The sequence below is a fragment of the Mercenaria mercenaria genome, chromosome 14, assembly GCF_021730395.1.
Source record: "Mercenaria mercenaria strain notata chromosome 14, MADL_Memer_1, whole genome shotgun sequence".
Lineage (NCBI taxonomy): Eukaryota > Metazoa > Mollusca > Bivalvia > Venerida > Veneridae > Mercenaria > Mercenaria mercenaria.
The window spans coordinates 43689662-43833840 of record NC_069374.1 but is presented as its reverse complement, the minus strand read 5'-3'; the positions used below and the strand labels follow the sequence as shown (position 1 = coordinate 43833840).

General features: G+C 36.2%; 2 protein-coding genes across 3 annotated transcripts; both read right to left on the bottom strand.

Annotated features, from left to right (window-relative positions):
* Nucleotides 1-17890: 17890 nt before the first annotated feature.
* On the bottom strand, nucleotides 17891-23331 carry LOC123528195 (uncharacterized). Its single transcript, XM_045307926.2, has 4 exons — nucleotides 22708-23331; nucleotides 20786-21223; nucleotides 20141-20410; nucleotides 17891-19654 (listed from the first exon to the last, which is right to left on the bottom strand). The coding sequence occupies exons 1-4, from the start codon at nucleotides 22801-22803 to the stop codon at nucleotides 19553-19555; spliced, it is 906 nt and encodes a 301-aa protein (XP_045163861.2). The 5' UTR covers nucleotides 22804-23331; the 3' UTR covers nucleotides 17891-19552.
* Nucleotides 23332-78109: 54778 nt separating this feature from the next.
* On the bottom strand, nucleotides 78110-121998 carry LOC123527352 (uncharacterized). Of its 2 annotated transcripts, none has more exons than XM_045306738.2 (3): nucleotides 121638-121998; nucleotides 91840-92064; nucleotides 78110-78852 (listed from the first exon to the last, which is right to left on the bottom strand). In XM_045306738.2, the coding sequence occupies exons 1-3, from the start codon at nucleotides 121966-121968 to the stop codon at nucleotides 78122-78124; spliced, it is 1287 nt and encodes a 428-aa protein (XP_045162673.2). In that variant the 5' UTR covers nucleotides 121969-121998; the 3' UTR covers nucleotides 78110-78121. The 2 variants fall into 2 exon arrangements, with proteins under 2 accessions (XP_045162673.2, XP_053379326.1); XM_053523351.1 differs by lacking the exon at nucleotides 121638-121998 and adding an exon at nucleotides 119220-119560.
* Between the last annotated feature and the right edge of the window lie 22181 nt (nucleotides 121999-144179).

Here is a 144179-nt window from a genome sequence, read left to right as displayed (position 1 = left end):
CAAACCAAAACAATATTAGAATGTTTGAAATGAATAGTGATTTTCAGTAAGAGTATATATACCTCTACTTTTGCCATAAAATGTAAAGCAACATCTAATGACGTAATTGTTATGGGGCGATTTTAGTGTTTAGTTGGCCAATGTGTTAGCACTTATTTCTTCTCGGCAATATTTTTACGCTCCGCATTTATAGTGGGAGGGGGAATATACCGTTGCTGCTGTCGGTACATTCGTCCGTCCGTCCGTCCGTATGTCCGTTCGAACGTCCCGAAATCTTGTGTGTCCCACTCCTCCCTTACTATTAGGCTGATTTGCTTCAAACTGACACTGATGAACAAGCTTGATGTGCAGATGACCACAAAGGTAGGAACTTTGCTGTGACTATTTTACCGCAGTTATGGCCTTTTGATAGTTTTGTATTGTAAAATATAACAAGAGCACCGCCTTGCGGGTGCTGACGCTCATCTGATTTTTTTTGTATAATAGAAATATTGTCCTACCCATGATTTTCTAAGTCTAAAAAGGGCCATCATTCTTGCAAAAAGCAGGATAGAGTTATGTTTCTTGATGCTCAGTGTCCACTTATGATTGTGAAAAACTGTTGCAAGTTTTAAAGCAATAGCTTTGATAGTTTATGAGAAAAGTTGCCTTAAACATAATACTCAACCAAGAAAATGATTTTCTAAGTCCAAAAGGGGCAATAATTATTGCAAAAAGCAGGATGGAGTTATGTTGCTTGCTGTACAGGGTCAGCTTATGATGGTGAACAAGTGTTGCAAGTTTCAAAGCAATAGCTTTGATAGTTTAAGAGAAAAAGTTGACCTAAACATAAAACTTAACCAAGAAATCTGATATTTTCTAAGTCCAAAAGGGGCCATAAATCTTGCAAAAAGCAGGATGGAGTTATGTTTCTTGCTGTACAGGGTCAGCTTATGATGGTGAACAAGTGTTGCAAGTTTCAAAGCAATAGCTTTGATAGTTTAGGATAAAAGCTGACCTAAACATAAAACTTAACCAAGAAAACTGATTTTCTAAGTCCAAAAGGGGCAATAATTCTTGCAAAAAGCAAGATGGAGTTATGTTTCTTGATGTACAGGGTCTGCTTATGATGGTGAACAAGTATTCCAAGTTTCAAAGCAATAGCTTTGATAGTTTAGGAGAAAAGTTGACCTAAACATAAAACTTAACCAAGAAATCTGATATTTTCTAAGTACAAAAGGGGCCATAAATCTTGCAAAAAGCAAGATGGAGTTATGTTTCTTGCTATACAGGGCCAGCTTATGATGGTGAACAAGTCTTCCAGTTTCAAAGCAATAGCTTGTAGTTTAGGAGGAAAAGTGACCCTACCTATAAACTGATAGGCCAACGCCGATGAATACGCCGAGCGACGCCGAAGCAGACGCGACATTACCGCAAGTTATGGCCATTATTATATTTTTATTGTTTCAAAAAAATCAAGATGAGCAAAAAAGAATTGTGTGTGTCCAACTCCTCAAACACTAATGAAAGGATATGCTTGAAAGTTTTACAGATAAAGGACCTTGCTGTGAAGATGACCATGAATCATGGACCTTTTTCTGAAGTTACGTTTGAAAAAGTATGACCCTTTTTTAATTTCACAAAATAGGCCATCGTGAAGAAATCTGGTTCAAGTCCCCACACATTTTTTGTTGCTCAGATGCACAACCTTATCTGAACACTTTTAGTCGAACACCATGGTCTGTTCTAAAAACTTTGCTATTTACAGGATGGCACAGTATGTGGGGGCATCCGTGTCCAATGGACACAATTCTAGTTATAATTTTCATTTCTTGTAAAAGACTCAGCCAATGTATAGGGCAAGAAACATAGAACAGTTTTGAAAACCATACATTGGTCTACATTTATATATATATATAATCGAGTTAAAAGAAAAAAGGAAATTATTAAATGAAACAGTGAATTTGAAGTCCTTTTAACCTTTTGACCTCTTCACTTTGAATATTACATTAAACGTATAACCTTGAATGAATCCTAAATATAGCATTTATTTTAGTGTACAGTCCTTGGGTCGCGGAGTCCGTGCTTCCCCGCGATTGGACCCTAGCGCGGACAAGTTTATGAGCTATATAATGATAATTTCAAACATTTTTTGTATGAATCCTTTCCGTTACAGGTATTTTTGTAATGTAAAATCTATATACTTACAAATTTGATAACAACTATCTTATATATAAAATAAGGCATTCTTTGTCTTGCCATTTCTAATATGTTTAGTTTGTTTTATATCGTGGTCGTATTATGTAAAAAGTAAATATCTACATGTATAGTGAAAACTCAATATTTCCGTCATTATCATAATAATGTAAAAGGTCATTTCAGTGTCACAGACACTTGGGGTTCGGAGGAGAGTGGGGTGTGTGGAGGTCCGAACTCCAAGTGTCTGTGATATAAAGTGGTAGTATATTCATGGCATGGTGCAATCATAATTATTGGAATATAACACAACAGGGTAAAATTAGATTCTTGAGTTTCACCTGTTCAAGAAATGTCAACACTGATGTTGGTAAATGTAAATGAATAGTGACGATAAACCGTTTCTATCAAAGAACCTTTCTTGAAAGTGTTAGAAACTAATTTATTAATATGTATGCATTGTAAAACGAGCAATCTACACGCTCTGTATAAAAACTTTCATAGTGTAATGGAATGTTTGAGCAGGTATATATACTACGATTAAATTTACAATAATTGGGCAAAAGCAAATCAAAATTATTATAAAATTTATATTTGACAATCAAAGAATTATGTTAAACTAAAATTTAAGACAATACATGAATATTATAACGGACACTTTTGTATATTTTGTTATAAGTGTTTCTGTAATATGTGTTTCACATAATTGTTTTATAAATCAGCTTCTTAAACTTTTTTGTTTGTCATGTTGGACGCTATTTTTTATTTCTTTACAGCAACCAAACTTTATGATTGTGGTGCAAATGAACTCTTCATAACACAAATCTTTACTGAATCAGCTCATGTCTACGGTTTAGAGAAAGAAGAAAGAAGTTATTAAACGAAGCGGAGACTTTTATGGAGACATTTATGTCAATTTTAACTATCTTTTGACGCTGAATTATGAACTTGGACATGGTCTTTACTGAACCTCAAAATATAAAATTTGTTTTCATCCAACATAGCGCAAATATAACATAGAATGTCTTTAGTGTAATATTTGGATCCAGAGTTTATATCGATGTCTGTTCTTGTCATTAAAACTAGTTTGTCAACTAGTCTAAGGCATTCTATATTTTATAACTCAAGATAAAGCAGGCCCTGGATTTTTCAGGATTAGTCCTGATTTGAGGCTTTTGGTTGTCAGAATTTCCCTATATAACTCTATTGAAAATAGGGATTTCGGGCATGAGAATGTAGATTTTCAGGCTTTTGATTTCTGACTGAATCCTAGGCCTGATAAAGACAGGCAGTCACATCTTCGGGTTATACCGGTAAATGGGACGACACTACAAATATGCTTAAGGAGGTAAGATAACCCAAGTATCTGAACAGTCATGTACATAGCTTGACGGGACGACACCAGAAGGATGCAGTTTGGTAGTGAGACAACGCAATTATTAGAACAGCCATGTAATAGTGGTTATCATGAAACAAAAAGCAGTCGAGCAATGTGCTGTTCGTAGTAGAGTGTGAAGGGACGGTCGCCAAGGAGACAGCGATATCTGTGTTAGTTGATATGTTTTAGCTTGTCCGGGCTGTAATATGTGATACTAATTAATGAGATGCGACACAAGAGCAAAGTTTAAAGATAACGATATTGCTTAATTATTCTAACAGCTAAAATCTGTGTTGTCCATGACATAGAATTGGACAAACATCAAAAGAATGTTCCAGGTAGCGAAAGGCATTATTAAAAATAAAGCAGATTGTCCGTTCATGAAGAGATGAGAATGACTCTATATTATTTACCGAGATAACTCAATGTCACAACAGTCGAGAGTTGCGATCTATTTATGATATGTTTAAAATGAACATATAAATAATACCTGTGTTTAACATATCGTCTTTTATTTACACTGTTTAGTAATTTTGGAACATGTGGTTGAGGGTATTAAGTGTGAGGTAGTGTATGCACCGTCAACTCTTCCGTTCAGACAAAGAATGGTAAGACCAGATCATCTATCAAGAGAACAATCTGTCGAGATAACAGCAAATAATGGTATGTGTCGTCTTTCGAGCCGTTGAATTGGGAGTTCGACACCAATGGAATCTTACGGGAAAATGAAGAACCGCATTGAACGCGGGAAGCGTTAATAGAATTTTTAGTCAGAAAAAAAATCTACCAAATGTTCTAAAAGTTACGACACTTGTTTGCTTTTGAGTATCTTACAACTGTATAAAGAACTTGTTTGATAATTAAGGTACACTATGATATAGAGAATATTAGGTTACTGTCTTTCTTAACTTAAGTTTATACACCGAGTTGGAGAAAGGTTTATCCACCCGAGGCTTGCCGAGGGTGATAAACCTTTCGGAGACGAGGTGGATAAACTTAAGTTAAGAAAGACAGTAACCTAATATTCTATTTATCCTGCAGTCAATAAAATCTGTGTATAACATATATTTACTTTCAAAATGTTTTTTTCTATACAAAAATAATCCAGAATTTCACTCACTTGTGAATTCCTACGCCTTCAACCCCCTTGTCTGCTTGATGCAGTTACACACGATTCCTTACAATAAAACATTATTTCATGCCTCATACTTTGCCTTCTGAAGTTCTGTGTATTATAAATCATCGGTGCTAACAGGGCATTCGCGTACAAAACAAGCAGAATGGTTTTGACTCGGATAAAATACAGCCGAAAACCACGCTTGTGACGAATTCAAATGCCCGCAGTCTTAAATTTACTCCATTTCCGTACAAGACAATGTGACATAATGAAATTCCTTCCACCATGAATAGTTTAGATCCAATAATTACAATAAACGACTGCTTAAATCTGGTTATTTGTGTAAATTTCTGATTAAAAATGAGTGAACGCCAAGGAGGCAGTAAACAGTTTTCTGAGCTTCTCGGCCTAGAGTCGCCAAACTAACTTTCAAAACCTCACAAAAAAGTCTGTAACCACACACCTGAAATAAAGATATTGCAACATTAACATCACTGTATCTCTATCGTTACAAACCATCTGCAATACATCTCTAATATCTAGTTTTCTGTTTACAAGACCTGAATTTTGTGCTCTCCCGGTCGCGGAAACTGATGACGAAAAAAGCTAAATTTGCCAATTTTTCAATCGCTGCAGAAAATTCCCTGAAAATGATAGCCACAATTGCTACACTGTTCCATACTCCAGTAACACTGTAAAATCTGAAAATAAGCTGAAATATATGGGCCATCCGTACCGTTTTTTCACTATTCCACTTTTCCTGAGGCACCTGCTAAAATGACAACCCCACTTTCAGCTAGCTCAGAGGAAGCATGTATACGCTCCTGCAAGTCATTACGTCATACCATCAAGATCAAGGCTACTCAACTGATTTTCTTTAAATAAGTGAAACTCAATTCTAGCCGCTGAAACTTCAATTCTAGCAATTATTATTATTTAGAAGTTCAAATATGCACTTCATTCCGTAAATTGCCTCTTATTTGTAAATTTCACCCGGCCAATTCGACACTAACAGCTCAAAACTGTTTACTGCCTCCCAAAATAAACAAAGTCAAGGACGATTCACACAAACTTTAAAAACCGTCACCGTACCATTCCGTATGGTGGTTTACTAGGTTAGAGTGAACCAATTTTTATTTTTTTTTACCGTGGCTGTCCTCATAAAATGATGAAATGTTTGAGCTTCGAACTCTTGGCCCAGTTTACATTGCCTATAGCACATATACTTGAAAAAGTAGTCCGTCAGTTGCATTGACGGTATAAACCTGCATTGACTGAATAAACCTCAAGTTTACACGGCAGGCAGATATCGGCCTGATAAATGCATAGTGGTAGGATAAAAATATATTATTAGTTAATACAAATTTATTCTAAGTCGATTGTGATGGAATCCTTCCTTTCAGCTTATATTAATTAATTTCACAACCTAGCTCGTTCATGATGGAATTCATCGCCACTAGGGTACGAAAAGAGAGAGACCAGTTTCTTCTTTAATACTGACCGCCAAGCAAAGGAGCTATGTACAGGTACCATTTTTCACGTCTTTGGTGTGACCCGGCCGGGGATCAAACCAACGACTCGAAGCGGACACTCTGCCACTAAGCTACGGAGACGGTCTAATATATAAAGATATATCTAAATTTAATTCAAATTAAAATTTACCATCCTATTATTCCATTCATTTTACGACAATTCATTTCCAAAACGTCACAAAAATACACATTAATGTGAAGTGTTCATAAAAGAGTGAAAATGATAACATACTTACGTCGTTGTCGAGCCATATCAAAGAACACCATTGAATTGTTCTGATACTTAAACATGTTCCATTGAAAAGTCAAATGTACGCCTCAATTTATTTTGTAACAATCTTAAAATGGTATATACGACATACTGTTCTAAACGTTTTTAATAATTTCAAAGATATTAACAAAGCATCAAATATTGCGTTTGAAAATTTATGGATGTCTTGAATTAAACAAAATAAAATGTTTTGTCAGAAAGTTTCAAAAATGTTCAGACCACATGCCTGCCAGAAACAGTGCTAAAACAGTGCTAAAATAAGTCTACACCTAATGTTCAGAACACAGGCCTGCCAGAATCAGTGCTAAAACAGTGTTAAATGAGTCTAGACCCTAAGGAGGAGAGGTGTCTAAATGTTAATTACCACCTCTGTTTCAGTTAACAGATAGGGATTGTACTCGTTTATACAGACATTTAAAAACAAGTTCGTCGTCAGTGGCCTATGCAAATTCAGTTGCCTTCAACACTACTGATTAGCAAATTTTGAATGGTGATGACTGTAACTGTATCAACCTAATCGCTTTACGTAACAGAACGATCTGTTTTAAACGGTATCCGTATTTGCTTCAAAGACAAGGAAAATGATATATATGCTCATAAATTACTAGTAATACAATCCTGGGTCAAAAAAATAAAACAATAAAAATTGTATACATTTGTGACACATTTGTGACACAATGCTTAATTTTGATTACGAAGATTTTCCTATAGTTATCACAGATTCACTTTGTCACTTTTTATTCAAACAATAATCCTATAATTGTAATACCCTACCCGTCGGGAAGAACCGGAATTAGGTAGGATTTGGATACTTAAGAAGAATAAAGCTGTATTTTGTTATTAAGTATATAGAGACATTATTGACCTTTGACCTCTGAGTGTTTGAATGTGATCTTGACCTTTGGGCTAGGGGGCTTGGTGTTATGTATGATACGTCGTCTCGTTATGACATACATTTTTGCCAAATAATATTTAAATCCCTTCAAGGGTGGCAGCGTTATTGACCGGATAGGGAAAACACTACGGACCTTTGACCTCCTTGACCTTGACCTTTGAGCTAGTGGGCTTGGTGTTATGCATGACTTATATTCTAATAATGGGGAACGTTTGTGCCAAGCTATATTAAAATCTCTTGATGGGTTGTTGAGTTACATACCGGACAGGGAAAATGCCCTGATGACTTTTTACCTACAAGTGTGACATTGACCTTTAAGCTAGCGGTTCAGGTCTTGCGTAAGACATATTTTCTAAATAATGGAATCGTTTCTGCTAAGTAAAATTAAAGTACGTTGCTAGATGACCAAGTTACAGACCGGACACGAAATCGGGACGATTGAACGATCGATATACGGACGGATGGACACTGTAATTACTATAATGCCGTCCCATAGATATAGGGTGGGTTGGGGTGTGGAGGGCATAATAACTAATGATAGCACTTCCTATATTTGATTCAGTAAGCTTTATTTATTATTCCGTCAGGCAAACAATGTGGATCCTTGATAAAAACTGTAGTGGTTTTGGCAACAAAGTTTCCAGAAGTATGACAAAAAATTTCGAAGTGTGATCCTGCAATAACTTCGAATGTACAACATATCATTTCATGAAACTTGATATATGGATAGATGGCAGTATGTTAAATATGCATATCCTTTTATATTTTGCTATGACAACAAATAATCCAAAGCTCAGACAGATATGTAGATTCTGTAAAAACCTAAATACAAGAGTTTTTTCATGAACTTTGGAAAAAAAAAAGGTAGAAAAATGTAGAAAATATGCACATACTATTTTCTCTTTTGTCCTTCTGTTCGTACATCTGATTGGACTCCCGACTGATTGAATTGGAGGACGTTACGGGGTCTTATTTTTACATAGAGATGCATGAAAAAGTCTCCAAAAGTTCAAAACTTGAAGGTAAGATATTATAACATGATACCCATGATGGGACAGTGTGCCTTGATCCATTTTAAGGTAATACGTAACTGGCAAGTTTAAAGGTTTAAATGTCTGATTTTATAGTTTGTCATATTTCGCGATAAATATTTTTAATGTTACCTTTCAAAATGCATTATTTCATGACATGTATTAAAGGTTCAAAGGTATATACTCCAGAAAATTACATAAGCAATATCCATTTATGGCAAATATTTCGTTATTTGAACTTGTACGCAGACATATTGATATATAGAGCCCACCCGCTTAGCTGAATAGGGAGGATCGCGGGGTGTTGATTTGATAAAAGACACTTTGTCTGAAATCATTTGTGCTCCACCTCTGATTCATGTGTTACTTGCGGAGAACAGGTTTGTACTGATACAAAATGGTTAACTGCCCGCCATTACATAACTGCAATACTGTTGAAAAACGACGTAAAACCTGAAAGAAACAAACAAAAACATTTAAAAACTTCTTTGAATTAAGAAATAATTTATAGCAAAACAGTGTTTTATCACTATCAATACACGAATGGCGGTTATACGTCGGGCGTAATTAAATTTCACTTCGGACGCTCCAAATTCTAGTATGTTTTTATTGAAAAAAATATATCAAATATGATAGAACTGTTTCTTCGCGCAAGCATGGCGCCAATAGTAGGTCTTTGTTTATAAACGCCAAGCCCGGAAATGGTTATACAATGTACGTCTTCAGTTCGGGCGAAAATTATTGCGAATTATTCAGCAAAGTGAATAACTAACTCAGTATGTGTGTATATTAAACAACACATTTGTGCAATGTGACATTTCGTTTAAAACATGTTATTATGTAAAACATTTCATGAAATTTGAAAGCGCTATTTCTTGATGCGTACATGGCGCTAAATTTCACGTTGACGTGACGTCAACATAATATCGTTGTAATGATTAAAACATTGTTAGTCATATTAGAATATGATATAAAATGGTTTCGTTCGTGTTACCTGAAGCGTGACCAATGTAAACTGTACACCACATGGAGCTTATTTATAATTTATATTATATAGCATGCATTTTCAAAAATTAAATGTTGAAGTTTACAAATTCGTGAACATTCATTTCTTCTTTCTTGTCCGGCCTTTCTAAAAGTAAGCGCAGATATCGACATTTGTTCTAGTGATATATAGGCGTTTCTCAAAAATGTTTCGTTGAAGGCCAATACTATATGACGGAAACAACGACGATATACCGGACAGGCTGCGATATCAGAAATGTCGTGACTGAACTAACCCTTGTAATAACGGTGTCAGCAGTTTAATTTGTGACTTGTTATATTTGTACAAAAATACCGTGTCGCGCGATTATATAAACATTTGTTATTTCGCCTTCAGTGTTGCGTGACGTCGTGTATTCGCCTCGAAAGGCGAACACACGACAAATAAGCAGTTTCCGACCTTTCGTGGTTTCGTGTTTTCGACATTTCGACCCGCCGACACGAACAAATAAGTATTTTTTCGACTTTTCGAGTTTTCGTTACTTCGACACGAACACACGAAATGGCGAAATCAGCCCCCATAGTTTAAAAGTAATTGTCATATTAGCATCTATATTATCCCTTGAAGTTCATATATATATATATAAATATTATATTATATATATATATCTTATAATATATATATATATATATTATATATATATATATATATATGGGTCAATGTCAACAATGAAGATATCATCAGACATGAGAGTGTAGATCAGCCCTGATGTTAAAGGTTAAAATTCATTTTCGGGTAAAAATTCCAAGGATAGCCCTGTTGTTTTATTTCTTTGTTTAAAAATATCTTGTCGTTATAACTTGATGTTAATTCATTTTAATATTCTAATATGCCCTTAATCTGAAACAGTAGATAAAATATAGAAGCGCTCTTTCTTGTTCGCAGCAAAAACTATGACGTCACAGCACGTTAACGTGACTTCATTCTAACGTAAGAGTGTTTTAACAGAGACAAGCATATTAGAATAACCTTTACTTATTTACTTACTGCGTTCCATCTTCTTATAGCCGTTTTATATCTTAAGATTAGATGCGGCAATGAACTTCACCGTATTCTGCAGGTCGCTGGCATCTCCCCACAGCTTGGTCTCAAATGGGATGTCTGTGGGCCAAACTTTCTGGCGTGCTTCTTCCAGATAGGAACAGCTCTGTAGGATGTGGAATTATGTTTGTTCCTCTGATCTGCACTGACATTTAGCTTCTCTGCAACATCCAGTTCTTCATATGTTTTCTAAGGCCACAGTGTCCAGTGCGCAGACGGAAGAAAATTGTTTGGCTGTGCCTGTTTAGCTTGTGTAAACTGTCATGATTGGGCAGATAGCCTCTACTTATGTTCTTCCCGTCTGATGCAAAGCTGTTCTTCCACAGAATCTGAGCTTCTCTGTATGAAGTTGGGGGTTTGGGCTGTATTTGTTTGGTTGCTTCCTTTGCAAGTTTGTCCGCAGCTTCATTTCCAGCTATGCCCACCTGTGCAGGAATGCATCGAATGCTTCATTGTTGTTCTCAGACAGGAGATTGATGTTTTTCAACAGCTGTCTAGTTAAGTTGTCTGATGGACCTGCTGAGAGAGCATGAAGAGCTGACTTGGAGTCTGTTAGGAAAACTATATTTTGTCCTTTTTCTCCTCGCTCATACAGTTGGAGCGTGGTCGTTGTGAGGGCTTGCATCTCGGCTCTGTAGCTGGAGCATCTCTTGCCGACTGGATGAGAGAGTGTGAGAGTGGAGCTGTCTGAAAATCTGATATAGGCACCACTCCCAGCATTCTGAACTGCCCTTTCAACTGATCCATCGGTATATGCTTGGATCCAAGAGTGTGCCGGATAGCGGTTATTGATCATTTCTAGCGTAAGAGATTCTTGGTGAGCCTGATGTTGTTTCCCCTTTTCTTCTACCTTTGGCACCTCCAATCTGATCTTGGGAGCACATTGTCTTCATTGTTCAAATGTAAACACGAATTGAATGTACACTATACACTCGTCAGTATATAATACACTAAATGTGTGAGTACATCCAATAGGTGCGAATTAATGTTTATTCGTATATCAGTACTTTTTATCAGAAGGTGTAACAAAATTTAAAACCGGAAAGTGAACTGAAATTGCTTCATATAGGAGTGTAAAACTTCGTCAGTTGATAAATAGTATGACTTAAATTTTAAAGAAAATAAATACTTAGTACGGTCAAATTGATTAATGAGCATTGTCCAAAATCTACCAGTATCCAATCTGTACCGTTATGTTCTTCCCCTAATAACATGTGGTTTACACTACCTGCTCAGTCGTTCTAAGCCATTATTATTGTTTTCGGTTATTATGGAAAACAAAATCTAAAAAATAAGTCTTTCACTAGAGCGTATGAGCTAGCTATATCTTGGAAAGTCAAATCACTGACTGAATGCCCTTTTTAGGCTACACGTTTATCTCATAAGGAACGTTTTCCAACTCCACAGAAGTGTTATTGACTTGCACAACATATACATATATTAAGCACTATGCATATGAACTGATTAACTCCAATTATCAGCAAAACAAAATGTCTACTTGGAGCTTAAGTTGGTAATTTAAAGCAGTCGAGTTTTACTACCACGAATGTATGGTCAGAAGAGCGGACGCGGTGCTCTAGTGGAAAAACAACGATCAACTAAATTTACTAAACGACTTTTTATATGACTATAAAGCGAGACCTTAGGTAAATTGCATGAAACCTTACACATTAATAAATCGGAGCAAGTTCCTGTACCTTGAGAATTTTCAATATCTTGCACTATCCTCCAAAGACCTAAACAATTTCTTATATGTTTCTGGGGTAGTCGCCCGTATGGTCACTTGGTTGCGACTATAGAAACATTTTGTTCGTAGACAGAAATTCAGAAGTGAACATCATAGAGAATAAGAACATAACCATTACAGAGGCTTTGACATAGTTAATATATAAGTGGAGGTTTCTCATATTGTGCTTGCAAATTTCTTCTGATATTTCGGTTACATTTTATGCTCGGGTCACAGTGTCAGCTGATTATTAAGATTATTGTGCCTTGGTCATGTTTAGGATGAAACAAGGCTGTTTTCCAAGTTTGAGACTTAGCTATTTGGTCGGACAGAAACTAGAATGAGACAAAGATATAATTTAGACTTAGCTTGGTTTTGGAAAGGGCAGTCTTTCACACGTGCAGTTCATATTTGCAGGGGTCCCTATTCCACATACTTATCCTGGATCGAGTTGTTTGTGGACATATTTGGTTTGAAGCATACTGTGTTGCTCAGCCAATATTCTAATTATATCCTCAGATGAATTAATTATCATTCCAATCAAGAGTTGTGATGTATGCACGCAGTTCAGTTCAATGAGAGGACGGCCACCAGTAGCATGTTTCATCTTTCGAAATAACTCAGTCGATAAGGACCCTCAAGGTATGTTTTGTATATAGATATAAAAAAAAGTTGACGGGTCACAGGAGGATGCTTCACTTGTCAAAATAATTTAGTCAATAAGGTCAGCAAACACTTTACTGCCCGTACATAGCTCAATGAAACAAATACCAGTGCGGTGATTTACCTTATAGGAACGGCCCAAAGTGGTGGGTAGAACTCCTTTAGGACGTTTTATATAGCGAGAAAATCACCAAATACATGACATAATCAAAGCGGCAGCGCTGACAGCACAATGAGACTAAGACGAGAGATATAAATATCTAAAAAATGTTTGATATTCAAAGATAACTCAGTTATCAGACCAAACAAAAGATGTTATGTATGTATATAGTTTAGTTTAATGAGGACGTTTCATCTTTCGAGGAACCCAGTTAGTTATTACAGTTTAAAGCTGAGCACCCCGTACATGAAGGATTGATACATAGTCATCTTTCAAGATAATTCAGCTGTAAAAAACAACAACAAATACTTGTTCAGTCCGTACAAAGCACGAACTATGAATGAAATCTCATGTATAGGAACGGCCCGAAGTGCTGGGACGAACACCTGTAGGACGTTTTATATGGAGAGAAAATCACCAAAATGCATGATATAATCAAAGCGTCAGCTCTGGCAGCACACCACGACATGCGGTTTGAGCAACTAATACCTTAACGTCTAGTCCACCACTCCCCTTGTTTCTGTATGTTGAACATCTTTTTTAAAAATCAGTTTGCATTAATCGTATTCATAGTGACACGACGTACAGAGCCCAACGACCTGAGAGTAATATTCAAAATATTGTTCTGAAGCTACGACACAGAGTTTGATGAGACATATAATACATGTATTGCCTACAGGTTATAACACACTAAATAGTTTTGTTCTTTATTCTATATAATATTGAACTATTTCCAATGACCGCAGCACACATCAGGACCCATTTTAAATTTCTGCAACTTACATTTCCTTGATAAATATTGTCAGTGCTAACTAAAAATCAAAAGAAAAGTGGGGGTCATGTTTGATGCAAGAAAAATAATTTCAGTCAAACTGCAAAATCAGCTAAAAAATGAGACCCCAAATTATACTGGTGGTGTATGATCTAAGTTTCCATGAAAAATTTTGTCATGTTGTTATTTCATTATGAAAATGTTACCTACATGTCAAGCATAGATCTGTCATGTGATTTTAGCAAAACAAAATGCAAAGAAAATAAGAAAAATAGCTCTACAGAGCAAAAAAAACTGAGAACTATTTGTATCCGCCATTATGCGACTACCATTTTTTTCGCGCCATTTTTCTATTTAGTGTCTGTATACCTAAAACAAACCATCGAGAATGTTAAAGTTCATAGGGGTGATAATTTCTATTGCCTTCCTAACTTGTTCTAGTTCATTTTGTATTCAGTTTGTATATAAAATCATTTAAAAGTGAAAATTAGTTAATAAACAAAAATCTTTGTATTTAGATATACAAATAAATTGTTTTGGAAGTAATATTGGTACCAATCATTTATCTTATTTACCATGTATGGGGTTTATTGACACAAGATGATGGGAAATTGTTCTAACAAATGTCATATCTAAACGATTAGATAGGTGTACGCTAATGGTGTGAGGAGCCACAATGGCCTTATAACTACCGTCTTTGACATCAATCCACTTCCTCTTCAATGTTCCCCTGCTCAGTCACATGTCTGGTCTAATTATCACATCATAGGAAGTCAACCGCTTGAGTTTTCCAATATTTTAAATTGCGCCTGAAAAAATACCTAAAGCAGGAATAACCTTGCCATATAAGACAATGTGACTGTAACCCCAATTAGTAAAACGAAGTAATTTTCTAGAAGTGATTATAGTCATGTGAGCGACTGGCTTTTTGAATATAACATACTGACACACAAAATATGGTTTCTTGATAAAGGTCAGATTAAAGTGAGCTTTAATAAACGGGAGATGTACCTTTGAGGGCGGTGGGCGCCGCAGTACTTGTCTAGGCATCGGCAAGTCATCAAACTAGTTTTAGGTTACTGCTACTAGTGGTTGTAATTAAGTCTTGTAATAAAGCAACATGATAGAAGTGACATCGGCATGTCAAAAAAAATAGTTTTAGGTTACAGTTACCGGCCGGGAGTAATTTATCTATTTATTCTTGTAACGAAGCAACATAATTGAAGTGACATCGGCAAGTCATCAAACTAGTTTTAGGTTACAGTTACTGGCAGGGAGTAATCTATTTATTTAGTCTTGTAATAAAGCAACATGATAAAAGTGACATCAGCATGTCAACAAAGTAATTTTAGGTTACAGTTACTAGCGGGAAGTAATCTATTTATTTAGTCTTGGTAATAAGCAGCAACAAGAATAAAAGTGCATTCAGCATTGTACAACAAAAGTAATTTTAGGTTACAGTTACTAGCGGGAAATAATCTATTTATTTAGTCTTGTAATAAAGCAACATGATAAAAGTGACATCGGCAAATCATCAACCTAGTTTTAGGTTAAAGTTACTGGCGAGGAGTTATTAACTTATTTAGTCTTGTAACGAAGCAATGTTATAGAAGTGACATCGGCAAGTCAACATTTAATTTTAGGTAACAGTTATTGGCTCGAGGAATATATTCTTCGTAAATCAACCATTTAGGTAAATTAATGGGTAGTATACTTATTTATCTTGAGGGAATGTCAAAAGTGACATGAATTTTAGGTTACAGTTACTGGCCCGGGAGTAATTTATTTTTTAGTCTTGTAACGAAGCAATGTAATAGAAGTGACATCGGCAAGTAAAAAAAAACTAGTTTTAGGTTACAGTTACTGGCCGGGGGTAATTATTGTAACAAAGCAACATAATTGCAGTGACATCAGCATGTCAACATAGTAGTTTTAGGTTACAGTTACTGGCGGGGAGAAATCTATTTATTTAGTCTTGTAATAAAGCATCATGATAAAAGTGACATCGGCAAATCATCAACCTAGTTTTAGGTTAAAGTTACTGGCGAGGAGTTATTAACTTATTTAGTCTTGTAACGAGGAAATATGATAGAAGTGACATCGGCAAGTCAACAAAGTAATTTTAGGTTACAGTTAATGGCGGGGAGTAATTTATTTATTTAGTCTTGTAACAAAGCAATATGATAGAAGTGACATCAGCAAACTAATTTTAGGTTACAGTTACTGGCGGGGAGTAATCTATTTATTTAGTCTTGTATTAAAGCAACATGATAGAAATGACATCAGCATGTCAAGATTGTAATTTTAGGTTTGAGTTACTGGCGGGGAGTAATTTATTTATTTAGTCTTGTAATAAAGCAACATGATAGAAGTGACCTCAGCATGTCAACAAAGTAATTTTAGGTTACAGTTGCTGGCGGGGAGTAATCTATTTATTTAGAACTTAGTTTTGTTTTAAAGCAACATGTGGTTTGACGTCAGTTTAAACTCCCCTGTAGTGACGTCAGTTTAAACTCCCCTGTAGTGTTATTATGCGCTTACCGTTCCAAGTCGGTGCCCTGCTGTGTTCCTTTTTATTCATGTATGTTTGTGTCTGTTTTACCTCTATATTATTACTTTTGCTTTCGTTTGTGTTCAAGTGAACATCCACTGTTTACGTATATACATCTACACATAACCCTATTTCCATGTGTAATGATGTATAGGCAGCTGCGTTGTTTTAAATGTGGCTTTACGCGTTGAACGTTTGTCCTTGCATTTGTGTGCAGCATGTATTGGCTGTTTGCTTTCATTCCATGACGTTTTTACGTAAAATGTATCTCAATGATTACTTATTTATTGTTCCTCCTCTTGAGAAGGAACACTTAGCATTGGTAAGTCACACCTGACTGAGCAACTGACCTCGAAAGCTGTTGTCATTACAAGCTGGCCAATCAAACTCCGTGACCTTGGAAGTAACCTCTGACGTTAAAATTATTCTTCACTACTTGAGGCGACTTTTAGGCTGAATGCGCTCCACGGATTACATTTTACAAAACCCGAAGATGGAAAAGTGGCTTTGTTGAAACATGCCAAACATCTTTTTTGTCACAAAGGTTAACATACGTCGATACCTTCGAATGCATGGTCAATATGTGAAAACAAATCCCATTGCAACCCTCTAATTGTGAGCAACAAATTCACGCATCGAATGGTACAATACATGTGGACATGGACTAACCGGGTCAATGTGTATAGCCAGTGTTTCTAAATTGCCGTATTTACTCAATTGAAAGTGGTAACGGTTTTATTTTGTTGTCGGATTTAACAACTTATGTTAGCGTATATACTTTGGAAATAGCGGACTTGATATTTTTAGGCAGTAGAAAACAACATAGTTTTTTTTTCAAAAACTTTAGTGTTTTTTTTATTTTTAAATCACTCCAGGACTGAACTGTTTTGATTCTGTCTTCTGACCCTTAAGGCTGTTTCTCTTCTTGCTCTGTCTTCTGCAAAAGCATTGAGCACATACGTTTTTTGGTTCTTAAGGTTAGTTTTTTATGTATTTATACAGGAGCATTTTTGTGTTTTACATGCCACGCCTTTTTGTTTCCATTACGTGTGTTAGAGATACACCTTGCGGGGATTACTTTTATTTACACTGTCCCGTATCTATGGAACATGGTGGGGGTAAGAGTGAGGTTGGATGCGCACCATAAATTGGTTTAAGCTCCCAAGTGGTGTTTTTGCCACTGACCGTTCCAAGGCGGTGCCCTACTGTATTCCTTTATTTGTTCGCTTTGTCCTCGTGTGTTTGCTTTGTGTGTGTGTGTGTGTGCGTGTGTGTGCTGCGGGTTTCGTTTTGGGGAGGCTGCGTTTTTGGAACAAAAAGGTAGAATGATCTTGTTCTTGTGCCCGATCCTGGGGTTCCACACACTGATGACTAATTTTTAAAACAGACATGGCTACCAATATTTTACAAGATGATCATTATATATTTAAATAGATGTGCCCTGGAAGGAACTTTCGCTATGCTTTTACTTGTAATAAGATTTTCAACAAAAACGGAAACATTTCAAGTATGTGCAACGAGCAATAGTGCTATTTATTTAATGCCATTCATTGCCAATTAAAATATCTGAGATGTAAACACTACATAAATATTGAGCAATTGCATTTTGAATCACTTCACAAATTAACTGAATAACATGGAGCAATGGCATTTGGATCATGACTAACATGGAGCAAAAACATTTGGACCACTTCACAAATTAACTGAATAACATGGAGCAATTGCATTTGGACCACTTCACAAATTAACTGAATAACATGGAGCAATGGCATTTGGACCACTTCACAAATTAACTGAATAACATGGAGCAATGGCATATGGACCACTTCACAAATTAACTGAATAAAATGGAGCAATGGCATTTGGATCACTTCACAAATTAACTGAATAAAATGGAGCAATGGCCTTTGGATCACTTCACAAATTAACTGAATAACATGGAGCTATGGCATTTGGATCACTTCACAAATTAACTGAATAACATGGAGCTATGGCATTTGGATCACTTCACAAATTAACTGAATAACATGGAGCAATGTCATATGGATCACTTCACAAATTAACTGAATAACATGGAGCAATGTCATATGGATCACTTCACAAATTAACTTAATAACATGGAGCAATGTCATATGGATCACTTCACAAATTAACTTAATAACATGGAGCAATGTCATATGGATCACTTCACAAATTAACTTAATAACATGGAGCAATGTCATATGGATCACTTCACAAATTAACTGAATAACATGGAGCAATGTCATATGGATCACTTCACAAATTAACTTAATAACATGGGGCAATGGCATTTGGACCACTTCACAAATTAACTGAATAACATGGAGCAATGTCATATGGATCACTTCACAAATTAACTGAATAGCATGGAGCAATGGCATTTGGATCAAGATTAACATGGAGCAAAGGCATTTGGACCACTTCACAAATTAACTGAATAGCATGGAGCAATTGCATTTGGACCACTTCACAAATTAACTGAATAGCATGGAGCAGTTGCATTTGGATCACTTCACAAATTAACTTAATAACATGGAGCAATGGCATTTGGATCACTTCACAAATTAACTTAATAACATGGAGCAATGGCATTTGGACCACTTCACAAATTAACTGAATAGCATGGAGCAATTGCATTTGGATCACTTCACAAATTAACTGAATAACATGGAGCAATGGCATTTGGATCAAGATTAACATGGAGCAATGGCATTTGGACCACTTCACAAATTAACTGAATAGCATGGAGCAATTGCATTTGGACCACTTCACAAATTAACTGAATAGCATGGAGCAATGGCATTTGGACCACTTCACAAATTAACTGAATAACATGGAGCAATGGCATATGGATCACTTCACAAATTAACTGAATAAAATGGAGCTATGGCATTTAGATCACTTCACAAATTAACTGAATAACATGGAGCAATGTCATATGGATCACTTCACAAACTAACTTAATAACATGGAGCAATGTCATATGGATCACTTCACAAATTAACTGAATAACATGGAGCAATGTCATATGGATCACTTCACAAATTAACTGAATAACATGGAGCAATGGCATATGGATCACTTCACAAATTAACTGAATAACATGGAGCAATGGCATTTAGATCACTTCACAAATTAACTGACTAGCAACTGATAAACAGTATGTAATTTTTTCTATTTCGGTCGGCGTCTCTTTTGTTCAAATGCAAGCTGAACAATACTTCCAGGCCTAAGTACAACATTGTCTCCAGGAAGACAGCGATCTCTATATACAATCTGAAATTGTTAAAAAGAACAACATTTTTTGAAAAAGTTTAGTTTGACAAATAGAAAAATTACACAAATAGCACAATGAACACATGATTTACTCCAATAAATAAGCTGACCTTGAAACTCAAATTTCCTAACTTGCTTGATTTCTTAATTGATATAAATGAAACACATTAAATAAGTAAAAATATTATATTTTATAGTAATGTTCAGGCCTTTCTTGACCTGGCATAGATAGCCTAAATTACAGAAACTGTGCATTCGTGTCTTCAAGGTAAGAAATGAGTACATCAAATTTGATATTTGTTTTTCTCATTAATAACAAAACATACATGTGTCAGAAATAGAATTATGTTGTAAAATTTTAGTAAAATTATGTCTTTAACTTGAAATATCGAGAATTAGGAATGCCTATAACAGAAGCATTTTTAGTTCATGCTATTCCACATTCAAAAGCATACTTATAGAAAGAATCAACGTTTTTGCACGAACCCCATGTGTGAAGTCTTTAACTATGAAGTGCCAAGCTTTTCTGCGTCTGTTTCTGATGCCGCTAGCTTTGATAGTGACGTAGCACTGCAATTTCGTATTCCAATCAAGCATTATGTTGAAAGGTATGTTTTCGACTTCTGTTGTGGTCTTGTCCATGTACATTCTTGTGGCTGATACGAAGGCATCAAGGACGGTCATGTCGGCTGATAGCGGTACGACAGTGTTTCTAATTGGACCCGTTGGTTTACTAACTAGTACCGCAACTTCGAACTACAATACGTAAGAGACACGTTTTATAATATAACGATCTGTATTACAGAAAAGAACACGAAACGAATTATAAGTATACAAAAGGTCTATAAAGTTCCTTTCCATTTGCAAATATAAATGTTTACAACAAAGTTCGAAAGCCTAGCCAAGTCTTTAAAGAAGATGAAATAATATAATGCACCTTAGCATTTTATGAATTCATTTAAGTAAAATATATACTTTAGACTTTGTATGAAGATATGACCCCTTTCACGTTCAGAGGAAGGTTATTGTTAATTGAAGTATACAATATATTGCAAATTTTATATTTATTTGAACACATAAATATATAATGATATTGCTTAAGTGTAATGCATATACGGAAATATCACCTACTGGAAATACACGTTTTGTTTTGTGATCAGAAAGCATCTTTTTGTCATTCACGATTCTTTTTGTAACAGATGGCATATATTCAGTTTGGCCTTTAGGTAGTATTAATCCTAGCATAAATGCAGTTTCATCACCCAGTTTGTAAATTTTCATGTCGAATTCGGACGTTGTTATTCTAGTGCCATTCTGATCACGAGTTGGCAACTTCTTCAATTGATTGGCCGTCAGAAATACAAACGTTCTTGCAGTGTAAGGCGTTGACAAAGATAGGCCTAAACGACTTGTTATTGATCTGATGTCAGGGAAACCTCCGCCGATTTGCGGTTTTGGCACGCCTGCAGGTCTTGGCACATCTACACGTCTTGGCACTATTACACGTCTTGGCACGCCTTCAGGACTTAGCATGCCCACAAGTCTTGACTCGCTTAAAGGACTTGAAGACTATAACACATAAACATAACATATAAAGAACATTTGCTTGATATATTTATTGACAATTTTAAGTTAGTTATATATTTATTATGTATGAAGATATATAAGGCTGTCCTCAGTCTTGTTTAGCAACAGAATCTATAACGGTTGAATAACAAGCGCCAACCAGTGTTTCTTAGTCAGTAAATTCCACAAGACGGTAAATCTGTTAGCTCGCTGGCGGTATCTGCAGCTTGGTCATAAAAAGAACTAACGTCGTCCGCAAAATTGGACACTGACTGACACTTATCTACAGGTTTCAGAATATAGTATTTCATAGAACACTTTGCCTAAAATGGGGCATTAACAAAAATTTCAGTGAATTAAATTTTCATGATTACAAAATTTGACAAATTCGTATGAAATGATTCTTTGTCGTATAATAGAATCTATGTAATGAATTATCAAGATATCCAAATCAATTTTAAATCATAATCTATTACATTTGACAAAAGCAAAAGTGGTAAAAGTTATGGCTATTTATTTTGACTTTAAAGCAAAAAATGGATTTTTATTATGACGAAATAACGATATTCATTATTACAAGAAATTATCATCACTTAGCACTTACTTGATATTCTTAACAACAGACGGACGACAGTGTCAATGGCAAAATAAGACAAGGGGATGTAATGTCACTCCCTTATTATATCGTATGCGAGTTTATTGGCCTACCCGTAAACGCAAGATGCATCATTAAGATAAAATCAAACTATTTGACGTAGATCAATTAAGAAGACTGAACAATTGTGTACGTATGGAATTCGTGTAGGGACATGCCAGTTACTACTTGCCAATCGGGGGTAAAGTTTATATGTACACCCTCTGTTTGCATTTGTCACGACGCGTGGTTATTTTAAATCACTGTTGGGATGATGCGACCGTGTAACAAATGTGGTACTCTTTTTGCGTCCTCGGACAAGTTCTGTTTCTATTGAGGAATCGCAATACAAAGGTCCTGTGAATGCGGGGAAGCTGTTATTTGCCAGTTGCTAGTTGCCACTTGCTACTTGCCAGTTGCTACATGTTAATTGTTAGATGCTACTTGCCGGTTGCTAGTTGCCACTTTCTAACTTGATTGATCAGAATCTGAATTTTGTAGCTTCCGACAGGCATGTGTCAGACATGTTTTGTATCCTTTTGATTATATACAATACTAATTATAATTGCGGGGGAGAGTCAGGTTAAGACAGTAAACGAGCATATATTTTACTATTTCATGACAATTAGCAAGTAGCAACTGGCATAGGCTACAACTAGTAAGTAGCAAGCAGCAACTCGTACGTAGTTTGCTATTTAGCATAAAATGTTGGCAAAAGCGTTGTTACCAAGTTGTCGACAAATTGTCACACTTTATTAAAAACAAATCAAATACGAGGTTAACCTAATTTACAGTAGGCCCCTACCCATGATAAGAAAAATGTATTAATATGAACGAGTCAAAAAATATATACCCGTTTCAGTGTATGTATTCTCTCTGTATTCAACTGTCCATCCGCTTCAGAAAATAGCACCGCAATATTTATTATGTACAGAAGCAAATTTGCCATAATGTAGCTTAGATATAAAAAAAATCCTAATTGTCTAAAACAGCATTTCTAATGTTTTAATAATATTTTTTAAATAATTTCTGATACAATTATTTCCGAAATCTTATAGACAAGTACCCGATTGGAATTAAAAATTCGTGAGTTTCCTTTTATATCTCCATGCGATTTGTGAAAAGTGTCGTTAACCAATAAGAATACATTGTTTATTGATAGAAAAGCCAATCATATTCAATGATTATACGCACCTAAAGGTCGGTGGCGATATTGCTAACTAGTTGTACAAGCTATTAGAAACAACTGTGAATGTGTACCTAAAACCTTGTGCTGTTTCTCAAGGCATATGTTGTTCGCTGTATTAAATCTATACGAAGCTCCTTTACAAGCATAGAAGATAAACCAATTTCAGTTTCATTTAATTTGTTCATATGAGGAAATGATATGTAGGACAATTTAAATGAATGATCGTATAGTTATGTCCTGATCAAATATTAGAGAGAAAAGTTTTTTTATCAAGAGCTTGCAGAATATAATTAGAATAAGTTTTTTTTTTTTTTTTTTTAAAATGTGTATCTAAAAAAAATCTTCATATAATTATAATTATACTTTCCAATTTCATTGGAAACATTTTGTGTATGCTTTTATTATATGTCCGTTGGAAATAAAGCTGCTGTGTTGACTACTCGCCGTGATTTCTCCTATTTGAAATTCTTTACATTTATAGTCACCAAGTTATGGCAAATTACCAACAGCTTTCGAATTAAATGCTTCTATAAAATATTAGCAATTTGCCGAGGATATATATATTTAAAAAAAAAAATGTTATTTTTAATATCACTGAAAAATTCTGGATATTTTAAAAATGCATTTAAATCGAATGTTGTTCGTTATTTGGTGACTGTGTATGTAAAGAATTTCAAACAGGAGAAATAACGGTCAAATCACTGAGGGTAGTCAACACGGCAGCTTTATTTCTAGTCGCAGATTACCTTGTTTGATCGTGCTTCTCAAAATTCTCTGCTCGAATTTAAACGGAACTTCACAGAACTGATATGTATGAAGCCTTGTTCTGCATATCCTCGTTTTTTGTGGAGTAAAGTCCACTTAAAAGTTATTTTTGAATAAAATTTGTCCAAACTAATCTGCTTTATAATTTGGGGGAGATGAATGCAATTTCATAAGAATGATCCGTACCAATCTTAGCTGTGCATATATTATGGGGTTTATGCTGAATGACTGTGCACAGTCCGGAAGAGGTACGTTCCAACGTAAGTCAAGTCTCAACGATGTCGTGTTGCAAACTATCACCGACAATTTTATCACCTGACCTCTCTCCACAGCTGATTTACACAGTATGGTGTACTGAGTTATGCGCCTTGTGAAGATTATGTTTTACGGGAAAGACAGATCTCATAATGCACTTTGCAAGAACTGTTTGACTTGTTAAGACTGCATAGCGAAAAATCTACTCTATATTATCTGCTTAAACTGATACCGAAAATACAATTTTGCCAGATATATTGATCTCACATTGATGAGCAATGAACAATTAGTTAAATGTGGTCCCTTATAATGCTTTGCTGGGTCTACATTTTTATTATATACCTATACAAATTCTGTAAAAAATCGGCTTGTATTTCACATTTAAATAAACAGGCAGACAAAAATTCCGTATTGTACTTTTTAAATTCCGTATTGTACCTTCCGTATTGTATGCTGCCGGACTACTTTCATAAATATGCATGACCCGACACATCTCTATAAATAACGCACATAAAAACTTCATTAAGTTCCATTAAATATCGATAAACATTGAAGATTTCGTTCAAGAACAAAACAAGAAACAAAATGGTAAAGGTATACAATAAAAGGGTCATTATAACAGTAGCTAGATCTGGGACTTTGTATTCGGCTCTCGTGGATTTTGCAAGGTCGGATCACACTGGGCGCTTGCGCGCCTCGTGAGATCCGATCTAGCAAAATCCACTCGAGCCGATTGCTGCGTCCCAGATGAGCTACTGTTGTAATAACCCTATTGTATCTACAAAAGTTTATCATATTCACTCGTTTAGCATATTTAAATGTACACATTTCATTTTGATGCAAACCTCACACGAGCGTTGCAATGACTCATCGAAAACTAAAACAGAATGTTACTGATTCTCACTTACCGTGTTACTAAATATTAACTATGGAGATTTCATTTTCAATAGCAAGATGAAAGCGTACTGTATATATTGAAAACAAGATATGTGTAGAGAGTAAACATTTTCAATCATTTGCGAAACAAGAGATGATAAAAAAGGTATTCCATTGTATAAAGCGCAAATATCTTACAGTATTTACCTGTTCATGGCAGAATAGTTGCCAAATGTTGCAAATGCAAGATGTGTGCGACCTTAGACATCACGCATTGTCATTTTATGAAGGTTTGAAACTGTTAGGTAAATTTTGTAACAAACACTTAAACAACAGATTTACCCAGCAAATATATATTTAAATAGAGCATTCAAAACTACACCTGTAAAATATGTGGACAAAAGTTTTATGGAAAACTTTGTTATATAAGACCTAGATTCAAGACCTTATGCGTGTATTACATGTAGTAAACGTTTCCGCCTAAACAGTTACCCTCGTGCTGGCCTTACTCGCGACCAGTGAAAGATTCTTATAATATATTTTTCCGCATCTGTATTGAAACATTTTCTGCATCTCGAGCGATCAACATCTTATCTTGTGCACACGACATTTATCTCGAGCGATCAACATCTTTTCTCGAGCGCATCTTATCATCTTATCAATATATATTAACGACATTTTATCTCGAGCGATCGACATCTTATCTCGTGCGCACGGCATCTTATCTCTAGTGATTAACATCTTATCTCGAGCGCACAACATCTTATCTCGAGCGATAAACATTTTATCTCGTGCGCACAACATCTTATCTCGAGCGATCAACATCTTATCTTGTGTGCACGACATCTTATCTAGAGCGACCAACATCTTTTCTCGAGCGCATGTCATCTTATCAATATATATTAAGGCCCTTAGTGTGAATTAAGATCATTAGTTAAAACATACGACAGCCTACGTTTTTGTTTTTGTTTCGAATATAATACTAATAACTATTTCACATGTTTGCAGGGTTATACATTTAAATATGCAAACTGATAAAAAGGGCAGCAAATAATCAGTGATGATTCAAAGAAATAAATTTTAAGTCCCTGACAAACAAGAGCTGTCTGATGACAGCACGCTCGACTATTCGAAGAACTGATTGAAGAATGGGGTCAAAATATTTCCACAGATATTCAGACAAAAGAAATAAATAGATTAGACTAACAATGTTCCTGTATTTCTTTAATTTCGATAAGTCTTGCACTAAATGGCAATGTATGAACCAATTTCAAAGTCCAAAAAGGGCCATAATTCAGTCAAAATAGTTATGTACTCTTGCCTACAGATGGAAATCATAATGATAAACAAGTGTTCAAAGTTTAAAAGCCATATGTCAAATAGTTTTGCCAAAACGTGGACTTGTATGAAAACAGAACCAATTTCAAAGTCCAAAAAGGGCCATAATTCAGCCAAAATAGCTGACAGAGTTATGTACTCTTTCCCACAGGTAGAGACTATTGTACTAAACAAGTGATAAAAGTTTCAAAGCCATATGTCAAACACTTTACAAAAATATGAACTGGTACGGAAAAGTTAACCAATATTTCTAAGTCAAAAAGGGCCATAATTCAGTCAAAATCCAAGATGGAGTTATGTACTCTTGCCTATAATTGGATATGGTGATGGTAAACAGGTGTTAAATGTTTCAAAGCTTTATCTCAAAAGACTTTGTCAAAATATAAACTGGTACGAAAAACTTAACCAAGATTTCTAAGTCAAAAAGGGCCATATCTCAGCCAAAATCCTTGATGGTGTTATGAGCTCTTGCCTATAATGACATGGTGATGCAACAAGTGTTGAAAGTTTCAAAGCTTTATCTCAAAAGACTTTGTCAAATACAACTGGTACGAAAACTTAACCAAGATTCTAAGTTCGAAAGCATAATTCAGCCAAATCCTTGATGGAGTTTGTACTCTTGCCTATAATGGCCATTGCGTGGTAAACAAGTGTTGAAAGTTTCAAAGCTTATCTAAAAGACTTTGTCAATTGATGGTACAAAAACTTAACCAAGATTTCTAAGTCGAAAGGGGCCATAATTCAGCCAAAATCCTTGATGGAGTTATGTACTTTTGCCTATAACTGGCCATGGTGATGGTAAATAAGTGTTGAAAGTTTCAAAGCTTTATCTTAAAAGACTTTGTTAAATATTACTGTACAAAATTACCATGATTTCTAAGTCAAAGGGCCATAATTCAGCCAAAATCTTTGATGATATGTGCTATGCTATAAGCCATGGTATTGGTAACAAGTGTTGAAAGTTTCAAAGTCTATCTCAAAGACTTGTCAAAATACAAACTGGTACGAAAAACTTAACCAGATTCTAAGTCGAAAGCTAATTCAGCAAATCCTTGATGGATTATGTACTCTTGCTATAAGGCATTGCGAGTAACAAGTGTTGAAGTTTCAAGTTTATTAAGACTTTGTCAAATATAATGGTACAAAAAACTTAACAAGATTCTAGTCGAAGGGGCATAATTCAGCCAAAATCCTTGATGGAGTTATGTACTTTTGCCTATAACTGGCCATGGTGATGGTAAATAAGTGTTGAAAGTTTCAAAGCTTTATCTTAAAAGACTTTGTTAAAATATTAACTGGTACGAAAAACTTAACCATGATTTCTAAGTCAAAAGGGGCCATAATTCAGCCAAAATCTTTGATGGAGTTATGTGCTATTGCCTATAACTAGCCATGGTATTGGTAAACAAGTGTTGAAAGTTTCAAAGCTCTATCTCAAAAGACTTTGTCAAAATGTGGACTGGTACGAAAAACTTAACCAAGGTGTGACGCCGACGCCGTGGTGAGTAGAAAAGCTCTACTTATTCTTCTAAAAGTCGAGCTAAAAAAGGAATATGTAGGCTTCGCCCATACATTAAAGAATTTCCTTGTTCTCTCTTAATTCATGCATGCAATTTTAATATTTTTTTCGCGAACTATTTATCAGTCGAACTGCAATTTGTTGCTATTCTAACATACAAAAAGCATTATTGGTTATGTTCATTTAATTTTGATATATGGTGACCAATTTTGTGCACTGTTCTTCCAAATGATGTCATAGGCTTCTACATTAACTAGTGGGAAGTCTAATATAACGTCGGACCCTTATTATCAACTTGTCCGTATGTTTTACTGATGACCTAAATACACACTAAGGACCTTAATAGACCAGCGGGAAGTTAGCAGTAGAACAGTAACAGCAGTAACAGCAGTGTTACTTTTATTACTGCTATAACGTTGTAGCAGTAATAGCAGTAATACTGCTGTTACTGCCGGAACGTTATAGCAGTAACAGCAGTATTATTGCTACTACTGCTGGAAGTTTTAGTAGTAGCAGCAGTATTACTGCTGTTACTGCTGGCAGTTTTAGCAACAACAACAATATTACTGATGCTACTATTGGAAGTTATAGCAGTAACAACAGCGGTTGGAAGTTGTGCAAAGTACAATTTGAAATCAATTTTGTCAATTTATGCATTATTGGCCATCGAAAAAATTTAAAAGCTGTTCTTATTATAATGTTTTGTCTTTTTATGTCTCAGGAAACGGGCTTCAAGCCATCTTGCTGCTGTTATTCACAACTTTTATGCAGGCTTTATGATGCATTTCACGATATCGATATATTGTTGGTATGTTTGTTAAAAAGTACTACATATTACATTGCCGGCGGATGTTCAGGATACCAATGGCATCATATTTTTTAATGTCCGAAATGGGCTCAAATGTTTATTACTGCTGTAATTCACAGCGTCCAGTGGGATTTTGGGATGAAATCAAACATGTTGATATACGGCTGGTATGTATGTAAAAGTAATAGTACATTTAACACAGCCGACGGATATTCCAAAGAAGGCCTCATCGCGAAATTAGAACATGTTTTCATACTCAGTTAATGCTTTATTCTGCACCAAAACGATGCCCTTAAGCCAATGTTTGGTCATCTTATGTCATTGTTGGGGTCTTTATAAGATACGAAATGAAATCAGATTCAGCACTTTGTGCATATTGTTTCGACAAAGAATGGTGCAATGTCCGGAAAATCTTGATTTAAAGCATTTTATAGGTGTTCGGAAATGGGCTCGATTCCTTGTTACTGCTGTTATTCTCAGCGTCCAAGAGGACTTGAGGATGAATCAATCAAGGTGGATATATTGCTGGTATGTATGTCCAGATAAAAGTGTATATTTCATTGCCGATGGATATTAATTATACCGACGACATAGGTCCAAAGAATACCACATCACGAAATTGGAACATGCTTTGGTTCTTTTGTGGTCAATTACTGCTGTTTTCTGCTCCGAAACAATGCCCTTAAGACAACATTTGGTCATCTTAAGTCATCATTAGGGCCTTTATGAGATATAAGATGGTTTTCGTTTCAGCAATTTATACATAATGTGCCGACGTCGAACAGTGTAACGTGTTGAAAATCGTAATTTCAAGCATTTTTCAGGTGTCCAAAAATGGGCTCGAATCCTTATTACTGCTGTAAATCACAGCACAAGGTGGACTAGAGAATAAATAAATACATGTGGATATATTACTGCTATGTATGTTCAAACGATAGTATATATTTCATTGCCGACGGTGTATCAGGAAGGCGACGGCATGACGGCAATGTAAACCATTATTTAATTATCTAATGGCATTGTTGAGGCTTTTATGAGATATAATATGATTTTAGTTTTAGCAGTTTATGAATATGTGCCGACGAAGACAATGAAATGCGTTGAAATCGTTAATTTAGCATTTTTAAGTGTCGGAAATGGGATCGAACTTATTACTGCTGTAAATCACAGCACAGGGAACTAGGGTAAATAATACATGATCATGGTATATAACTGTATGTATGTCAAAACGTAGTATATATTTTGCGAGTGTTTCAGATGCCGACGCATACGTCCAAAGAAGACCTCATCACGAAATCGAAACATGTTTTGATGCTTTCAAAATATATGAAGTGAATTTAGTTGCAGGAATATATGAAAATGTGTCGATGAATAACAATGAAATTTGTCAAAAATCTTGATTTTAAGCCATTTTTTGGTGCCCGAAAATGGGCTCGAATCCTTGTTACTGCTGTAATTCACAGCGTCCATGAGGATCTAAGGATAGATCAAACTATGTGAATATACTGTTGGCATGCATGTCCAAATAAAAGTACATCTTGCATTGCCGACGAATTTTCAGGATGCCCACGGCATACGTCGAAAAAAAGGCCCCATCACAAAATAGAAACATATTTTGGTGCTTAGATGCTGCTGTATTCTGCTCCGAAACAATATGCATGAGATACAATTTGGTCTCCAAAGGTCATTGATGAAGTCTATGTTATATACAAAATAAAATTAGTTTAAGCAGTTTATGCTTTATATTACTGCGAAGAACGGTAAAATCTGTTGAAAATCGTAGTTTTAAGCAATTTTTAAACCGTCCAAAAATGGGCTCCAATCCTTGTTACTGCTGTAATTCACAGCGTCCTGAAGGACTTGAGGATAAATAAAACCATGTGGATATATTGCTTGCGCATATGTTCAAATGATAGTATATACAACATTGCCGGCAGATTTGAAGAATGACTACGGCATACGTCTAAAGAAGACCTCATCTGTAATCTGGAACATGTTTTGGTGGTCAGTTACTGCTGTATTTGGCGCCAAAACGATCCCCTCAAACCATTATTTAATCATCTAATGTCAATGTTCAGGCCTTTATGAGATATAATATGAATTTAGTTTAAGCAGTTTATGGAATATGTGCCGACGAAGAACAATGAAATGTGTTGTAAATCGTAATGTTAAGCATTTTTCAAGTGTCCGGAAATGGGCTCGAATCCTTTACTGCTGTAAAGCACAGCACCAAGGTGAACTAGAGGATAAATAAATACATGTGGATATATAACTGCTATGTATGTCCAAACGATAGTATATATTTCATTGCCGACGGTGTTTCAGGAAGCCGACGGCATACGTCCAAAGAAGACCTCATCACGAAATCGAAACACGTTTTGATGCTCAGTTACAACAGTATTCTGTGCCGAAACGATGCCCTTAAGCCAATATTTGAGCAACTTTGAGCAAAGATCATAGTTGAGACTTTCATAAAATATGAAGTGAACTTAGTTACAGCAATTTATGCAAAATGTGCTGACGAAGAACAGTAAAATGTATTAAAAAAATCTTGATTTTAAGCAATTTTTAGGTGTCCGAATATCGGCTCGAATCCTTGTTACTGCTGTAATTCACAGCGTCCATGAGGACATGAGGATAAATCAAACTATGTGAATATATTGCTGGTATGCATGTCCAAATAAAAGTACATATTGCATTGCCGACCGATTCTCAGTATGCCGACGGCATACTTCGAAAGAACGCCTCATCACAAAATTGAAACATATTTTGGTGCTTAGATGCTGCTGTATTCTGTGCCGAAACGATGCACATAGGGCACGATGTGGTCTCTTAAGGTCATGGATGAAGTCTCTGTTATATACCAAATAAAATTAGTTTATGCTTTATATTACAGTGAAGAACCATTATTTAGTCATCTAATGTCATCGTCGAGACTTTCATAATATATGAAGTGTATTTATTTACAGCAATTTATGCCAAATGTGCCGACGACGAACAATGAAATGTATTGATAATCTTGATTTTAAGCAATTTTTAGGTGTCCTAAAATGTGCTCGAATTTTTGTTACTAATATAAATTCACAGCGTCCATTGGGACTTGAGGAATCAAACTATGTAAATATATTGCTGGTATGTATGTTCAAATAAAAGTACATATCTTTTTTTATTGCATTGCCGGCCGATTTTCAGGATGCCGATGGCAGACGTCGAAACTACGCCTCATCACAAAATTGAAACACATTTTGGTGCTTAGATGCTGCCGTATTCTGCACCGAAAGGATACATGTGAGACACGATTTGGTCTTTTAAACGTCAATGACGAAGTCTCTATTATCTACAAAATAAAATTACTTTCATCAGTTTATGCTTTATATTACTGCGAACAACGGCAAAATCTTTTGAAAATCGTAATTTTAAGCATATTTTTTCATACGTCAAAAAATGGGCTCAAATCCTTGTTACTGCTGTAATTCACAGCGTCCTGAAGGACTTGAGGATAAATAAAAACTGGAGCATGCCACTACAGCCGCATGCAGGATGCAAAAAGCCATCAACAAGCTTTCAGCTTTGGCTGAAGATTGGTGTGTATCGATCAATACAGAGAAATCGTCCACCACACTATTCTCCCTGTCGTCAAAGCAGAGGGTGGGAAAAATCAAGATGGGAAATACTTTGCTGATTGAAGCAGACGATGCAAAATACCTCGGAGTGACCTTTAACAAACGGCTAACCTGGAAGTCCCCCATTAGTCAAGCAGAAGGGAAGGCCCGTAGGAAGCTTGCCATGATGCGCAAACTTGCTGGAACAACGTGGGGAGCAAGTAAGCAAATACTCAAGACAGTATATCAGGGATGCAAAGGTTCTGCTTCAAACAGAGAAGTTAAGGTCTTTTCAAGACCATCCCATGAAAGTCAAGCTAGATGGCTACACAAAGAATCGGCTGAAACGAGGCAGCTTCGTACATGAGGCAAAGAAACTCAACCGAGAGTTCAAAAATGAGCTGAACATACCAACGCTTCCCCTAGGTAGTGAAGACATTATAAACCCACTAGCGAATGATCTGTCCTCAGTGACTGTGAGACTTGCTGTTCCTCGTCTTGACCGCGGGAAGCAAGAGGATGAAGGCATTCGAAAGAGCCTCACACTTACTATGATCAATGAAGACTATCCCCCGGATTCATGGACTCATGTCTATACAGATGGATCAGCCACATGCGCCGTCAAAGATGGAGGAGCAGGAGTTTTCATTCAATACCCATCCGGCAAGAGAGAAACACTACATGCAGTCGCAGGAAAACACTGCAGCAATTACAAGGCAGAGACTGAAGCACTCATGAATATTTATTTATTTTATTTTGTTGGGTTTAACGTCGCACCGACACAATTTTAGGTCATATGGCGACTTTCCAGCTTTAATGGTGGAGGAAGACCCCAGGTGCCCCTCCGTGCACAATTTCATCACGAGCGGGCACCTGGGTAGAACCATCGACCTTCCGTAAGCCAGCTGGATGGCTTCCTCACGTGAAGAATTCTACGCCCCAAATGAGGTTTCGAACCTACATCGATGAGGGGCAAATGGTTTAAAGTCAACGACTCTAACCACTCGGCCACGGAGGCCCCTAAGCACTCATGAAGGCCGTCTTAATGGTTGAAGACTCGGCAGAAGAAAGCTCCTCAGTCGTCTTTCTCACAGATGCACTGTCTGTCATGGGAGCTCTGATCAACAATAAAGCTCCGCAGCTAGCCAGGAGAATGCAAAGCCTGAGCTGAACCTGCAAAGTAGCACTTCAGTGGATTCCATCCCATTGTGGACTTGCAGGCAATGAAAAGGCAGACAAACTGGCTAAGCTAGAAGCTCAGTCAGAACAGCCAACAGAACCTGTGAGTTACAAGGAGAAAGTCACCATCATCAAGGCACTAACGAGACCAAGGATGGAGGAAGATGCTTTTCATCTCCTTGATCGGTCTGAACAAGTGATGATGGCCAGGCTCCGCTCAGGGCACAACAAGCTCAATGCTCACATGTACAAGAAATACAGACTGGCATCATCGCCAACTTGTCCATGTGGTGAAGAAGATCAGACTGCGGAGCATATACTTCAGAGATGTAAAAGGCATGACCATGAGCGAGCTGCGACTTGGCCGACAGATACCTCAATCCACCAGAAATTGTATGGAGACATTGAGGAACGCGAACGACAAGAAGAAGAAGAAGATCCTACAGATCTGCTCTGTTTAGATTATTATTATACAAGTAATGTACTGTGTACACATATGTTGTGACCAATATTACATTTATTCTTCTAAAATGGTCCTATTTAACCAACACCGCGTGGACAAATTAACATAGATTTATATCATATAATGAATAATCACTAGATTTGAAATCCTTTCTTTAGGGGCTGGATTCCACATAATATCATATATGATCTTTTCAACAGTATTTCAGTCATTTAACGGATAGACATTTCAAAATAGTTAATAACTTAAAATTAAGTTGAGAACATTCATTTTAGATATAAATGACAAATAAAAATTCTTTATCAAACTCAGCTGAGACTGAAAATGTTTTTGAACACGGGGCTTGGAGTCTCTACAAGTAGAAGCCTTTTCCCGGCAAGTAACTGCAAACTTCTCCATATGATTCAGAAGTGGAGGACGAAATTACTCTTGACAATGTCTATTATTAAATCGACATTCACCTCTCCCGGTGAACTCACGACCCCACAATCCTTAGATCTGCACTCTACTGATTGAGCTAAAAATACTTGTTTGTATACCTGACAGTAAAGTGATTTTACTATTTACGTGAGAATTTTATACATTTATATGTAATTCATTTTCCGCTGTAGTCTTCTTCAAAACCTATCATATTTTCTCTATCGCACCCATTTCTTAAAGGTGTACAATATGTAAATATTCTCTATATGGTCAGTTCAAAGCTTTAATTCAAATTCCATTGCTGCCTGAAATGCATTTTATAATCATTTGCTCAACAAGTTTTCTAATTCCACACCTGCCTTTTTTTATATCTCTGCCAAATTTTGACTGATTTGAATTAAAATTGGACAAACTGCTTAATGACCTGTTCAATTAAATAAAAGCGATATCACTTGTACGTACATTTGTTGTGCCATGACAGTTCAAATAAGGTATCACCCCTTCTAGAAAAATGTCACAGAATGAATGCAACTTGGTGCTGGTCTGTATGCGGCAAGTACTGCCATCTGCGGGATTAAACAATTTTGTCATTAATGTGGTGTCATTAATGACGTCACAAACCTGATAAAAATATTAACATATTCATATTGAAAATATTGACGGATGTTCCATTACAATTAGAGTTGAACTTTCAGAATATAATAATTTGAATTTCATCAAAGTTGGAATTTACTAATTATGTGACTTTTAATTTTAGAGTTACCTTATTGTTACCCTTACAGTTAAACGAATTTACATCTGTTTATGTTAATATATTATGACATTACATTACATTATGAGCTTAAAATCATTTAACATTGTGTAAAACATTCATTCAAATCTGTCAAAATTTGGCGACAACGGAAAACACAGGTGTGGAGTTAGAAAAGTTGTTGAGTATATGATTAATATACGCAGCATTTTGCTACCTTTAATAACTTAGAAGTCATTTTTAAAAGTTCAGCTCTGACTTGACATATCTGTGACCTTGAAATTACATTGATATAATCCTTGGACACGACAGTTCTTAAAATGTTTCTCTAGTTCATCCACATGATAGATAAGCAAACATGTCAAGTAAAACACACTTTGCTATCCAAGATATATATTATTCTATATAATATTATATATATTATAAATATATATCATATATATGTTATCATTAGTTTTATTTTACAAAATATCAAAGGGCGTTGAGACACAATATTTAAACCAATTTTGATGGTATATGAAAATAAAACGACTGCACAGCGGTAAACATGTAGTTTATTTGTAAATGCACTTATTTGACCTTTGACCCCATTATACTGTAATGAGGAACCCTAGAAGGCGACAGCCCCTTTTAAATTTCATGTTCGATCCTAAGGAACACTTTAATACTAATATCCGAGCATTAACAAAAATGCCATCAGAAGTCACATTTTTCCAAAATATTGGCAGACTATTTTGTGTGTGTAATATTGCTTCTGTTAAATAACTTCAGTTTTTGTCAAGATATAGAAATGGAACTTGTGTTAACTGACTGAAATGATTGAGACACTCAGGCAGTATGACAAAAATAATGGGCTCGACTCCAGCATCTGAGTACTGGAACAGTATTCATGTACTATGATCAGGTTAAATGCTGAATGTGACGTACACGGCGCTAGACCCTAAACAAAATAGTTCACAGACGGGTCAGTCGGGTTTGAAAGACAGAAGCGGAAGTGGATCAGGGACTAACTCACGCATTTTGGGCGAAAAATAAATTCTCTCAAAAGTCCATAAAAAGTGAGTACTCTGAAATACTTGACTAGTGGTACAAACTTAATGACATGGGACTTTTGCAAAAAATAAATTATAGGCTATGCTACGCTCGCATAGGTAATTTGTCTTTTATGCTGGGTAAAAAATAAACATGTAAAATTATTATTAAATAGGCGTTGTTGTTTTTTCTCGCTCGCATAGGTAATTTGTCTTTTTTAGTGTTGGGTGAAGAAAAAAATACGCAATTTTTCTTGCTCGGGACGCTCACACAATGAAATTCCGACGAAGTCTGCTAGAGCTCCTATAAACAATCTTTATCATTTCTGTGTTAAACAGCCTAGTTACCCCTACCGCAAACAATCCTCTGAAACTGGGCTAAGAGATTCCGAGATACTTTCACAAGAATAAGTCTGACAAGTCATAAAACATGGACTATAGCGTGCTATTTGGGATTTTGTCACAAAACCTATCATTTTTCAGTACGAAATAAAGTACCTCAGAACGATCAGATGGAGCCATTGTCCGCGGGAGCTTCCCCCTCCCCCCACTAGCTGCTCAACTACAAACATTTGGCGCCCCCACCTAAACACCAAATTATGTGTCTGCCCCTGGCTTACTCTGAAAGTTCCCTTCAAGACGCAAAATTGTAAATGAGACACTGCATTTTTATTCCCAAAATACTTAAAACAGTTTATGGATTAGTTTGCATTATTTTAACCTTTATCATGCTGGTGGCAAGTGATTTTGCCTTGCTATTCAGTCAATAAATTTTCAGTGAACACCCCTTCGAATTAAATGAATGAAAGACCAGTCCATTTTAGAAATTTAGCAGGGTAAGGGTAAAACACTTGCATTTTGTCAGATTTGCATCTTGCATATTGCTTACCTGTTGCATGATATTAACTTTTACAATTCTTAAACTATAAAAAACTTGAACGACTAATAACTATTTAGTTTGACAATCTTACTAATTTTATCTGAATTATTAAAACTTCCTCGTAAGTCCACAAGGCTAAGCTAAATAACAGATCATAGGGCAATGTAAAGATCAGTCTTGTTTGTTTGTTTTGGGTTTCACGCCGTTTTTCAACAGTATTTCAGTCATGTAACGGCGGGCAGTTAACCTAAACAGTGTTCCTGGATTCTGTACCAGTACAAACCTGTTCGCCGCAAGTAACTGCCAACTTCCCCACATGAATTATCGGAGGTGGAGGACGAAACAATGTCTTTCATCAAATCGTCAAGGAGAACATACGCCCCGTCCGGGGATCGAACTCGCGACACTGCGATCCGTAGACCAACGCTCTCCCTTATGGGGGTGGGCTACTATAATATATGTATGTCAGAGAGCAATAAAATATGATCATAATTATCAAAAATAAATCTCCCTCAAGATCAGTCTTGGGAGAGATTTATATTTGACATAATCATATTTTAATGCTCTTATAAGATAATGGAGCCTCCTTGACTATATATAGACAGTAGGATACTTAGGGTGCTTACGTGACACATACGTAAAATTGAAAACAGAAGCTGTATTGTAAAGATAAAGCTTGGCATTTTTATGTCATTTGTAAGATGAATTAGTAAAATACTTTTCTGTGGAGAGCAATTAGTATATAAATGGACTGTCCAGCGACGGTTAATTTTGTTTGTGGTCGTTTTTATTTTTCTGCCTACAAGGAAGTACATTTTCTGTTTTGAAATTGTTATTATAATAACAATACATTGTACATATGAGATGGGCAAACTGTATTATTTCAGTTTTCACAGTCTTCTGTTATAAACAAGAGGGTCGTATCACTCACCTGACCTATTGACTTAAAGATCATCAATATTAACATTCTGACAAAGTTTCATTGAGATATGGTCATAAATGTGGCCTCTAAAGTGTTAATTAGCTTTTCCTTTGATTTGACCCGGTGACCTAGTTTCTGACCCCACATGACCCACATTCCAACTTTACCTAAAGATCATCAAGATTAACATTCTGACTAAGTTTCACGAAGATACAGACATAAATGTGGCCTCTAGAGTGTTAACAAGCTTTTCTTTTGATATGACCCTGTGGCCTAGTTTTTGAACCCACATGACCCAGATTTTAACTTGACCTAAAGATAATCAAGATAAACATTCTGACCAAGTTTCATGAAGATAGTCATAATGTGGCCTCTAGAGTGTTAACACGCTTTTCCTTTGTTTTGACCTAGTTTTTTATCCCATCTGACCCAGATTTGAACGTGACCTACAGATCATCAAGATTAACATTCTGACCAATTTTCATTTAGATATGGCCATAAATGCGGCCTCTACAGTGTTAACTAGCTTTTCATTTGATTTGACCTGGTGACCTAGTTTTTGACCCCAGATGACCCAATATCGAACTTATCCATGGTTTTATTGAGGGTAACATTCTGACCAAGTTGAAAATCGACCATGAGGCTTAAAGAGAATTCTTATAGTTTTTTTTTCCTTTCATAGATTTTTTTTCAAATTCACATATATGTAAGGAAATTTGTGCTGAAAACAATGAAAAAACAAGCGGGTCATGATGACCCTGAATCGCTCACCTGAGTAATATGAGCCACATGTTTCAAATGACAAACTGATACTAAAACATTAGAAAGTAGGTTAGTAGGTCACATTCATAGTCACTGAAAGACAGTGTTAAGATTGGTGTGCAAAAGTGTACATGTCATCCAAATTTAAAGGCTGTATCTTAAACAAGAGGGCCATGAAGGCCTTGTATCGCTCACCTGACCTTGGAATCATCAAGATTAACATTCTGACCAAATTTCATTAAGATATGGTCATAAATGTGGCCTCCAAAGTGTTTACTAGTTTTTTCTTTGATCTGACCTGGTGACCTAGTTTTTGACCCTACATGACCTAGATTCAAACTGGACCTTGAGATCATCAAGATCAAAATTTTGACCAAGTTTCATGAAGATACAGTCATAAATGTGGCCTCTAGTGTTAACAAGCTTTTCCTTTGATTTGACCCGGTGACCTAGTTTTTGATCCCAGATGACCCAATATTGAACTCGTCCAAGATTTTATTTAAGGTAACATTCTGACCAAGTTTCATTAAGATTAGGCAAAAATTGTGACCTCTAGAGTGTTAACAAGCTTTTCCTTTGATATGACCCAGTGACCTAGTTTTTGAACCCATAAGACCCATATTCCAACTTGACCTAAAGATCATCAAGAGTTTCTAGAAGATACAGTCATAAATGTTAACAAGCTTTTCCTATGATTTGACATATAGTGACCTAGTTTTTGACTCCATCAGACCCAGATTTAAACTTGACCTAAATATCATCAAGATTAACATGCTGACAAAGTTTCATTAAGATACGGTCATAAATGTGGCCTCAACAGTGTTTAAAAGCTTTTTCCTTTGATTTGACCTGGTGACCTAGTTTTTGACCCCAGATGACTAATATCGAACTCGTCCAAGATTTTATTGAGGGTAACATTCTGAATAAGTTTCATTAAGATTGGGCCAGAATTGTGACCTCTAGAGTGTTAACAGTCGAATTGTTGACGACAACGGACAGACGGACGACGGACACAGGGCGATCACAAAAGCTCACCTTGAGCACTTTGTGCCCAGGTGAGCTAAAAACAAGAAAGTAGGTCAGTAGGTCAAGGTCATAGTCAAGTGATCCCTAATCGCTTGGGTCATTAGGCAGTTATAACTGAACAGTCTAGGAAATATGACCTGATAATTTTTGAAGTATTTTTTGTTATGTAACTCATAATTATAACAAGTGACCCCGGGGCGGGGCCTCTTTTCACCCCAGGGGCATAATTTGAAAAAAAATATAGATCCAACAGGCAATGTTTCACACCAAATATCAAATGCCCAGGCCTTGAACTTTCTGACAAGAAGATCTTTAATTTTTTCCCATGTAAGTCTTTGTTAAACTTGGTACCCCCTGGGCAGAGCCTCTTTTCACCCATAATCTGAACAAATTTGGTAGAGAATCACTAGGAAGCAACATACTTAATATTAAAAGCCTAGGCCTTGCAGTTTCAGACAAGAAGATTTTAATTTTTTTTTCCTATATAAGTCTATGTAAAACATGAGACCCCCCCCACCCCGGGGTACAGCCTCTTTTCACCCATAATTTGAATAATTTTGATAGAGGTCCACAAGGCAATGTTACAAACAAAATATCAAAGGCCTAGGTCATGTTTTAGACAAGAAGATTTTTAAAGTTTTTTACTATACAAGTCTATGTAAAACTTGTGACCCCTGGGGCGGGGGCCTCTTTTCACCCCAGGGGCATAATTTGAACAATTTGGTAGAGGACCAAAAGTCACTGCTAGATACGAAATATTAAAGGCCTAGGTCATGTGGTTTTCGACAAGAAGATTTTGAAGTTTTTTACTATACAAGTCTATGTAAAACTTGTGACCCCCGGGGCAGAGCCTCTTTTCATCCCAGGTGCATAATTTGAACAATCTTGATAGAGGACCATAAGATGATGTCACATGCTAAATATCAAGGCTCTACACCTTGCGGTTTTGGACAAGAGGATTTTTTTAGTTTTTCCTTTCAGTTGCCATGGCAACCAGAGTTTTACATTTATTTATTTATTTATTTTGTTGGGTTTAACGTCGCACCGACAATTTTAGGTCATATGGCGACTTTCCAGCTTTAATGGTGGAGGAAGACCCCAGGTGCCCCTCCATGCACAATTTCATCACGAGCGGGCACCTGGGTAGCACCACTGACCTTCCGTAAGCCAGCTGGATGGCTTCCTCACATGACGAATTCTACGCCCCAAATGAGGTTTCGAACCCACATCGATGAGGGGCAAATGGTTTTGTAGTAAACGACTTCTGTAATTCTGCCAGTGGTTTTCAGGAATTTTTTTTTTTTAGAAAATGTTGACAGACGCACGACTGACGACGCATGACGCATATCGCACGACTGACGACGGACATTGAGCGGTCACAAAAACAATGGCTCACCAGGCTTGTTTTTGTGAGAAATTGTTTTGAACATACCCACTGTTGCTGAAACTGCCAGCGATTTTTCAACTTTTTCATAATTTTCTGCATTTTTATAAATACCAACCAAAATATACATACAAGAGGGCCATGATGGCCCTGTATCGCTCACCTGTTATCATTGCACTTGAGGACAAGAATGTCCTCAGTAAAAATATTTAAGTCCAAAGGACAGGAACAACAATGGGAAGAAATTTAACCAAAAAGAAAAAAACAATTCTTACAAGGTATAGATATGTCAAAATGCACCTAAAAATTGGAGGTACCATCCATGTTGTACCACAGAAAAGTGGTCTCGGTTTTTCCCTACGGCCAATAATAAAAAAGTTCCTAAAAATAAGCTATTTATAGTAACGTCAAAGGGAAGTAATTAAAAAAAAATATTGTAAGTGAACAAAAGAAGGCTCTGCCAAATAAATCTGTTGACATAAATGAAATTTCAGATCAGTATCTTCATTAGTTACGGAGATATACCCATTTTAATTTGAAATAAAGGGAGGTAATTTGACATAAAATCAGTCCATAGTTATCTACCCTGATTGTCTCAGTCCAGCTAATGACAATTATGAAATTTCAAATAAGTCCTATAAGTACTTACTGATATAAATCCATTTTGATTACAATCAGGGGAGGTAATCAGATATAAAATAACTCTGGAACCTACGATTGGATCTGATTTGTCATGGAATCTAAGATTTATTGTTGTTGAAGATATTTTGGAAGTTTGTATCAAATAAAACCATAAATGAAGTCTCTATATGGCTGCAAAAGCCTAAACATGCAAATTTTGGACCTTTAAGGGGCCATAACTCTGGAACCCATGATGGAATTTGGCCAGTTCAAGAAAGGAACCAAGACCTTGTGGTGATACAAGTTGTGTGCAAGTTTGGTTAAAATCAAATCATAAATGAAGCTGCTATTGTGCAGACAAGGTCAAAATAGCTAATTTTGGCCCTTTCAGGGGCCATAACTCTGGAACCCATTAAGGGATCTAGCTGGTTCAAGAAAGGAACTCAGATCTTATGGTGACACAAGTTTTGTGCAAGTTTGATTAAATTCAAATCATAAATGAAGCTGCTATTGTGCAGACAAGGTCAAAATAGCTAATTCTGGCCCTTTCAGGAGCCATAACTCTAGAACCCATAAAGGAATCTCGCCAGTTCAAGAAAGGAACCAAGATCTTATGGTGATACTAGCCGTGTGCAAGTTTGGTTAAAATAAAATCATAAATGAAGCTGCTATTGTGCAGACAAGGTCAAAAATGCTAATTCTGGCCCTTTCAGGGGCCATAACTCTGGAACCCATAATAGAATCTGGCCAGTTCAAGAAAGGAACCAAGATCTTATGGTGATACAAGTTGTGTGCCAGTTTGGTAAAGTCAAATCATAAATAAAGCTGCTATTGTGCAGACAAGGTCAAAATAGCTAATTTTGGCCCTTTCAGGGGCCATAACTCTGAAACCCATAATGGGATCTGGCCAGTTCAAGAAAGGAACCGAGATCTTATGGTGATACAAGTTGTGTGCAAGTTTGGTTAAAATAAAATCATAAATGAAACCACTATCGTGCAGACAAGAAATTGTTGACGCACGGACGGACGCACAACGCACGGACGACGGATGATCACAAAAGCTCACCTTGTCACTATGTGACAGGTGAGCTAAAAAGACAGCACAATAAGGTTTATTCTTTTTACAGATTTTATTATATACTTATTTGATATCATAGTGATAATACTACATTGTATATCCATACAAGAATGGGTACAAATGAAAAAAAAAATCATATTCACTTTTGTGAATTTTTTTCAATGAAAAAATACCCTTAGTGAAGAATATTTTTTTAAATCTTGAAAAAACTGTTTCATAGAATATATTCCTGTTTTTCTTGTGTATAAATAATTGTATTGTGAGCGTAAAATGTATAGGTCACCAGGCTAAATTTTATGTTAAGACCGCTTGAATACAACAACTGTTTGGACGAAAATGGCCTGAACCTGACAAAATTGATTACAATGTATATCTGCTAGAAGTTAAAAAAAAGTTTTAAAAATTCTTAATTCTTTCTATAATTGAATACTAAATAATCTGTGAGGTGATATTGTCTTATCAGTACTAATTCAATTGTCTTACATTATATGAACAACACTGTCTTTGTACTAAAATGCGATGCGAAAACACAACCACATAAAATAGCAAAATACCTGTCAGGCATGAAACTTGTCAATACAACATAAACCAATATCAACATTTGATTACTGAAAAAACTTATCAAAAATGATATTTCAATCAAGAATCCTCATATTTAAGATTGTCTGTTACATGTTTCAACAAAATTTTATGTTGACTTCACTTCAGTTTTCCATAGAAAGTGTCAGCTGCGCAGAAAGATGCACATTATTAAAACAAGAGGGCCATGATGGCCCTATATCGCTCACCTGTTATCATTGCACTTGAGGACAAGAAGGTCCTCAGAAAAATTATCTAAGTCCAAAGGACAGTAACAACAAAGGGAAGAAATTTAACCAAAAAGAAAAAAAAATTCTTACAAGGTACAGATATGTCAAAATACACCTACAAATTGGGGGTACCATCCATGTTGTACCACAGAAAAGTGGTCTCGGTTTTTCCCTACGGCCAATAATAAAAAAGTTACTAAATATAAGCTATTTATAGTAACGTAAAAGGGAAGTAATTAAGAAAAAAAAATTATTGTAAGTGAAGAAAAGAAGGATCTGCCAAATAAATCTGTTGACATAAATGAAATTTCAGATCAGTATCTTCATTAGTTACGGAGATATACCCATTTTAATTTGAAATAAAGGGAGGTAATTTGACATAAAATCAGTTCATAGTTATCTACCCTGATTGTCTCAGTCCAACTAATAACAATAATAAAATTTCAAATAAGTCCTATAAGTACTTACCGATATAAATCCATTTTGATTACAATCAGGGGAGGTAATCAGATATAAAATAACTCTGAACCTATGCTTGGATCTGATTTGTCATGGAATCCAAGAATTATTGTTGTTGAAGTTATTTTGGAAGTTTGTATCAAATAAAACCATAAATGAAGTCTCTATATGGCTGCAAAAGCAAAAATAGCCAATTTTGGACCTTTAAGGGGCCATAACTCTGGAACCCATGAAGAAATCTGGCCAGTTCAAGAAAGGAACCAAGATCTTGTGGTGATACAAGTTGTGTGCAAGTTTGGTTAAAATCGAATCATAAATGAAGCTGCTATTGTGCAGACAAGGTCAAAATAGCTAATTTTGGCCCTTTCAGGGGCCATAACTCTGGAACCCATAATGGGATCTGGCCAGTTCAAGAAAGGAACCGAGATCTTATGGTGATACAAGTTGTGTGCCAGTTTGGTAAAAATCAAATCAGAAATAAAGCTGCTATTGTGCAGACAAGGTCAAAATAGCTAATTTTGGCCCTTTCAGGGGCCATAACTCTGGAACCCATAATGGAATCTCGCCAGTTCAAGAAAGGAACCAAGATCTTGTGGTGATACAAGTTGTATGCCAGTTTGGTTAAAATCAAATCATAAATGAAGCTGCTATTGTGCAGACAAGGTCAAAATAGCTAATTTTGGCCCTTTCAGGGGCCATAACTCTGGAACCCATAATGGAATCTCGCCAGTTCAAGAAAGGAACCAAGATCTTATGGAGATACAAGTTGTGTGCCAGTTTGGTAAAAATCAAATCATAAATAAAGCTGCTACTGTGCAGACAAGGTCAAAATAGCTTATTTTGGCCCTTTCAGGGGCCATAACTCTGGAACCCATAATGGAGTCTGGCCAGTTCAAGAAAGGAACCGAGACCTTATGGTGATACAAGTTGTATGCAAGTTTGGTAAAAATCAAATCATAAATAAAGTTGCTATTGTGCAGACAAGGTCAAAATAGCTAATTTTGGCCCTTTCAGGGGCCATAACTCTGGAACCCATAATGGGATCTGGCCAGTTCAAGAAAGGAACCGAGATCTTATGGTGATACAAGTTGTGTGCAAGTTTGGTTAAAATAAAATCATAAATGAAACCTCTATCATGCAGACAAGAAATTGTGGACGGACGACGGACGACGGACGAAGGGCGATCACAAAAGCTCACCCTGTCACTATGTGACAGGTGAGCTAAAAACTATAGGAATCCCTTTAAATGTGATACAACTTATTCATTATCTGTGTTCACGTTTGGTCTAGGCATTTATTCAACCGCCAAATGGATGTAAGCTTAAAATTTCATAAAGCTTTTCTTTTCATTTTAAACAAGCAGCTAACGCCTGTTGGCATTTTGGTCGTGTTTTCCTAATAAGGTGATAATGAGTCAAAGTTCTAATAAAGGCACACAATAAATAACCCCTGAACTAATAAACACTATTGAAGAAAAATGGGAAAAAAATGGTGTAAAAATCTTAAAGAAAAACTCCAGTTTCAATGTTTAGATCCCTGTGACCTTCAGTTTTGAACCAGTGACCCAGAAATCAAATGGACGAACAAACGTATAAAGTTTCAAGGTCCTAGGTGAAACACTTGTCCAGATATTAAGCGGAAATGATTTTCAATTTTCACGTCCCTGCGACCATGACCTTTGACCCCGAAATCAATAGAGGTCATGTACACATCGAGACCAACATACGTATAAAGTTTCAAGGTCTAATAAAGACATACAATAAATAACCACCAAAATTAATAAACCCTTTTAAAGGAAAAAGGGGAAAATATGGTGTAAGAAAAGCAAAGTAAAAAAAATACCATTCTCAATGTATAGATCCCTGTGACCTTTATCTTGATCCAGTGACCCCAAAATCAAAAGGGGTCATGTTCACATCAAGACCAACATACGTATGAAGTTTCAATGACATAGGTAAAACACTTGTCCAGATATTGAGTGGAAATAATTTTCAATATTCAGGTCCCTGTGACCTTGATCTTTGACCTAGTCAACCCATTCTAACCTTGAACCAACTAGGGTAACTGGGAATCATTCTGTCAATGACCAAATGAAGTTTGGATAAGTAGTTGTTAACAAAAATGAATGAAGAAAATGTTTAACATGAGACTCATTATGTACTTATAAAATTATTACGATCAGAATCCCAGATATCTTTTAAACACATTAGGCTAGCTCTCCTTATACTTCATAGAGTCGAGCTAAAAATAGGAGGTGCACAATATCATATCATGATAAACACTCACTTTATATGAAATACTTTTTGAGCTAGGCGTGTCACAAGGTGAAAATGTGCATTTTTGCCTATTTCAGGGGCCATAACTCTAACAAGAGCTGTCTGATGACAGCGCGCTCGACTATTCGAAGAATTGATTGAAGAATGGGGTCAAAATATTTCCATAGATTTTCAGACAAAAGAAAAAAATGGATTAAACAAACAATTTTCCTGTATTTGTGGATTTCGATTAGTCTTGCACTAAGTGGCAATGTGTGACCACCCATGCAAAAACAGGGCCTTTGCAGAATATACTTTTTACCTTTGCCAAATATTTGCCATAACCTTTGCAGAACAGTTGCAGCACATGATTGCTGAATATATTCCGCAGACGAGTAGAAATGGAACGAAACGTGCAACTATTCTGCAAAGCTTTTGCAAATATACACAACGCACACAGAATGCAAATACTTCGCAAACAATTTACAATTCGCAGCTGAAACTTTGGCAAATAAATCGCAAAGTGATAGCAAAGTAATCGCAAAGTGATAGCAAAGTAATCGCAAAGTGATAGCAAAGTATTTGCAACTTGCATGCAAATAATATGCAAAGTATTCGCAAACACGTAACAAACAGCATAAAATGAATTTCTGAGGTTCAAAGAAAAGAATTTTTTTAATATCTGAAAAACAGATGTAAATTCACAAAACCATTAAAATTTTGCAGTTTACATAAATATTAAAAGTCAATCATTTCAGTGATCATTCAGTAACAATAATTAACATCATGTAATATTTGTAAGTTTTAACAATTGCTTGAGTAAAAAATGTTTTATATAACTATCATTGATTAACATTACCTTTCTACATGCTGCAATATTCTCTGGTTCTTGGAAGTCTTATTGCTTAACAACATGGTATTGCATTATCCTTATTCAACAAAGTTTATATCCAGAAAAAATAATTAGAATATCATATAAATAATCTGTTTAACACAAGTTTGCATCACCAAAATATTTCTACTAACTGATGTGTAAACATTTCCTCACAATATTTTCAAAAATCCTGCCATTTGAATATAGACCAATCAGAAAACAGAATGGTTAATTACTTCCTGTACCTAGAGTCTACCAGGAAAGCAAGTTCATCTATGTTAACTATTTGCAAATGCTTTGCTCTTTCATTTCTGTACAAAGTGTTTATTTGCAATAGCTTTGCGAAGTAAATGAGCTAAGTGTTTATTTGCAGATGCTTTGCTGTCTGCTAATTTAATAAAGTATTTATTTGCAAAACCTTTGCAGTCTGTAATTTATCTAAGTGTTTATTTGCAAACCCTTTGCTTCAGTGTGATACGTTTTGCAGACTGTTTGCGAAAGTCTGATGCAAATACTTTGCAATCACTTGGAATATAGTTTCTGAGAAAACAAATATTTAAAATATATTCTGCAAATACATGACAAAGGGTTAAATGTGTATGGGCATGATGGCAAATATGTTATTAAGTTATATGTTAGGCAAAACATAGACTAGTATGAAAAGTTTAACTAATTTCCAAGTCCAAAAAGGGTCATAATTCAGTCAAAATAGTTGACAGAGTTATGTACACTTGCCTACAGATGGAAATCATGTTGATATACTAGTGTTAACAGTTTCAAAGCCACAGTTCAAATATTTTGACAAAAATTTCCAAGTCCAAAAAGGGCCATAATTCAGCCAAAATAGTTGTCAAGAGTTATGTACTCTTGCCTGCAGATGGAAATCATAATGATAAACAAGTGTTTAAAGTTTAAAAGCCATATGTCAAATAGTCTTGACAAAACATGGACATATACGAAAACAAAACCAATTTCCAAGTTCAAAAAGGGCCATAATTCAGCCAAAAAAGATGACAGAGTTTTGTACTCTTGCCTATTGATAGAGACTATAATACTGAACAAGATATAAAAGTTTCAAAGCCATATGTCAAACACTTTACACAAAATATAAACTGGTACGAAAAACTTAACCAAGATTTCTAAGTCAGAAGGGGCCATAATTCAGCCAAAATGCTTGATGGAGTTATGTACTCTTGCCTACAACTGGATATGGTAATGGTAAACAAGTGTTAAAAGTTTCAAAGCTTTATCTCAAAAGACTTTGTCAAAATGTAGATAATTGTACGAAAAACTTAACCAAGATTTCTTAGTAAAAAAGGGGCAATTCAACCAAAATGCTTGATGGAGTTATGTACTCTTGCCTACAACTGGACATGGTGATGGTAAACAAGTGTTGAAAGTTTCAAAGCTTTATCTCAAAAGACTTTGCCAAAATATGAACTGGTACGAAAAACTTAACCAAGATTTCTAAGTCAAAAGGGGCCATAATTCAGTCAAAATGCTTGACAGAGTTATGTACTCTTGCCTATAACTGGACATGGTGATGGTAAACAAGTGTTGAAAGTTTCAAAGCTTTATCTCAAAAGACTTTGTCAAAATGTGGACTGGTACAAAAAACTTAACCAGGGTGTGACGCCGACGCCGACGCCGACACCGACGCCGTGGTGAGTAGGATAGCTCTACTTATTCTTCGAATAGTCGAGCTAAAAATGGGGGCAGAGTGGCAGACCAAAATGAAAAATAGGAGGTGGGCAAGTTCATATCATGATTAAGGCTCATGCAAGGTTTAATCAATTTATATGAAATATGTTTTGAGCTAGGCACCTCACAAGGTGAAAATAGGCATTTTTGACTATTTTAGGGGCCATAACTCTAAAAATAGGGGCGGAGCCAGACGAACAAGAGCTGTCTCCATAGGATGACACATGCCCCCGATGGCACTTTAAATAAATAGTTATGGCTGATGTTAGAGTTTAGGACCTTTGACCTACGGATCTGGGTCTTGCGCGCGACATGTCGTCTTACTGTGTACACATTCATGCCCGATAATTTTAAAATCCATGCATGAATGACAAAGATATGGACTGGACACGCCCATCAATGCACTATCATGAAATATGACCTATAACGTCTATGTGTGACCTTGACCTTTGAGCTACAGACCTGGGTCTTGCGCGCGACACGTCGTCTTACTGTGGTACACATTCATGCCAAGTTATTTGAAAATCCATCCATCGATGACAAAGATATGGACCGGACACGAAAATTGCGGACAGACCGACAGACTGACAGACCGACAGATATGGACCGGACACGAAAATTGCGGACAGACCGACAGACGGTTCAAAAGCTATATGCCTCCCTTCGGGGGCATAAAAATAGAGGTGCGCAAGTTCATATCATGATAAAGACTCACGCAAGGTTTCATCAATTTATATCAAATACTTTTTGAGCTAAGTGCGTCATGAACTTCGGACGAACGGACAAGACCAAATCTATATGCCCCCACCACTCATGGGGGGCACAACAATCTTGTACATGTGTGTTGAGAAACAGTTGCACATTCAATAGGGGAAATGAAATGCTACAAAGCTGCAGTAGCAGAGGATAACACTGCTAAGAGGTACAAAGATAGGCTGTGCCTTGATAATTAGGAACATGAGAGTCATGACGACCCTGGATCGCTCACCAGAGTATTATGAGCTACATGTTTCAAATGTCAAACTGATGATTTTTAGAAAATTTTTGGAAATTTTTTCGATGTACAATCAAGTAACCCCTGGAGCGGGGCCAATTTTACCCCGGTGGTCATGATTTGAATAAATTTTGTAGAAGTCTACTGGGCAATGTTACATATCAAATATCTAAGATATAGGCCTTCTGGTTTATTTTAAGCAAATTTATGAAGATTTCCATATGTACAATCAAGTAACCCCTGGGAGAGGGCCCGGAGGGGGGGGGAGGGGGGGGGGGGTCAAGATTTGAACAAATTTTGTAGAGGTCCACTAGGCAATGCTACATGTCAAATGTCTAAGCTCTAGGCCTTCTGGTTTATTTTTAGAAAATTTTGAAGATTTTTTTATGTACAATCAAGTAACCCCATGGGGCGGAGCCAATTTGACCCCGGGGTCATGATTTGAAGAAATTTTGTAGAAGTCTACTAGGCAATGCTACATGTCAAATATCTAAGACTTAGGCCTTCTGGTTTATTTTAAGAATTTTTTTGAAGATTTTCCTATGTAAAATCAAGTGACCCCTGGGGGTCATGATTTGAACAAATGTTGTCGAGGTCCACTAGGCAATGCTACATGTGAAATATCTAAGCTCTAGGCCTTCTGGTTTATTTTAAGAAATTTTTTGAAGATTTTCATATGTACAATCAAGTGACCCCTAGGGCGGGGTCAATTTTGACCCCGGGGTCATGATTTGAACAACTTAGTAGAGGTTCACTAGGCAATGCTACATGTCAAATATCTAAGCTCTAGGGCTTCTGCTTTTTGAGAAGAAGATTTTTTAAGATTTTCCTATGTAAAATCAAGTGACCCTTGGGGCGGGGTCAATTTTGACCCCAGGCGTCATGATTTGAACAAACTTGGTAGAGGTCCACTAAGCAATGCTTCATACCAAATATCTAAGCTCTAGGGCTTCTGGTTTTTGTTAAGATTTTTAAAGTTTTTCCTTTCGGTTGCCATGGCAACCAGAGTTCTGCATGGAATTCAATTCTTTAAACAATTTTTAAAGAGGATCATCCATGAAACATCCCTGTGAAGTTTCATCAAAATTGGCCTGGTGGTTTAGGAGGAGATGTTGTTTAAAGGAAAGTGTGGACGGACAGACTGACGGACGGACGCCGGACGGTGAGCGATCACAATAGCTCACCCCGAGCACTTTGTGCTCAGGTGAGCTAAAAAACATTTGCATTTTATATTTTGTTGTTCTTTTTGTTGTTGTTGTTGTTGTTTTTTAAAATAGATTGTGTTTCAGTTGTGTTTGAGAAATTCCCAAGATTTTGACCACAGTACAAATTACGTCTGCATTGTCCGCATCCATTGTAAAAGTCTAATACGTTAATATGTAGATCTACTATTGTATAGATTTAAAGTGGAATGTCAGTATTTATGTAGATTCTGATCAATCACAAGTGATTATGTTAATTAAACTGTGATTGCTTTGAGATGGGCCTTAGTGTCGACCATGACTTGTGGCTGACATAAAAGAACCAATGTTTCTATTAATCTACATGGATGTCCTTATAAAGCATTAAATTGTTCAATTTTTGCACTATGTCAAGATGAGATGCACAATATATTTTCAGCAATTTCTGTAACCTCACTGACCATTTTTGTTAAATAAATCGTATATCCTGTCCTTATTGTAATAACTATGGAATACAGATACATAATGTCTTATTTCGATGCTTCAAATTTTATTAACAATTTATTAGGTATATAATATATATAAATGATTTATTAAGGCAAAGTAAAACAGACTATATCCATATGAAATGCATTTCTAACAAAAGCTGCCTGTATTAGACAGCGTGCTCTACTTTACTCAGTGCTTGCTTTGCCAGTAAAAACTTTATAAAACTTTAAACAAACATTCAAGTTAAAAAGGGGCATAACTCTGACAACATACAAATCAAAGTTATGGGGTTTGTTTCTCCAAGTGTACATTTTGACAGTTAATAACTACAGTCGAATACCGTTACCTCGATATTCAAGGGACTGTAAAAATTGCATCGACGTATCCGAAGTTCGACGTAACGATATCGACTATCTGGGACTTCTTTGTACTTGTGTTGGACGTCTATATTGTCATCATATCCAATGCTTTTTTTCAGAGGGTTTGAAAGGGGAAAGGAATAATATAAAACGTAAATACGATTTTTTTATTTACAAATAAAATATCTTAATTAGCATTAGCATTTTTATTCCTTCCCTAAACAAGTCTGAATGCAGCGGAAACGTTCCTTGTTGAGTAGTCATTTTGACTGTGCTTCAATAACGAAAATTTGCCAGTTAAATACGCGTATTGTTACTCAATCCTAAATGGCAGAGTTTTACACCGTCAAACAGAAAATATTTCATCCAAATTAGTTGTTATATTTGAAAACAGCTTTCATGCTTGCACGGTGTTTTATAACACTAATTATTGGGAATTAAATGCAAACTTCCTGACATTTAAATTGGATTAAAGATTAAATAAAAAACAAAACAAAGACACAAACTAACTTGAATATGATTAATACATCGCCGGACAACAATAGGTTGATTTTCACACCTTACAAATAACGGATATTTTTGACAAGCTGTGATATCGACGAAACCAGGTGTAAAAACAGTACAGGTAAGTTGACGGGACGGAAAAATCTCATCGAGCTAAACAAAATATCGAGCTAATCATATCGAGGTAATGATAAATAATTACATTAAGATAAATAGGGAAAAATTTGGACCGACTCAAACACATCGAGCCCGCCCGCTTAGCTCAGTAGGGAGAGCGTTGGTCTACGGATCACGGGGTCGCGAGTTCGATCCTCGGGCGGGGCGTATGTTCTCCGTGACGATTTGATAAAAGACATTGTGTCTGAAATCATTCGTCCTCCACCTCTGATAATTCATGTGGGGAAGTTGGCAGTTACTTGCGGAGAACAGGTTTGTACTGGTACAGAATCCAGGAACACTGGTTAGGTTAACTGCCCGCCGTTACATGACTGAAATACTGTTGAAAAACGGCGTTAAACCCAAAACAAAACAAACAAACAAACAAACACATCGTGCTAACCGGAGTATCGAGCTAACCGATATCGAGGTAACGATATTCAACTGTATTTCAAGTTTCAAGTCAACAGCTTTGATAGTAAGGCAAAAAAAAAGAAGAGGGCCAAGATGGCCCTAGGTCGCTCACCTGAGAAACACACCATAACAGCTAGCGTAAACATGTTTGACCTATAAATGATTTCATGTAAAAAAATATTCTGACCAATTATAATTAAAATTGGAGCAAAAAACCTCAAGTATAAGTAAGTATTTTCTTTAATTTGACCTAGTGGCCTAGTTTTTGACCCCAGACTACCCATATTCGAACTTAACCTAGATTTCATCAAGGCTATCATTCTGACAAAATTTCATGAAGATCAGTTGAAAAATACAGCCTCTATCACATACACAAGGTTTTTCTTTGATTAAACCTAGTGACCTTCTTTTGACCCAGATTACCTATAATTAAACTTGACCTAGATTACATCAAGGCAATCATTCTGAACAAATTTCATGAAGATTAATTGAAAAATACAGCCTCTATCGCATACAGAAGGGTTTTCTTTGATTAGACCTAATTACCTACTTTTTGAGTCTGATGACCCATAATCAAACTCAACATAGATTTAATCAAGGCAATCATTCTAAGGAAATTTCATGAATACCAATTGAAAAATACAGCCTCTATCGCATACATAAGGTTTTTCTTTAATTTGACCTAGTGACCTAGTTTTTGATCTCAGATGAACCATATTCAAACTTGACCTAGATTTCATCAAGGCAATCATTCTGACTTAATTTCAGGTAGATTAATCGAAAAATATAGCCTCTATCGCATACACAAAGTTTTTCTTTGATTTGACCTAATGACCTACTTTTTGACCCCAGATGACCCATATTCAAATTTGACCTATATTTCATCAATGCATTCATTCTGACCAAATTTCATGAAGATCAATTGAAAAATACAGCCTCTACCGCATACACAAGGTTTTTCTTTGATTTGACCTAGTGACCTAGTTTTGGACCCGAGATGTCCTATATTCAAACTGGGCCTAGATTTCATCAAGGTTATCATTCTGACCAATATTCAAGAAGATTAATTGAAAAATACAGCCTCTATCACATACACAAGGTTTTTATTAGATTCGAACTTGACCTAAAGATCATCAAGTTTAACATTCTGACTAAGTTTCATGAAGATACAGTCATAAATGTGGCCCCTATAGTGTTAACAAGCTTTTCCTGTGATTTAACCTAGTGACATAGTTTTTGAACCCACCTGACCCAGATTTAAACTTGACCTAAAGATCATCAAGATTAACATTCTGACCAAGTTTCATTAAGATATGGTCATAAATGTGGCCTTTAAAGTGTTAACAAACTTTTCCTTTGATTTGACCTAGTGACCTAGGTTTTGACCCCAAATGGTCCAGATTTGAACCTGACCTATAGATCATCAAGATTAACATTTTGATCAAGTTTCATTAAGATATGGTCATATATGTGGCCTCTACAGTGAATACTAGCTTTACTTTTGATTTGACCGGGTGACTAGTTTGTGATCCTACATGACCCAGATTCAAACTGGACCTTACGAAATAATAATAAGTAAATAATAAGATTCTGACTAAGTTTCATGAAGATACAGTCATAAATGCGGCCTCTACACTGTTAACTAGATTTTCTTTTGATTTGACCTGGTGACCTAGTTTTTGACCCCAGACCCAATATCGTACTCATCCAAGACTTTATTGAGGATAACATTCTGACCAAGTTTCATTAAGATTGGGCCAAAATTGTGACCTCTAGAGTGTTAACAAGCTTTTCCTTTGATTTGACCTTGTGACCTAGTTTTTAACCCCAGATAACCCAATATCAAACTTGTCCAAGATTTTATTGAGAGTAACATTCGGACCAAGTTTCATGAAGACTGGGCCAAAATTGTGACCTCAAGAGCGCTAACAAGCTTTTCCTTTGATTTGAACTGGTGACCTAGTTTTTGATCCTAGATGACCTAATATTGAACTCATCCAAGATTTTATTGAGGGTAACATTCTGACCAAGTTTCATTAAGATTGGACCAAAATTGTGACCTCTAGAGAGTTAACAGTCAAATTGTTGACGACGGCGTCGGACGGAAGACAGACACTGGGCAATCACAAAAGCTCACCTTTGAGCACTTCACGCTCAGGTGAGCTAAAAAAAAATGTGGGGAATTCAGATAATTATTTTAGATTATGTTTACGTTGATGTGAGCTTTCTTTTGACACATGTAGTTTAGTGTTTTAATATATGAAACACTTAGCTATTTTATAGTATAGCAGTTCTGAGAATAAAAAACAAGAGCTGTCAGATGACAGCGCGCTCGACTATTCGAAGAATTGATTGAAGAATGGGGTCAAAATATTTCTACAGATATTCAGACAAAAGAAAAAAATAAATAACACAAACAAAGTATTTGTGGATTTCGATAAGTCTTGCACTAAATGGCAATGTGTGAACCAATTTCAAAGTCCAAAAAGGCCATTATTCAGCCAAAATAGTTGTCAGAGTTCTGTACTCTTGCCTACAGATGGAAATCATGATGATAAACAAGTGTTCAAAGTTTAAAAGCCATATGTTAAATAGTTTTGACAAAATATGGACTTGTATGAAATCAGAACCAATTTCCAAGTCCAAAAAGGGCAATAATTCAGCCAAAATATAAGACAGAGTTATGTACTCTTTCCTACAGATAGAGACTATTATACTGAACAAGTGATAAAAGTTTCAAAGCCATATGTCAAACACTTTACACAAAATATAAACTGGTACGAAAAACTTAACCAAGATTTCTAAGTCAAAAGGGGCCATAATTCAGCCAAAATCCTTGATGAAGTTATGTACTCTTGCCTATAACTGGACATGGTGATGGTAAACAGGTGTTGAAAGTTTCAAAGCTTTATCTTCGAAGATTTTGTCAAAATATGAACTTGTACGAAAAACTTAACCCAGATTTCTATGTCAAAAAGGGCCATAATTCAGCCAAATTCCTTGATGAGTTATGTGCTCTTGCCTATAACTGGATATGGTGATGGTAAACAAGTGCTGAAAGTTTCAAAGCTTTATCTAAAAAGACTTTGTCAAAATATGAACTGGTACGAAAAACTTAACCAAGATTTCTAAGTGGAAAGGGGCCATAATTCAGCCAAAATCCTTGACGGAGTTATGTACTCTTGCCTATAACTGGACATGGTGATGGTAAACAAGTGTTGTAAGTTTCAAAGCTTTATCTCAAAAGACTTTGTCAAAATAAGAACTGGTACGAAAAACTTAACCATGATTTCTAAGTCAAAAGGGGCCATAATTCAGCCAAAATCCCTGATGGAGTTATGTGCTCTTGCCTATAACTGGCCATGGTGATGGTAAACAAGTGTTGAAAGTTTCAAAGCTTTATCTCAAGACTTTGTCAAAATGTGGACTGGTACGAAAAACTTAACCAAGGTGTGATGCCGGTGTCAGTTGCATTTCTAGATGTTTATAGTTGGTTATTCCATTTATCTTAATTGCACACTTTGAATAAATGTCACAGAATAAAGTCGTAAATGATATCTTCCCAAAACCAGTAAGGGTTTTTATTAACTTAAAATTTTGGTTAAACCATTCAAGCCTTTCTCATAAAAAAAGTTACCAAGAATGTCAACTTATTCATATGAATATGATATAGTGGACGGCCTAAATAATATAAGCTTACCCATATGAAAAAATGAGGCGTATTCCGTGCGTAAAAAGCACGTAACTATATTTTACATGTGTAATTGGGACGTAACTTGTTTTCATCAATCCATGTCATTCCAACTCCAAGACAATCATGCTACAGATCCTGGGTTGTTTGATTTTGTTGTTGGGTAAGCTGATTTCTGCCTTACATCTAAAAAGATATATATTTTAATGGTTTGCATTAATTTTATTGCTTACAGAAAATGAACAATCCCTGGTAAGATTTGCCACTGCTGCCCACAGCAATGTGTTAGAGGACAAGTGTGCTGCTGGCCAGAGCGCTCCTTAAAGGACCTTTTTAACTTCCAAATCAGTCATGGGAGGACTTCAGGAAAGAGAGAAAGAATTGAAACAAAGGTAATGAAAGAGAGCAAGGAGCAAGAAGCCAGTCTTAGTCCAAAGGGACAAACCAGTCTACCTGCCAAAGAAATGGCAAAGGAAATGAAAAAAGACTGGCTGAGAAACAGAAGGAAGCCACCCCTAAGAAAAGTAAAGCCTCCTCTACAAAACCATGTTTAGATGATACTGCGCTCCAAGTTGGGAAGCAGATGTTACCTCTGTTTGACCAGTTTTATGATTCTGGTAAAAATGACCATCTGCCAGCAGGAGATGGAGGTAATCACCTGCCAGATGCAAAAATCAACCTGGTATCAGCAGAGCCCCCAGTCTTGGACACTAAATTGCCAGCTAAGGTGAGCCACTAGATGCAGGGGAAATGTTTACTGCAACAAAGCTACCAGCTGTAAATGACTTGCCAAAAGTTGAGGAACCCTCTGCCCCAGACCAGTTTCTAGCTGTAAGTGATAAGCTGCCGGGGATATTTAACAAGCTGCTGACATCGGAGCCCTCAGCAGTTGGAGACGAGCCCCTAGCTATATATACACAGGAAGACCACTCAAAGTAGCAATCCATCAGTGACAGTCTGCACACCAGTGACAGTCTCACACCAGTTGCAGTCTGCACACCAGTTGCAGTCTACACACCAGTGACAGTCTGCACACCAGTGACAGTCTGCACATCAGTGACAGTCTGCACACCAGTGACAGTCTGCACAGCAGTTGCAGGAAACATCATGCAGCAACACAGAGCTCATCAATCCAGCCTAGCTAATAAACACTTGGCAAACTTGTCAAAATGCCATGGCTGTTGTTGGCGGAAGGGCTGATGAGTTGGCAAACAGACCTGCAATTCCTGGTAGTATGTCAAAGAAATAGATAAAGCATTCACCTGAAGTTCTTCAAACTTTGAGGGCCGTTTGCCAACCGGAGTTCATCAGTTTTTTACAAAATCTGGTGTATCATCTGCAACAACCTGGCTGCAGCCATCCATGTTCCCAGGTACTGTGTTAACAACGGTGTCACTTTCCGTTATTGTAAAGACTTATTACATCTTAGAAATTTAAATTGTAGAAAGAAGATAAATTGTCAGTCATATAGTTTTTTTCAGCTGTTAGGCCAAAATTAAAAATACGTTTGTTTGCTGTCTCCCTACCCTACCCACTTAAAATGCTGCACCCCAAAAGAAAGTTTTTATCTGACAATGCTGATCAAATTATTTTTTAAGTTGCGATATGACAACTGCCACAATTATATTTCAACAAAATAAGGAAGTTTAAATTGTATCATTTAATTTCATCCTTAAAGTAATACAACATATAATTATAGATTTGTCTTATTTTTACAGAAGAAATATTCTGTAAGAAACGATCATATATCTACTGGTAAAAGTATAATCCCCCCACCAAAAATAAAAAAAAAATTACCTACCTACCTACCCAACTTTAAAAAGTAGGATCGGAAGACAACAAAGGCTTCTTTAAATGTGGCCTTAGGTAAAATTTGAGCATAACAGATAGAAATAAAGTGTAAGATTAGTCTTACTTTAGCCAATTTATATTTGCATAGAAAATGATGTGCATGGCTATTTAATCTATTCATTTTTATCTGAAGTTTATGTAAACAAATTATTCAAAATTCATTTCAGCCTCAGATCAATGAACACACTAGTTCCTTCCTTGGTCTAATGGGGAATGATGATTCAAACAGTATATATGTCTACCCCTTGGGTGGGGGGGGGGGCCCTCCCATGATGACACACTGCCCGGCTCAGACATAAAACCTATTTGTCAAGCACACCGGCTAAGAGAGCAGATACAGTAACCAAGACTTACACAAAATTGGTAAGATTGTTAGGCTTATACAAATAGGATTACTTTTAATAAAAAGATGGAAATTTACTTGATTAATTAAATTCTTAGGTTGTTGTTTTACCTTCTGTTAGTCAGAATAGAAATTTTAACATTAAAACAATGATTTTATTCAACATCAAATCACTGGATGAGATATATTAGTTCTTAAAAAATGTAAGTCTGTTACACAAGTCTTGCCAAGTTATGGCCCTGGATGTTTGGGTCAGGCTGGGATGTTGCTGAATTGAGGAATGTGCCATTGTCTTATGTGCTTTTTTATAAAAAGTTACACAAAAAAGATGAAGAAAATAAATGCTTTTAAATTGCTTATACCGCCTCGGTAGCCTAGTGGTAGAGCGTCCGCTTCGAGTGTGGGAGGTAGTGGGTTCGATCCCCAGCTGCATCATACCAAAGACTTAAAAAATGGTACTAGCAGCTTCCTCGCTTGGCGCTCAGCATTAAGAGGGTAGTGCTAAGACTGGTCAGCCCGGTGTCAGGATAATGTAAATGGGTGGGTTATCATGTCACGTGTCTACGGCTTGATATGCCAGTGAGGCAGCACTATAAAGTTGGGCATTGTGCTCACTGCTACAAGTAGACACCGTCGTTTATATGACTGAAAAGTTGTTGAAAAAGACGTTAAACCCGAACACACACATACTCATTAAGTCTTAAGCATTAGTAATTTGACTGTAATGTATATTACTTCAAAGAGATTGACTAGATATCGCTTAATCGCTGGAATCACTCTAAGTAAATCTTGCTGTGTTTAGTATAACACTAATTAACTTGCTTTTTCAGACAAATGCAGGTGAATTTCCAAGATGGTCTCCTAGAAAACACAGCCACAGGCAGAATACAAAAGAAAAGGTAATGGTTTGAATAATTTATAAGGAAGTCATATAAAACTAAGGAAGAATTTTCCAACGTATTATTTCAGGTTACAAAATAACTGTAAATTCTTCACTTGAAAACTGCAATGTAAATATCAAAATATTTGAAGCAATATGAATTATCTGCAAAACATATCATATTATATAACTAACACATGTTTTTAGACAGTACATTAATTGTTAATCTGAAAAGAGCACTATCAGCCAATTCAAGTGAGAGGGATTTTCTGTATTCTCCCAGTATTAATGTGTCTATCTATTTTGTTAAACCAACATTTTAAAAGATATGCACAAGTTCTGCAGAAGAAATACATCATGCAGTCTGATCATGATCTGCAACTGTTCGTTGTTCAGTCAGTATCCTTTTGGTAAACACCCCAATAACAGATAATATACTGTCTAAATTGGAAGATGGAAGATGGGCCAGTCCATTTTAGAAATTTAGCATGGTAAGGGTTAAATGGCACTTTGTTCAATTCAGGCCTGTTATGTTTCAGGATTAGTCATTTTAAGCCTTTTGACTGCAATATTTTTTAGGAAAACTAAGAAAAAAAAAGTTTTAAGAATATACCGGTAGTGGATTTTGACTAATTTTATTAATTACAACTTTAGGTTTTGAACAGCAATCAACAGCAGCCAAGGATACAGGCAAAAAATTCAAAACTTAAGGGAGTATCAGTGCAAACTGTTCAACATCTGTTGACTTGAGTTATCCCAGACTGACAGGAATCAATCAAATGAAATGGTATGTGTATATTTTCTTTTATTTTATATATTACACTCTTTTTTTTAAAGTAAGAAGCCTGGCAGTCAGTGATAAAAAAGCACAGAAAATATCATTAGTACAAGCTGTATGGAGTAATAATATTTGCAGGGCGTCAAGTGCTTTTGGGAGTCAAAAATATAGGTAGGATCCTGAAATATAGGTATTTGGGGGCCAGAAATATAGGATTATATAGGTTGCTTATAATGAAGAAAACAAGTCAGACAAGTGTTTTATCCTCCTCCACCACCTACCAGCACTCTCTTTTATTAAACATAAAATACAAAGGAACAGAAAAAGTGGCTACTTTTATGATTTTAAACAAATAACATTTTAACATATATCTTACTTTCATAATAAACTATTAATTCACCAACAGACAAAACTTTACCAATACTGGTACTCAAATCAGTTTAACAGGGAATTAGGCAAACCAAGCCATATTGCTAACAACATATATCATCTGCTATTGGACAATGAAACATGGCTTTGAATGTTTCTCCAATTCCATCATTGGCTCTAAAGCTTATATTAGAATAGGCACATTTTGCTGCCCACAATACTTCAGCAGAAATAACATCATCTTTAGCATATGAATAGCTTAAAATTTGCTTTTGCTTTGAGGTGGAAGCTGGTGATTCACTAATGCTACCATGGACTGTTCCTTCTGAAGTTGAACATGGGTTTTCATCAGCTGTTGGAGGTTTAAATTTCAGTTTAGCTTGTGTTGATGAGAAAGCAACTTTACTTAATTTCTTGTGTTGAGTGCCTTTTGCATGTTGAAGAATTTGTCTCAGTCCAGCATTATCACACTTTATGTCAGTTTTGCACAATGTACAGTGACCATAAGAGTCACTCTTCCCCTTGACACACCATAATTTCAGTTCATGTCCATTGCCATCTACTTCTGATAGCCACCTATCTCGAAACTGACTCTTATTAGCAGGCATTATGAGGCCAATTGACAAAAGAACTTCCATTACTTAAAGCTTTCCTAAAGCTGGGCTGGGCAGGGTCGCTACACCTGAAAGGAATACAAATTTCAATGCCTAAAAGGTAAAAGCATATTTATAAACTCAATTATCATAGAATTACTTCTTTTTTAATGGTTTGAATGACCTTTGTATTCCTTGCTTACAACAAAATTTCCAGATTATAGGTATTTATAGGTATTTTGGCAAAATATAGGATTTTATAGGTTATTATAGGTAGAGGGCTAAAATATAGGAAAATATAGGTAAATATAGGTAACTTGACACCCTGTATTTGTAAGTAAAATTATGAAAGTTTGATAAGAAGTTAATAAGCCTTGAAAAAGAAAGGCAAAGAAGGATATATTGCTATGTATCTTCTTTGTGGGGAAGTTTTAGCAATAACAGAACTTGCAAGTTCTAAAGGCCTTGGAATTGGAAAGGCTTCAAAAGCTGATGATCCACGATCTTCACTGGACCAACAGAAAATAAAGGATCTTAAAGGTACAGTTAAAAAGCCTTACATTCTGAGTTCATAAGTCAAAGCTGTCTATATGCAAAAATAGATGATAAATTTCCAATTTAAGGTGATTAATCACATTCTGAACAAGCAATGGATGTGTTAGAAACTTAAATTAAGTATTATATGTCACATCTGTATCACAATATGTATTGTATCGTGAGACTATCGTATCGTTACACCCCTAACATTTATCAAAGATTTGCATTGACAATTATTTATTTCCTAACAGACTATACAAAAAAACAAAACAACAATCATAAAATGTTACTGTCAGTAAAAGAATATACTGACATTTTTTGGGTTCAGTTTATTTCCAGGTATGTCATCAAATAGTATACATATTAACCTAGGTTATTAGGTAACTTCAAGGAAGGTCAGTATTATTTCCAACCAGACCCTCAGACTTGGTCAATGTTACTTTCACCAAGGTCAACAAAATGTTTTACCGACCTAACCACAAGCTAAGTTACCAGTAAATTCTGGTTTGTTTTGTAGATTTTGTTGTTGCTTGGTGCAAGGCCAACAAGCTGGCAGTTCCAATGGACAGTGACCTAAATAGTGCCTGCACAGAAGGAATAGGCTATGCCAAGAAACAGGAAAAGAAACAAAAACAACAGCCTGCCAAAGTTGGAAAAAGATATGCTGAACCACTGAAGACACTCGTTACTCATGACTTTTTAAAATTTTATTGCCAGTTTAGCATATGATATAATGATATGTATATGTTTATTTATTTTGTTGGGTTTATTGTCGCACCGACACAATTTTAGGTCATATGGCGACTTTCCAGCTTTAATGGTGGAGGAAGACCCCAGGTGCCCCTCCGTGCACAATTTCATCACGAGCAGGCACCTGGGTAGAACCACTGACCTTCCGTAAGCCAGCTGGATGGCTTCCTCACGTGAAGAATTCTGATATGAATATGTATATAGAAAATTTTACTTTTAATGGGTTGTAACTGACATTGATACTTTGAAAGCTTTGTAATTTTGAATTCAATTGTAGTGGGTTAATATGTTTATAGATTGTATACACATTCTTAAATTTTGAGAAAAAATATATTAATAGAATTGAAATACTTTTTTTAATTGAATCCATGGATGTCTAACTTTTACTTATATTGCAGTTTTACGCCCGTAAACTACGTTCAGTTATTTATGCACATAAAATTTTGTATGCAAATTACGCCTGTAATGTTAACAAATTCACACATACTGGTATTGCTTTTATGCCCGTAAGCAATAATGGTTTTATGTGTTTAAGCTCATTTGCATATTTCGTCTTAAATTACGTGTACTTAAGTCTTTATGTGCACTTTACGTTCAGTTTACGCAAAGAAGTATAAAATACACAGAATGGCAACTAGCTGTAATCTCGCGTGATCTCATGTCACAGCGTGAATTATAGGCTTTACCTTAGTAAAAACAACCATCGGCGAGCATACAATTACAATTTTTACCTTTAAAACTACATTTAAAATATATGTTAGCTTCTAAAACAACATTAGTTTACTGTGAAATAGTCTTAAGACACAAAGAACACGTTTCTTACCATTAACAAGAGGACCATGATGGTCCTGAATCGCTCACCTGTTCTCACATGACCCAGTTTCGAGTATGACGTCGTTTTTTCTATTATTTGACATAGTTTTTGAGCTCATGTGACCCAGTTTTGAACCTGACCTAGATATCATCAAGATAAAAATTCTGACCAATTTTCATGAAGATCCATTGAAAAATATGGCCTCTAGAGAGGTCACAAGGTTTTTCTATTATTTGACCTATTGACCTAGTTTTCGATGGTACATGACCCTGTTTTGAACTTGACCTAGATATCATCACAGTAAAAATTCTCACTAATTTTCATGAAAATCTATTGAAAAATATGGCCTAGAGAGATGTCATAAGGTTTTTCTATTTTTATACCTACTGGCCTAGTTCTTGACCGCACGTGACCCAGTTTATAAAATGACCTTGATATCATCAAGGTGAACATTCAGACCAATTTTCATGAAGATCCATTGAAAAATATGGCCTCTAGAAAGGTCAAAAGATTTTTCTAATTTTAGACCTGCTGACCTAGTTTTTGACTGCAGTTGACCCAATTTCAAACTTGACCTAGATCTCATCAAGATGAATATTCAGAACAACTTTCATACAGATCCCATGAAAAGTATGGCCCCTATAGAGGTCAAAAGGTTTTTTTTATTATTTGACCTACTGACCTAGTTTTTGATGGCACGTGGCCCAGTTTCAAACTTGACCTAGATATCATCAAGGTGAATAATCTGACCAATTTTCATGAAGATCCATTCAAGGGTATGGCCTCTATAGAGGTCACAAGGTTTTTCTATTTTAAGACCTACTGACCTAGTTTTTGATTGCAGTTGACCAAGTTTCAAACTTGACCTATAAATCATTAAGATAAACATTCAGACCAACTTTCATACAGATCCCATGCAAAATATGGCCTCTAGAGAGGTCACAATGTTTTTTCATTATTTGACCTACTGACCTACTTTTTGAAAGAACATGACCCACTTTCTAACTTGACCTAGATATCATCAAGATGAACATTCTGACAAATTTTTATGAAGGTCCATTCACAAGTATGGTCTCTAGAGAGGTCACAAGGTTTTTCTATTTTTAGACCTACTTACCTAGTTTTTGACTGCACATGACCCAGTTTCGAACTTGACCTAGATATCATCAAGATGAGCATCAAGACCAACTTTCATACAGATCCCATAAAAAATATGGCCTTTAGAGAGGTCACAAGGTTTTTCTTTTATTTGACCTACTGACCTAGTTTTTAATGGCACATGGCCAAGTTTCGAACTTGACCTAGATATCATCAAGGTGAACATTCTGACCAATTTTCATGAAGATCTTGTGAAAAATATAGCTTCTAGAGAGGTCACAAGATTTTTCTATTTTTAGACCTACTGACCTTGTTTTTGACCGCACGTGACCCAGTTTCAAACTTGACCTAGATATCATCAAGGTGAACATTCTGACTACCTTTCATAAAGATCCCATGAAAAATGTGACCTCTAGAGTGGTCACAAGCAAAAGTTTATGCACGCACGCACGGACGACAGACGCTGCGCAATCACAAAAGCTCACCTTGTCACTTTGTGACAGGTGAGCTAAAAAAAACGTGGCCATGCGGTGATAATTAATTTACCAATGAATAATTGCTTTTGCATACAAAATGGCTCATGGAGAATGCTTCACTTCCAGTAAACGAGATCTCATTCAGCTGTCACGGGATGTTGGCGAGATTTGCTCTATATTCCTTTCAAGTTGCCGATCTATTTATTTTTATAGCTCTTTGGTTTCTGCCAATTTTTTTGAATTTCTGTTAAAGTAAGTACAGTTGTAACACGTAACATTCTGTTTACGACTGTAAATTGCAGTAAAATTACGTTTAATTTACACCCGTACAATTTTGTACTGGTAAGCTTGAAACCAAGATCATGTTGTAAACAACATACTAAAAAGATCTGTTTCATGTGACACTGTAAGCTACTAATTATCATAAGTAATGTTTTTCATCAATATTTCATTAACAGAAAAGTGCTATAACACTTACAGTCTGAGTCTGTAAGAAACGTATACATGTATATCCAAAATATACTATCCGGATACTGGTACACTTTTGAAATGCTGTCTGAAAGTAGTTTTTACTCAGTTTAATTGACCCCCTAAGGTAAACCAGAGATAGTTCTTCAAATTTTGATGTTTCTTATTATAAACAATAGGGCTATGAAGGCCCTGTATCGCCCACCTGACCTGTTGACCTAAAGATCATCGAGATTAACATTCTGACCAAGTTTCATTAAGAACTGGTCATAAATGTGGTCTCTAAAGTGTTAACTAGCTTTTCCTCTGATTTGACCCAATGACCTAGTTTTTGACCCCACATGACCCAGATTCATTTTTGACCTAAAGATCATCAAGATTAACATTCTGACTAAGTTTCATGAAGATAAAGTTATAAATTGGCCTCTAGAGTGTTAACAAGCTTTTCCTTTAATTTGACCTAGCAACCTAGTTTTTGACCTCATCTGACCAAGATTAAAACTTGACTTATAGATCATCAAGATTAACATTCTGCCCAAGTTTCATTAAGATATGGCCATAAATGTGGCCTCTACCGTTTTAACTAGTTTTTCCTTTGATTTGACCTGGTGACCTAGTTTTTGACCCAACATGACCCAGATTCAAAATGGACCTTGAGACCATCAAGATTAACATTCTGACCAAGATTCATGAAGATACAGTCATTAATGTGGCCTCTACAATGTTAACAAGCTTTTCCTTTGATTTGACCTGGTGACCTTGTTTTTGACCCCACATAATCAAATATCAAACTTGTCCAAGATTTTATTGAGGGTAACATTCTGACCAAGTTTCAATAAGATTGGACTAAAACTGTGACCTCTAACGTGTTAAAGCCTTTCCTTTGATTTGACCTGGTGACCTAGTTTTTGAGCCCATATGACCCAATATCGAACTCGTCCAAGATTTTACTGAAAATAACATTCTGGCCAATTTTCATTAAGATTGGGGCTAAAATTAGAGTGTTAACAAGCTTTTCCTTTGATATAACCTGGTGACCTAGTTTTTGACCCCAGATGACCCAATAACAAACTTGTTCAAGATTTTATTGCGTGTAATATTCTGACCAAGTTTCATTAAGATTGGGCCAAAAATGTGACCTCTAGTGTGTTAACAATCTTTTCCTTTGATCTGACCTGGTGACCTAGTTTTTGACCCCAGATGACCTAATATTGAACTCGTCCAAGATTTTATTAAGGGTAACATTCTGACCAAGTTTCATTAAGATTGGGCCAAAATTGTGACCTCTGGAGTGTTAACAAGCTTTTCCTTCGATTTGACCTGGTGACCTAGTTTTTGACCCGAGATGACCCAGTTTCAAATTCATTCAAGATTTTATTGAGTGTTACATTCTGGCCAAGTTTCATTAAGATTGGACCAAAAATGTTACCTCTAGAGTGTTAACAAGCTTTTCTTTTGATTTGACTTGGTGACCTAATTTTTGAACCCAAATGACGAAATATCAAACTCGTCCCAGATTTTATTGAGGGTAACATTCTGACCAAGTTTCATTAAGATTGGGCCAAAATTGTGACCTCTAGATTGTTAACAGTCAAATTGTTGACAAGACGGACAACGCCGGACACGGACGATCACAAAAGCTCTCCTTGAGCTCTTCCTGCTTAGGTGAGCTAAAAATACACTGACAGCTTTTCAAGGAATTATTGAAAAATAAATTGCATACGACATCGAGTGTAATAATTAAGACTTGTGAATGGACATTCTAAACTTAATTTTTCTTTCGATATTCATTAAAAGATGTGCACTTTCTAGCTGAAATTTCAGTAGAATCAATTTTTTACTGCATTAAAATATACTTATTATTATACTAAACAACGGTCTCATTTACATTTGGCACAAAAAAATCTTACAGGGCACTTCTCACGTGCTCGGTAACACCTTTTTGACATTACACTGGATCCATTCTCTTTATCAATTATTTTTAACACTTCTTTGAGTCTCATAACCTGTGTGCACTCGCTGTGACGTAATTGGTTGATCAAAACAAGAGGACCATGATGGTCCTGAATCGCTCACCTCTTCCCACATGATCCAGTTTTGAGTATGACGTCGTTTTTTCTATTATTTGACATAGTGACCTAGTTTTTGAGCTCATGTGACCCAGTTTTGAACTTGACCTAGATATTATCAAGATAAAAATTCTGACCAATTTTCATGAAGATCCATTGAAAAATATGGTCTCTAGAGAGGTCACAAGGTTTTTCTATTATTTGACCTATTGACCTAGTTTTCGAAGGTACGTGACCCTGTTTTGAACTTTACCTAGATATCATCAAGGTGAACATTCTCACTAATTTTCATGAAGATCTCATGAAAAATATGGCCTCTAGAGAGGTCACAAGGTTTTTCTATTTTTATACCTACTGGCCTAGTTTTTGACCGCACGTGACCCAGTTTCGAAACTGACCTAGATATCATCAAGGTGAACATTCAGATCAATTTTCATGAAGATCCATTGAAAAATATGGCCTCTAGAGAGGTCAAAAGATTTTTATAATTTTAGACCTACTGACCTAGTTTTTGACCGCAGTTGACCCAGTTTCAAACCTGACCTAGATATCATCAAGATGAACATTCAGACCAACTTTCATACAGATCCCATGAAAAGTATGGCCTCTAGAAAGGTCACAAGGTTTTTTTATTATTTGACCTACTGACCTAGTTATTTAAGGCACGTGACCCAGTTTCAAACTTGACCTAGATATCATCAAGGTGAACATTCTGACCAATTTTCATGAAGATCCATTCAAGGGTATGGCCTCTAGAGAGGTCACAAGGTTTTTCTATTTTAAGACCTACTGACCTAGTTTTTGATCGCAGTTGACCCAGTTTCAAACTTGACCTATATATCATCAAGATAAACATTCAGACCAACTTTCATACAGATCCCATGAAAAATATGGCCTCTAGAGAGGTCACAACGTTTTTTCATTATTTGACCTACTGACCTACTTTTTGAAGGCACATGACCCACTTTCGAACTTGACCTAGATATCATCAAGATGAACATTCTGACCAATTTTTATGGAGATCCATTCACAAGTATGGCCTCTAGAGAGGTCACAAGGTTTTTCTATTTTTAGACCTACTGACCTAGTTTTTGACCGCACATGACCCTGTTTCGAACTTGACCTAGATATCATCAAGATGAACATTCAGACCAACTTTCATACAGATCCCATGAAAAATATGGCCTCTAGAGAGGTCACAAGGTTTTTCTATTAATTGACCTACTGACCTAGTTTTTGACGGCATGTGACCCACTTTCAAACTTGACCTAGATATCATCAAGATGAACATTCAGACCAACTTTCATACAGATCCCATGAAAAATATGGCCTCTAGAGAGGTCACAACATTTTTCTATTATTTGACCTACTGACCTAGTTTTTGATGGCACGTGACCCACTTTCGAACTTGACCTACATATCATCAAGGTGAACATTCTGACCAATTTTCATGAAGATCTCATGAAATATATGGCCTCTAGAGAGGTCACAAGGTTTTTCTATTTTTAGACCTACTGACCTAGTTTTTGACCGTATGTGACCCAGTTTCGAACTTGACCTAGATATCATCAAGGTGAACATTCTGACCAATTTTTATGAAGATCCATTCACAAGTATGGCCTCTAGAGAGGTCACAAGGTTTTTCTATTTTTAAACCTACTGACCTAGTTTTTGACTGCACATGACCCAGTTTCGAACTTGACCTAGATATCATCAAGATGAACATTCAGACCAACTTTCATACAGATCCCATGAAAAATATGGCCTTTAGAGAGGTCACAAGGTTTTTCTTTTATTTGACCTACTGACCTAGTTTTTGATGCCACGTGACCCAGTTTCGAACTTGACCTAGATATCATCAAGGTGAACATTCTGACCAATTTTCATGAAGATCTTGTGAAATATATGGCCTCTAGATAGGTCACAAGGTTTTTCTATTTTTAGACCTACTGACCTAGTTTTTGACCGCACGTGACCCAGTTTCGAACTTGACCTAGATATCATCAAGGGGAACATTATGACCAATTTTCATAAAGATCCCATGAAAAATGTGACCTCTAGAGTGGTCACAAGCAAAAGTTTACGCACGCACGGACGGACTGACGGACGGACGACGGACGCTGCACGATCACAAAAGCTCACCTTGTCACTTTGTGACAGGTGAGCTAAAAATTGGCAAGGCATGACAATAGGGAAATTGGCGGGATTTAGCAGAAGATCAAAGCATGAAAGGCAGGACGACAGCGTGGCGGCAGTAAAAAAGGGCAGGGCGCCCCGAGAAATAACACTACCAAATGACAAAATATTTTTCATTAAAAATTTCAGATTGACAGCATTCTTTCATTAGGAACTACAGTATCAACATTTGGCATCAAATGGGTTAAATTCATTTGTGCAGAGAAAGAAAATTCTGGTACAGTGTGAGCAAACTGCCAGTGAGGAGGCTACTTCTGTTGCATCTACCATCTAGTATAGACATATATGTATTGATAAGACAATAGGCAAAAGCAAAGATAAGGGAATTCTACTACTGTGAAGATGCATATTCTGCTCTACCCTAAAAAAAAAAACAAAAAAACAAGAGGGCCATGATGGCCCTATATCGCTCACCTGTTATCATTGCACTTGAGGACAAGAAGGTCCTCAGTAAAAATATTTAAGTCCAAAGGACAGGAACAACAATGGGAAGAAATTTAACCAAAAAGAAAAAACAATTCTTACAAAGTACAGATATGTCAAAATGCACCTAAAAATTGGAGGTACCATCCATGTTGTACCACAGAAAAGTGGTCTCCGTTTTTCCCTACGGCCAATAATAAAAAAGTTCCTAAAATAAGCTATTTATAGTAACGTAAAAGGGAAGTAATTAACAAAAAAATATTGTAAGTGAACAAAAGAAGGCTCTGCCAAATAAATCTGTTGACATAAATGAAATTTCAGATCAGTATCTTCATTAGTTATGGAAATATACCCATTTTAATTTGAAATAAAGGGAGGTAAGTTGACATAAAATCAGTCCATAGTTATCTACCCTGATTGTCTCAGTCCAACTAATGACAATTATGAAATTTCAAATAAGTCCTATAAGTACTTATTGATATAAATCCATTTTGATTACAATCAGGGGAGGTAATCAGATATAAAACAAGAGGACCATGATGGTCCTGAATCGCTCACCTATCCCCACAGGACCCAGTGTTGAACTGAGTATGACGTCGTTATTTCTATTATTTGACATAGTGACCTAGTTTTTGAGCACATGTGACCTAGATATCATCAAGATAAAAAATTCTGACCAATTTTCATGAAGATCCATTGAAAAATATGGCCTCTAGAGAGGTCACAAGGTTTTTCTATTATTTGACCTAATGACCTAGTTTTTGAAGGCACGTGACCCACTTTTAAACTTGACCTAGATATCATCAAGGTGAACATTCTCACCAATTTTCATGAAGATCTCATGAAAAATATGGCCTCTAAAGAGGTCACATGGTTTTTCTATTTTTCGACCTACTGACCTAGTTTTTGACCGCACATGACCCAGTTACAAACCTGACCTAGATATCATCAAGCTGAACATTCTCACCAATTTTCATGAAGATCCGTTGAGAAATATGGCCTCTAGAGAGGTCACAAGGTTTTTTCTATTTTTAGACCTACTGACCTAGTTTTTAACCCCACGTGACCCAGTTTCGAACTTGACTTAGATATCATCAAGGTGAACATTCTGACCAACATTCATGAAGATCTCATGAAAAATATGGCCTCTAGAGAGGTCACAAGGTTTTTCTATTTTTAGATCTACTGACCTAGTTTTTAACCCCACGTGACCCAGTTTCGAACTTGACCTAGATATCTTCAAGGTAAACACTCTGACCAATTTTCATGAAGATCCATTGAAAAATATCGCCTCTAGAGAGGTCACAAGGTTTTCCTATTTTTAGACCTACTGACCTAGTTTTTGACCGCACGTGACCCAGTTTCGAACTTGACCTAGATATCATCAAGGTGAACATTCTGACCAATTTTCATGAAGATCCATTGAGAAATATGGCCTCTAGAGAGGTCACAAGGTTTTTCTATTTTTAGATCTACTGCCCTAGTTTTTGACCCAACATGACCCAGTTTCGAACTTGACCTAGATATCATCAAGGTGAACATTCTGACCAATATTCATGAAGATCTCTTTGAAAAATATGGCCTCTAGAGAGGTCACAAGGTTTTTCTATTTTTAGATCTACTGACCTAGTTTTTAACCCACGTGACCCAGTTTCGAACTTGACCTAGATATCATCAAGGTGAACATTCTGACCAATTTTCATGAAGATCCATTGAGAAATATGGCCTCTAGAGAGGTCACAAGGTTTTTTTATTTTTAGACCTAATGACCTAGTTTTTGACCCTACTTGACCCAGTTTCGAACTTGACCTAGATATCATCAAGGTAAACATTCTGACCAATATTCATGAAGATCTCATGAAAAATATGGCCTCTAGAGAGGTCACAAGGTTTTTCTATATTTAGACCTACTGACCTAGTTTTTGAACCCACGTGACCCAGTTTCGAACTTGACTTAGATATCATCAAGGTGAACATTCTGACCAACATTCATGAAGATCTCATGAAAAATATGGCCTCTAGAGAGGTCACAAGGTTTTTCTATTTTTAGATCTACTGACCTAGTTTTTAACCCCACGTGACCCAGTTTCGAACTTGACCTAGATATCTTCAAGGTAAACACTCTGACCAATTTTCATGAAGATCCATTGAAAAATATCGCCTCTAGAGAGGTCACAAGTTTTTCCTATTTTTAGACCTACTGACCTAGTTTTTGACCGCACGTGACCCAGTTTCGAACTTGACCTAGATATCATCAAGATAAACATTCTGACCAATTTTCATGAAGATCCATTGAGAAATATGGCCTCTAGAGAGGTCACAAGGTTTTTCTATTTTTAGATCTACTGACCTAGTTTTTGACCCAACATGACCCAGTTTCGAACTTGACCTAGATATCATCAAGTTGAACATTCTGACCAATATTCATGAAGATCTCATGAAAAATATGGCCTCTAGAGAGGTCACAAGGTTTTTCTATTTTTAGATCTACTGACCTAGTTTTTAACCCCACGTGACCCAGTTTCGAACCTGATCTAGGTATCATCAAGGTGAACATTCTGACCAATTTTCATGAAGATCCATTGAGAAATATGGCCTCTAGAGAGGTCACAAGGTTTTTCTATTTTTAGACCTAATGACCTAGTTTTTGACCCTACTTGACCCAGTTTCGAACTTGACCTAGATATCATCAAGGTAAACATTCTGACCAATATTCATGAAGATCTCATGAAAAATATGGCCTCTAGAGAGGTCACAAGGTTTTTCTATATTTAGACCTACTGACCTAGTTTTTGAACCCACGTGACCCAGTTTCGAACTTGACCTAGATATCATCAAGGTGAACATTCTGACCAATTTTCATGAAGATCTTATGAAATATATGGCCTCTAGAGAGGTCACAAGGTTTTTCTATTTTTAGACCTACTGACCTAGTTTTTCAAGGCACGTGACCCAGTTTCGAACTTGACCTAGATATCATCAAGATGAATATTCTGACCAATTTTCATAAAGATCCCATGAAAAATGTGACCTCTAGAGTGGTCACAAGCAAAAGTTTACGGACGCACGGACGGACGACGGACGACGGACACCGCGCGATCACAAAAGCTCACCTTGTCACTTTGTGACAGGTGAGCTAATAACTCTGGAACCTATGATTGGATCTGATTTGTCATGGAATCTAAGATTTATTGTTGTTGAAGATATTTTGGAAGTTTGTATGAAATGAAACCGTAAATGAAGTCTCTATATGGCTGCAAAAGCCAAAATAGCCAATTTTGGACCTTTAAGGGGCCATAACTCTGGAACCCATGATGGAATTTGGCCAGTTCAACAAAGGAACCAAGACCTTGTGGTGATACAAGTTGTGTGCAAGTTTGGTTAAAATCAAATCATAAATGAAGCTGTAATTGTGCAGACAAGGTCAAAATAGCTAATTTTGGCCCTTTCAGGGGCCATAACTCTGGAACCCATTAAGGAATCTAGCCGGTTCAAGAAAGGAACTGAGATCTTATGGTGACACAAGTTTTGTGCAAGTTTGATTAAATTCAAATCATAAATGAAGGTGCTATGGTGCAGAAAAGGTCAAAATAGCTCATTTTGGCCCTTTCAGGGGCCATAACTCCAGAACCCATAAAGGAATCTCGCCAGTTCAAGAAAGGAACCAAGATCTTATGGTGATACTAGCTGTGTGCAAGTTTGGTTAAAATAAAATCATAAATGAAGCTGCTGTTGTGCAGACAAGGTCAAAATAGCTAATTCTGGCCCTCTCAGGGGCCATAACTCTGAAACCCATAATGGAATCTCGCCAGTTCAAGAAAGGAACCAAGATCTTATGGTGATACAAGTTGTGTGCAAGTTTGATTAAAATAAAAAGCACAGACGACGGACGAAGGGTGATCACAAAAGCTCACCTTGTCACTATGTGACAGGTGAGCTAAAAAAATCGACCTACCAACCCTATTTTTTCTGGCATGTCACAGGAAACACAAATTATTTTTTTTTGACCTAACAGAGATATTTAAATTTATCAGTAACTTAAACAAAACAAGAGCTGTCACTAATGGTGACAAATGCCCCCGCAGTGCCTTGATCTTTGACCTGGTGACCTTGACCTTTGACCCTAATGTCAGTAGGGGTCCTGTACTCAGTAAGTACTATCAGCATGTATAGTTTGAAGGTCCTGGGTGCAGTGGTTCGTGAGTAAAGTGCCTTCATGCAAATAGTTAACGTTGTGACGAATGAACGAACAAACTAACTAACGAACAAACTAACAGACGGACAGTCGAAAACTAATATGCCTCCCTTCGGGGGCATAAAAATTCTAAGTCAAAAAAGGTCATAACTCCATTAAAATTCAAAACAGAGTTATGGGGATTGTTTCTCCTGATGTAGACTTTGATAATAAATAACCATTTAAGTTTCAAGTCAATTAAGGTTTGACAGTAACGGAGATATTTGACTTTACCAAAAACTTTAACCAAAAATTCTGTTAAACAAGAGCTGTCTCCATAGGATGACACATGCCCCCGATGGCACTTTGAATGAATAGTTATGGCCGATGTTAGAGTTTAGGACCTTTGACCTACGGAGCTGGGTCTTGCGCGCAACACGTCGTCTTACTGTGTCACACATTCATGTGTAGTCATTTTAAAATCCATGCTGCTGCATGAATGACAATGATATGGACCGGACACGCCCATCAATGCACTATCATGAAAAATGACCTTTAATGTCTAAGTGTGACCTTGACCTTTGAGCTACGGACCTGGGTCTTGCGTGCAACACGTCGTCTTACTGTGGTACACATTCATGCCAAGTTATTTGAAAATCCATCCATCGGTGACAAAGATATGGACCGGACACGCCCATCAATGCACTATCCTTTAACGTCTAAGTGTGACCTTGACCTTTGAGCTACGGACCTGGGCGTCGTCTTACTGTGGTACACATTCATGCCAAGTTATTTGAAAACCATCCATCGATGACAAAGATATGGACCGGACACGCCCATCAATGCATTATCCTTTAACGTCTAAGTGTGACCTTGACCTTTGAGCTACGGACCTGGGTCTTGCGCGCGACACGTCGTCTTACTGTTGTACACATTCTTGCCAAGTTATTTGAAAATCCATCCATCGATGACAAAGATATGGACCGGACACGAAAATTGCGGACAAACTGACCGACAGACCAACAGACGGTTCAAAAACTATATGCCTCCCTTCGGGGGCATAAAAAGGGCATTATTAACTCTGTCAAAATTCAAATCAGAGTCATGGGGATTGTTTCTCCTGGTGTAGACTTTGATAGTAAATAATTGTTTTAAGTTTCAAGTAAATATCTTTGATAGTAACGGAGATATTTGACTTTATCAAAAACTTTAACCAACGGTGACAACGACAGACACTGGGGCGTCTACTTTTAAGCTTGACTTTTCAAAGAAAAAGTAGAGATACTGCACTCCCCCCGGTGTCGGTGTCAGCGTCGCAGTTGCTTAAAATTTTTGATAAAGTCAAATATCTGTTACTATTAAAGCTTTTGACTTGAAACTCAAAATAGTTATTTACTATCAAAGTCCACACCAGGAGACACAATTCCCATAACTCTGTTTTGAATTTTGACAGAATTATGTCTCTTTTTAATTTGGAATTTTTTTTAATGGCAAAGCTCTAATTCAGAGTCAAACACTGAGAAAAGTCAAGCGCGCTGTCTTACGGACAGCTCTTGAGGTGAGCTAAAAATGGCGTTCATCAAATGAATGTAGCAATTCTACAAAAATCGCTACATGCCATACCTCCTCTTTCCAACCACCCTTAGTCCTGCCCGTCTTGGATGAATCGGTATTACGAGAAGATTTTTGTTTAAAAGATCAAAGACATCGAAACCCGTTGAGCTTTTTCAATTTTCTTTCCTAACGGGCAATACTTTACTTTTATTTTCTGACAGGTATCATGAATTTTGTATATTTTGAACAATAAAAAGAAATTTCAAAGTAACTCCTCTCAAATTTCTACATGATTTCAGTGAACTATACATACATAATGGAATTTGAACAAAAATTATCTGTATATAAAACACATTTTTGACCTGATCTTTTGTTTGTTTGTTTGTTTTGGGTTTAACGCCGTTTTTCAACAGTATTTCAGTCATGTAACGGCGGGCAGTTAACCTAACCAGTGTTCCTGGGTTCTGTACCAGTACAAACCTGTTCTTCGCAAGTAACTGCCAACTTCCCCACATGAATTATCAGAGGTGGAGGACTAATGATTTCAGACACAATGTCGTTTATCAAATAGTCACGGAGAACATACGCCCCGCCCGAGGATCGAACTCGCGACCCCGCGATCCGTAGACCAACGCTCTTACCTACTGAGCTAAGCGGGCGGGCTTTGACCTGATCTAACCAAAGAAAAAATACATAATGAACAAGTCTGGCTAGATGAAAACAGGAATTACAGGAATGAAACAATCATAATAGAAGAAAAAGAAAACAAGCTCTATTTGATTTTAAAGGGAGAAAAAAGTTTAGTTCTCAATAATTAACTGATTTTACTAAATTGAAACTGCACTGCCATTTTTAGCAAGAACCAGCCAGGGGAACAGGGGATGACCATTTATCAGAAACTAAGTTTCTGAGAAACATTTGTTGCTGGGTATCAATAAACTGCAAGACTAATGTAGATTTATTAAATGAGCATAAAACAAGCGGGCAGTTTACCCAACAACTGTTCCTGTGAAGGACCATAACTAGACACAAATTTTCTCTGTAAGAAACTACCAGCTAGCAACTGGAAACAAGACTGACCAAGTAATTTCAAAGGCGATATCGTTTGGAGAAACTGTTGATGCAAGGCCACACACAAACTTGTGATGGGAAGTTAGAACAAGAGGGACACGAAAGCCCTAGATGGCTCACCTGAGTACCTTGACCCAAGTAAGATTCTTTTCAGCCTCCACTGTGCGCACTTTGTTTATTTATAATTTAATCTTGTCAACTAGATATGCTATCAGTTGCCCCATATAATGGCCATTTTCGAACATAACCTAAATTTCATCCAGAAAAAAACATGACCCATTTTCATAAATGAGCCGCGCCATGAGAAAACCACTAACAGTTTCTCCAATTTCAATAGGCTTTAAAAGCGAACAGCATGGATCCTGACCAGACAGTGCGGATGCGCAGGCTGGTCTGGATCCATGCTGGTCGCAAACCCACTATGTTGGTTTTCTCATGGCTCGGCTCAAATATCCTCTGGAAAATACCGGTATAAACTTTACTGCATAGAACACTTTTCTGATTTGAAATTATGGTGACCTAGTTTTTGATCCCACATGACCTATATTCAAACTTGACCTATATTCATCAAAACAAACATCAAGGCCAATTTTCGAGAAGACCCAAAGCACAATCTAAATTGTGTTCACATGCTTTTCCTATGTTTTGACCTGGTGACCTTAACTTATGACCATAGATATCAACATTCTAAGATGGCCTTGATTTCATCCAGGGAAAGACCCACTGAATACTGCAGCATCTATTATGTATTGTAAATGTATACAATGTAAAAAGTAGGCAGTGAACAGAGGATGGAAACCATGCCACAGAAACAGCCTGTACAATTCTTGCCAAATTTCAATAGTTACTGATGGGAAACAATCATTTTGCAGAAATTAATAATCCGGACATTGCCATCACTCCAGTAATAATTTATAGATAGTAAATCAAGTATCTAAAATTAAAAACCAACATGTAAAATATGAATACAATCTATGGTACCTTTTTAAAGTTATTGATTGGAAACCACATTTGCAATGCATCTTGAAGAGAACATTCTTTGAACAGCTGGGCATAAAAAAGAATGCTTTATTCCTTTTTTGATAAGATTGCTATTTCATATGGTGTAAAAGTGTTTAGATATTCTTGAAATAATGGATGGACATCTATTCTCTCGTCATCCTTTTCCTCTTTATCAGTTTGTTTTGGATCCAAAGGTCTGTGCAATTTATGTTCATAGATGTATAACGCTTCCGCTCCTATCAATGTTTTGAACATTGACTTCGGGCTAGCAAGATGTAGTTTCTGGGCTATTTCCTTACTTTTAATGTCTCTTAAGTCAAAGTAGTCAAAGTTAATTGCCAACCACACTGTAATTACTGTTGCAACATTTATGGTATCCCCTCTCAAAATTGGCATTGATTCACTTTCAAGAAGAATGTCATTGCTACAACAGTACATGTATATTTTAATGATATTATCATTGGCTAAGAAAGATGGAATGTAAACATCCGATAACTGACTTTGATCCTGGACATAGAAAGCATTTGATATACACTGTGCGATAGCCTGATTCTGGGCATGTCCTTCGAAACCTTTACTCTTTATTTCTACTTCAGAGCAATTGCAGGTATCACTACTACTACTTGAAGAATCATGATCAAATTCACTCGTACAGGAACGTGAGCTTGTACTTTGGCATGAGCATGTTGCTATTCTTCCTGAAAAAAGCTTTGATACAGTGTCACTGCCTTTATTCACTACAATGGCACTTTTCTGAAGAATCATGTCTGCACGACCATACCAAACTTCATAATTTCCTGAAAACAAAATGATGCCAAGTTAACATAATACTGAACAAGGAGCTGTGTTCAATAAACGCTTGATGCCCCCGGTGGCATCCTTGTCAATACAAAGCAGCCTTAGTCCAAAACGAGGTCAAGTTCCAGTGTTTTCCCTTGGCTTTTGAAAATAAGGGTCATTGTGACCCCCAGTGTTTCACATGTGGGGGTCATTTTCAAATTTTAGGGGTCATACAGATATACTAAAATTAGTATTTTGAATAAAACAGATTGAAGTCTTTCCTCATATTTGTCACTGAATAAAATGATAAAAACAGCTGATGTTTGACTTTTATTTATACATGTGCTAAAATAGGTTTTAGTCCTTTTTACCAGGCAGTGTTATAGTAGAAACAGGCGATCTGAACCACTGGGTCCTACTGTACTTGCTGCCGACGATGTCACAAACATCGTCAGCTCGCTTTGATTTTGAGCCATCTTTTTTTAGTAAACAGCAGACTGGTACTACTGGTAGAAGTAGCAAGCAGCGATAACAACTGTTACAAAGTGTTTATTCAGTCAAAGTATCAGACTGGGTATTAAATTTGTGAAATGTGAATTGACACAAATATATAAAATTGGTGACACAGTCTGCATATAATTAAGAAACTAAAAGTACATTTCCAGAAAATCGCTCATTGTAAACAAAATTGGCCCGAGTTTGATTTTCAAGAAATTGCATCCACTGTGACGCACAGAATTTATTTTTACGGGTCATTAGTCAGAAAAGTGCGACTATGACGCAGGATTTGTGCGTCAGGGAAAACCCCGAGTTCAAGGTCAAGGTCAAACTGAGGTCAGGGGATGTCAGAATATGAGGAATGGTCACAGGATACATCTGCATTAGTATCAAGTCATTCTAGTTAGGGGTATTGATGATAGATGAAACGTGTCCAATTAGGTTAACCTCGTACGGATGGACGAATAGATGAACGGATGGACAGGACAATCACTATATGCCTCCCGCATCAGTAGATATATGTATATGCATAACTAGGACTGGTACTGATCACTCCAGTTGTGAAGTTTCATAGAAATTTGGCCAGCAGTTTGACCAGTGGAAGCTCAGGACAAAATTTTTCTAGTTTTAGCTCTTGGGGCTATTTTATGTAGCAAAGCGGAACGTGCCAGCGATATGCATAACTAGGCTTGGTTACACTTATCGCTCATGTGAAGTTTCGTCAAAATCCAGCCAGCAGTTTGACCTGTAAAAGCAAGACAAGATTTTTGTTTTTTAGCTCTAGCAGCCATTTTATGCAGCGAAGCGGAACGTGCCGGCAATATATTTAACTAGGCTTGGTACTGATCACTCCAGTCCTCTGAAGTCTCTTCGATATCCAGCCAACAGTTTGACCTGTGAGGCCCGGATTAGAATTCTATAATTTTAGCTGTGGCGGCCATTAAATTTGATGAAGCAGAACGTGCCGGTGATATGCACAACTAGATTTGGTACTGATCACTCATGTGAAGTTTCAGCGACTAATAGGGTCTTAACACTTGGGTTTGCAAGCATACAAATTTTGATTCCATACTTCATGTTTTTATTTCGATGTAAATTAGATGTTAAACCAAAATTTGTAGTCCTGTTTGGCGCCATATAACCTATACTGTAATAAATAAATAAATTAGAAATTCGGCCAGCAGTTTGACCTGCAGAAGCCAGACAAGATTTTTTCTATTTTTATCTCATGTTGGCCATTTTGTGCAGCAAGCGAAATATGCCAGCCATATGCACAACTAGGCTTGGTTCCCAACTAAAAAAACCCCACTAAAAAAAAATCTGGAATGAACACTGCTAAAGATCTTCAAGATTAACATCTTGATCAATTTCATTAAGATATGGTCATAAATGTGGCCTCTGAAGTATTAACAACATATTCCTTTGATTAGACCCGGTGACCTTGTTTTTGACCCCACCTCACACAGATTTGAAACTGACTTAAAGATCATTAAGATTAACATTCTGACCAAGTTTCATTAAGATACGGTCATACATGTGGCCTCTAGAGTGTTAACTAGCTTTTCTTTTGATTTGACATGGTGACCTAGTTTTTGACCCCGCCTGACCCAGATTTAAACTTGACCTAAAGATTCTCAAGATGAACATTCTGACCAAGTTTCATTAAGATATGGTCATAAATGTGGCCTCTAGCGTGTTAACAAGCTTTTCCTGTGATTTGACCTGAGGACCTAGTTTTTGAGCCCTCCTGGCCCAGATTGGAACATGACCTCAACATTAACATTCTGACTAAGTTATCATGAAGATACAGTCATAAATATGGCCTCTATAGTGTTAACAACCTTTTCCTCTGATTTGACCTGGTGATCTAGTTTTTGACCCCACATGACCTAGATTCGAATTTGACCTAAAGATCATCAAGATCAACATTCTGGCAAAGTTTCATGAAGATACAGTCATAAATGAGGCCTCTAGAGTGTTAACATGTTTTTCCTTAGGCTTGACCTGATGACCTAATTCTTGATCCCAGATGACCCAATATTGAACTTGTCCAAAATGTTATTGAGAGTAACATTCTGATTAAGTTTAATTAAGATTGGACCAAGATTGTGACCTCTAGAGTGTTAACAAGCTTTTCCTTTGATTTGATCTGGTGACCTAGTTTTTGACACCAGAGGACCCAATATCGAACTCGTCCAAGATTTTACTGAGGGTAGCATTCTGACCAAATTTCATTAAGATTGAGCCAAAATTGTGACCTCTAGAGTGTAAACAGTCAAATTGCTGACGACGAACGATGAGGGACGAAAAAATTGGACACAGGGCGATCACAAAAGCTCACCCTGAGCACTTTGTGCTCAGATCAGCTAAAAATCTGGTAATGTAATTCCCTGTAGGAATGGAAATGCTATAGGCCTGTAATGTAGTTTTGGTGTGTTTCATTTTAAAATGTAAAGGATTTTTTAATCCCGTTGTGCATGCACATCAACACTAAGACTAGTGAAATATGTTTATGGGCCGCATAAGCGGCTGAATTGACTGATGTTGAAGATTCATAAATTGGCCCTCCGTGGCTTTTTATCTGCTCTTTACTGCTGCATCTGTGTTATCTGATATTGGTGCAGAAATTGGCTGTTTACGGCTTAAACTGACCTTCGAGTAGAAGTGATAGGGTAGAGGAAATGCAGCCTTTATTTCATATACAAGGTTTCTTTGATTTTAACCAGGTGGCCTAGTTTTAGACCCACATTCATACTTGGCCTAGACTTTGTCAAGACAAACATTCTGATTAAATTTCATGAATATCCATTGTAAAATGCACCCTTTATTACATACACAAAGTTTTTCTTTGATTTGATAGGGACAGCTAGTTTTTGACCCAGATGACCCATATTCGATCCTGGCACAGATTTCATTAAGACAAACAGTCTGATCAAATTTCATAAATGTGCACTGTAAAAGGAAGACCCTATTGCATACACAAGGTTATCTATGATTTGAGTGGGTGACCTAGATTTTGACCCCAGATGAACAATATTCAAACGTGACCTAGAGTTCCTCAAGGCAAGCAGTCTATTCAAATTTTATGAATAGCCAGTGTAAAATGCAGCCTCTATTGCATATGCAAGTTTTTTCTTTTGTTTTGACCAGGTGACCTAGCTTTTGACCCAAGATGACCTGTATTCAAACCTTACCTAGATTTTGTCAAGGCAAACATTCTGAACACATTTCAAGAGTATCCATTATAAAATGAAACCCTATTGCAATACACAAAAGATTTTCTTAAATTTGACAGGGTGACCTAGTTTTTCACTTGAGCAGCTAAAATCTAAAAAAATATAGTGCTACATTCCGTTATATTTGAAATATAATTCCAGGCCAAGCTTCTAGGACCCTATAATACCAGCAAGACTAACAAGAGCTGTCCGTAAGACAGCGTGCTTGACTTCTCTGTGCTTGACTCTGAATTTGAGCTTTGCCAGTAAAAAAAAAAAAATCAAAGTTTAAAAGGGGCATAACTCTGTTAAAATTCAAATTATAGTTATGAGAATTGTGTCTCCTGGTGTAGACTTTGATAGTAAATAACTATTTTGAGTTTCAAGTCAAAAGCTTTAATAGTAACAGAGATATTTGACTTCATCAAATATTTTAACAAAAAAAATCTAAGTTAAAAGGGGCATAATTCTGTCAAAATTCAAATTAGAGTTATGGGGATTGTTTCTCTTGGTGTATACTTTGATATTTTAAGTTTCAAGTCAAAAGCTTTGATAGTAACAGAGATATTTGACTTTATCAAAAACTTTAACTAAAAATTCTAAGTTAAAAAGGGGCATAATTCTGTCAAAATTCAAACCAGGGTTATAGGAATTGTGTCTCCTGGTGTAGATTTTGAAAGTAAATAACTATTTTGAGTTTCAAGTCAAAAGCTTTAATAGTAACAGAGATATTTGACTATCAAAAAATTTAACAAAATTTCTAAGTTAAAATCTGGGGGCATAATTATAAACATTCTGACCAAGTTTCATTAAGATATGGTCATAAATGTGGCCTCTAGCGTGTTAACAAGCTTTTCCTGTGATTTGACCTGAGGACCTAGTTTTTGAGCCCTCCTGACTCAGGTTGGAACATGACCTCAACATTAACATTCTGACTAAGTTATCATGAAGATACAGTCATAAATATGGCCTCTATAGTGTTAACAAAGTTTTCCTTTGATTTGACCTGGTGATCTAGTTTTTGACCCCACATGATCTAGATTCGAACTTGACCTAAAGATCATCAAGATCAACATTCTGGCAAAGTTTCATGAAGATACAGTCATAAATGAGGCCTCTAGAGTGTTAACACGCTTTTCCTTAGGCTTGACCCGATGACCTAATTCTTGATCCCAGATGACCCAATATCGAACTTGTCCAAAATGTTATTGAGAGTAACATTCTGATTAAGTTTAATTAAGATTGGACCAAGATTGTGACCTCTAGAGTGTTAACAAGCTTTTCCTTTGATTTGATCTGGTGACCTAGTTTTTGGCACCAGAGGACCCAATATCGAACTCGTCCAACATTGTATTGAGGGTAGCATTCTGACCCAAATTTCATTAAGATTGAGCCAAAAGTGTGACCTCTAGAGTGTTAACAGTCAAATTGCTGATGACGAACGATGAGGGACGAAAAAATTGGACACAGGGCGATCACAAAAGCTCACCCTGAGCACTTTGTGCTCAGATCAGCTAAAAATCTGGTAATGTAATTCCCTGTAGGAATGGAAATGCTATAGGCCTGTAATGTAGTTTTGGTGTGTTTCATTTTAAAATGTAAAGGATTTTTTAATCCCGTTGTGCATGCACATCAACACTAAGACTAGTGAAATATGTTTATGGGCCGCCTAAGCGGCTGAATTGACTGATGTTGAAGATTCATAAATTGGCCCTCCGCGGTTTTTTTATCTGCTCTTTACTGCTGCAGCTGTGTTATCTGATATTGGTGCAGAAATTGGCTGTTTACGGCTAAAACTGACCTTCGAGTAGAAGTGATAGGGTAGAGGAAATGCAGCCTTTATTTCATATACAAGGTTTCTTTGATTTTAACCAGGTGGCCTAGTTTTAGACCCATATTCATACTTGGCCTAGACTTTGTCAAGACAAACATTCTGATTAAATTTCATGAATATCCATTGTAAAATGCACCCTTTATTACATACACAAAGTTTTTCTTTGATTTGATAGGGACAGCTAGTTTTTGACCCAGATGACCCATATTCGATCCTGGCATAGATTTCATTAAGACAAACAGTCTGATCAAATTTCATAAATGTGCACTGTAAAAGAAAGACCCTATTGCATACACAAGGTTATCTATGATTTGAGTGGGTGACCTAGATTTTGACCCCAGATGAACAATATTCAAACGTGACCTAGAGTTCCTCAAGGCAAGCAGTCTATTCAAATTTTATGAATAGCCAGTGTAAAATGCAGCCTCTATTGCATATGCAAGTTTTTTCTTTGTTTTGACCAGGTGACCTAGCTTTTGGCCCAAGATGACCTGTATTCAAACCTTACCTAGATTTTGTCAAGGCAAACATTCTGAACACATTTCAAGAGTATCCATTATAAAATGAAACCCCTATTGCATACACAAAAGATTTTCTTAAATTTGACAGGGTGACCTAGTTTTTCACTTGAGCAGCTAAAATCTAAAAAAATATAGTGCTACATTCCGTTATATTTGAAATATAATTCCAGGCCAAGCTTCTAGGACCCTATATACCAGCAAGACTAACAAGAGCTGTCCGTAAGACAGCGTGCTTGACTTTCTCGGTGTTTGACTCTGAATTTGAGCTTTGCCAGTAAAAAAAAAAAATCAAAGTTTAAAAGGGGCATAACTCTGTTAAAATTCAAATTATAGTTATGAGAATTGTGTCTCCTGGTGTAGACTTTGATAGTAAATAACTATTTTGAGTTTCAAGTCAAAAGCTTTAATAGTAACAGAGATATTTGACTTCATCAAATATTTCAACAACAAAAATCTAAGTTAAAAGGGGCATAATTCTGTCAAAATTCAAATTAGAGTTATGGGGATTGTTTCTCTTGGTGTATACTTTGATATTTTAAGTTTCAAGTCAAAAGCTTTGATAGTAACAGAGATATTGGACTTTATCAAAAACTTTAACTAAAAATTCTAAGTTAAAAAGGGGCATAATTCTGTCAAAATTCAAACCAGGGTTATAGGAATTGTGTCTCCTGGTGTAGATTTTGATAGTAAATAACTATTTTGAGTTTCAAGTCAAAAGCTTTAATAGTAACAGAGATATTTGACTTTATCAAAAAATTTAACAAAATTTCTAAGTTAAAAAGGGGCATAATTCTGTCAAAATTCAATTCAGTGTTATGGGGATTGTTTCTCCTGGTGTAGACTTTGATAGTAAATAACTATTTTGAGTTTCAAGTCAAAAGCTTTAATAGTAACAGAGATATTTGACTTCATCAAATATTTCAACAACAAAAATCTAAGTTAAAAGGGGCATAATTCTGTCAAAATTCAAATTAGAGTTATGGGGATTGTTTCTCTTGGTGTATACTTTGATATTTTAAGTTTCAAGTCAAAAGCTTTGATAGTAACAGAGATATTGGACTTTATCAAAAACTTTAACTAAAAATTCTAAGTTAAAAAGGGGCATAATTCTGTCAAAATTCAAACCAGGGTTATAGGAATTGTGTCTCCTGGTGTAGATTTTGATAGTAAATAACTATTTTGAGTTTCAAGTCAAAAGCTTTAATAGTAACAGAGATATTTGACTTTATCAAAAAATTTAACAAAATTTCTAAGTTAAAAAGGGGCATAATTCTGTCAAAATTCAATTCAGTGTTATGGGGATTGTTTCTCCTGGTGTAGACTTTGATAGTAAATAAGTATTTTAAGTTTCAAGTCAATAGCTTTGATAATAACAGAGATATTAGACTATAAAAAACTTTAACCAAAAATTCTAAGTTAAAAAGGGGCATAATTCTGTCAAAATTCAAATCAGAGTTATGGGGATTGTTTCTCCTGGTGTAGACTTTGATAGTAAATAACTATTTAAGTTTCAAGTCAATAGCTTTGATAGTAACAGAGATATTTGACTTTATAAAAAACTTTAACCAAAAATTCTAAGTTAAAAAGGGGCATAATTCTGTCAAAATTCAAATCAGAGTTATGGGGATTGTTTCTCCTGGTGTAGACTTTGATAGTAAATAACTATTTTAAGTTTCAAGTCAACTGTCAATAGCTTTGGTAGTAACAGAGATATCTGACTTTATCAAAAACTTTAGCCAACGGCGACGCCGACGCTGGGGCGAGTGCAATAGCTCTACATTTTCTTCGAAAAGTCGAGCTAAAAATGAGTAAATTCGAAGTACAGACTTATTTTTTCGATTCCAACACAACCCACATGAAATTTGATTCTAGTATCATGCAGGGTTTCCACTGGCTACAAAATATCAAAGTCAGTGACACGTTTGAGGGGGTTGGGGTGCATGCAATGGTTGTATTCTCCAACCCACTGCGCATGTTGCAACAATTCGTCATTCGTGGCTTTCCCCCTAGAATATTATGAAATACAAGTATGGAATGGTGGCCTCTGGTGTGTTTCTGGGTCTAAATTTTGAGAAAATCTTATTATTATTCCTTTGCCAAAATAGTATGTGCATCTTTGATGAGTATAGGCAACTTCTCAGCTAACTGAGTGGGGGATGGGGGGTGGGGGCTATCCTATACACATTTAACCCTTTGTCATGTATTTGCAGAATATATTTTAAATATTTGTTTTCTCAGAAACTATATTCCAAGTGATTGCAAAGTATTTGCGTCAGACTTTTGCAAACAGTCTGCAAAATGTATCACACTGAAGCAAAGGGTTTGCAAATAAACACTTAGATAAATTACAGACTGCAAAGGTTTTGCAAACAAATACTTTATTAAATTAGCAGACAGCAAAGCATCTGCAAACAAACACTTAGCTCATTTAGTTAGCAAAGGTATTGCAAATAAACACTTTGTACACAAATGAAAGAGCAAAGCATTTGCAAATAGTTAACATGGATGAATTTGCTTTCCTGGTAGACTCTAGGTACAGGAAGTAATTAACCATTCTGTTTTCTGATTGGTCTATATTAAAATGGCAGGGTTTTTGAAAATATTGTGAGGAAATGTTTTGGTGATGCAAACTTGTGTTAAACAGATTACAATATTCTAATTATTTTTTCTGGATATAAACTTTGTTGAATAAGGATAATGCAATACCATGTTGTTAAGCAATAAGACTTCCAAGAACCAGAGAATATTGCAGCATGTAGAAAGATAATGTTAATCAATGATAGTTATATAAAACACTTTTTACTGAAGCAGTTGTTGAAACTTACATTATTACATGATTTTAGTTATTGTTACTGAATGATCACTGCAATGATTGACTTTTAACAGTTATTTAAACTGCAAATGGTTTTGTGACTTTACATCTTTTTTTTCAGATATTAAACAAAGTCCTTTTCTTTGAACCTCAGAAATTCATTTTTTTGCTATTTGTTATGTATTTGCGAATACTTTACATATTATTTGCATGCAAGTTGCAAATACTTTGCTATCACTTTGCGATTACTTTGCTATCACTTTGCGATTTATTTGCCGAAGTTTCAGCTGCGAATTTTAAATTGTTTGCCAAGTATTTGCATTCTGTGTGGGTAGTGTATATTTGCAAAAGCTTTGCAGAATAGTTGCACGTTTCGTTCCATTTCTACTCGTCAGTGGAATATTCAGCAATCATGTGCTGCAACTGTTCCGCAAAGGTTATGGCAAATATTTGGCAAAGATAAAAAGTATATTCTGCAAAGGCCCTGTTTTTGCATGGGAACGGCTTTTTGCTCATTGTAAAACTAATGGAGATTTAGGAGATGTCATGTAAAGAAATTATTGATGGACGCACTCGTGCACAGACGTATGACAGACATTGACCGATCACAATAGCTGGCCATGAGCACTTTGTGCTCAGGTGGGCTAATATATTAGCCATTTTTAAAATAACTTGTATAAATATCATGCACAGATATTATAACAAGGTAACTACAAAGAATAGTGTTTAATACCAAATTTGTCTTATCTTCTTATCATGTTATTACTTTGCTTTTGTTTAAATCAGCTATTAACTCTAAACCCCTGTCCACTTAACATATCCCTATTCCATTGCCTAAACTCCCTTTGCCAGTACTCTATTGCGCGTTAAGGAACAAACTGGCCAATTGCTTTCACACTACAGCTTATATACCATGTCAAGAGAGATTACTGTTGATAGTATATTATCAACAGTTATTGTCTTTTATCTCCCTGGCATATAATTATAAGAAATTGACACAAGAAAAACTACGAATTTCATTCCACGGCTTAAACAATTTTGCATAGACCATAAAACAACAGATACCTATTAAGTATTACTTCAAATTTGGCATTTTCAGAGGAGATAATTAGAAACCAAGCATGGCGACATATCACTTTTATTGGGCTTTCTAATTTATTTTAAGAAGATTTTTTTAGTTTTCATTACTATATAACATATACTATTACCATGGTTTCAGAAATCTCATGTCCAGAGCCTACCAGAAAATTCTGTCGGGCTACTAAATTTTTTCAGGGCGTGCCCGCCGGGTTACCTTGAAACTCCGTATCGAGTAGCCCGGAAATCAATAATTTAGTCTTCAAATATAATTTTGATAGTTGTCTATAATCCCCTTGTTTATCAAGAGATACACGCCCGAGGCTTTATCTTACCACCTACTGTCAAAATCCGCAAACAATTAACCATTTAATCATACCCACAGGAAAATGTTTACAAAAACATGTGCACAAGCGATTTTAGACTGATCCAATAACATCAAAGTTGCTGATCGGTATTGTTTAAAACAATATGCAAACCAGTCTTAAAATTACGTCATTTTAGCGCCATCTGCCAAAGTGTACTTTCGGTTTCAATGACCTCAATATTTATCAAGCGACCATAAAGAACAGATATTTTATTTTGAGGCAGTTTAGTGCTAACACTGATTGTTTATGCTTTCCAATTTAAATACTTGCCAAACATGCAAAAAAATCAACCATGATTTAGCAAAATAGCAGAAAGTATACAAAATTTTGGACAAACATAAATTCGAATAAGTGAATACACAGTGCCAAGACACCGAGAGACGTTACATACGCAGTTCTTGTACGTTTATTAAACCAGACAGAATGATGTTTAGAATCAGACAGAATCAGTTTAAATAATTTTGAGACAGATTACAATTCATACAGCTCTCTAAGTTAGTAAGTTTATAAAAATTGATTTGCATTCCTTTTTTATTGCCATGTTACAATAACTATCAGGAGTACTCCTGATAATATTCCTCAGTTTAAAAACATGTAGTTTTGTCTTTTAAAATGAGAAAAAGGAGTAATGATAATTGCTATTTAAGAGAACAAAATTTATAACAATGTGCGTATGGATAAAATCATGAAACCTCTAATAATGTAATCATTCCATTCACTGTAGTATAGAAGCACATAGTAAATAAACCGAAATGGCCATTGCCAAATAAACTTAAATGTTCGGGCTACCAAATTAAAATTTTGGTAGCCCAATGGGCTACCAATAAATTTGCAGATTTCTGAAACCCTGCTATTACAGAGCAAGCCTGGGGGCATGGCCAATTTTGACCTGTGCCTGATTTAAACAGACTTGGTAGGGGTCTAATACAAATGTAGGCAATGTTACACACCAAATATGTGAGCTCTGTGTATTGTGGTTTCAGAGAAGAAGATTTTTTCAAGTTTTTTTCTCAACTACATAACTTTATGTAAAATCATGTGACCCTCAGGATAGAGCCAATTTTTGACCTAATGCTCATGATTTGAACAAATTTGGTGGAAGTCCAAAAGGCAAGGCTACATACCAAATAACTTAACTTTGAGATTGTGCACTGCGGTTTTAGAGATTCAGGAGGAAATTTTTAAGTTTTATACTATATAACTCAGATTTAAAATCAAGTGATCCATCACAGGGGTGTAACATTATGTACAATTTTTTATTTGCAATAAAGCATTGAAGAATAAGAAAAAAACTCTGTTTTACAAGGGAAACTTAACTGTATTTTTACAACATGTCCAAAAATCATATATTCTAACACGACCCGATACATTTTCCTATTAAACAAAGAAGGCTTGAAACAGTGAATTATTAAACAACAATTCACTGTTCTGACGTCACAATTATTACGTCATAGTGTCAAGCGGCGCGCTGGAAAAGAACCCGATTGAAAACGGGCAAAAATTTAATGCATGCCGACAAGGGTGTACTTTAAAGTCCTTGATAACGTGTTAGAATCGAAACAATATATCTCATTTAGTGATTTGGTCTTGGATAAATCATTGTTTGTCGTTCAGATGCGTAGCATTATATCACTCGGGCTGCGCCCTCGTGATATAATTCCTTCGCATCTGAACTCCAAACAGTGATTTATTCAGCGACAAATCACCGATGAGATATATTATTTCTTAAATAGAACCAAATATTTGCCCCTAAAATATTACTGTCAACTATGTATTTGAGAAATCATCGAAAGGGTGAAAAAGTATGATTTATATCATTTTATGTATTATCAACAATCATACATTAATCAATGCTTATATGTATTTAGTAGATTGTTGTATTATGCATGGTACATGTATTTGAGAAAGCACCAAAATTATGAAAATACACTATAGACTTATTGAGACAACTGAATGTGGTGGTTCATGTACATTGTATGGAATGAATAAACTAGAGCTATCACTCAAGGTGATGAATGTACCCCCCACCCCTCATGCACCACTATTTTTAGATATAACATTGTACACACATCATTTTTAGCCTTTTTGTTATATTCAGTGGCATTTTAGGACTGTGTCTTCTGGGAAGTGGGCCTTTCTGGACTATAACCAAAATCAACAGAATGATGTCAGTCTTTTGCTGTTAAACATAGGCCTAGCTACAATTTGGAGATGGGACTCCTATTTTTTCAAACTTGTAAGTCCTGGACTCCTATTTTCAAACTTGTAAGTCCTGGACTCCTATTTTTTCAAACTTGTAAGTCCTGGACTCCTATTTTCAAACTTGTAAGTCCTGGACTCCTATTTTTTCAAACTTGTAAGTCCTGGACTCCTATTTTTTCAAACTTGTAAGTCCTGGACTCCTATTTTCAAAATCCTAGTGAGGACCCTGCCTGGGCAGGACAATTTTGACCCAACAGGTCATGATTTGAACAAATTTCATACAGGTACACTAGACAATACTACATGTTAAATTATATAAGCTATGGTCTTTCTGATTTTGTGAGAAGACTATCATTTTGGTTGTCATGACAACCAGAGTTCTGCATGAAATTTTTTTTTTTTTTAATTTTAACAATGTTCTGCAACAGAGTGAATATACAGACAAGCTAAAAACAGACAAATCACAATAATACTCACCAAAAGTTGTATCTTTTATTACCACCAGCTTTTCTTGACAAAACTTGCAAATTGTAGCTTTTTGTGATAATCTGTCAATGCTACATCTGTTAACATCTGCAGATTCTGGAACTAGTGGACCAAATAGATGAGCAGCAAGAACGGATTGTATGTATTCTTTTTTCCTTTTTGAAGTTCCATGACTTAAACTTTGTTTTAATTTTGCAAGACATTCCTCATGTTTAGCTGAAAGAAAAGGCAAAGAAAAGAGATCAATTCCTTGCAGAAGTATATCATGCACTGCCTATAAATGGTTTTACCCCACTTGGGCTGATGATAAATGTTTTCCCGGTTTTAACATCTGTTCTTAAGCGTAATGTATGTATTTTAGTTCTATAAAGCAGGCAGAGTAATCATTCTCAAATGTTGTTTTGATTGGTTATGTCATTTGAATTTGCAATGATTAAAAATATTCCTTCCAACAGTCCAAATAGGACTTCAACTTTTCATTCAACTACATTGTATTTGAAGAATGTGGAAAGCTACACTGTACTGTACTGATACTGGTGTCGGGTTTTGTTAAAGAGTTAAATATTCAAAGATATTAAACTGAAACTTGAATACCTTGTCTTGGTGAGTGTGCTCACGTGTATCGAGGAGCATAACTACATGTATAACCTGGTTATAAACTGTTATTGCATTGTAATGTTTGTAACCACACATCTGAATGATCAACAGGTGATCCAAAATATTAACAAGACAAGGAATCAATGAAAAAAACCGGATGATGCTCCCCAATATGGGGAATAATGTATAAGAAACAAAACAAGAGGGCCATGATGGCCCTATATCGCTCATCTGAGTACCATTGCTGATCAAGTTTTGACATAGATCACATAGGCATACACACTTAATATAATTAGGACAAAAATATTCTCTTGTAACAGTCCCTTTTGCTCTATGGGTCACATACTAGTCTGGGCCAATCTCCATATGAAGTTTGAGCGTCCTAGTCTCAAATGCTGCATTTTTGTACTAGCATGACTATTTCTTATCCTGGAAGACTTAAATAACATTTAAAAACCAATCTCATTAGATGCTGCTGAAGTATATTCATTTACATAAAATAAAGGGAGGTAATTTGTCATAAATTCAGTCAAAAGTTATCTACGTGTACCCTGGCTGTCTGAGTCCATCGATGGCATAAATGACATTTCAAATCAGTATCTTCATTGGTTACTGAGATACACCACTTTTAATTTGAAACAAAGGGAGGTAACCTGACATAAAATCAGTCCGTAGTTATCTACCCTGATTGTCTCAGTCTAACTAAAGACAATAATTAAATTTCAAATGAGTCTGATAAATATTTACCGAGATAAATCCATTTTTATTAAAATCAGAGGAGGTAATCATGCACTGGTATATGCATATAGAAGATACAGAGTACAAGCCTTTACAACATTATATTAGAAAAGTATTCATATCAATAAACGTTCAATCAAGAGTTATTTAACATGTCTATTTCTTACCATTGAAAACATAAATAACGCCTCAAAACAATCTCATTAGAAGCTGGTATATTCATTTACAAAAAAAACTAGAGTTGTCACAGGAGTGACGAATTATACACCCACAATATGGCCTTGTCACAGAACTAAGCCAATGTCAAAGCCAAACTTGCTTGACCTTTGACCTACTGACCACAAAATCAATAGAGGTCATCTGCTAGTCATGATCAACCTCCCTATGAAGTTTCATGATCCTCCGCCCAAGCGTTCTCAAGTTATTGTCCGTGAAAGGTTTAAATGACCTTTGACCTGTGGAACTCAAAATCAGTATGGGTCATCTGCTTGACATGACCAACCTCCAGATTAAGTTTCCTGATCCTAGTCCCAAGCATTCTCAAGTTACTGTCCGAAAACTGTTTAAATGTTCCGGGTCACTGTGACCTTGACCTGTGACCTACTGAACTCAAAATCATTAGGGGTCATCTGCTAGTCATAACCAACCTCCCTATCAATTTTCAACTGTTTTGAGTCCCTGTGACCTTGACCTTTGACCTACAGACCTCAAAGTCAAACTTGACCTGCATTTCATGATGTTACACCTGTGTACCAAAATTTATGATCCTAGGCCCAAGCGTTCTCAAGTTATCATCTGTGGCCTTGACCTTTGACCTACTGACCCCAAATTCAAACTTGACCTGTATTTTCTGATGTTACACCTCGATGGGTCAGTGCAACACGGTCGTAACTCATTTTTTGAAAACTTTACAGGAGAAGCAAAAAACATTTTTGTATTCAAATGATGTAATGAAAAACAATACAATATATATTATTTTTATCAAATAACAATAATAACTACAATACTATGGGAAAAAATGTCAAAAAAATGTTCACTGAGGAGTTATTTGAAAGTTTTCCAGTTACGACCATGTTGCGCTGAAATGTGTGGAAATTTTGTCAAAAACTTAGTGCAACAAGGTCGTAACTAAATGATAACAAATAATTTATTGGAGATAATTCATAACAGAGATGTTTATTCAAAAGACTATTAATTCAATATTTTTAAGCATATCCATTTATCTTTTTCTGTACTTTCATTGACTTGTTTTACTCGCAAAAATGTCAAAAAAAAATCATATAATATGTAGAAATAAAAATGTACTACTACAAAAACATATTTTAAATTATTAAAAGTATTTTACAGTAAAAAGACAATAAGAGCTTGACTTGGTCCAAGATATTTGCATATTTTACTGAATGTAGGCACTGAGAGTTTTAATATTCAAAGTTATTTCAGTATTTTACAGTAAATAGACATAACATAAGAGCTTGACTGATCAAAGGTACTTGAATATTTTACTGAATATAGGCACTGGGAGCCTTTATGGTCAAACTTATTTCATTATTTTACAGTAAATGGACAATAGAAGCTTGACTGGTCCAAAATATTTACATATTTTACAGAATATAGGCACTGAGAGCTTTTATGGTCAAAGTTATTTCAGTATTTTACAGTAAATGGACAATAAGTGCTTGACTGGTCCAAGGTACTTGAATATTTTACAGTATGTAGTCTTTTAAAGTACAAGATATTTGCATATTTTATAGAATATAGGCATTATGAGCCTTTAAGGTCTAAGGTATTTGAATATGTCTGTGTTTAGTTATTAGATTTTCAACAAGAAATATGCACCGGTTCTGCAGCATGAATAACGCATGCCCCCAGAGCAAAATACTATTCTGCAAAAAAACATGTGCATGCTTCTTGATACAAGTCTAAATGTCTTTTTATTACATAAAAATCTACACTTAAACAATTATCAATGGTATAAATTTGTTCTTTAGCTTGAGTAAAACTGAAAATGTTATAATTAACCCTTAGCCTGCTGGCGGCAAGTGATTTTGTCTTTGCGACCAGTGCAGATCAAGATCAGCCTGCACATCCGAGCAGTCTGATCATGGTCTGCACTGTTCGCTATTCAGTCAGTAAATTTTTAGTAAACACCCCTTCAAATGATAAATGGTACTGCCCAAATTGGAAGATGGACCAGTCCATAACAGAAATTTAGCATGGTAAGGGTTAAAGAACATGCTAAACACAACAACACAGTCACATGAAACTAACATCAAAAATGATGCCATACACCTGATGTAAAATTTGAAAGTCAGTATGGTCTGTTCCTGGAAAAATTTGTAATATATGTATGAAGTGGCAGCCTCTGATGCATATTTTTTGTCTAAATTTTCAGGTATTAAGAGGGTCCCCACTTCCTATTAGGTTGGTCAGGGGGGTCTCCCTCTGGAATATAGGTATAAAATGGAAGCCTCTAGTGCCTTTTTGGGTCACAACTTTGAGGTATATGATGGGATACCTCCCTCCTGTTAAGGGGGTCAGGTGGTTCTCTCCCTGGATTTTCTTTTTTAATATAGGTATGAAATGGTGGCCTCAGGTGCAATTGGGTTTAAATGTAAAGTTATAGAAGGGGTTCAGAGGGTTTTCCCCCTAGAAATATTTTAAACATAGTTATGAAATACTGGCTTCTTGTGCATTTTTGGATCTGAATTTTGAGGTACAAGAGGTTAGCCCTCCCTACTGTTAGTAAGACTCAAGTGAGGAGAGAGGGGAAGGGCTCTCCCCTGGAAATTTCTGTAATTTAGGTATGAAATGGTTGCCTCTTGTGCATTTCTGGGCCTAAATTTTGAAGTACAGGAGAGGATAACGCCTTCCTGTTTGGTATAATACCTCCTTCCTATTTGGGGAGAGGGAATGTGTCTCCTCTGGAAGTTTTTGAAAATTAGGTATGAAACTAGAGCTGCTTTTGAGAAAAGCACATGTCTCCCACAACTGCCAAGTCATCAAAATAGTAGTATGAGATCGGACGAGAAATGTTCAAGCATAAACCCTTCTCCCTATATATTCTTAATTCTCAGTCAGACTTCCAGTTCTCTGATTACCAAAAACAACCCAATCAGACTTTCAGAGCTTTGATACAACCTAATCAGACTTCCAGAACTTTGATTATCAAATACAATCCAATCAGACTTTCAGTGCTTTGTTTATCAAAAACCAATGTTTCAAGGGCCATACTTCCAAAGTGCCTGGGTTGATTTGGCTAGTTATCAAACTTGGATGAGGACTTATTGGCAAACACATTTTTTCAAGTTTGGGGAAAATTGGATGAGAACTGTTCGACTTAAGAGTGTGGACAAGATTTGTGATAGATGGATGGATGGACAGACAGGAGTTAATCAATATTGTGTGGTGGGAGACATAATAGTGGCCTCTAGTGCATTTGCATCGGTCTATATGCTGAGGTATAGAGGGGATACTTCCCTCCTGTTATGGGCTTGGGAGCATCTCCCCTCCTGGAAATTTTGAAATGCAGGCATGAAATGGTGGCCTCTGGTGCAGTTTTGGGTCTATATATTGAGAAAATATTATTTTGTTTGCATGCAACTTCGATGAGTTTAAGTCACTGTGGGGTGGGGGATATAGGGGGAGCATGGGCTCTCTTGGCCATGGCCCTTGATCAGCCAGGCCTTTATGTTGGTGTTTTGCAACATAAAAATCAAGTAAATCATTCATTAAATTTAAATGTAAAATTATTAATGCTGATCATTTATGTTTTAGTGGTTTAACGACTTATACAAATATTCGATATACCTAACAAAATCTTCTGTATATCCAAATAAAACTTATTGGAATACCAGCTTTACAAGCAGAAGTCATGCTTCACTTATAGCACAGAAAAATTTCACCTTTAATAATACCATTTTGTATTTTGCACAATTCATGGAAATATGCATACAAAAGGAAAAATGTTCATTGTTATCCTTTCACAGTTTTACATGAAACTTGCATAAAGGAAAGTTTATTTAATAATTACAAGTATAAAAAGCATAGCTGTCAAGGCTCCACAAAGTGTGATCGGGGTTCAAAGGGAAGGTTTTCCCTCGTGGGGGTCTAGAGGGCGATGATCCCTAAAAGCCGGAAACGCCCTCACACGGAAAATACAGATTTTTAACACAAAATATATCTGGTTTTGAATAGTCTCCCTCCGTGTTTACTTTTTGTGACGTTTATTCATGCGGTAGAAATAACACGTTGCACTGGTGAATGTAAAAGCTGTATTATACGGTATGGAAACACCGTGTCAATGTCGCCTCGCATGTTTGATTCAGTATTATTATAAATTTTCTACGAAAAAAAAACAATTGATTTCTTTATTTCTTTAAAAGGCGTGTGACCTTGAATAGAAGGCGTGTGAGCGTGATCTAGGGCCGAAATGCGTGTGTCTTGACAGGTTTGAAAAAGGTGCATTTTTCCTCTTAAAATTAAGTCAAGACATTATGAATAGGGCTTCTGATGCTAAAAACTACTGAATTTGGAAGAGGTTTTGCTGAGAAATAGTTAACAGAGTATTTTTTTAACAGAGTAAGACTTTTTAATGTTTTGGTAAAATCCTAAACATGTTGGTCAATAAATTCTTAACATCACTGCATTGATAAAATATGAAATATGGTAATAATATTAATTTTGTAGTATAAATACCATTTCTAAGTTGTTTAAAAACAAAAATCATCCTTATTTATCATTCAACTATTGTAATATGTTACACTTTGTGAGTTACAACCATGTTGCACAGAAATTTCAAAGTGAAATAGCATACTAACTCTGTGCAACAAAGACGTATGTTGAGTTACGACCATGTTGCACTGACTGAAAGTGTCTTCCTGAGATACAACCTTCTGACAATTTTACTTTTTTCACTTTAATTTTAAGAATGAGATTTAGATATTTTAACAAGTGATGTATTTCTGTTAAATAAGGCAAATTATGTAAAAAATTGTATTTGGTAAAAAAATCAAGTTACGACCATGTTGCACTGACCCATCGACCTGTGTACCAAAAATAATTTAAATTGGTCAAGCCTGTCTTGATTTATCATCGGGAACCATGCAAAATCAACAGACCGACCGACCGCCAAGCTCACTCCTATATACCCCCCAAACTTCGTTTTGTGGGGTTATAATAAAGGGAGGTAATTTGTCATAAACTCAATAAATATGTAATTTCAAATTTCAAATGAGTCCTATAAGTACTTACTGATATAAATCCATTTTGATTAAAATCAGGAGAGGTAAGCAGATATAAAATACAGCGCTAGCACTGACCATTATAAATTAATAGCCACTTCTTTTTCAGGTGAAAAATTAATAGACAGACTTGGCGCACGCATAATTCGAATTTCAATGAAAAACATAAAACGAGGTACCGTAGATACCCGTGTATAATGCGCAGTTTTTTTACCCCAGGAACCACCCCCGAATCGTGGGTGCGCATTATACACAGGTATAGACAATTTTCCAGCTTCAAAAAACAAATATTTTTACTTTTTCGGCCATTTTCGTAAAGGGAAACTACTCTTAAAGGATTATCTAAAGTACGGATAGTTGCCGTATTGTTATCATCCCCGATATATACCACGTAAATTTAGATAACTAAAGAATATTATTAAATATGAAAAATTATGATAAAACATAACATTATTTTGTTATAAGATGAAATTTCAAATAAAATTAATGCAGATACAGCAATTTTTGGTTGAGTGTTTTCTTTAATTGAGACATGATAAAACTGCGAACAACAAAACTGACACAAGTCACTACGGGTGCATTCTCACTAAATGCCGATAATTGGCGATAATTACACTTCGTTTCATATTTGTTTGATCTGTATTACATCTGAAAAAATATGACCTTTGATCTGTATGTAATTGTCCTTTAATGACGAGAAGTTTGTTCGCGGTTTGAACTAAGCAGGTCGTGTCAGTATCTGCATGACTTTATAAACCCTTCCAAAACAAAATTGACCAGATTCCAGGATCTGCCTTCAATAGATGCTATCACTATTGTCTATTGTGTCAGAATATTGTCATATCAGTATGGGTCGCCAACGTTCATCGTACACAGCCAGAGAGAAATTGAGAATCATCACCTTCGCAGAAGCCAGGGGTAACAGAGCAGCAGCTCGCGAGTTTGGCGTCAATGAAAGCAATGTTCGTTTATGGCGTAGACAGAAGAGTCGTCTAGAACAACTCCCTAGAACGAAACGGGCCGAGAGGGGGAGGGCTGCACATCATCCCGAATTAGAGCGCATCATCGTAGAATGGGTCACCGAACGTCGTCAGAGGGGCATAGCAGTATCAATGCTAGAGATCCGTCTTCAGGCCAAGCTTACAGCGCAGCAGATGCACCTCCATGGATTCAAGGCATCAATGAACTGTGTTGTACGATTCATGCGACGACATCAATTATCCATCCACTGGCGAACACACATTGCGCAGAAACTCCCGGAAGATTTTGAAGACAAGATCGTGTCGTTCCAGAGATTTGTCATCAAGATGCGCAAGATCAACGAATACGACATGTCACAGATCGGCAACGCAGACCAGACTCCGCTCACGTTCGACCTGCCGTCTGCAACAACCGTGAATGCATCCGGCTCCAGAAACGTCACCATCAACACAACGGGGAACGAAAAGAACAGGTTTATAGTCATGCTTGCATGTACTGCTGATGGCGGCAAACTTCCACCATACGTTGTTTTCAAGAGGAAAACACTACCAAAGGGGACCAAGTGGCCAAAGGGACTCGTCGTTCGGTGCCAAGAAAAAGGGTGGATGGATAACACTCTGGTTATGGACTGGGTTAAAACAGTGTGGGGACGTCGACGTGGCGGTTTTACAAAGAAGGCGGTACTGGTGTTAGACTAGTTTCGGGCCCACAAATCTGAAAACGTCAAGGACGTGCTGAAGCAAGACTTCCGGACTGACATATCGATTATCCCGGGCGGCATGACATCAATACTCCAACCACTGGACGTCAGCATCAATAAGCCTATGAAGGTGCTTCTACAGCGCAGTTGGAATGAATGGTACGCCGGTGATGAGCATTCGTTCACAAAAACAGGACGTATGAAGAAGCCGGAATTAGAAGATATCTGCCAGTGGATCGTCGATGCTTGGGCGGAACTGGATCCCAACATTATCATCTGTGTGTTTAAGAAATGCTGTATATCAAATGCCATGGACGGGACAGAAGATGATCTGCTTTGGGAAGATAAACAGACTAGCACCAGTACTACCCCCGATGATGAGGAGGAAGATGATCTGACGACGGACTTCTATGAGGCAACCTCATACGAAATATCCAATGACTTCATCCAGTGCTTGTTGGACAGCGACGACGACGACGAAGAATTCGAGGACTTCAGCAACGATGACTTCATCGATTGTGAGAACCGTTAATACCAGTATAGACCCACTCAGAAGCCTTTCCCAAGGCTTAAATAACGGCACTTTTAAGTGCCAACCAAATATTCCAGAAAGGGGAATACCTCTCAGATATTGTCATAAAAACGGCACTTTTAAGAGCCACTTCTCAGATATTGTCATAAAAACGGCACTTTTAAGAGCCACTTCTCAGATATTGTCAAAAACGGCATTTTTAAGAGCCACTTCTCAGATATTGTCAAAAACGGCACTTTTAAGTGCCAACCATATCTTCCAGAAAGAGGATTACCTCTCAGATATTGTCAAAAAACAGCACTTCTAAGTGCCACTACAACTTCTCAGATATTGTCAACCTTACGTTTATTGTCAAAAATGGCCGTTTCATTCATTTTGTCGCTACAATATTATATTTCCAAACATTTACATTATATAAATGTTTTCTGGTTTTTATTTAACGAAAAAAGTCAATAGTTTGGCGAGACCAATTACGCTATCCGCCGCGGAAATATTATATTTCCGAACATTTACATTTTATAAATTCATAAATATTTGTTTGTATTTAAAATAACAACAATAACTATTTGATTTTTCTGATTTCTATTCCATGAAAAAAAAATCAATAGTTTGGGGAGACCAATTACGCTATTCGCCGCGGAAATATTATATTTCCGAACATTTACATTTTATAAATTCATAAATATTTGTTTGTATTTAAAATAACAACAATAACTATTTGATTTTTCTGATTTCTATTCCATGAAAAAAAAATCAATAGTTTGGGGAGACCAATTACGCTATTCGCCGCGGAAATATTATATTTCCGAACATTTACATTTTATAAATTCATAAATATTTGTTTGTATTTAAAATAACAACAATAACTATTTTATTTTTCTGATTTTTCTGATTTCTATTTCATGAAAAAAAAGTCAATAGTTTGGCGAGACCAATTACGCTATTCGCCGTGGAAGTTGTCATTCCGGTGTCGATGTAAACATTACTTTCAATTTTAGTTTGCTTAGAAATTGATCAAAATTGATGAAAAAAAGTTTTTCCCCTAGGATTTTGGTTCCAAAACGGGGGTGCGCATTATACATGGGTATCTACGGTATTTATATCTTTTTTCTCATGAAACACTTAAACACATTTATTTTTCAGTTATCATTTTTCATGTTTATCATAGGCTTTGAATAATTATACATTTATGCATATCTTCAGTTGTTTGTATTCAGATGTCACTGAAAATACCATTTTAGTATGTGACATGACCCATTGTGAATTCTTGTCAAGAATGATCGTTACTTTTTGTGACGAAAGTCAGGGCTTAATGCTTAAGCTAGGCTAAGATTTTAGGGAGAAGTCACTTCTCCCTCAGCTAAGATTTGGGAGAATGGGAGAGATTTTAGGGAGAAGTGACAAGATTTTCAGGAAAATGTGGAAATATTTTAATGCCATGACATGCAAGTCGAAAAAGGAACTAAATATGCTTAATATAATGTTACTATTTTTATTATTTCCTGTCTTTGTTTAAGTCTGTTGATTTAAAGTAAATAACAAATTCACTCAAAATGTCAGTGACTCTGTTTTCTTATCCTTGTAAACCTTCTGAATCTAATGTGATTAAACTGCAAATTAAAGTTGTTGTTTCTTTTCACTATTGCAATGATTGCCCAAACCAAGAAAACCCTTTGAATATAAATACAATTTAAACAAGAGTGCCAGAATGTCACAATATACGCCCGTCACAGCAAATTTCTTTACACTAGCACCTGTATTTGCAAATGGAATTTTAATTTTGTGGTAGTAATTATTGTAATTCTTTTGTTTTTCTAAATCTACATGAAAATACCAGGTAGAGATACCTTAAAATACACCTAAAATTTGAAAGTAACATCTATGTTGTCCCATAGAAAAGTGGTCTTGGTTTTTCCCTACGGTCAATTATAAACAAGAGCACCGCCTTGCGGGTGCTGACGCTCATCTGATTTTTTTGTATAATAGAAATATTGTCCTACCCATGATTTTCTAATTCTAAAAAGGGCCATCATTCTTGCAACAAGCAGGATAGAGTTGTTTCTTGATGTATAGCGTCCGCTTATGATGGTGCTAAACTGTTGCAAGTTTTAAAGCAATAGCTTTGATAGTTTATGAGAAAAGTTGACTTAAACATAATACCCAACCAAGAAAATGATTTTCTAAGTCCAAAAGGGGCAATAGTTATTGCAAAATGCAGGATGGAGTTATGTTGCTTGCTGTACAGGGTCAGCTTATGATGGTGAACAAGTGTTGCAAGTTTCAAAGCAATAGCTTTGATAGTTTAAGAGAAAAAGTTGACCTAAACATAAAACTTAACCAAAATATCTGATATTTTCTAAGTCCAAAAGGGGCCATAAATCTTGCAAAAAGCAGGATGGAGTTATGTTTCATGCTGTACAGGGTCAGCTTATGATGGTGAACAAGTGTTGCAAGTTTTAAGGCAATTATAGCTTTGATAGTTTAGGAGAAAAGCTGACCTAAACATAAAACTTAACTAAGAAAACTGATTTTCTAAGTCCAAAAGGGGCAACAATTCTTGCAAAAAGCAGGATGAAGTTATGTTTCTTGATGTACAGGGTCAGCTTATGATGGTGAACAAGTGTTGAAAGTTTCAAAGCAATAGCTTTGATAGTTAAGGAGAAAAGTTGACTTAAACATAAAACTTAGCCAAGAAATCTGATATTTTACAAAAGGGGCCATAAATCTTGCAAAAAGCAGGATGGAGTTATGTTTCTTCCTATACAGGGTAAGCTTATGATGGTGAACAAGTGTTCCAAGTTTCAAAGCAATAGCTTTGGTAGTTTAGGAGAAAAGCTGACCTAAACATAAAACTTAACCAGGCAACGCCGATGCCGACAACCGCTCAAGTGATGACAATAACTCATCATTTTTTTTCAAAAAATCAGATGAGCTAAAAAGTTACAATATAAGTTATTTATAGTAACAACTAAGGGAAGTAAAAAGAAACAAGAGCTGTCACTAATGGTAACAAATGCCCCAGCAGCACCTTGACCTTTGACCTGGTGACCCCAAAGTCAGTAGGGGTGGTGTACTCAATTTATAAGTTCTATCAGCATGTGAAGTTTGAAGTCCTGGGTGCAGTGGTTCGCATGTAAAGTGCCTTCATGCAAAAAGTTGACGTTGGCCCTTGTGACCTTGACCTTTGACCTGGTGACCCCAAAGTCAGTAGGGTTGGTGTACTCATAAAATACTATCAGCACGTAAAGTTTGAAGGTCCTGGGTGCAGTGGTTCGCGAGTAAAGTGCCTTCATGCAAAAAGTTAACGTTGGCCCCTGTGACCTTGACCTTTGACCTGGTGACCCCAAAGTCAGTAGGGGTGGTGTAATCAATAAGTTCTATCAGCATGTGAAGTTTGAAGGTCCTGGGTGCAGTGGTTCGCGAGTAAAGTGCCTTCATGCAAAAAGTTAACGTTGGCCCCTGTGACCTTGACCTTTGACCTGGTGACCCCAAAGTCAGTAAGGGTGGTGTACTCAATAAGTACTGTCAGCAAGTGAAGTTTGAAGGTCCTGGGTGCAGTGGTTCGCGAGTTAAGTGCCTTCATGCAAAAAGTTAACGTTGTGACGAATGAACAAACTAACTAACGAACGGACAGTTGAAAACTAATATGCCTCCCTTCGGGGGCATAAAACCCCTCCCCCAAAGAATTGTAAGTCCACACAAAAGTCCTTACCAGATAGAGATAGGTCAAAATACACCTCAGAATTGGATGTAACATGCATGTTGTACTACAGAAAAGTGGTCTCGATTTTTCCCTACGACTAGTAATGAAAAAGTTACAATACAAGCTATTTATAGTAACAACAAAGGGAAGTAATTCTAAAGAAGAAAATTCTAAAGACCTGCGCATGACACTTCGTCTCATGATGGTGTACAATTGTGCCAAGTTACATCAAAATCCCTCAATGCATGAAAAGAAATGCTTCGGACAAAGTCATTCTTGTATCTGACCTTTGGCCTCTAAGTGTGACCTTGCCTTAGACCTAGGGACCTGGTTCTTGCGCAAGACACTCCCTCTCGTGGTGGTGAACATTTGTGCCAAGTTATATCAAAATCCCTCCATGCATGAAGAAGAAATGCTCCAGACAAAGTTTTCATTCTTGTATCCTTTGACCTCTAAGTGTGACCTTGACCTTAGACCTTGGGACCTGGCTTTTGTGCATGACACTCCGTCTCATGATGGTGAACAATTGAGCCAAGTTACATCAATATCCCTCCATGCATGAAGAAGATATGCTCCGGACAAAGTCATTCTTGAATTTGACCTTTGATCTCTAAGTGTGACCTTGACCTTAAACCTAGGGACCTGGTTCTTGCGCATGACACTTCGTCTCATGATGGTGAACAATTGTGCCAAGTTACATCAAAATCCCTCCATGCATGAAGAAGATACGCTCCGGACAAAGTCATTCTTGAATTTGACCTTTGACCTCTAAGTGTGACCTTGACCTTAGACCTAGGGACCTGGTTCTTGCGCAGGACACTCTGTCTCATGATGGTCAACAACTGTGCCAAGTTTCATCAAAATCCCTCTATGCATGCTCTGGACAAAGTCTGTGGACGCCACCCGCCCGCCCACCCGCCATGGGCGTTCCCATAATATGTCCCATTTTTTGAAAGGGCGTATAAAAAGTTAATTCCATATCAGCCAAAAATAAATCAACTCCCAGTGCTATAATGCACTCAAAGTCACAGTCACTTTAAATAACAGGTGTGTGTATTGATGCTGGTTCTGAATTAAATACATGTCAATACAAGTTGTGTGTAAGTTTGATTAAAGTTGATTGCAAAATGTTGTTCCTATAGTGTTCACAAGCCAAAAATAGCAGATTTTGGCCCTTTAAAGCCTGTCTCACCCAGAACACATGGCTTATACGGTTGGCCACCCGTGTAAACCGTACATACAACCGAATCAACCGTGGCCTTATCCGAGTTACACTCGGGCCATTCGAGTGTATTCGTGAAAGCCGTGTATGATTTTTAAAACTTTTAAAAAACTGGCACGGGTGCCATGTGCGTGTATGATCGTATTAGCGATCGTACAAGACCGTGAGAGACCGTGTGAGACCGTACGAGACCGTATATACAACCGCACATGAAGTCCACTCCACGAGTGAGCTCAACCGTGTCAATATCGTATATAAATCGTATTGAATTGTGTGAAACCGTTCCCAAGTCCTACATCTAACACCCGGATTAACACTCGAATGTCACACGATCACCGTACGATTCACACGAGTGTACACACGGTTTTATAAGATCGCCATACGACCAATACGGTTTCATACGATCGCCATACGACCAATACGGTTCATGTACGAATTATACATGGTCAAGTACGACCAGACACGGTCTCTACGTCTGTACAAAGCTCGTGTATGATCATACAGCACTCGAACACAACAGAAAACACAACTACCTGCTGCCACCTTGAAACAACAGAGTACTTGCTACATAATGCCTCCAAAGAAGAAGGTCCCCAAAAGAATCCCCATGGAAGATTCTCCCAGCGAGAATACAAAAAGGGTCACCAAGGCCCTCCGACCACTTCAACCTGTTGACCCTGTCGACCCTGATGAGCTGCAGGACCCGCTGGCACCACCTGACGAGATACCCAGAGATTCAGACTCGGATGCCAGCTCAATGGGCCCTCCAGGAACTGCTGCACCCTCGAAACAAAGGTACATTTTACATTGCTTCACATTTTTATTTATTTATATATTTATTTATTTTTAATCTTTATCTATGTAACATGGAGTAAATATTGATATCAATGATTCTCAGTATGTAGATATTATTTTTGACAAATGGACAACTGTACTATAATTGTTTTAACTTAAATAAATTAACAGTATGTTTATTCAGTTTATTAATTTTTTTTTGTCTAATTGCAGAACCATCCAGCGCATCACCCGAAAACTCACCGATGCCGAGGAAGTCGATGTGATAGAGTGGATCCAGGCTAACCCCAGTATTTTCAACAAGGCGCATGCTGATTACAAAAACACGAAGAAGCGGGACCAGTTGTTCGCCGACAAAGCCAACCAGCTTGGAGAGGGGTTGACCGGACAGGACTTATACAAATGGTATCTTGGGCAGCGTACGGCGTTTACAAAGTTGATCAAGCGTCCGGCCAGTGGCAGTGGTACAGTCTTGATGACCGCCCGACAGCAGTGGGTGGTAGAGAGCATGTCCTTCCTTAAGGGGCATTGTACATCGATCCCCGTACGGAAAGGTGTGGATGTGAGTATTTTTTTAAAAATATTTGTTCTTTTTTAAATTTTATTTTGTTTATTAATGAAGAATGTAACTGTAAGAATAATGTATGTAACCAACCCGTTTGATTTTTGTTAATAAAATATGATATTTGTCTTTTTGCAGTTGACTGCTGCCAGGAAGAAGCGGTACGGCGATGCACCCTCACAGAACATACCAGCCTCAGACCCAGCTGCACCAGAAGATGCACCGTCTACACCTTCTACAGCTTCAGTCCACTCAGATTCAGATCTGCTAGAAGAGAGGGAAGCTGTAAGTATTATTAACCACAGAATTTTTTCAGCAACTTTGAACATATGTAAAATATAAATTGTCGATCGCATATTGTAGCCAAAGTATTAACTGGCCTGCATAGCTCAGTGGATAATGCGCTTGCCGTGTAATCCATAGTTCGATCCCGGGTCGGGGCACACACATATATGCCAGTCATATTGCAGCATAATGCTGACTGACAAATCAAGGCTACGTCCGGCATATTTTTTAAATAAATCTACCAACAAATATTTTAGAATCAATGAATTTTAGAGTAAATTAAGTAATAAATATTTGAGAAAGTTATTTAAATATCTTACTTTAATAGCTATGTTTTGATTTCTTTACAGTTTACACAGGAGTTGAGACAACTGAGGCAAGAAAGGACTGACGCGGCAGCTGTCACCACAGACAACTGACACACCTAATGCGCCAAAATGACGCCATCTCTCCGGGATCAGTTCATGACCGAAACCCTTGCCTCCGCCGTGCGTTATGTGGACCTCTCCAGGAGCAGACCAAGCAGCTGCCACCCAGCAGCTTCCCTCTGTACCAGCACAGCAGCATCAGCCCATCCTCCAGGACTTCAGGACCCCTCAACGCCCAATGCACCAGGCACAGCAGCAGCCACCACAGTATGCCCAGGACCACGCACAGCAACTGAATCCCCCCACCACTGAGACAGAGAGACGACACTTCTTCACCACACTTCAAGGCTGCTATCCAGATTTTACTGGATCTTCATGTCCACCACCAGCCCCTACCTATGCAACACTAACTGTTCGTCGCACCCCAACAGCCACAGTGACCACAGATGGTATCATTGCAGGTGCTGCTGCTGCTGCAGGAATACCTTCATTTTCTACTACCACCGTCCAAAGTCCCACCGTGAGCACACCACAGATGGCCAGTACACCCACCACTCAGCCTGCTGACGCAAGTCAGAACATGTCTTCGTTTATGAGGGATATGATTCAGGACGGTGACGAGACTACATCATACTGAACCAAGACACCAAGAACTGTTTCCGGGAATTTGTTATTATGGCAATTTTTAAATGATTTTTAATCAAGGAGTTTAATTTGAAATTATTATAAGACAGTCATTGGAGTCTAATGACTATTTTGTGTTGTTTAAAAAAAATTTAAATGATTATGCTGACAAACATGATGCTGATGTTGTGATTTTGATTGTCATATTTTTTTTCAAGTGGTTAAACTTAAAATAAAGTTTATTGTTGAAATGTAAAACATGTATTTCTTTTTCGTTGAATATTATAAAATATTTAGGAAGTAGTTCTTTTATAACGGGGAGATTTCTTTGAAATAAGATTGGCTTTATTATAAATGCACTGCTTATTATTAAAATATTTTATTATTATCACTTTGCAAAAATAAAATTAAAGGTTCCCATAGAAAAAAATAAGATGTACCTTTATAAGCGAGCAGTGGTTATTTTTCTTAGATATTTTCTTTGAAATAACATTTGCTCCCTTATAAAGGTACATCTTATCTTATTATTCATTTTTCCCTTTGAAGAAATAACTACTTTGTCCCTTGGTCCAGTTAGGAAGCTGTACTCTTATCAAAACCACTTTGAGCTCAAAAAGTGCTATTACACTTTCCAAACACGATATCTAGCAAATGTAACTGTGTATAAAGAAGCAAAGAACATCAAACTGACTGTATATACAAATATTTTATCCCAAGATTACGCGTTGCTTTTTCAAAGCGGTGTTTAATCTGGGGCTTACATATTTGTAATCATGCCTATAGACGACATTGGCATTTAAAGAATTAAACCATATGATGGCAATCATAGAACTTTTGGATTGTTCTTGCAGGATTATATTTTATACTGGAAAAAGGTTAAATTTTATTTATTGTATAACGTTTAAAAGCAATTCAACACTTACTTAACTCTTTTGACACTAATTTATTAAAATCTCTTTGAAGACTTGAAAAAAAACCTGCTAAACTTTCAAATCATGATATCTAGCAAATCAAATATGATTGTATGTATAATGAGTCCGAGCATTTAGATTCCAATATCAATTCATGAAATGATATACAAAGGTTACTAGTCTATATCAACTGAAAAAGTCACCAGTCTATTATATCATCTGTTCTTGCCATGGAACCGAACCAGCTTCCGACATGAAGTAATCCCTGAGGTAGTTTCTTTGTTGCTTTCCAAGGTTGTGGTCTACGTTGCGGCCAGCATGTCCTCCTGCGTCCACTAGTTGACTCTCCTCTCGCCATACCCCGGGTACTAGGGCATGGTTTTGGTCCTCATGGTCTGCATTGGCTGGTACACCAGGGTAACGTATCCTCAAAAGGTTGTGCAACATGACACAAGCAAGGACTAGGGACTTCACACTTTCTGTTTTCTTATAAACTGTTGCATTCAACAGACATTGAAATTTGTTGGCCAATATTCCGAATGCATTCTCCACCACCCTTCTGGCACAAGACAGCCTGTAGTTAAATATGCGCTCATCGTGGCCAAGGCCCATCCTTGAGTAGGGTTTCATCATCCATGTCCTCAAGGTAAATGCTTCGTCTCCCAGGAAGAAGTAGGGCAGGTTTTCCGTAAGGCCTGCAGTGGCTCTGGATCAGGGAAGCCTAGCTCACCTCCTTCCACCAATTCCCTTAATTCAGATTCCGCCACTGATACCCATATAAACTTGTAGTCGGCATCTGCCAATGCCAGAAGGATCATGGAGAAGAAGCCCTTGTAGTTGTGGTAGAGTGATCCAGAATTTGGTGGGGCCTTGATAGGAATATGCTTGCCATCCAGGGCACCACAAGCATGAGGGAAATTCCACTTGGTGTTGAACCTGGTACTGACTTCCCTCCATTCATCTGGCTCAATAAGTGGTGGCATAACTTCGGCTTGGAATGTGTCGACTATAGCCTCCAGGACTGTCGGTATGAATGTTGAGATTGTGTTGTCTGCTACCCGGAAACTGTACATCAACTCTCTGAATGTAGCACCAGTGGCCATGTGTCTGAGTGTGATTGCAAGCTTCAATCCAGGGTCCAATGGCTCTCTGAAAATAAAATAAATAAAAGTAAAAAATTATTAATCATCGACATGTGTTTTACAATTCTCACATTTAGATTTATTATTGGATATGTTGCTATTCCCTGAAAAATAGATATTATTGTTTACCTCCAATTGGTTGTTTTCTTGGTTATTTGTGGCCCGACACGTCTCACAAACTCCTGAAAAAAGTCAGCATCAACACGGAGGAAGTTTTTGTAACACCTGGGGTTCTCTCTGTTTAGTTCATGTAACAGAGTATCATATTGACCAAACATGACCCTTCTTTTGAGCAATTCTCTTGTCCAAACTTGCCTCCTTCTTCTTCTCCTTCTGTTGGCTTGTTCTTGTCTCCCCTCACGCCTTCTGGCCAAAATAATCTCAATGTCTATCAGTCTTATCATGATTTCTAATTCCCTTATTCTGTCATCTGCCATTTTAATAACTTCTCTGTTGAAAGTTCGAAAATTTATGAAGCCAAGCCATCAAAACGAGTCAATTTATATCAAAACATACACGAATGTGTGATAATTCGAGCATAACTCGAACAAAAGTCGGTGGGACCGTATGTAAACCCTGTAAATGTCCAGTTAATCGAGTAAAAGTCGTGTTTAATCGTACTAGGCCGTAACAGACCGTACTATACCGTACTTGGAACCGTACAACAATCGTATGAAAATCGTTTTGCAAATCGTGTTCCAACCGTGACAAACCTTGCTTGACCGAGTATATCCGTGCTTTGTTCGTACATACTCGTGCTACATTCGAGTCTAAATCGTACCAACTCATCCCCAGGCACGGTTGGAGCTCAATACTCGTACCAGTCAACCCGTGTATAACCGAGTATACCGTATTGGAACCGTGTGCCCAACCGTGTTCTGTGTGAGACAGGCTTAAGGCACCATAACTCTTAACAATTATTAAGAATAGGGCTGTAACGAGTATGCGAGTACTCGGATATCCACGAATTTGACCAAAAGTTCGAGTACGGATATTCGTCATTGTCGAGATCGTGGATCGCGATCTTTTTCATAAATACATGTCATACGTAAAATTATATCAATAAAACTAAATTAAAGCCACATTAAATGTGTTCAATGCATTTTTTGCACATCTAAGACGATTACGCGTTGTCAGATTCTAAACCGGATGTAAACAAATATCTTAGGCAGAGTTAGCATCCGTTTTTTTTTTCGAACTAAAATTAATTTGAAATCTGTCAAAACAGTGGATGAACATTTATTATTTGAGAAATTAAATTCAATAAAAAGCTAGATACAAAACTTCTTTCCAACAAATAAGGTTTCCTTATCAAAAAATCCGAAATTAATACTAGATATTGGGATCTTAATGCCCGACGTCATATCGTTCATCTGCAAGAATGACTGAACATTACAGCAGTTCACCCGCGAAACCTGACTTTGATTAATGAGCAAAACATTAAACATAAGTCAAAACCATTAAATTGAGCACTATGAGAACTGAAAAGTTTAGATTCCATAAAGAAAACGGTACTTATATAACAGTCTTGCATTTTTGTATCATTATAAGTTGTGACTGGTGATCCGTGGTTCGATCTGTGAATCGTCAGCCCCGACTCGCAGATCGGATCGGATCGCCACTGGTCTGACGATCCACTGCCCTAATTAAGTAGGGACCTGCGCATGACACTCCGTCTCATGATGGTGTACAATTGTGCCAAGTTACATTGAAATCCCTCCATGCATGAAGAAGAAATGCACCGGACAGTCATTTTTGCATCTGACCTTTGGCCTCCAAGTGTGACCATGACCTTACACCTAGGAACCTGGTTCCTGTGCACCACACTCCGTCTCATAGTGGTGAACATTTGTGCCAAGTTATACCAAAATCCCTCCATGCAGTAAAAAGAAATGCTCTGGACAAAGTTTTCAGTTTTGTATCCTTTGACCTGTGTGACCTAGACCTTAGATCTAGGGACCTGGTTCTTGTGCTCATCTGTTTCACGATTATGAACAATTGTTACATCAAAATCCCTTTATGCATTTAGAAGATATGCTCTGGTCAAAGGCATTCTTGAATTTGACCTTTGACCTCTGTGACCTTGACCTTAGACCTAGGGACCTAGTTCTTACGCATGACACTCCATCTCATGATGGTGAACAATTCAGTCAATTGTGCCAAGTTTCATCAAAACCCTCCATGCATCAAGAAGATATGCTCCGGACAAAGTCTGTGGACCCCGCCCGCCTGCAAGGGGCGTTCCCAAAATACGCCCAGTTCTTCAAAACGGAGGGTATAACAAGAGCTGTCACAGGAGACAGCGCGCTCGACTATTTCAATACTGGATAGTGAAACTGGGCACATCTGAGGAAACTAGAGCTGTCACTGGAGTGTTTAATGACTCCAATTGTGGATGAAGATATTGCACAATAGCCTGAGTCTATGTCAAAAATATCACCTTAAAGTAATAAGAGAGGTAAAATGTATGAAAACACTATTTAAGTATATCCTAAGCAAAAAGGGGCATAATTCTTTAAATATTGGTGCCAGAGTTATGCAGCTTGTGTCATATAGTGTGGGTGATGATGCTGAACAACTATTTTAAGTCTGAATCAAATCCATTCAGTAATAACAGAGACAGAGTGAAAGTGCATCAAAACTTTAACCTAAAATTCTAAGTAAAAAGGGGGAATAATTAATGAAAAATTGGTCCCTGAGTTATGCGCCTTGTGTCATATGATAAGGGTAATAATGTTGAACAATTGTTTAAGTTTGAATCAGATCCATTCAGTAATAACAAAGATAGAGTGAAAGTGCATAAAACTTTAACCTGAAATTCTAAGTAAAAAGGGGAATAAATCATGAAAAATTGTGCCGGAGTTATGCATCTTGTGTCATATGATGTGTGTGATGATGCTGAACAACTATTTTAAGTTTGAATCTAATCCATTCAGTAATAACAGAGGTAGAGTGAAAGTGCATCAAAACTTTAACCTGAAATTCTAAGTAAAAAGGGGGAATAATTCATGAAAAAATGGTGCCAGAGTTATGCACCTTGTGTCATATGACGTGGGTGATGATGTTGAACAACTATTTTAAGTTTGAATCAAATCCATTCAGTAATAACAGAGATAGAGTGAAAGTGCATCAAAACTTTAACCTGAAAATCTAAGTGAAAAGGGGGGATAATTCATGAAATACTGTTGTCAGAGTTATGGCCCTTATGTCAGATGATGTGGATGATGATGAGGAATAAATATTTCAAGTTTGAATCGAATCCATCAAGTAATTACAGAGATAATATGAAAAAAGAGAAAGTGCACCAAAACTTTAACCAAGGTGGGGACACGAAAAGACGCCGACGCCGACACCGGGGCGAGTAGGATAGCTCTCCTTATACTTCGTATAGTTGAGCTAAAAAGGAGAAAACTGAATAAAGGGAGATAATTAAAGCAAGGGAAATATCATTAAGCGTGATTTTTGCCTCTATCATCATGATCATTTTGTGAAGTTTCATTGAAATGCAAGTAATGTTCCTGACAAGCCTTCTTTTGTATAATAAAGGGAGATAATTCAAAAATAAGGTAAAGTAGAGTTATGGTTCTTTGACACTGCACTTCCCATCAATGGCCTCTATCATTTAGTGAAGATTCAAAACAGGAAATGTCTATCAGCATGACCGTCGTGCCAATTATTTTTCTTATCTAATAACTGAACTGAACAGGGGAAAATATTAACTTTTTTCACCCAGGGCCACCTGGTCCCCTAACTTTTAAAAACTAGGGGCCCAGACCAAAAGTTAGGGGCCCAGTTAATACGGTCAGGTATCTGTAGTTAAATATTGCATTTCAGGTTGCTCTCATACAAACCGGGTACATGTATGTTTAGTGAATTAATTAAACTTAAATAACTGAACTGAACAGGGGAAAATATTAACTTTTTTCACCCAGGGGCCACCTGGGCCCCTAACTTTTAAAAACTAGGGGCCCAGACCAAAAGTTAGGGGCCCAGTTAATACGGTCAGGTATCTGTAGTTAAATATTGTATTTCAGGTTGCTCTCATACAAACCGGGTACATGTATTTCAGTGAATTATCAACATTTACAGGGGATTAATTGATATAAGCTAATGCTTGTTTTATGTAATTGTACAATTGTATTTAATGGAAATTAAATTAAAACCTTTCAAGACTCAACAGGTTAAAATAAACATATTCAAAATCCATTCAACATGTGACAGTGTTTAACTTTTGTTTCAACTTTTAATGTTTCTCATGTCCCCCAACAGCCTGGAGAAGACAGTGTCCTCATCAAGGTCACTGTCCACCTCGGACTCATAATCAGAGTCCTCGTCTGATCCTGGTGCCCCTTTGGAAGTGACAGATTCTAAAACATCCTCAGGTTGGACCACCTCAGGCTCCTCCTCAGACAAACTGGCTTCGCGTACATCACACATAGGGCGCCGCCATTACAAGGAAGATAACTCACATCGGCGTGGTATGTCTAAAGTTCGACCAAGTTTTAGCTTTCCAAAAAGCAAGCAGTTCATCGGCATCTCTACACAAGTTGTGTAGATTAAGTTTGTGGTTCAGATAATAATGAGTGAAACAGTGAAATACGATGGCCACTTTTGCGAATCACGCCTTCAAATATTGCGCCACATTGGGAGGAAACACTGCGCCGCACATGGGGCCGCATGCATATGGCGTCGCAGTTTAAACGAGTCCGGTATAGACCGGTAAAACAGACTTTCTCTTGACAGACCTCCATTTTTAAATGGAGTCGACTACGTTTCGAATGATTCATACTATTGCAATTAGGGCTGTCATCGATAGAAACGATATCGATGTATCAACGATTTTTTTTGTCGATCGATTATCGATTCCCATTTTCAAAAATCGATATTTTACAGGGAGAAAAAACTATCCAAAGAAACACTCAGACCCTAAAAAACAACTTAAGTTCACAAAGTTGTAAATTTGGATGAATGCAAAAAAGGAGTGAAGGCAAAATAAAAATGAAAGATGTTATTAATTTTTATGTATTTCTTTTATTTCATAAATACAAATACAACATAATCAAACAGAAATATGGAAAGTAGGCAATAAAACTTAAAATAGCATTTACAGGAAGGTATATAGTATTATATGAACAAATACGTCGTTAATCTAACTTAATAATCAATATATCGATGTATCGTCGATATTTGTCTTCTGATATATCGGTATCGTCGATACGCCTAAGACCCTATCAATGACAGCCCTAATTGCAATCCATTTCCCAGTAGACGTAAACACATACCAGACAGGGAGACTCATTATAGACCTTTCAGTTCCCAAGAGAACTATGAAAAAATGAAAAGATGCAAAAAACAAGAGGACCATGATGGTCCTGAATCGCTCACCTCTTCCCACATGATCCAGTTTTGAGTATGACATCGTTTTTTCTATAATTTGACATAGTGACCTAGTTTTTGAGCTCATGTGACCCAGTTTTGAACTTGACCTAGATATTATCAAGATAATAAATTTTGACCAATTTTCATGAAGATCCATTGAAAAATATGGTCTCTAGAGAGGTCACAAGGTTTTTCTATTAATTGACCTATTGACCTAGTTTTTTAAGGCACGTGACCCAGTTTCAAACCTGACCTAGATATCATCAAGGTGAACATTCTGACCAATTTTCATGAAGATCCATTCAAGGGTATGGCCTCTAGAGAGGTCACAAGGTTTTTCTATTTCAAGACCTACTGACCTAGTTTTTGATCGCAGTTGACCCAGTTTCAAACTTGACCTAGATATCATCAAGATAAACATTCAGACCAACTTCCATACAGATCCCATGAAAAATATGACCTCTAGAGAGGTCACAAGGTTTTTTCATTATTTGACCTACTGACCTACTTTTTGACGGCACGTGACCCACTTTCGAACTTGACCTAGATATCATCAAGGTGAACATTCTGACCAATTTTTAAGAGATCCATTCACAAGTATGGCCTCTAGAGAGGTCACAAGGTTTTTCTATTTTTAGACCTACTGACCTAGTTTTTGATCGCACATGACCCTGCTTCGAACTTGACCTAGATATCATCAAGATGAACATTTTGACCAATTTTCATGCAGATCCCATGAAAAATATGACCTCTAGAGAGGTCACAAGGATTTTCTATTATTTGATCTACTGACCTAGTTTTTGATCGCACGTGACCCAGTTTCGAACTTGACCTAGATATCATCAAGTTGAACATTCTGACTAAATTTCATGCAGATCCCATGACAAATATGACCTCTAGAGAGGTCACAAGGTTTTTCTATCATTTGACCTAATGACCTAGTTTTGGACCGCACGTGACCCAGTTTCAAATTTGATTTTGATATCATCAAGGTGAACATTCTGACCAATTTTCATGAAGATCCATAGAAAAATATGGCCTCTAGGGAGGTCACAAGGATTTTCTATTATTTGACCTACTGACCTAGTTTAGGACCGCACGTGACCCAGTTTCGAACTTGACCTAGATATCATCAAGATGAACATTCCGACCAATTTTCATGCAGATCCCATTAAAAATATGACCTCTACAGAGGTCACAAGGTTTTTCTATTATTTGACCTACTGACCTAGTTTTTGAAGGCACGTGACCCAGTTTCGAACTTGACCTAGATATCATCAAGGTGAACGTTCTGACCAATTTTCATGAAGATCTTGTGAAATATATGGCCTCTAGAGAGGTCACAAGGTTTTTCTATTTTTAGACCTACTGACCTAGTTTTTGAAGGCACGTGACCCAGTTTCGAACTTGACCTAGAAATCATCAAGGTGAATATTCTGACCAATTTTCATGAAGATCTTGTGAAATATATGGCCTCTAGAGAGGTCACAAGGTTTTTCTATTTTTAGATCTACTGACCTAGTTTTTACCGGCACGTGACCCAGTTTCGAACTTGACCTAGATATCATCAAGATGAACATTCTGACCAACTTTCATGCAGATCCCATGAAAAATATGACCTCTAGAGAGGTCACAAGGTTTTTCTATTATTTGACCTACTGACCTAGTTTTAGATGGCACGTGACCCAGTTTCGAACTTGACCTAGATATCATCAAGGTGAACGTTCTGACCAATTTTCATGAAGATCTTGTGAAATATATGGCCTCTAGAGAGGTCACAAGGTTTTTCTATTTTTAGACCTACTGACCTAGTTTTTGATGGCACGTGACCCAGTTTCGAACTTGACCTAGAAATCATCAAGATGAACATTCTGACCAATTTTCATGAAGATCTTGTGAAATATATGGCTTCTAGAGAGGTCACAAGGTTTTTCTATTTTTAGATCTACTGACCTAGTTTTTACCGGCACGTGACCCAGTTTCGAACTTGACCTAGATATCATCAAGATGAACATTCTGACCAACTTTCATAAAGATCCCATGAAAAATGTGACCTCTAGAGTGGTCACAAGCAAAAGTTTACGGACGGACGCACGGACGGACGACGGACACCACGCGATCACAAAAGCTCACCTTGTCACTTTGTGACAGGTGAGCTAAAAACACCGAATTATATTTTTTTCACCCTGGTCACCTCCTGGGCCCCTAACTCGCGATTTTTAGGCGCCCAGCCGATTTTTTTGGTCGCACTGGGCGACTGCTAATATTTTCCCCTGATACAACCTTTATTTCAGTATTGTTATTGTTGTGTCACATTACAAGTCAACTTTTGTTTGTCTTTTGAAAGTGTCTATTAAATTTTTTCTAGTATCTCTTCAGTGAAAGACTCTCAGACACTCAACGGTCACTAAAGCCTTCACTAACTTGTGTTCAGTGTTTTATCACCCGAGGATGTGTTAAATTCGTCATCAGTGTTCGCTGATCTTACCGAATCCTGAGACGTTATCTCAGGCACTTATATTATTGACAAAGCAGAAGCTAGCCAGCTTTTGGTTGTCAGCAGTATACTTTTCAGTGACTTTCTTTGTATAATATTTACTTATAATTGCTCAGCATATTTTCCTTTCTGGTGAAAATTGGTGAGCTTGATTAAATGTGATCGTGTACAGGTGTTGTTATTCAATTAACATAGAAACAGTGTTAACTCAATTAAATATATTAAAGGAATAAGAAGTAAAATGGAAACTAAAATAGCTAGTATAATTGTAAACCTGAAAATTAAGATTACCACAAAATTGGTATTTTTTGCCAGAGTTTTAGGAAATTTAAACCTCAAAATTGGAAAAATTAGCAAATTATTGCAATTGGGATGGGGCCAAAATTCGGCCCCAAAATCAACCTTAAACAAGAGGGCCAAGATGGCCCTAGGTCGCTCACCTGAAAAACACACCGTAACAGTGTAAACATGTTTGACCTAGTGATTTCATGGAAACAAATATTCTGGCAAATTTTCATTAAGATTGGACCAAAAATGTGGTCTCTTGAGTTCAAAAGTATTTTCTTAGAAATGACCTAGTAACCTCGTTCTGATCCTAGATAACCCATATTCGAACTTGACCTAGATTTTATCAAGGCAATCATTCTGACAAAATTTCATGAAGACCAATTGAAAAATACAGTCTCTATTGCATGCACAAGTTTTATTTTTGATTTGACCTAGTGACCTTGTTTTTGATCGCAGATGACCCATATTCAAACTCAACCTAGATTTTATCAAGGCAATCGTTCTGACATAATTTTATGAAGATCAACTGAAAAATACAGCCTCTATTACATTCACAAGTCTTTTTCTTTGATTTGACCTAGTGAACTAGTTTTTAATCCAAGATGACCCATATTCCAACTTGACATAGATTTTATCAAGGCAATCATTCTGACCAAATTTCATTAAGATCAATTGAAAAATACAGCTTCTTAGAAAGTACCTTTTCTGTTTGAGCCTTCTGGGACGATTTCTGGGCGGAGAGGCGGCGATTTTTAAATCACATTTTAACTATTAAAAAACAAAAATTTTAGTGAAAATTTCAGATACCTGGAAGAACATCCATTTTTTCCTTCCATTCAATTGATGTTTATGTGAATAAACGGCAAAACACGAGTTTGTCACTGTTTTAAACAACACAACCTGAAATTTACACAAATTTTACATGGTCCTGATTCATGTCACGTGATCGATAACGACCAACATCACTGTAAGCGTGTACTGAGTGTAATGGCGGACGTGTAAATACAGCGAGGTAGCCAAACTGAAACATACTGAATCATACAGGGCTTGAGCTGGGGAGCAACTTGAGCGAAATAGTCGCTTTGTAGCTCCCAACTTCGCTCAAATCTAACATCAAAGCGAAATTCAAGTCACCCGATTTTTTTATCCACACACCTCCAGTTATCCGCTATCGGCCTGTTGACACTTGACTGGAATACACGAAAGCATAATTTAAGCTCCGCCTACTTCAGATTAAGGAGAAGTGCAAAGGTGACACTTGTTTTGTAAGCTGACTGTTGATAAACAAAGCAGTAGGGATCATTTATATTACATAAGCTTACACATTCTTTTTTGATCTTTAGAAAGTATCTTACCGTGACCAGCTCGAGTAATTTCCTTAAATCCACTCGTATTTTTCAAAACCCAAACTTTAGAAACATATTATCACTGACACTTTCTGTGAATAAAATAACATAACTGAAATTTAGGCAAATTTTTGACACCTGCCATCAGAAACTGGGTTAAACCTGTTTGAAAACTGTTTCTTTTAATGTGTGCCGACACCAGCATATCAAAGAGACACCAGCAGATCAAAGAAGATGTGTATTCTGTGTGATGTCATAGTGATGTCACTGCTATTGACATGTATTTAATTCACACACTTGTTATCTAAAGAGACTGACTTTGAGTGCAGTACTGGGAGCTTGATTTAATTATTTCTTGCTGATATGGAATTAACTTTTTTAAATTGTTTTTATATTTAAATAGTTTTCTTGGTTTGGGCAATCATTGCAAGAGTGAAAAAAAACTTGAATTTGCAGTTTAAGCACATTAGATTCACAAAGTTTAAAATGATAAGAAAGCAGAATCAGTGACATTTTCAGTGAATTTGTTATTTACTTAAAATTAATAAACAAAGACAGGAAATAATAAAAATAGTAACTTATATTAAGCATAATTAGTTCCTTTTTCAACTTGCATGTCATGGTGCTAAAATCTTTCCCATTTTCCCTAAAATCTCGCCACTTCTCCCTAAAATCTCTCATTTCTCCCTAACCTTAGCTGAGGGAGAAGTGACTTCTCCCTAAAATCTTAGCCTAGCTTAAGCCCTGTTATAGTGTTTACGCTTTATTAACAGGTTTTACTTTTTAAACAATAAAATGATTCAGTTTTATTTTGTTTTACATTTTCATCCTGTAAAATTAATATATTGCCTGATCGTGTTTTTACCTAAACAGACTGGTTACATTGCCCGATCGGGCTTTCAACATAAAAACTAACATTTCTTGAAAAATAATGAAGATATTTTCTTCAGACTTGGTCCATTTATTAAGAATTACAAATGATACAAATTTAAATAAAAATAACTTGGTCGCCTTCTGTTTTGGTAGAATTATTTCCCCTTCTCAGATTTTTATGACGCATAATTTTTAAAGTCCAAAAAACATATGTTTTAATGCTAAGTTTAAAACAAAAAAGGGTTCAATAGCTTTCAAATGCTCTAAATTATTGCGCTAGTACACGAATGTATACATTTATTGTGCTTTCACTTACAACATTATAGAAAAAATGTTAGTTGTGAAAAAATTGTTCATACATCTGCACTAGAAACAAAGTATTAACCCTAAATATATAGAATAAAGGTATTGGCGCACAAGTTTGGAGCAATAGAAATCCATTGAACCCTTTTCTGTTTTAAACATTGCATTAAAACATATTTGTTTTGGACTTCAAAAATTATGCATCATTAAAATCTGAAAAAGGGAAGTAATTCTACCAAAACTGAAGGCAACAAAAATAGTTCTATCTTAATATGCATCATATGTTATGCGTAATAAATGGGCCAAGTTTGAAAGAAATATCTTCATTATTTTTCAAGAAATGTTAGTTTTTATGTTGAAAGCCCGATCGGGCAATGTTACCAGCCTGCTAAATGAAGTAAATCTAATTTCACCACAGAAAAGGTCGTTATGGGTTTTGACGTAAAGAAATGGATTATGAGCTATCACGAAAATATCTCAGAATAACTTTTGACATCAAATTATTTGGACAGATCATCTGTCAGATGGACAGACATAGCGGCAATTACTAATACTAGATAGTAGATATGTTCGCCCTTTAGGGAGCATAAAAATCAAGCGTTTACACATCCAGCCTGGTTTGTGGTCGTCCAGATTTGGTGGTCGCATACCAGTACCTAGCACATACTTTACACCCAAATACAAAATTATTCTAGGAACTTACTGAGGTCTTCAAAAATAAATTTCTTTATACAATCTAGTGCCCTTTTCTTCACATTGTTTTCTTCTGTTTTCCCTTCAAGCATTGTATTTAAAAGACAGCGGAGACCATCCTCATAAAGAAAGGCAGCTGGTAGTCCGTAATTTACGAGAGAAAATTTTGTGGCCTTTTTTTCTACGCTTATCCATGCTCTTGAAAATGACACCGAGCTCCCTCCATTACATCCTTTCATAACCACTGGAGAAAATGAGCATGTTTTAACTCTGGTAGCGACAGAACCTATCATGTAAGCTATATCTGACAATTTTCTCTCAGCCTCAGGATCTTTTGACATCTCAATTTGTAACCCGCGCCACCATGTAATTACGATATGAGGTAATTTCGACGATGCACCGTTTTCGGATATAAAGGCTGAACACCACTAAATCTGGCTGTCTTTAGGTTATAACACACTAAATAGTTGTTGTTCATTATTCTATATAAAACTGACCTATTTCCAATGACCGCAGCACACATCAGGACCCATTTTAAATTTCTGTAACTTACATTTTCTTGAAGAATATTGTCAGTTTTAACTAAAAATCAAAAGAAAAGTGGGGGTCATGTTTGATGCAAGAAAAATAATTCAATCAGTCAAACACACAAACTGCAAAATCAGCTAAAAAATGAGACCCCAAATTATTTTTTTTTTGTGTTGGGTTTAACGTCGCACCGACACAATTATAGGTCATATGGCGACTTTCCAGCTTTGATGGTGGAGGAAGACCCCTGGTGCCCCTTCGTGCATTATTTCATCACAAGCGGGCACCTGGGTAGAACCACCGACCTTCCGTAAGCCAGCTGGATGGCTTCCTCACATGAAGAATTCAACGCCCCGGGTGAGGCTCGAACCCGCATCGATGAGGGGCAAGTGATTTGAAGTCAGCGACCTTAACCACTCGGCCACGGAGGCCCCAGACCCCAAATTATACTGGTGGTGTATGATCTAAGTTTCCATGAAAAAATTTGTCATGTTGTTATTTCATTATGAAAATGCTACCTACATGTCAAGCATAGATCTGTCATGTGATTTTAGCCAAAAAATTGCAAAGAAAATAAGGAAAATAGCTCTACAGAGCAAAAAAACTGAGGACTATTTGTGTCCGCCATTACTACCATTTTTTTTCGCGCCATATTTCTATTTAGTGTCTGTATGCCTTTAGGCTATATACCAATAAAAGAAATTGTTCTTTGTTTTATATAAAATTCTGCTACTTTAGAACTTTTTTGTTGCAGTTTCTAGATTTTCACTCCGTCGTAGACCTGTTTTCCACATTGTATCTATACATTTGCTTCAAGAAAACGAAAAAAACTGTCCGCAGAATAAACACCCTACTTTCATTTTCAAGTAAACAACTCAAAAAGATGTGAATATCTACATCTACGGAGATACTCCAAATAATCAATCTCTGATCATCATCATAAGTGGGAGGTCGAGGCAGTTGTTAAAAGCATGTTGCTATGTTACATGATACATGATATTCATGTTGTTAAAAGAGTGAGAGCAGTAATATATACAGCTTGTTAAAAATAAAAACAGGATGATGACATTAGTACATATACGAATCTAGGTCAGATGTGAAGCACTGAAGGTTCACACTGTCCTTTGTGTTATAAGGTAAGGCGTTCCAGTATCTGATTGTGCGGGGAAAGAAGGAGTTCATGTGATATTGTGTTCTTGAAGATGGAATGATAAAGTTAAAATTTCTAGAGGTTGTCAGGTGGTTATGACCTACAGAGACGAGGTTGTGTGATATTTTATACAACGTAATTAAAGATGCATGTATTCTTCTTTGTTCTAATGTCTGCCATTTAAGAGTTTCAAGCATTGATGTTACTCTGCTTTGGTATGAGTAGCTAGTCATTCATAACATATCTGGCTGCAGCTCTTTGTACCTTTTCTATTTCATATGTTAAGTTTTTCTGCCATGGATGCTATATGGTGTTACAGTATTCTAGTTGTGGGCGAACGTATGTTTTGTAGGCAGTTTCTTTGATATTACGGTTATTACATTGTACATTTCATTTTTTATAAATCTGAGGGTGTTACTAGCTTTTGAAGATGTAAATTCAATATGTTTCTTCCAACTAAAGTCATCACTAATAGTAATCCCAAGATATTTAGCATTTTCTGTGGTTTTTAGTTCTTGATTATGTAATTTATATGGAAAGATGATATTTGTTTATTTTTTTTAAAGATTCTTATGATTTCGCATTTATCAGGATTAAATTCCATAGACCATTTACGTTCCCAATTCTTCTAATTTTGTCAAATCATCTTGAAGTTTATAGGAGTCTACTAATGAGTCGATAGTGAGGTATATGATGGTGCCATCAGCAAATAAGCGTATTCTACTTTTAATAGAGTCGGGAAGGTCATTGATGAAGCAAAGGAAGAGACAAGAACCCAACACTGAATCTTGGGGAACCCCTGAAAGAACTGGTAAAGAATCAGAGTGTGAGCCTTCGACTATTACAGATTGAGAACGATTACTAAGGAAAGACTGAATCCAGGATAAAGATGTTTTGTTGACACCAAGTTTCATAAGTTTATAGAGAAGAAGTTGATGATCGACTTTATCGAAAGCTTTCGAGAAATCCATTACAATGAGATCTGTTTGTTTTCCAGATTGGAGATTGTCAAAAATTTCCTGTGTGAAGGATATAAGTTAAGTCTCACAGCTATGTTTAGAACGGAAGCCATGTTGGAAAGGTGTGAGAAGATTGTTATTGTCAAGATGGCGCATGATGTTTGAGACCATGATATGCTCCATTAGTTTGGAAGCTATGCAAGTCAATGAAATTGGTCGATAGTTGCTGGCTTTATATTTAGGACCCTTTTATATACAGGTGCAACAATAGCAGTTTTCCAGTCCTCTGGAACTAAACCAGTTCTCAGTGAGTTCTAGAAGACTTTAGTGAGAAAAGGAGCTGTTTCGAGAGAAAGAACTTTCAGTAATCTTGACGACAGCTGATCCGGACCAGACGCGTTGTTTGGATTTAGATCATTGAGCATTTTCAAAACATCTTCTACAGTTACATCAATGTCAGATATTTTATATTAGCATCAAAAGTGTCCTACTTTAAGTAAAATTCATTCCACGAGTGAAATAAATGCCCATAATTTTGGCCCCCGATTTAAATGCGCGAAAACTGGAAGGAAAAATTAGGATCAATTTATTAGGGAATTCTTGTTCGACTAAACTACAGAAGCTCATTTTTGACAAAATCTTAATGAAGTAGGTGGATTTTGTATGAAATAAAGAACAGCCGGATTTAATGGTGTTCAGTGTTTTGTATAAAATCCACTGACTGAAATACTGTCGAAAAATGGTGCTAAACCGAATTTAAAACAAACAAAAGCACTATATAACAGGTTTTCGACATTTTCTAGCATATCAGATTTTCGGAGAAAGAACTATATCGCTACTTTAGAAAACAAAAAGAAAAAGGGGGGTGTTAACTTTTATATAAGAAAACTACAGTACGTTAAATACAACCCACTGAAATAATTCTTTTTCGCTCTTTCAAGTTCTCTTTTCGAGACATTAAATTCTTACGACGCCCTTTTCACCGAGCATGCGATAGGAACATACTGATTTCAGTGTGCCCAATCACGTGATCGTGCTACGTCATTTTGTTCCCGCTACAAGCTCGAAAGTGAAAGTGAAAATGTAAACAAAAATTATAAATCAGGGCATAAGTTTGTTATTCAATAGTATAAATATCATGCACATGATCCGAAACCTATTTGAAAGTGCTACCCCCGGTACTACGATTTCCCCACCAAACCCTTCTCGTTTTAATGCTATTCCTGTTCAACCGCTTTCGACATGTGCGCTCTGAGGTGTTCTTACTACAAGTCAATTGCAAATAAAATACAAAAAAACACTTTCTTGTGGATAAACTTCACAGCATAGGTCATCGCTATAAACCATTGATTACTTTAAGACCATGATTAGCTCGGATATTTACTCGTAGTCGCATATTGGACAGAAAATGCCATTTTATGGAATGTTCCCACAACAAGTCCATCGCAGACCATGTTCTCACAGAAAGCAACTGTTTTGTTTTTCATTTGTAATCTAGGTGCAAGCGGCGAGTACGTGTGGATTTCATACCTTCCGCTCTCAATACATAATGGTGCTACACAACACCTAAATTTAGCTAAAGCGGATCTATATGTAATCGGAATAGTATAGTTTTACGATAATTTTCTGGTTCATATTCTGCTTTAATTAATTTATAAGTACGTAGTTTATTGCCTTCTCGCTTCTCGCCTTCTCGCTTACTCACTCCAAAGGGCGAGTTAGCAGTATTTTTCCATTTTCTCATAAAACTATTCATACCAGCCTTTGTTATTGTACCAACTAATTCAGTTCTTGACATCATAATGTTTAATAGATCTTCAAATTCTATTGACCTTCAATTTTGTCAAACTCTAAAGCACCGAATTTGTCTAACTCTAGCACCAATTACTACATTTTCTGACTTTGACCACAATAATAAAGAAATATACTACATGATTTATTCTTTCTCTAGGCATCTTCATACCTGTCAAGTCTCATGCATTGGGCGTAAAAGTAATAAATTTCAGGTCCGAATCACGCACATATTAAATTTTCTAACGCAATTTCAACAAATCAGAAAAGTATATTTATTCAATAAAGGGCTGTATGTGAAATGATCAAAACTGATATAAATTTTGAAGTTTTTAAACGTTTTGAAGGCTACATGATATGTTGAAGTAATGGTTGTCTTTGATTGTTTGTTCTCTAAATCTTGCATCCTGAAACTGGGGAATTTTATGTTTATTCAATTTATACATATATATACAAATAACTATATCTTGGCTGGGCAACCAGACAGAAAAATCAAATTTTAAAACAATCTCCAGTGAAACTCTAATAGGTATTAAGCAGTCAGTGTACACATATATATGTAAATGATCATCTGTTAAACTTTCAACCAAATCCTTTATTTGCTCAAAATCTCATCAACTACCTTTAACGGGATCAAGAATCAAAAATGCTGCTGGATGGTAATGGACAAAAATGATTATATACAATTATTTACCTCACCCTCCATAAAATAATAATTGAGAAGGCCATACCAGGAACGGACAAGTATAACAAGAAATATGCATGAACCTAATTGATTACAACAACATTTACCTAACTGATAACAATGAATAACAAGAGACAAACAAAAAACGTCACATAAGATATATTGTTGTCGGCTGTTGTTGGAAGAAAAGAATAGCCTAAAAGAGAATGTTTCAAATCATGCTGAAATCAGAAATCTTAAGATGATAAAAACAAACAACAGATCAGTTTGAAAAGATTTTGAATCAGTTCATAGTTAAAATGAAGCAGCGTTTCTATCAATTGGATGAGAAAGTAGATCAAACTTATACAAGTCTCAAAAAAGGATGACGCTCAAATTATTAGAAAAACGGACAAAAAATGAGATGAACGTTTAACGATATTAAAAACAAAGGTACTCATCTTGAAAACAGTGTGTGTTGTTTCCAGACTGAAAAACATGTGGAACTTGGCGACAAGCAGGATATCATACATAAACTGAAGAATCAACTTTTGCTCTGAGATATAACATGACAGAAAAATAATTTGATCTTTAAAGCTTTCAAGATGAACGAAATGAAGACCATAATTCTATAATAAAAGGCATTTTGCATAGATAAACTTAAAAAAGAGATGAAATAGCCAAGAAGACTTACTTTACATACTGCCACAGACTTCGTTATGATGATGATGGACCAAAACCAATAATTATAAGATATTCACATGAACTTGGTCTGCACGTCAAAGGTAAATGTCGCAGATTTAAATCTGTCCTTTGTATTTTGATTCCAGAGCACAACTTCAAACTATTCAAGGTACTGACTTTAAACTTATAATATAGACGGGTGGGTATTTAATAATTTCAACAATCCATGATACTCTCCCCTATCTCACCCGACAAAACACCCACCTCCCCCATTCCAAAATATAACACTTACATTTCTTTGCATTAGTATTGCTGTACACGGACTAGATCAAATGTCAAGGTTACAGCAAGGTCAAATCTGACCGTCATATTTCTTGTCAACAACATAACTTAGTATTGACTTTTAACTTGGCACGTAGGTAGTTGGCACTGAGACGATATGCAGTGCGGTCGGAACAAAAAACCCTATCCCCTAACCCACTGCCACATTACATCCCCTCTCAAATAATCTCCCTAGAAAAACTCTGTTAGATTTTAATTCCTCCTCTGATCTAGAACATCTGGTGCATTTTGGAAGCTGATATTAAATATTGTGCTATAACAATAACTTATTTGCAAATTGTTCATGTCTATAAAATCTGTAAAAAGATCCGTTGGAAGCAAAGAATGCAACCAAGAAGAATAATAGCAGACTCGGTTTGACTGAGTCTGTTCATAAGAGGTTATGAAATGTGCAACACCTCTCACGCCCCCTAGCACCGGCTTAAGCGGAGCTCTATTACACACATGTTGAATGGACTCCATGAGCCCAAAGACCCTAATCTAGCGCTTTCAGCAATTTTCTTCTATTTCATAGCAAATGTTTAACAGATATTCAGACAATAATTTCGAGGGCTTAGCGCAAGACTATTGTAACTGTATATAAATAAATAAATTGATACGATAGTCTTGCGCTAATCCCTCGTAATCTAATCTAAATGCTGTAGGAAGGTGACTAAGACTTTTGCAATAAATGTATTTTTGCGCATTGTTATTGAAAACACTTATACGTCTTGAAAAAAAAAACGAATACAACTTTTGACCACATGCTATGTTTACGAACGTGTCCATAAGTCAACATAAGTATTTTGAGAAAAAAATTATGTAAAAGTCTGAAAACAAATCTTCCCCAACGTCGTTTGATTAGCACATTTTAAACGTTAATGGCCACCACTGCACAAGACAACGAAAACAGCGATTACTCATTATTGTTACATAATACACTCTATGTACTCCTTAGAATAACTAAGAGCATGTATGCCGTTTTTTTACCATCTCTATATGCCAATGGTGCATACTTTTAACCATTCTCGCATACCAGAGGTCTACCGTGGTTCCCCGGATGAACCTCTGGCACATTTCGCCGATATTTATGGTTTAGTTACAATACAGGTAAAACGTTTCAGCCAATCAGCGTCGTTTCGCGACAAATCGTAGCGAACCAATCAAAATCGTCCGTGAAATGCGTGACCGCGTCCTTTCCGTATTATCGAGGGAATACGATGTCCATTTACGAAGAATATTATTATTTCTTGATGTAAATCTCTTAACGTCGAATTACAGGAATAAATCTTTATTTATCGCAATCATGGAATACAGCCTTTATCCATCGTAAGCAAGTATCTTGTTTACATATTTTTTGAAGTTTCAATTCGGAGTTCCAAATAATGGCGAACAATGATTGGCTGAAACCACTCCCGATAGTAATTACGAGTGCGCATGCTCACCAAGTAAACGATGGAAATAAATCAGAGGTTCGTCTCGGGATTTTGCCGAACCTCTGATGGATGAGAATGACTTTTAACGAAATTTGGATCTTTCATGCATTTTTGGAATATCATGAAATTTTGTTTAAATTAGAATTTTGACTATTTCTACTACCATTTCATTTTGTAAATAAAAAATATTTCAGCTTCAGTCCCACAGTAACAAATAGGAAAACTTCTCAGATGGTTACTATATGTAAATTGGCATTTAAATTACTGCAGTTATCTCTAATTATGCGGGAATAGTTGGCCGGAGAAAAGTGCTATCCTCTAAAGTAGAATACAGGAACCACTGGTGTTTTTCTTTTAAAGAAAGCTAACGAAACAAAGCCTCTTGCGTTTACGTCCAATTCATTTTAATGTTTAAGAGAAGACAGGTGGAATTACAGAGCTTGAATAATTTTCTGTTTTTCCAGTTAAAGAAAAAAATTAATTGTTACTATTTCTTAAGCTATAATTATGGTGTGCGCTTTGCCACAATAGACGGGAAGAGGTCTTTCAAACACTTCAGTAAGCAGTCGTTTTTTTAGCGCTGTCAAAATTGATGAACAAGGATTACTCACTGGAAACAATTTCTTCTCGTGTGCCTGTACTTTTATAGTTTATGTACTTGCGCAAAATACATATTCAAAGCAATTGTATATTCGCTAGAGTGCATATTTCATTATCCCTTTTTATATTTTTCTACTTTTTTTTGAAAATTATTTCGTCATGTAGGTATAGTCAGTCGTATTTCTGTATACATGTATCTCATTCAGATGCATGTTTAGCCATATCATTTAATGGGTAAGGGATGCCGCCATATCATTTAATGGGTAAGGAATGCCGCCATTTCATTTAATGGGTAAGGAATGCCGCCAAGGAATGCCAAACAAGAAGTTAATTTTATATGAAAGCCATTGTATAGACATCCACGCTGAAAGATGTTTTCAAGTTAGAACATTTTACGAAAATGTCTTACTAGTATGGAGGCATGCTCTTTTAAATAGAGGAATATCATCGTTACAGTTTCTCGAGTTTCAGATGTTAATCATGGTAACTTCTACTTAAGTTAAGAAATAACCCACAGCTTTCGGTTATATATCCAAAATTTGCCGATGATATCAAAAGAAAAAAAAGACAAGCTAGTTCTTACGCCATTTTCTCAACCGACCGAAGTGGATTGAATCCGGCTCGGCAATGTAAATGACAAGTCAAAAGTTTTTTTCCACCGCCAGAAATGTATATTCAGATCAGTCATAATTAATGAATATCCTTTTAATGATTTCAAAAATAATTGGGGTCATCTGCAGGTCATGGCAATCTAAATATTCTAAATTATATTCTAAAAATCTAATATCTATAGTTTCTGCAAACTAACCACACTTTCCTAACCAGAATCCTAAAAACATTTCCATTTACTTATCTCTATCAAAAGTTAACTGAACAGCTGATTATTTGTTTTTCATGTTATATACGCCGATATTAATGAGGCCATACACAGCTTGTTTTTACAATTTAATATTAAGAAAAAGCATAATCCCACAAGCTAGTATCTCAGTAACCACTTGTGGGAATGAATTGAAACTTCACACACTTATTCACTGTTACCTACATTATACAGGTTCCATAACTATTTTGCTTTTTTACAAAATTATGTCTCTTTTTCGACTTAAAAATTCTTAGTTACGGTTTTGTATGTAAGCTGTTATCTCAAGTTCTCACTAATGGGAATGGATTGAACCTTCACACACTTGTTCACTGTTATGATTTGACATGCACTGTGTAGGTCCCATGACTCTATTTTTAACTTAGCAGTTTTTTATGTAAGATGGTATTTCAGTATCCACTAATGGGAAAGGATTGAAACTTCACACACTCAGTCATGAGTATCAGTCATGAGCTGATAAGCACTGTGAAGGTTCCATAACCCTTTTTCCCGTTAAAAAAAATTATGCCCCTTTTTCGACTTTTGTATTCATTCAGTTGACAAGGCTGTTGAAAAGTCGAGCGTTGCTGTCCTCCGACAGCTTTTATTACACTGGTAACAGGCACAGCACCCTAATAAGTAGAGCATATGAAACCCGTCACAGATTAAGAGTTTTTGCTTCATATGTTATCGGAAAGAAATTTTAACACTCTCTTTCCATGAATGTAATTGTTACAATTACACAATTACAGAGATAGTCCGAATGATGCCTTTGAATAAAGACCCGATAAAGAATGCCGAAAAGATATGGCCATATATTGGCGCTTGTTTCAGTGCTGGTGGTGGGTACCCGGCAGTCAACCTATATAGATCTTTGGTTCCTTTAGAAATGGCTTTTGGAGTTTGGCTGGAGGTTATCTTCAACCTACCAAGATCTACGAGACGTATAATACTGTCTTCAAAAATGCCCAGGATTTTCAACACCACAAAACATACCACAGATTTTGAACAGCAGTCAAAATACTATGGTTATTATAGCCCAAGGAACAAAGCAAAAAAATTGATCTCAATTACAATTCATAACCAACTTAATGTATTGAACTTACAGAAGAAGAGGGATGGGGATATTGAACAAATATTAAGTTAATGAACGTAGATTTAATCCTATACACTGGGACCAGCTCTTTATATTTCAGTATAGAAATGCATTGCACTGCAATGCATACAATACTGCGTTCTATAATGCGTACTATAGAAAGTCTTGTACTGCAAATGAAATTTTGGTAGGGGGACAATTTTGTATGGAAAAGTGTACTAAATTATTAAGTATAATATCAAACTATTATCAGTTAAGGGATTAAGAGAATGTACTTCTATGAATTCAGGGCAGTATTTAACATATTCCAGCAAAACTGACCTGTTAAAGTGCCATTATTTTCAAACTCTTAAAATGCTAACAGACCCCTAGCATACTTAATTTCTAAATATGGGTGTACCCCCTCCACCTGTGGAATCTAGGCACATTTAGATTCAGGTGTTAAATTTACCTGTTCTGACTTGTTTGTTTTTTTTACTAAAATCTAGCAGGAAAGATACAGGTGTGTAAGCTTTAGAACCTTCTGACAGCGGACTTGAGTTTTAAAACAAAATTATACAACGATATAGACATTTATCCTTTTGATAAAATGTTTCAGGAATATCTGGTTCTGACCATGTGTATAAAACATTACCTTGGTCATGCTACAGCCATTAGTTACCACATTTTATGAGTATACCTCTTCAATATACAACAATCGGTACCTTTAGAACAGCATACGCAAAATTTCACACTACAATATTGGCTATTATCCTCATAGCATTATGGGCTTTATCTTCAAAATTTCTATGAACACTTTGGTCAGTATCCATCGACTAATACATATGCTTATATATTTGTCAATGTGGGTTATTTGATCTAAAATAAAATATTTTGAACATGTTCATATCATTGTTTATATGATAACTGAATAATACAAAATAATATTCATTACCGAAAGTCCATTAAATGAGGTTGACAACGCTTTGAATCGCCAAACTCATTCTCAAAAGCAAAATGTACACATTGTTTGGGGCTGTCCATACTGAACAATATGTCCCATATTCAAATTGTTTAGTGCAAATGTTGAATCAGTTATAATACTTTAAACAATCAGAATGAGTAATAAGAAAATATTGACAAAAACAATGTCCATACCAAGTTTGACATTTCCTCCAGTTTGTAGCATTTTGGATTCATCATTTCGTATTATCCGAATAACAAGGGTGGTTATGTGTAGGCAGCATTATCTGTTATTAAAGGGACTGACCTCCAGATCGTTCGGGAAAAATAATAGATATCTGGAAATAAATGCTATATTTCTTAAGCAGGCTTAAAACTTAGGTATTAGGCCCCAAATAGCAATGTTTAAAAAATGGCATTTGCTTGGTATATTCTTACAGCCGACCGTGTTTCGCACTTTGTTGCACATTTTTTAAAACTTTTACCGTGCCGTTTTTATAAATTTTGTGTAATTTATGGAATTTCCTCAAGCTCAAGTAGAGACAAATTTCAAAGTGGCGACCTTTATTCAAAACGTTTGCAGAGAATTCATTTTACCATTATTTTTTTATAAAAGAATCATCAAACTATTGGTAAACAATTATAAAACTAAAAAATAAAAGTGTCAGTATCATTTTTTCTAGGGTGCCTCAAGTAAACGGATTTAATAAGACAGAATTCTATCTCAAACATTGAAAAATTAAGGTCGAATCCTGCGGGTCTGTTTTGAATTTTGCTCACTTCATTCAAAATAACCTTGGGACAGAAGTAAAATCTACCTGCATTTCTTCCACAATATATAATCTAAAGAATGCAGGCAAAATAGAGAACTTTTAGCGCACGTTCACTTTGAACAGCAAGAAAGCGCTTATCAAATGAATATTTTCCACTTCTGTACAATAAATCAATAACAAGTCTTGAAAGAAGTAAAAACTTACTAGAAAAAAAAAAGAAAAATAAGGGAAAAAAAATTAGTCCCAATACCTTAATTACTGACAAACTATATGTTACAGAAACACATGAGAACTTGCTGTTTATACTACTTTTTTACGGTGAAAATGGAAAAGTGTTTGTAACGCTTTACTCCAGGTAAACTGTCTCGATTATAAATATCTAAAATTTTAAGTGATAATTCATTAATTCCGCGTTGGTTACGACGACTTGAAAATGTCTCTATTGCCTCGGCGGTTTGGGATTTGATTTCCGACACGGTCATCTTGTTTTCTTGATTTGGAATTTTTAAATTTATAACAAAATCTCATATTCTAATGTTCATAATATGACCAAACTTCAATTTGAAAGATTAGTTTTACCTAAATCTGGAGGTCAGTGCCTTTAACATAACATTAAAGCCTTATAGAATTTTAAAGTATCCAGTAGCAGGGGACAGAATGGTAAAACATATATTGGACAGGTAGATAAACCTGTTTGGCACGTATACAATTTGATGGCGCTGTCAGAGTATTTGCCTAATTATAATTCTGCATTTGCCTAATTATAATTCTGCATTTTTGCGTTGAGCTATGTCATCTACATGCCTGGAGTAACGACTTATATATTTTTTCAATGTATTTACAACATGCCAGACTCTTCATTTTATATTTTTATAATAATATTATACCAGATAATATAATAGAAAAAAAGTATGTAAATAAAGTCGAGGTTTTATCTCACATAATCTTGTTTGGTTACCGTTGTTATGTTATTTGGTACTTCCTTTGTGTCTTAGAAAATTACGAATATCTCCCGTCCTGAAACATGAGTTAGACATCGGATATCAGTAGCTTCTCCTTATGACCAGGTACAGTGAAACCTGTGCTATAGCGCTCCACTAAATACAGGCTATTTAACTTAAATCTAGTTTTTTCCTTCCCGTTTAACCATAGTGTAAACTTACCTTTTCCATTTCACAATTGTCTTTACAGACATGTTTGACTCTATATAAATATCCCACTACCCACCAATAAATTACGTCGACTATTTGAGTTCGTCATTTGCTGACCATCCAAATTAAGCGAGGTCAACATAAACGAAGAAACGAATATGAAAGTGTTACTTTTATTAAATACTGTTGCCTTGTTAACGCCACCAATAAAGTCATATTGTATAATAAGCATGTTCCTTATTGTAAAATATTTATTAAGATTTTTTACTTTGAGATATATCCTTTGCATTATCCTTTCTCACAGTAGCACTTGCGCATGCGTGATCAGCACTTAGTCGTTGAAAAATGTGGTGTGCGTAAAACCCCAGTCTGTATATTTCCAAAGTTTGACACGAAACTATTTTCTTATGTGTATGGCAATGAAACATCATACCTAGCTACGGGAACGCATTCAACATTTGGATAAAACAAGTGAAAGTTTACATTATAATTAAAAAGGAATATTTTAAAGGTATGAAATAACAGAAATAGAAATTTTGTCATTTGTTTCTGGTTTTGATAACAACTACTTTGAACCATCTCTGCATAGGAAACATCCCTTGTATTGATATCAAAATGTGTTTGTTTGAAATTGACGTACACGAAAAAGGTGTAGACCACTTGTGCGTGATGCGGCAAAATTGCTTTACAAAGAAAACATCGAGCGCTACTAATTAGCAGGTTTCGAAAGTGAAGGACCACCAGATTAATCATTTGAAACATTTTCTGACGTATGTTTTGTTGTTTACTTGACGTTCTTGTTTGTGAAAAACAGCTTTCCTACGCAATTGTTTATTCGCTAAAGTAAATATTTGTTCGTTCCTTATATATTTTGCTGTTTTGTTTTGAAACTTTTGCTTCAACTTATTATACAATTGAGTATACAGTGATAATATATATTATATTATATGTTTAGCCATAAAAAAAATCAAATATACATTTAAAGGTAAGGATTTCCTAACCAGAAGTTAATTTTCAAACTAAATGAAAGTCATTGTTTAGACATCCGCGCTAACAGAATTTAAATTTGGACGATTAAATGGCTGACCATGGAGACATACATAATGTTTTTAATTAACGAATATGTATAGTTTCTAGAGCTTAAGATGTAGACTTCTTAATCATTACAACTTCTTTTCGGAAATGTAGTAAAACTTATTTAAAGCGACTAGCCTCCAGATCGTTCGACAACAACAAAAAACAACAATATATATTTTTAGATATCTTGAAATAAATGCTATATTTCTTAAGAAGGCTTTAAAACTTAATTACTGACAAACTTTATATTACGGAAACACATGAGAATTTGCTGTTGTAACTACTTTTTACGATGAAAATCGAAAAGCGTTTGTTACACTTTTACTCCAAGTAAACTGTCTCGATTATAAATATCTATAGTTTGAAGTTATTTTTCACTACTTCAGCTATAGCGCTATTGGTTACGACGACGAGAAAATGTATTTATTGCCGCGGCGGTCATCCTTTTTCTTGATTTGGAATTTTAAAAAAAAAATTCTTAGAAACAAAACTTTATATTGTAATGTTCATAGTATGACCAAACTTCAATTTGAAAGAAAGATTATTTTAGCCAAATCTGGAAGTCAGTGCCTTTAAGGACATACAGTTCTGACGATAGATAGATCCTTTTATTTCCTCCAATTATGAAGAGCAAACACACATATTGACGTTACGCTCATTGTTGGCGTACATTAGCGTAACTGACGTTATCGCCGTTTTTAGCCGTTTAGACGTTAAAGGGATTACTTGGAGAGGTTGGACTACAGTTTTCATAAATCATGTCGTTTCGATATTTAAGGAAATATTTGATATAGATTTACTATATAATATTTATTCAATATAATTATTTATCAGACAGTGAATTATACTGCGGTGTTCAGATACAACTGAAATACATATACATTATTTAGTTTTCAAATGTAACGTCGACGTTACTTTAATTTCACGGCTGTGACATCTCGGCTAGATTTTGAAATTTTCATGTGTTAAATTTAATTCATATTCAACGTAAGACTTATGCATATCAATTTGCAGACAATTGTATGTACTTTCAGACTGTAGTCGCTGTTTTGTAAACAAATACATATTTCTTTAAATATTTCGGCACGTAACAACTTCGTAATTTTATTTTTTGCATTTTTTGACACGTGTGACATCGCGGCTAGATTAAAGTATACATATATTAAACGCCATTATCAAAGTCAATATACGACAAAAACTTACTAATTCAAAAGTAGAATTTATGTACTTTTTGTCAAAATAAATATTATAGAAAGCATAAAATAGTTAAAGAAAATACAGAAATTTTAACAAATCCTGTCGAGGGAAGACATTAAATCTTACGTTTTAAGTTGGATCTGTCTTTTGCTTCCTGTTTGTTACAGGAAGTATTGAACAGCAAATGACTGCAATGACGTCAAATATAGTTAACGTCACGTCACCGATTCTTCTTATTTGACGGAAAAAAATAATTTTATGAATTTACCAAGCCGTTAAATAATGCGCATTGGTGAATTCTGTTACATCTTACATGACGTTTTAGTGTTGTTTTCTATGATTCTATGTCGAATTAAATTTTTACTAATTGTTAAACGTAAATGCGATCATATTTACTAACAGGGAGATTGTTTTGCCTTTCTTGTGATATAAGAAGATAAACAACCGTATTTCTAAAACGAATTTCATGAAACATTGAAGTGAACGAAACTGAAAAATTTCCGATGTTCGCCAACAACGTACGCAACGTCATTGTAAACATTCAGGAATAGTAGTAATATGTACATATATCAATAATAAAATAAATAATACAATGTAAAAAGTGTATAAAAGAACAATTTAAACACAAGAACATAACTACACAAAAGTTTGACTTCTTCGTAATGCATCGTACAATGCAAACTTGCCGAATGATTAGGTCAGTCCACACCGGATCCAGGGCCGGATGGAGGGGGCCCATGACCCCACCCCCTACACACACACACACACACAACCACACACACACCAGTTGGTTGAGAAGCAACCTATACTCATGAAAGTTATACTAAACTTTTTTTCTGGGCAAAAAAATAATACTTTCTCAAACTTTAGACACAAATCGCACAAGAGGCCACCATTTTTCATGCCTATATTTCAAATTTTTCCAGGGGGAAAACCCCTGACCCGCCTAAAATGAGGGGAATGACCGTGCAGTACTAATGAGGGGAGTACCTCCTCCAGTACCTCAAAATTTAGACCAAAAACGCACCAGAGGCCACAATTTCATACCTCTATTTCAAAAATATTCAGGACAAAGCCCCCTGAACCCACTATTATTACAGGGATATCCCCTCCCATAAAGCAAAATTTAGACCACAAATTGCACTAAAGTCTAGTATTTCATACCTTTATATCAAGGACTTTCAGGGTTTCTCCTCATATGGACAAAGACCCCCCCCCTCCCCAACACACACGCACACACACACACACACGCACGCACGCACGCACACACACACACACACACACACACACCCTCCCGTACCTACCCCCTTCCGGCGGTATGCTCCTCGCCGGTGACACCTTTTGTTCTAAACTTAAACTATACATGATTCAAGTTGAAATGAAAATAAATTAGAAAGGCATTCATAATGTTTAATATGGACTAAACTAACATTTTCAACATGCTATATATTATTCGGGATAACCGTAGTTTACGCATAAGAGCGTCCGCTTCGAGTGCGGGAGGTCGTGGGTTCGATCCCCGGCCGCGTCATACCAAAGACGTAAAAAAATGGTACTAGCAGCTTCTTCGCTTGGCGCTCTGCATTAAGGGGATAGTGCTAGGACTGGTCAGCTCGGTGTAAGTATAATGTGACTGGGTGGGGTATCATGCCACGTGTCTACGGTGTGATATTCCAGTGAGGCAGCACTATAAAGTTGGGGATTGTGCTCACTGCTACAAGTAGACACCGTCGTTTATATGACTGAAAAAGAGCGTCCGCTTCGAGTGCAGGAGGTCGTGGGTTCGATCCCCAGCCGCGTCATACCAAAGACGTAAAAAAAAAATGGTACGTGCAGCTTCCTCGTTAACGCATTAACGTTCCTACTCGGTAGGAACCTCGTTACCGCCTAAACAGTTACCCTCGAGGCCGGAAATTCCCATCTGCACCTACAACCAATGAGAGAATCTTATAGTATTGAGAAAAAGACATTTAGAACGTCAATATCATAAACGTCCAAATGCAATTATGTTTAAGTCTATAATGAATATCGATTCGAAACAATGTGATAAATACCGATACTTTTGTATATTTATTAAAGAAATTATCAAGGAATTTGTCGACCCGTAATTGAAATTGAAATTATTTGATTGTAAATTGCAAATATTGTGTTTATTAATTGTTGCTTTCAAGCTTTATATGTGATGAAATGTATGTAAAATGTTAGTATTATGTATAACGTCTGTCCCTTACATATTATATGTAAGATGATTTGTTTGCCTCTTTTATGTCTAATGTAGCCTATATATGTGTTTGCGTCATGTATTTCTAATGTATATTACGTTATAGCTCATATTGTTACTATACATGTCATGAATTGAGTATTAAATAAACTGTAATAAACTGTAAAAAAAAAAAAAAAAAAAAAAAAAAAAAAACATTGTAGTTGCAATAAATAATTGTTCGCATTGACATTTCTTGCAATTACTGTTGTTATTTCAATATGGTAAGGTTTTGTCAAAAACTAAATACAAGAGAAAAAGTAGGAAGTTATACAGGTACTTATGTTAAAACCGGTAAATCAGTGTACACAAAACAAAACATATTATTAGTTATATAGAGGTTATTATTTATTACATTATAATCTATATTTGTTGTAAGTAAATGCTTAGAAAATGTTCATTTAGTAATACATGATATAAAAAACAATGAAGCAAGTAAATGATAATAATATACCAAACAAGAAATATCTTTAAAAATGATGGTCGGCGAATTGTAATAAGGAAAGAAGTTTATGAATTTTTCATCTAACATTCATCTTTCATCTAACATTTTTCAAATTGCAAAACTAAACATCGCACTTTAACAATTTAAATGGTTCTCTTTTAATTTTTCTCAAAGGTTTCGTAGGGTTGCAATTTTGTTTCGTTTATCCTTAGACGAATAATTACAGCAGTAGTTTGATGAAGATTCATGAAGCGGTTCATGAGAAGAGATCATTAAACGTGTTTATATTTTTAGCTAAATTGGTCCCAATCCCCATTTGTAACAAAATAGCAGGAGACCTTACGATATTGTTACACATCGAGTTTGATAAAAATCCATTAAATTTTAGTGGTTAATGCGAAGAAAGGCATATCTACTTTTAGCTATAGTCGTCCTTAATAGGGCCCAAGTTCCTATATAAATAAATTTGGAAGAGGACCTTATAATGATGCTCCAGACCAAGTATGACAAAGATCCATCAAGCTGTTCATGAGACGCTGTATAAAGGCATTTCTAGTTTTAGCTCTAGCAGCCCATAAAAGCGGTCAAATGTCCCAGCTGAACAAAGTTGGCTGCGGGCCTAATAAAGATGCTACAAATCAAGTTTGATTAGAATACATGAGAAAAAATCAATTAAAGGATTTTTTTATTTATTATTATTATTTATTTCTAAAATAGGCCAGCTGATCCCGCTTTAACAAATGCATATTCGCTATTCATGAATCTTTGGACAATGACGTCACACCTATAAAAAAAGTGAAGGTCAAGCAAAACATACAATTGTAATTATTTCAATATTTCTGTTTCATAAGCAAAATTTGACCGTAGTCATATCACATAGATAAACTGTATGCAGCGTACCTTCATTACAGTGTAAAGAGATTCAGTCATTATAAAGCATATATATAATGAAACTGATTTCAACTGAGTTCAATATTTGCATACCATACTAAAGAAAAATATTCATATATAATAAATCAGTTAAATAATTTATAACAAATATATCAAAGCAAACAAGTACTCATTTTAATATGCAATCTGAATAAGTCACAAAAGCAAGAAACCTTTTCATATACAGACGACAATTGTAACAAGGAAAATCTTTAAAAAAGCACTTCTCTACATAAAAGACTCTTATCACACCCTTATTCATGTGATACGCAGACCGTATTCAGCTCTTTCTTTAATTTGATATATGTTGGTATTTGAACAGGTTTTTATCATATTCATTAAACTTACTTATCATTTTGAGATATATCAATATTCTTGCTAAATATACTGAGCCAAAGTTAGCTTTAAAACTATGAACAGCGTCGGTTGGGATAAACGCTTTGTCTACATTTCACTCAGCGTAGCACAATCAACAGAGTGAAAGAAATTGACACTCTCGTCCAATCAGGCAGAATGTTGCATAAATCTTCCATTTTGATAAATTATCTATAATGCGTTATCAAGCAGTTTGATTTGCAGTTTGAAATCACGTGACATATGTAACGAAAACGAATTTAGACGGCGTCGCCGAAAAATTAACAAACCGGGCCAGCTATATATTGTCAACTGGCAATTAGCAACACTGTTGTATGTGCTACCTTAATATTAGATTAGTCTTCTGTTGTTGAATATACGATATATCAGTCTAAGAAATGAAAACTGCGATTTTCTGACCTCGTTTGAAGTATTGTTAAGAAACATATCAATCTGAACATTTCTAGGTTTATTAATCAAGTTTGTATAGAAATGAAATCCTGTGTCATTTGTTATATACATTCCATATATTCTGTCTTAGTTCTGATTTCTCTGGGCAAAAAAAATTCAACGCATGACCAATATTATCATCGTGACATTAACGTTCCAGCGAGATATTCTGTTAACAGTAAGGACATAGCTCTGGATTTATTGCATCACTGACCAACTTTCAGAAGGACAACCTTATTTTGGTTTGTAATCGAAGGCAGTGGGTGTGGGCTGTACTAAACGCTCGTTTCTGTTTCTTTTCACAAGTGTTATGATATGTTTAATTAGCAAGCTTTTCCATTGTTGTTAAGTTGAAAGCACCAAATGTGTATTTTTTTATCTTGTGCTGTACATGACGTATAACGAACTACATCTGTGTAGTTCAACTCGTGACATAACTACCTCTTTCATTTCGTTTGTGCACATACTTGCACATTTCAACAACACAATGACAAAACACATTGTTTCATCAAATGTAAAACTTTGTCTTCTTAATCAATAAAATGAATAGGCTGCGAAACACGGCGAACCATTGTCTTATTAATTTTGTCTTTCTATTTTTAAACGCTTTGTATTAAGATTTATATAGGGAGTCCTCTAGCTCAATGATTACTGCACGGGCTTAACTGGCGAGGTGTGGTCAAGCACTACTGGAGGCTTGACTCTCCATATAAATATTCGAGTAGCCTGTCTTGCATGTAGATTTTAATCGAGGTCCCAGGTTGAACCGGGGAAATATACGTTTAATTACCTAGAACAATATTACTGACGTTGGCCAGTTTAGTTGAATAGAAATAACATTTGAATTGTTCGGTTAAAACTAGCTGATTATGTCTACCAAGCTAACACTTTACGTTAATGAGAAGACAGAGATTTTTTCTAAAGATCTGTTGTTGATGTTTACTATGATGATATGCCAATGTTAGGAGAACGTATTGTTCTTCGTGTTGTCACAGCTACAGAATCCCGCGGGACTGGTTCGTCCCAGAGTCTGTCAGGGTTAGAGCGTCCAAGGCATCCCGAGGGACTGGTTCGTCCCAGAGTCTGTCAGGGTTAGAGCGTCCAAGGCATCCCGAGGGATTTTGCAGGGTTAAACAGGAAACAAACAAGCGGTAACGCTAATTTAGCATTAAACCTGTACAAAGTTAAATTTGCGGAATATTTTGTTGATGAACGTCAATATCTTGGCTGCAAACTTGTTTTAGATAAGTATTATATGACCGAAATACGTTTGTTTTACCAATAAACAATTTAAATGACACTATAATACTTTAAAAAGTCTCATTACCTATAACGGTGAGCATTTTGCATGCTTTTCACGGACACAACCGTCATTCTAAGCTCGAGATAATCCTGCTGTACATATTCATTTCAAAAGTTAAAGCTTGGATTTCTTTGTTCAAAAAGACATGCTACTGCTTTTACTTTTGAAAGGCGCTGTCCAAAAGTGTTGCCCCTTTATGCAATCCTTTTCTGTAATTCACTGTATATATCAATAAATTGAAAATCTTTTATAAAGTTATATACGCGTTTTATAAGCTGTTCAGTTTTAATGTAAAACAAATGGTTCTTTCTATGATTTGTTTCAATTTTTTTTTATAGAAATATGGACTTAATCGTTAAAGACATACAACTACTGAGGTTGAGAACAGTACGAATCAACATGGATTACGTTAGTTCTGGCTGAAAGTTAAATGATATTTTTGTACTGAAAACATTTGATGATAGCAGAAGCAAAGTTAAATAAGAAAGAGATTTTCTGGAAAAAGACTGTTATCGTTTTGTAATTTCGGTGAAGTGGGAAGGGCATTTGGTATATTTAGTAAAAAAATAAGATACAACACGGACTCCATTTCTGTAGACAGCAAGGAAAACGTACGTATAATATATTTTTCATTTTAAACAGTCTGGTATTTTGCTACTAATAACAATTTTTTCTCATTTACTTTGTCTTTTCTAACTAGTTAGAAATAAGATAAATGTGAAATTGCCATGCCTTATTTTTAACTTGCTTTTTGTCCATTTCATTTAATATGTTGTGTGTAGTGTTATATGGAATTTCCACTTTTCCCCTATTTTTGCACATTAGTGGTGTTACTCACTCCATCACTCTTTTATGATTCCCGCACTCCAACTACATTTTGTACTCCACTTTTTACCTACCTTTTCCCTTCTGACCCACTCCCCCCCCCCCGCCCCTCCACCACACACACACACACACACACACACACACTCCCTGATTAGTCAGTGACACACACTCCCTGATTACCACATCTCTTCTACTTTTTGTGTACCTTTCATATAAGTAAAGTGTTCTTGTTGATGGCTATTTACAGCAGCTTCCCTGCTGTATCTTTTAATTACAGTTTATTTGTGGCGGCCGTACATTACGATTTGTGTTACTGGTTTTGTCTGTTGCTGTGGTCTGTGTTTCCAGGGACATCTACTTTTACCTTTTTACCAGAAGCTCTTTTGACCACAATTGGAATGCACATCCGGATTCCCCACACCAAAACACAAATTGATCGATTAGAATCTGTCCGGGAAAATGTGCGCTCTGGGTCAAGTCTGAAACGGACGTTACAGTATCTAAATTGACATCAACTTGATCTTCGTCGTATTGACTAAGACCCATTCATTATCTCTGAATATTTATATGACCTTTTAAAAGCAACGTATGCTCGTATATTCTAGAAAGTAAATAAACGTTTGTATACAAGCTGCGCCATCTGCCAATAAAGGTACTAGTCTAACTTTTGACATATCAAACGTGTTTGAAATATCGTCCTATCAATTAAGCGTTTGTATATATGATGCTTATATCTCACATTGTCATTTGTCAGTTAAGA

What these genes read in the sequence shown, in the direction of transcription:
- LOC123527352 (XM_045306738.2), bottom strand. Translation starts at nt 121,968, where the DNA reads ATGTCAAAAGATCCTGAGGCTGAGAGAAAATTGTCAGATATAGCTTAC. An exon ending in ATTTATTTTTGAAGACCTCA is followed by an intron (nt 92,065 to 121,637) that starts GTAAGTTCCTAG and finishes CTTTTCTTTCAG; the next exon opens with CTAAACATGAGGAATGTCTT. An exon ending in AATAAAAGATACAACTTTTG is followed by an intron (nt 78,853 to 91,839) that starts GTGAGTATTATT and finishes TTTTGTTTTCAG; the next exon opens with GAAATTATGAAGTTTGGTAT.
- LOC123528195 (XM_045307926.2), bottom strand. Translation starts at nt 22,803, where the DNA reads ATGGCAAATTTGCTTCTGTACATAATAAATATTGCGGTGCTATTTTCT. An exon ending in GAATACATACACTGAAACGG is followed by an intron (nt 21,224 to 22,707) that starts GTATATATTTTT and finishes TATGTGTTATAG; the next exon opens with TCTTCAAGTCCTTTAAGCGA. An exon ending in AAACAAAACGTGTATTTCCA is followed by an intron (nt 20,411 to 20,785) that starts GTAGGTGATATT and finishes TACGTATTGTAG; the next exon opens with TTCGAAGTTGCGGTACTAGT.